The sequence below is a fragment of the Lepisosteus platostomus genome, chromosome 5 (genome assembly GCF_059453375.1).
Source record: "Lepisosteus platostomus isolate fLepPlt1 chromosome 5, fLepPlt1.hap1, whole genome shotgun sequence".
NCBI classification, from domain to species: Eukaryota; Metazoa; Chordata; class Actinopteri; order Semionotiformes; family Lepisosteidae; genus Lepisosteus; species Lepisosteus platostomus.
Genome location: NC_142615.1, coordinates 21,052,967 through 21,194,544, shown reverse-complemented (window position 1 = coordinate 21,194,544; position 141,578 = coordinate 21,052,967). Strand labels below are relative to the sequence as shown.

The 141,578-nt window shown below is 44.4% G+C and overlaps 2 protein-coding genes, 30 non-coding genes and 1 pseudogene across 32 annotated transcripts in view; 15 read left to right on the top strand and 18 right to left on the bottom strand.

The window, feature by feature from the left end:
• The window catches only part of LOC148664772 (zona pellucida sperm-binding protein 3-like), a 2,450-nt gene extending 145 nt beyond the window's left edge, over positions 1 to 2,305 (top strand). Inside the window, exons 1-9 of the mRNA XM_088630920.1 lie at positions 1 to 489; positions 591 to 706; positions 782 to 888; positions 966 to 1,140; positions 1,218 to 1,335; positions 1,534 to 1,634; positions 1,712 to 1,785; positions 1,953 to 2,135; positions 2,214 to 2,305. The exon at positions 1 to 489 is cut by the window's left edge and continues 145 nt beyond it. Coding sequence (XP_088487046.1) covers positions 1 to 489; positions 591 to 706; positions 782 to 888; positions 966 to 1,140; positions 1,218 to 1,335; positions 1,534 to 1,634; positions 1,712 to 1,785; positions 1,953 to 2,135; positions 2,214 to 2,221 — 1,371 coding nt within the window. The 3' untranslated portion in view covers positions 2,222 to 2,305. The remainder of the gene's footprint in view (positions 490 to 590; positions 707 to 781; positions 889 to 965; positions 1,141 to 1,217; positions 1,336 to 1,533; positions 1,635 to 1,711; positions 1,786 to 1,952; positions 2,136 to 2,213) is intronic.
• Positions 2,306 to 5,137: 2,832 nt separating this feature from the next.
• trnaf-gaa (transfer RNA phenylalanine (anticodon GAA)) lies at positions 5,138 to 5,210 on the bottom strand. The gene has a single exon. It is a non-coding gene; the product is annotated as a tRNA-Phe (tRNA).
• A 2,773-nt stretch (positions 5,211 to 7,983) lies between these two features.
• trnav-aac (transfer RNA valine (anticodon AAC)) lies at positions 7,984 to 8,056 on the bottom strand. Its single transcript has one exon. It is a non-coding gene; the product is annotated as a tRNA-Val (tRNA).
• Positions 8,057 to 37,945: 29,889 nt separating this feature from the next.
• On the bottom strand, positions 37,946 to 38,027 carry trnal-aag (transfer RNA leucine (anticodon AAG)). Its single transcript has one exon. It is a non-coding gene; the product is annotated as a tRNA-Leu (tRNA).
• Positions 38,028 to 39,705: 1,678 nt separating this feature from the next.
• On the top strand, positions 39,706 to 39,779 carry trnat-agu (transfer RNA threonine (anticodon AGU)). The gene has a single exon. It is a non-coding gene; the product is annotated as a tRNA-Thr (tRNA).
• Positions 39,780 to 40,791: 1,012 nt separating this feature from the next.
• On the bottom strand, positions 40,792 to 40,873 carry trnal-aag (transfer RNA leucine (anticodon AAG)). Its single transcript has one exon. It is a non-coding gene; the product is annotated as a tRNA-Leu (tRNA).
• Positions 40,874 to 42,550: 1,677 nt separating this feature from the next.
• trnat-agu (transfer RNA threonine (anticodon AGU)) lies at positions 42,551 to 42,624 on the top strand. The gene has a single exon. It is a non-coding gene; the product is annotated as a tRNA-Thr (tRNA).
• Positions 42,625 to 43,636: 1,012 nt separating this feature from the next.
• On the bottom strand, positions 43,637 to 43,718 carry trnal-aag (transfer RNA leucine (anticodon AAG)). Its single transcript has one exon. It is a non-coding gene; the product is annotated as a tRNA-Leu (tRNA).
• A 1,677-nt stretch (positions 43,719 to 45,395) lies between these two features.
• Positions 45,396 to 45,469, top strand: trnat-agu (transfer RNA threonine (anticodon AGU)). The gene has a single exon. It is a non-coding gene; the product is annotated as a tRNA-Thr (tRNA).
• A 1,012-nt stretch (positions 45,470 to 46,481) lies between these two features.
• On the bottom strand, positions 46,482 to 46,563 carry trnal-aag (transfer RNA leucine (anticodon AAG)). Its single transcript has one exon. It is a non-coding gene; the product is annotated as a tRNA-Leu (tRNA).
• Positions 46,564 to 48,240: 1,677 nt separating this feature from the next.
• On the top strand, positions 48,241 to 48,314 carry trnat-agu (transfer RNA threonine (anticodon AGU)). Its single transcript has one exon. It is a non-coding gene; the product is annotated as a tRNA-Thr (tRNA).
• Positions 48,315 to 49,326: 1,012 nt separating this feature from the next.
• Positions 49,327 to 49,408, bottom strand: trnal-aag (transfer RNA leucine (anticodon AAG)). Its single transcript has one exon. It is a non-coding gene; the product is annotated as a tRNA-Leu (tRNA).
• Positions 49,409 to 51,085: 1,677 nt separating this feature from the next.
• On the top strand, positions 51,086 to 51,159 carry trnat-agu (transfer RNA threonine (anticodon AGU)). Its single transcript has one exon. It is a non-coding gene; the product is annotated as a tRNA-Thr (tRNA).
• Positions 51,160 to 52,171: 1,012 nt separating this feature from the next.
• On the bottom strand, positions 52,172 to 52,253 carry trnal-aag (transfer RNA leucine (anticodon AAG)). The gene has a single exon. It is a non-coding gene; the product is annotated as a tRNA-Leu (tRNA).
• A 1,677-nt stretch (positions 52,254 to 53,930) lies between these two features.
• trnat-agu (transfer RNA threonine (anticodon AGU)) lies at positions 53,931 to 54,004 on the top strand. The gene has a single exon. It is a non-coding gene; the product is annotated as a tRNA-Thr (tRNA).
• A 1,012-nt stretch (positions 54,005 to 55,016) lies between these two features.
• Positions 55,017 to 55,098, bottom strand: trnal-aag (transfer RNA leucine (anticodon AAG)). The gene has a single exon. It is a non-coding gene; the product is annotated as a tRNA-Leu (tRNA).
• Positions 55,099 to 56,775: 1,677 nt separating this feature from the next.
• On the top strand, positions 56,776 to 56,849 carry trnat-agu (transfer RNA threonine (anticodon AGU)). The gene has a single exon. It is a non-coding gene; the product is annotated as a tRNA-Thr (tRNA).
• Positions 56,850 to 57,861: 1,012 nt separating this feature from the next.
• Positions 57,862 to 57,943, bottom strand: trnal-aag (transfer RNA leucine (anticodon AAG)). The gene has a single exon. It is a non-coding gene; the product is annotated as a tRNA-Leu (tRNA).
• A 1,677-nt stretch (positions 57,944 to 59,620) lies between these two features.
• On the top strand, positions 59,621 to 59,694 carry trnat-agu (transfer RNA threonine (anticodon AGU)). The gene has a single exon. It is a non-coding gene; the product is annotated as a tRNA-Thr (tRNA).
• A 1,012-nt stretch (positions 59,695 to 60,706) lies between these two features.
• On the bottom strand, positions 60,707 to 60,788 carry trnal-aag (transfer RNA leucine (anticodon AAG)). The gene has a single exon. It is a non-coding gene; the product is annotated as a tRNA-Leu (tRNA).
• A 4,518-nt stretch (positions 60,789 to 65,306) lies between these two features.
• On the top strand, positions 65,307 to 66,119 carry LOC148664752 (uncharacterized; annotated as a pseudogene).
• Positions 66,120 to 74,583: 8,464 nt separating this feature from the next.
• Positions 74,584 to 74,677, bottom strand: trnai-uau (transfer RNA isoleucine (anticodon UAU)). The gene is made up of 2 exons: positions 74,640 to 74,677; positions 74,584 to 74,619 (listed from the first exon to the last, which is right to left on the bottom strand). It is a non-coding gene; the product is annotated as a tRNA-Ile (tRNA).
• Positions 74,678 to 81,934: 7,257 nt separating this feature from the next.
• Positions 81,935 to 82,006, bottom strand: trnat-cgu (transfer RNA threonine (anticodon CGU)). The gene has a single exon. It is a non-coding gene; the product is annotated as a tRNA-Thr (tRNA).
• A 4,096-nt stretch (positions 82,007 to 86,102) lies between these two features.
• On the top strand, positions 86,103 to 86,174 carry trnaa-cgc (transfer RNA alanine (anticodon CGC)). The gene has a single exon. It is a non-coding gene; the product is annotated as a tRNA-Ala (tRNA).
• Positions 86,175 to 87,427: 1,253 nt separating this feature from the next.
• trnak-uuu (transfer RNA lysine (anticodon UUU)) lies at positions 87,428 to 87,500 on the top strand. The gene has a single exon. It is a non-coding gene; the product is annotated as a tRNA-Lys (tRNA).
• A 2,333-nt stretch (positions 87,501 to 89,833) lies between these two features.
• On the top strand, positions 89,834 to 89,905 carry trnat-cgu (transfer RNA threonine (anticodon CGU)). The gene has a single exon. It is a non-coding gene; the product is annotated as a tRNA-Thr (tRNA).
• Positions 89,906 to 94,127: 4,222 nt separating this feature from the next.
• Positions 94,128 to 94,221, top strand: trnai-uau (transfer RNA isoleucine (anticodon UAU)). Its single transcript has 2 exons — positions 94,128 to 94,165; positions 94,186 to 94,221. It is a non-coding gene; the product is annotated as a tRNA-Ile (tRNA).
• A 14,731-nt stretch (positions 94,222 to 108,952) lies between these two features.
• Positions 108,953 to 109,024, bottom strand: trnaw-cca (transfer RNA tryptophan (anticodon CCA)). The gene has a single exon. It is a non-coding gene; the product is annotated as a tRNA-Trp (tRNA).
• A 1,173-nt stretch (positions 109,025 to 110,197) lies between these two features.
• Positions 110,198 to 110,285, bottom strand: trnay-gua (transfer RNA tyrosine (anticodon GUA)). Its single transcript is given in 2 exon segments — positions 110,198 to 110,233; positions 110,249 to 110,285. It is a non-coding gene; the product is annotated as a tRNA-Tyr (tRNA).
• A 4,014-nt stretch (positions 110,286 to 114,299) lies between these two features.
• trnaw-cca (transfer RNA tryptophan (anticodon CCA)) lies at positions 114,300 to 114,371 on the top strand. Its single transcript has one exon. It is a non-coding gene; the product is annotated as a tRNA-Trp (tRNA).
• Positions 114,372 to 121,006: 6,635 nt separating this feature from the next.
• Positions 121,007 to 121,088, bottom strand: trnas-gcu (transfer RNA serine (anticodon GCU)). Its single transcript has one exon. It is a non-coding gene; the product is annotated as a tRNA-Ser (tRNA).
• Positions 121,089 to 123,926: 2,838 nt separating this feature from the next.
• On the bottom strand, positions 123,927 to 124,037 carry trnal-caa (transfer RNA leucine (anticodon CAA)). The gene is made up of 2 exons: positions 124,000 to 124,037; positions 123,927 to 123,972 (listed from the first exon to the last, which is right to left on the bottom strand). It is a non-coding gene; the product is annotated as a tRNA-Leu (tRNA).
• A 7,257-nt stretch (positions 124,038 to 131,294) lies between these two features.
• Positions 131,295 to 133,486, bottom strand: LOC148664740 (zona pellucida sperm-binding protein 3-like). Its single transcript, XM_088630919.1, has 7 exons — positions 133,444 to 133,486; positions 132,599 to 133,116; positions 132,382 to 132,497; positions 132,200 to 132,306; positions 131,946 to 132,120; positions 131,751 to 131,868; positions 131,295 to 131,552 (listed from the first exon to the last, which is right to left on the bottom strand). The coding sequence occupies exons 1-7, from the start codon at positions 133,484 to 133,486 to the stop codon at positions 131,295 to 131,297; spliced, it is 1,335 nt and encodes a 444-aa protein (XP_088487045.1).
• Positions 133,487 to 141,578: the final 8,092 nt, after the last annotated feature.

The window sequence follows — 141,578 nt, the reverse complement described above, 5'->3', positions numbered from 1 at the left end:
CCGGCTGGCTGGGACTCTCGGGAATTAGCGCTCCAGGCCGACCTCCCGGCTCCTGAAGACGCAGCCCAGTCGGAGGACTTGAACCTGGCAGATGCGCCCTCCGAAGACCTGTCTGCAAGCGAGAACGACTCGCAGTCCTTGGCTCCCGACTTTCGCCGCCTTCCCGTGTCCAGAGACGCGTACTCGCCGTACTTCGACAAGGAGAAGATGAAGCCCGAAGCCGGCAGCCGCCCCTTACCCGCCTACATCAAGAGCGTCCTGTTTCCTCCCCAGCGAGGGCGGCAGCCGGCTCGCCCGGCCATCGGGGGCACCCGAGGAGTGGCTGTGTGGTGCGACTCCAGCAGGATGTACGTGAGGGTCAGTCGGCTCCTGTTCGGCTTCAGCTGTCGGCCATCGGAGGTGACCTTGGGCAACTGCAGCGTCAGCCGAACCACACGCAGTTACTTCTACTTCATCTACGGGCTTCACGAGTGCGGCACCGAGCGATCGGTAAGCGGGTCTTCATCTACAGGCAGTGTATCGATGTGAGCTGTAGGGCCAGTATCGGGGTTGCCTTTCCTGGGAATATCCCTTCCTCTGTGACCCTGCAGGTTGTCCAGGGCCGCCTGGTGTACTCCAATACTCTCCGCTATGCCCCGCCCTCCTCCAGTGCACCTGTGCATCGCTTCATTCCCTTCTCTGTGCCGGTCAAGTGCTCCTACAACAGGTAGGCAGGGCTCTGCTGCTGCTGAGAAGCCACTGAGAAAGTGTCCAGAAGCCCCTCATCCCCTCTGTCCTGCAGGTTCCACTACTCCTACAAGGTTGGCTATGTCCCCACGTGGGCCAGGAGAAGGACCTTCTTCAAGGACCTGAAGAACAAACACAGCTTTGTGCTGCTCACCACCAACTGTAAGCTCCTTGAGCGAGTGGCTTCACCTGCCTGCAGGGGGTGCTGTGTGCAGGTGTAATGCTGCCTCTCTCTCCAGCCCACTGGGTCCGGCTCTCTCCCAAGGATGAGTACTTCCTGGGTCAGCCCATGTACTTCCAGGCCACTGCCTACTTTGCCACAGCGGAGCAGAGGCTGTACATCCACTCGTGTTACGTAACGGGGAAACCAGACCAGCACTCCCAGCCCCGTTTCCCCGTGATCGACAACTTGGGGTACGGCCCCTTCTGGGAGGGGAGGTGGGCAGGAGCCCTGAGAGCCTGCAGGGGTTCATCCTTGTCCTTGTCCCCAGGTGCATGGTGGACAGCAAGGCAGATGGCTGCCTGTCCAGGTTTGTCCCCTCCAAGCAGAAGGATGTGCTCCGCTTCACAATTGATGCCTTCCTCTTCCAGAAGAAGCTGTCCAGGAAGGTACTGCTCTCAAAGGCTGCTCAGCCTTCTCGCTCTACTGATCCATTGTCTGCTTTCACAGCCATGATCTAGATGTGAACCAGACTGTGGCAGCTGTAGTGCCTAGAGCTGCCAGCTTGCCTTCACTGATGGCAGAAGGTCCTTCTCTGTCCCTCTATTGGCCTTGATCCCTTAATGCTGTGCCTTTCCCTCTTGCAGCATGAAGTGACTGAGCTGTACATGCACTGTGTCATGGCTGTGGCTCCTGCTAAAGCAACACCAGGGACCAAGTCCTGCACCTACAACAGGGAGGCTAAGAGGTACTTCTGCAAGGAGCCTGCTGAGGGTGCTCTGGGACATGCCAGGTTTAGGCCTCACCTGTCCTCCTCTCTTCCAGGTGGGAGGAGCTGTATGGTGACCATGAGGTCTGTGCCTGCTGTGAGTCCAGGTGTGCTGGCAGTCGGAATGAAGGTGGGTCTGGTTCTCTATCCCTTGTGGATGCATCTCTGCTCAAGAGACAACCATGCTTGGACAACTGAGGAATGATCCCGTGCTGGACAAAGGGACTGTTTAGATGAGTAGACTGTGGGTCTCTGGGTATAGCGGATCCCTCACTCCTGGGTGTTGCTTGTCCACAGGTACCAGGAGCCTGGTGACCAGTAGTCGGGTGGCTGTGGCACCAGTAGAAGCTCCTCTGGATGTGGGAGCTGACTGGACTGAGGATGAGGAAGGAGACCCTCAGAGCTCCAGTGAAGATGCTGAGAGCACCAGTGAGGATGTGGAGGGAGCAGAGGACTTTGGAGATGTTGGCCAGTGGACAGGTAGGGTCTGGCAGGAAGAGCTCCTGTAGGGGTGGTGTCCTGCAGTTCAGCTGGATTGTTCTCCTTCTTCCTCCACAGGTGCCTGAATGAAGGCTCCAGCCTGGCCCTTGTGACTCTCCTGCCTCCACTTGCCTTGTAATGGCAACATCTCAATAAAGCTGTGAAAGACCCTTCTGCCTGCCCTTGTTTCTTTATGGTTTATAGGTTTGAATGGGGTGGAGGAATTCAAGGGAAGTATTTGTGGGGGTTCCCCTTTCAAGAATGCTTCCCATATTGCTGCCAATGAGGACTGAAAATGGCTGGAGTAATAAAGCGTTGTACTGGGGGAAGATGGCCGCACTATTCCTTGGGCAGGGCAGTGTGCCTTTTTTTTACTGGGGGAGAGACAGAGGTGTTCAATATACTGGAAATCCTCCCGTTTCTGAGAGGGGTAGTGCTTATGGAGTGTGAGTTGCTACTGTTGTGCCCAGTAAGAGTGAGATCTGGTGTCCTATTCTAGGCTGCACAGACTGACTAAAAGAAACACAAGGAAGGAATTGTCAACAGGGGCTTGGTGTAAAGTAGGCCTTCCCTTCCTTAGCAGAGGAACAATACTGGTGCGCAAACATCAGTGAATAATGGTACAGTTAGAATCTTGGAGGTCTTGTCTTATGGGTGTTGATTTCACAGTATTGGACAGTTATGGGAAGTATTAGGATTGAGACAGGAGATCCCAGTACTTGACTGGCAAGACAGGTGTTCACAACCACCTCTATCAGCAGCACAGACTGTGTAGATTGAGACTGAACGCTTACTACACAAAGCCTCTCCCCTGTTTCAGTGTCCCATGTCATGAATTTCAAGTGAATCCTAGTCTACCTTTGTGACTACCTATAACTTGCACAAATCCTGCTGGCCCACAAAGGCTGTCAATTTTTAGCCCTACTGCACTGCCCTATTAAAGCTTCAAGGATTTAGGATAAACTATTTTATATAATGGTTCCAAAGGTGGCTTCTCAAAGCACTTGAAATAATTACAATAAGAATACACAGGATAAAACAATTCCAATAGACAGAGGAGAACATGGATGGTGGTACTAAGGAAAGTAGAAGCAGAGGGCTAAAGAATGGAACCAGTTCAGTAAAGGCTCTTCTACAGAAGAAGGTGTTGAGTCTGAATTTGAAGGAGTTTAGGGAAGGTGACTCTGCTATCCCTGGGGAGGGAGTTCCAGAGCTTGGGGGCATAACAGGAGAAGGCCTTGTCACTCATACAGTGTAGACGGGCTTTGGGGACAATTAGGAGACCAGAATTAGAAGAGTGAAGGTTATGAGGTGGGGAGTAGGGTGATAATAGATCAAACTGCTACTGAGGTGCAACTGAAATGTGACGGCATGTTCTACAATTTATGCAAGAAAGGGTAATGTTAGGCTTTTATGGACCGTTGGTACAACAGCAGTGCTCAAGGATTCATTTCTAATATTGAGGACAATGGGTTATATACCCATCGTTCTTACCAAAGGATCAGGGACCTTTTGCTATATAAAAAGACTCCTTTCCACCACTAATTTATACAGGTTTGGTTCATTTGGGTTTTATCAGTTAAACATTTCAGTGAAGTCATTGTCCTGCTCGCGGCCGAGCCCGACACACTGTACCGTCTGGTTTCTGTCGCTGGGCGCTCACCCTGCGGTCCATATGGGTCCTAATGCCCCAGTATATGGTAGTGGCAATTTCCCTAAGGAAACAAATACTCCACATTAGTCTGAATGCCACATTCTTCATTGGTCCCATTACATCACAGAAAAACAAAACTACTCACTCTTTAATCTCGTCTAATCCAAGACGCACCGAATATCACAGTCTTCTTTTAACACGCGTGCTGTGATTCCTCTATGTAGCAGAAATGACAACCGAGGAGCCGAGAGATTATTTCAGCATTTCGCGTCTGAACGGAAAACACAAACGACCAACTTGGAAAGACTTGCTTTTGACGCTTTTCAAAGCCTTCTTTGTGCACGACGACTGCGCCACCAAGCAAACTACATAAATATGAGAAAACACGCAAGAGAGTTGTCACTCAGAGTGTCGAAGGGTCGATGTATACTGGGGATCAGTTGAAATGCAACGTCAGGACGAATTATGTCACACGAAGAGAGCACAGCCCTTTCCGCCCTGCCGCGTGTGTCTCGGTAACTCGCTGTGATCGTATAGTGGTCAGTACTTTGCGTTGTGGCCGCAACAACCCCGGTTCGAATTCGGATCACGGCAGATTAGGGGCGTCTGCTTTTCTACTCGCACGAATGAAGGCAAAAAAAAGCCAATCGATGTGAACGAACGGCGCTTTACAGAGGAGTACTGCCTGACTGATCGTTCATGAACGACAGAGGCCACTCCGACCTCTTCTCGGTTTTCTTCAATGACTTACTAAGGATCTTCTTCACATTCGCCCATGCAGGGGAAGCCAGTTACACCAAAGCAAACGCAGGAAAGTGCATTTCAAGCAGAGACCAGGAGGGACTTGTTTACACCGAGAGTGGGCGGAGAATGGAACAATGCGCCCAGCCCTGTTGCTGGAGCCGATTCTTGATGAGCTCTTAGGCTCACTAAGAGGCCACCGCTGGATGCTAATCTTTCTGTTGTTCTTGCAGGTCCTGCGCTGCTTTTGAGCCGACAGAGCTCGTCCTGGTTTGCCGGCACAGCCCAATTGCAAATGATCGGCTCCGCGTACAGAAGGAACGTGCGTTTGGTACAAGAGTGCACGAAGGCACCGGAAATACATTGGGAACAAATGACCGGTCGCTCAAGACCTCTGTGAAGTACAGGAGCGTGCAAAACGAGGCTGTTTCCACCCGGTCTCGAACCGGGGACCTTTCGCGTGTTAGGCGAACGTGATAGCCGCTAAACTTCGGAAACCTGCAGGGACCGCTGCTGGTGTCTCGCTTGCGTTTCGGGCTGAGAAAGGGACGCGTCACTTTAGGCAGGGGGCGCTGGAGAGAGGAACAAAGGGCGCGATGAAACAAAATGCCGAAACCCGGGATCGAACCAGGGACCTTTAGATCTTCAGTCTAACACTCTCCCAACTGAGCTATTTCGGCGGTGCGCAAAGCCCACAGCCACCTGCTCCAGCCTTCCTGTGTTGTGGCATGAGCGCACCAAGAGTAGCGGGAGAGTGTTGCAGGAATGTCACTCAGAAGGAAAGCCACCCAGCTGCGCGCTCTGAGCTCTGTCCAGCGCATCTTCCTCGCATGGACTCCTGCCTGCGACGGGCAGGAAACAATTAGCAAGAACAGAACGGCACCCCATGGGTGTCTCATGACCGCACCTTAGGTTGTGACACGTGCAGGTGTGAGGGGTTGCCGGGCTACTTTGGAGCAGAGCTTGGGCGGAGGGGGGGCGGGAAAGCAGACAAAGAGGTGACACCTCAAGGTCTGCACGATCACAGCTCTCCGCCGCCCCAGGCTTCCGCTCGATAAGCTACTGGACACACCCGCCCCTCCTCACACAGACCGTGGAAAAGCCCCCGAGTGGGAGGGCTCGCTCTTCCTCCCAGGAGCTCTTGGACACGACGCCCAGACAGGGCGCGGGGAGCTGCCGCCTGCAAACACGACTCCAGGCAGGACTCCACTCCGCAGGAGCCGCAGAGCAGAGGAGATGAGGGCAGCTTAGCTCCTGTGCAGAGACCTGAGCTGTTGTTGCTGTGGATGCTGTCTTTTCTGCACTCGGGGTAGGAGTGAATGTTGAGTTGCCCTTAGAAATGAAGCAGAGCACTTCAACGGCACGGGTGTGTGTGTGTGCGCCCTGGTGATTCTGGGAGACAGATCGAACCTGGGCTAAAAGAGAGGGGGCTTAGCCCTCTTCCATTTGCTAGTTCAAAGTTGTACAACCCATTTGTATCTGCTAGGCGGCGCAGTCGTCGTGCACGAAGAACGCTTTGAAAAGCGTCAAAGGCAAGTCATTCCGAGTTGGTCGTTTGTGTTTTCCGTTCAGACGCGAAATGCTGAAATGAACTCTCGGCTCCTCGGTTGTCATTTCTGCTCCGTAAAGGGATCACAGCACGCGTCGGCTTCCAGCATGCTGGGTCGGGACACAATGCCGGGGGTTGGAGAGAGCGATGTCTTCCTCGTTAGTATAGTGGCAAGTATCCCCGCCTGTCACGCGGGAGACCGGGGTTCGATTCCCCGACGGGGTGTAGCTTTTCTTTCACCTCCTTAGAGAAATGACTGCCTTTCACTTCTCTGTTTTCTTTCACAGCGTCGTGCACCTTTTCATTGCTCTCGCTTTCAGAGCCTCCGCACGGCACACGACTCGACATCAGGAAGCACATTGAAGTGAAAGCAGGAAGCGCTGCGACATGCACTGTGCAGATCCCGCCACACTAAGAGGTGAGTGGGTCTGTTCGATCACAGCGCTAGGCGAATCCCCAATCCCCTTTTGTGCCTGGCGACAAAAGATGTCTGTTTCCGCCCAGTTTCGAACCGGGGACTTTTCGCGTGTGAGGCGAACGTGATAACCACTACACTACGGAAACGGTGGTAAGACGTGCCCAGCGGCCCAGCCCTGAGCTTCGCCAATGCGATTCAGCTGCTTCCAGTGCCTTTATTGGAGTGCGCTGATGGACCGTGCTCTCTCTCCAGAGACCAGCACGCCTGTCATGGACGGAGCAGGAAAGGCGGCGCCACATTCTACAGCCCTCTCCACGCAATCGACGAAATCGGGCTACTGAAGTGGAGAAAATCGCCTCTCCAGAAAGTGCAAATATCATCTTGGAGACTATAAATCCTATTGCCGAAGGTCAGCCCTGTCTACCAGAGTAACCCTCCCACGGCGATGATCAGCTCGTCTCACACGCGAGAAGTTTCGGTTGGAAACAAGCGCCCCCTCTTCTCGCACGTTTTGCACGTTTGAGTAGTTTTAATGCGGTTCTTTCGTACACGGTGCTGATCTTTTGGAAAGCAGGAGGCAAAACCGAGTCGAACCGCCTGGGTGAAAACCAGGAACCCTAACCGCTAGACTATATGGCAGCGAACAACCATGCTGTTCCCGGCATCATGCAAGCAAACTACATAAATATGAGAAAACACGCAAGAGAGTTGTCACTCAGAGTGTCGAAGGGTCGATGTATACTGGGGCTCAGTTGAAATGCAACGTCAGGACTTTTCCGAATTATGTCACACGAAGAGAGCACAGCCCTTTCCGCCCTGCCGCGTGTGTCTCGGTAACTCGCTGTGATCGTATAGTGGTCAGTACTTTGCGTTGTGGCCGCAACAACCCCGGTTCGAATCCGGGTCATGGCAGAATAGGGGCGTCTGCTTTTACTACTCGCACGAATGAAGGCAAAAAAAAGCCAATCGACGTGAACGAACGGCGCTTTACAGAGGAGTACTGCCTGACTGGATCGTTGATGAACGACAGAGGCCACTCCGACCTCTTCTCGGTTTTCTTCAATGACTTACTAAGGATCTTCTTCACATTCGCCCATGCAGGGGAAGCCAGTTACACCAAAGCAAACGCAGGAAAGTGCATTTCAAGCAGAGACCAGGAGGGACTTGTTTACACCGAGAGTGGGCGGAGAATGGAACAATGCGCCCAGCCCTGTTGCTGGAGCCGATTCTTGATGAGCTCTTGGGCTCACTAAGAGGCCCCCGCTGGATGCTAATCTTTCTGTTGTTCTTGCAGGTCCTGCGCTGCTTTTGAGCCGACAGAGCTCGTCCTGGTCTGTCGGCACAGCCCAATTGCAAATGATCGGCTCCGCGTACAGAAGGAACGTGCGTTTGGTACAAGAGTGCACGAAGGCACCGGAAATACATTGGGAACAAATGACCGGTCGCTCAAGACCTCTGTGAAGTACAGGAGCGTGCAAAACGAGGCTGTTTCCGCCCGGTCTCGAACCGGGGACCTTTCGCGTGTTAGGCGAACGTGATAGCCGCTACACTACGGAAACCTGTAGGGACTGCTGCTGGTGTCTCGCTTGCGTTTCGGGCTGAGAAAGGGACGCGTCACTTTAGGTAGGTGGCGCTGGAGAGAGGAACAAAGGGCGCGATGAAACAAAATGCCGAAACCCGGGATCTTTAGATCTTCAGTCTAACGCTCTCCCAACTGAGCTATTTCGGTAGTGCGCAAAGCCCACAGCCACCTGCTCCAGCCTTCCTGTGTTGTGGCATGAGCGCACCAAGAGTAGCGGGAGAGTGTTGCAGGAACGTCACTCAGAAGGAAAGCCACCCAGCTGCGCCCTCTGAGCTCTGTCCAGCGCATCTTCCTCGCATGGACTCCTGCCTGCGACGGGCAGGAAACAATTAGCAAGAACAGAACGACACCCCATGGGTGTCTCATGACCGCACCTTAGGTTGTGACACGTGCAGGTGTGAGGGGTTGCCGGGCTACTTTGGAGCAGAGCTTGGGCGGAGGGGGGGCGGGAAAGCAGACAAAGAGGTGACACCTCAAGGTCTGCACGATCACAGCTCTCCGCCGCCCCAGGCTTCCGCTCGATAAGCTACTGGACACACCCGCCCCTCCTCACACAGACCGTGGAAAAGCCCCCGAGTGGGAGGGCTCGCTCTTCCTCCCAGGAGCTCTTGGACACGACGCCCAGACAGGGCGCGGGGAGCTGCCGCCTGCAAACACGACTCCAGGCAGGACTCCACTCCGCAGGAGCCGCAGAGCAGAGGAGATGAGGGCAGCTTAGCTCCTGTGCAGAGACCTGAGCTGTTGTTGCTGTGGATGCTGTCTTTTCTGCACTCGGGGTAGGAGTGAATGTTGAGTTGCCCTTAGAAATGAAGCAGAGCACTTCAACGGCACGGGTGTGTGTGTGTGTGCGCCCTGGTGATTCTGGGAGACAGATCGAACCTGGGCTAAAAGAGAGGGGGCTTAGCCCTCTTCCATTTGCTAGTTCAAAGTTGTACAACCCCTTTGTATCTGCTAGGCGGCGCAGTCGTCGTGCACAAAGAACACTTTGAAAAGCGTCAAAGGCAAGTCATTCCGAGTTGGTCGTTTGTGTTTTCCGTTCAGACGCGAAATGCTGACATGATCTCTCGGCTCCTCGGTTGTCATTTCTGCTCCGTAAAGGAATCACAGCACGCGTCGGCTTCCAGCATGCTGGGTCGGGACACGATGCTGGGGGTTGGAGAGAGCGATTTCTTCCTCGTTAGTATAGTGGCAAGTATCCCCGCCTGTCACGCGGGAGACCAGGGTTCGATTCCCCAACGGGCAGTAGCTTTTCTTTCACCTCCTTAGAGAAATGACTGCCTTTCACTTCTCTGTTTTCTTTCACAGCGTCGTGCACCTTTTCATTGCTCTCGCTTTCAGAGCCTCCGCACGGCACACGACTCGACATCAGGAAGCACATTGAAGTGAAAGCAGGAAGCGCTGCGACATGCACTGTGCAGATCCAGCCACACTAAGAGGTGAGTGGGTCTGTTCGATGCACAAAGAACGCTTTGAGAAGCGTCAAAGGCAAGTCATTCCGAGTTGGTCGTTTGTGTTTTCCGTTCAGACGCGAAATGCTGAAATGATCTCTCGGCTCCTCGGTTGTCATTTCTGCTCCGTAAAGGAATCACAGCACGCGTCGGCTTCCAGCACGGTGGGTCGGGACACGATGCCGGGGGTCGGAGAGAGCGATGTCTTCCTCGTTAGTATAGGACCTGTCACCTGTCCCCACCTGTCACGCGGGAGACTGGGGTGCATCAGGACGCGCCTTGAAGTGAAAGCAGGATGCGCTGTGACATGCACTGTGCAGATCCCGCCACACTAAGAGGTGGGTCCAGTGGGTCTGTTCGATCACAGCGCTAGGCGAATCCCCAATCCCCTTTTGTGCGTGGCGACAAAAGAAGTCTGTTCCCGCCTGGTTTCAAACCGGGAACCTTTCACGTGTGAGGTGCACGTGAAAACCACTACACTACGGAAAGGTGGTAAGAAGGTGTCCAGCGGCCCAGCGTGATTCAGCTGCTTCCAGTGCCTTTATTGGAGTGCGCTGATGGACCGTGCTCTCTCTCCAGAGACCAGCACGCCTGTCATGGACGGAGCAGGAAAGGCGGCGCCACATTCTACAGCCCTCTCCACGCAATCGACGAAATCGGGCTACTGAAGTGGAGAAAATCGCCTCTCCAGAAAGTGCAAATATCATCTTGGAGAATATAAATCCTATTGCCAAAGGTCAGCCCTGTCTACCAGAGTAACCCTCCCATCTCCTGCAGCGATGATCAGCTCGTCTCACACGCGAGAAGTTTCAGCTGGAAACAAGCGCCCCCTCTTCTCGCACGTTTTGCACGTTCGAGTAGTTTAATGCGGCTCCTTCGTACACGGTGCTGATCTTTTGGAAAGCAGGAGGCAAAACTGACACGTCCCCATACCGGGAATCGAACCCGGGCCGCCTGGGTGAAAACCTTTAATCTTAACCGCTAGACCGGAGCAAGCAACCGGGCATCATGCAAGCAAACTACATAAATATGAGAAAACACGCAAGAGAGTTGTCACTCAGTGTCGAAGGGTCGATGTATACTGGGGCTCAGTTGAAATGCAACGTCATGACTTTCCCGAATTATGTCACACGAAGAGAGCACAGCCTTTTCCGCCCTGCCACGTGTGTATCAGAAACTCGCCGTGATCGTATAGGGGTCAGTACTTTACGTTGTGGCCGTCCTGATGTACCCCGGTCTCCCGCGTGACAGGTGGGGATACTCGCCACTATACTAACGAGAAAGACATCGCTCTCTGCTTAGTGTGCAAAACACTTACTTGCAGCATTGTGGGTGCTGTGGTTTAAATGCTATTGGTTTGTGAACAGAATACCCCTATCCCAGTGCATTGTGCCACATTAAATTTAACGCACGAGAAAAAGAGATTCAGAACGCAAAGCTGTGTCAGTGTTCTGTGTAAAAAATCGGTTTGAACATCACGGGAGCTGTTTTTAATAAGCTGCTGAGTAAAGATTATTGAAGCACTTACAAGTTCTTTTCAGAACAAAGGACAAGTGGAGAAGCAATTAACAAACAAGCATTAGCTTTATTCGCTTACAACAACACAAAACCAAACACAGGATTTACACACACATGAGGAGACTGACGGAACACGTACACACATTTAGGGTGGTAATTACCTAACAATACACTATACTTTTACAGGACTACACAGGGCACTAGAATTACTAGGACATTATTTACACAGGTAGGGTGCTGGTCATCGTGCTGACCCTCAGACTCTCCCCGGCTACCACTCCCAGCATGCCCAGCGGTACTACGAGCGCCTAGGGGCGATTCCTCCTCACCACCAGGCGAGGGCGTTACAATATGGACTCCCAGGAGGCTCCCATACTTCGGATTCTTGCGTTCTTATCAGAACATACTGATGCGCAAACATATTCATTACCATATTTCAAAGCATTGGAATAATATATGTCGTACAGCAACACAAAAACAGGAAGACAAGTATCACAGCTACTATAATCGGTGTTAGTAACTTAAAGAAAAACATTCCCCCTGGCCCAAACAGTGATTCTAACCAGGAGAGAAATGGGTGAGGCTGTAGAATGAGGCATTAAAACACATACATAACAAGATGCATTAAATTTCTTTAACTTTACAGTATGATTTATAAGTTTATACTCATATCCCCCTCATTATCAGTTTCATTCAGCCAGTTTGTATACAAAGAGGCTTCGCATTTAGATTCTTCCTCTTTCTGGGTGGTGACAGGCTTCCACATAAAAAGGAAAAAGGCTGGGCACATCAGTCCCAAGCATGTGATCCCCATCTATCCCTGTGGAGACATCACTCCTGCGCGTTGCTCAGTTCGTTTGTGACCTTTTTACAGTGGGAAGCATGAATTCAGGGCACCCTTTCCGTGACTTTCACAGCAGTCGCAGTGGTCAGCAGCCTTGCTACGGCCCCCTCCACCTGAGTGAACACCACTTCTTTTTCCTGAAGTCTTTCACCAGAAGAGTAATAACTCTTAGAAAAATCTACACATTGTTCCACTGCCTCAGCTGTGCCATTTTGCAGAACAATTCTAGCTGAAGTTGTAAAATTTCTCATTGGCCCGTTCCTGCAAAACATCTTATTATGAACAAACAAATCATAATAATAATGTGCATCTAGAGGAATCACTCCCAAGGGTAACCCCCCCTTAAAACTATATTGTTCTACCCATCAGGTTCTGCCACTAGATAAGAGAACCTTTCCCATGAAATCATTTTTTGACCTTCATGATCCCTTCAGGGCGTACAATAAGCACAGAAGCAGCAGCTTTAGTCCACATGTTTTTCAAGCAGGATATTAACAGTATGATCATAACGAATAATACCAGACACACAAATATGTATTGAACCAGAGACCCTCTCCAGGTTCCTAGCACAGACTGTAGCCATGCACCAATGCCCCAATTATCTGGATTATAATTATGATATATATTTTTCTTCATCATAGATGTGCTTTGCTAAGTCATTCATTTGCTAATAATTGTCTAGAATACAAGTACTGTTTAGTCTTTGCTCACCTAAACAGCTGTCTATCACCCTAATAGAGAATGGCCTAAAACTGTGATTATAGCGAGGAGCATACAGTTATTTCCATTCTAATACATCTGAGTTACACTCAGACTAAAAGCAGGGCTATTTACCCATGCCAGTAAACCTAAATAATCACCTCTATCAAAGGGGATTACTCCCATGAGCATCTTTTATAGCAATACAATCCCAACATGAGCTCCGATTATTATTTGTGGCTGACTGATAAAGTATTGATTCCATATCCCCATTTTATCAAAGTAAAACTCATTACACTTAACAGGTACACTGTCATCCCCCCTCAGGAAGCTCAACAAACACAGAAACAGTTACAATATAATAATTAATGTTCACTCAGTCTCTGGTGCAGTGGTTCGGTGTTGGCGCAATGCGTAGATCCAGCGATCTCATCCTGTCACTCAGATGGCAGAGTCGGTAGTCAGTTGCACTTGATATGGTCCTTCCCAGCAGGGTTGCAACATCTGGCAGGGTATATCTTCCTCACCACACCCACTCGTCAGGTATCAGGTCGTGTCTTCCCTCTACTGGAGGTCTCCAAGTGTCCAGCACCTGTTCACCAGCCCCGTGCACCACTTCAATTAACAACCTACAATACTACAATAGAGAATTAGCAAATTCAACAATCCATTAGCCAAATTCATCCCTCCAGGAAGTTTTGTTGATTGGCTTGTGATGACATCAAACAGGCTCTATTACACAGTTCTGTTTGATCCAGCCCGCATTCCATGGCGTTCCTTCAGTCTGATGTCTAGTCGATCTTTTAGAGTTCTGTTCCTTCATTGCACTGTTCCAGCAGACTGAGGGTGATCTCAGTCCATCTCACCCCGAATAATGCAGCCACAGCCTGTCCCTTGATCATAATACAAGCGGTAGGTCAGTGCCCACCGAGGGCTTATCTCCATCATCAAGTGTTTGGTAGACACAGAGGCAGTGACAGCAACCCACTGGGAAAACAGATGATAAGAGCCAAGGTTTCCCTTTACAATTGTAAATTGTAAACATTTGCTACTGCGTGAAAGGTTTCTCAGGAGCAGGCCTTTTGAGCTGTAGCACCTGCACCTGAACTGTAGTTGAGTTCCTTTGATAAGCATCACATTGAGTTACCACATAAGTGGCTACTGCTTCAAACACGGTCCCCACCCAGGTGTCCGACAGAGTGCATTTGTCGAGCTACAAAGGGCATTAGGCTGTGAGGGCATGCAGAGCGTCCAGTGTGCTGGCAGCACCACACTCTTTTCTAACCATGTCCTTTTCTCTGCTTTAGAGGCCTCAGCCTGAATATCCTGTAGCTGTCCCCTTTTCACCAACAGAGGTCTCACAGGGGTCTCAGACTCCTGTTCTACCTGGACTGTGCACCTGACAGCTACATCTGCAAAGTTGTTCCCTCGAGTTACTGGAAACATTTCTTTATTATGTGATTTATACTTTACCACAGCTACTTCAGCCAGTAGCTGCAAAGCTTCTAACAGTTCAGAGACAAACCCAGCATTCTTGACTGGAGTCCCTTCCATGTTGGGGAAATCCCTATTCCTTCACTGCCATCCAAAATTGTAGCATACACCAAATGTATATATACAGTCTATATAAATTGCTACAATTTTCCATTTAGCATATTTACAAGTTTCAATTAAATATTTTCATTCGGTCTGCTAGTTCTACACCAGATTATTCACAGTTTATACAGCCAGGCAGGTAGCCTGCACAACACATAAACACGGCCCCTTGGCCACCGCATCAAGGGGTCCTGAATAATAATAACCCACCAGACGATGCCTATCTCCATGCTCCTGCACCAGCACAATGGCTCACAACCCATTTCTTTCACTTACAGACAGATTACATACAGATGATCCGTCTGAGGGAATCCAGTCCAGGGCCAGTGCCTGCAAAAAAGCTTGTCTCAAAACATCAAAACCGGTTTCTGCTGCAGGGGTCAAGGCAATTTTGTCTTTAGACTGCACTACCCCCCTTAAACCAATACGTCACTGGACAAGCTCGTTCTGAGAAGGCATTCACCCTGGCTTTATCATGTAGTTGGTTTTATACTCCTTTTTTTTTCAAGATCCAGTACTTGGAGTAGCCCGGCCTTATGGATTCCCTCATTAGGTAAAACAATCACAATATCACATAACTCTATTGAGTTAGGTTTACATAAATGCTATTTCATGCAGTAATTCCTTATAAAATGCTACAGTCTGGGCCTAAAATAGGTCTGGGGTGTCCCCCACCCACATCAGTAGTTGAAACTGTACATCTTTACCCAAGCAGACTCTGACAGCTTATATTTGCTTTAAACACAACCCTTGCACTCCTTCTCCTGTAGCCTCCTGTTACCTGTTAGAAAACTTTATATCACATTTTTATGCTGTTTTAGTCTAAAAACAGAACAGCTGTGCTCCTGTGTCCCCCAGTTACTGCACACTGTAAGATTATTTCACTTTTATTTCAATCCTGAGATAAATTTAGGAAGGCTAAAGAGGGGTTTACTAGATTAAAGCTGTTAGTTCACGCACGGCTCTCGTTTCAGCTTCTGACATGTTCTTTAATTGTGAAATCAAGCCTCTTTCTTCCAATTTCTCCAAAAAACACATTTTTTTTTAGTAACTGCACACCAGCTTATTAGTAGTTTTGTCTTTGCGGTTTTATATCTCGGTATAACATGAAAGTCGCACAATAGTTTCGACAAACTGGCGGCTCCCTTTTCTCCTCCTTGGGAGTCTTTTTACCTCCCATTTGCAGCGCTCGCACTTCTGCATGCATGCTTCGCGAGTTATTAAATCAAATCTGTCTCCACTGTCCGTAATATCAGGAAAGCATAGTTGTACATTCTTGGCAACATCAGGTTTTAACACACTCAAGTAAATTTGTTTTATTACTGTGGAAGTATCTTCATTCACTTCCTTTTCATCGGCTAACCCCGAGTATACTATCCATAAAGCTATAAACCTTTCTGTAAAATCTGAAAACATCCTCACTTCCTTCTGCTGACATGCTGTTACTTTTCTCTAATCAGTTTTCGGTGGGTAATGCTCTTTCAAAAATCTCCACACTAATTCCCACCCTTCTCCCAGATTCTCTCTTAAGGCGTTCTATTTCTTCTTTCGCTGTTTCTTTTTCTGCATATATAACTTCGTTTCGTTCAGCCATTGCTTTTAGCTTTTCCATCAGGGATTTTTGCGTCTCATCTATGATATTCTGTTGAATTCTCAAATATTCCTCTAACTATTGTTTATTTTTATCCAAATATTCATACACTTTTCTACATTCCTGTTCAGCCTAAATTCCGTCTGACAGTCAATATTTCTTTTAAGTTTCACTTTGGATTAATCAAACTTTTTTTCTTCACACCAAACCATTTTCACGTCTCCCACGCGCCCCGCAGAATCCCCCAGTCGAGACAAACTGACGAACTATCACAATACAGGAACACGGACCAGGTTCCAAATCCTGGCTTTAAACACACAGTTGAATTGAGTTACCATTTTCGGCTCTTCTGCGAGTACAGTTCTAGTTACTACCTTCAGCCGTACTGCAGTCGTGTACCAGGATGCAACACCTGGATTTTTTCGCACGGGCAGGGCGAGACGCTATTCCTTTAGCAATCCCTCTTTTTCTACCCCACCTTCACAAAAGAGGCATCTAAAAACACATACACCATTAACTCATTTTTCTGTTGTATTTGCTTCAGCTTCAGGAAAACCCTGAATCCACCACAGCAACATGGAGAGGACAAGGGACTTTTTAGAAAAGAGGAGTCCTTACCTCTTTTTAGAAGCGGCCGCCTATCTTTTCCTCTCCATGTCCGTGTGGTTTAATTTAGATGGACACTTCTTCATCATTTGGGTCATGTATCCGCCAATCTGCCTCCTCCTTTTTAGAGGATGTTGTAAACCTTTAGGAACAATATGATCTAGCAACAAGGTTATGTCACTGTAATTACAGATGCAGCCATTCAAAGTGAGCGGTACAGAAACGTACCGCAGGTATGATGACACGGGGTACCGTGGTGCGTGATTGGTTGACCGACAGGGGCACTCGTGGTCCGTTGGTCTGTCGTAGAAAGACTTACTGTAAACGTCTTTACTGTGCCCGTTGTAGATATTGAATTTTACCACTGAAGGGAAATCTTAGTAGCTGAGCATAAAAAGAATAGGAGCATACTGTAACGCGTGTGAAGGCCGTAAACGATATTAATTTTGGAACGTAAACATACAGTATATAGCTGGTCTTGGTACTTTAAAGAAAAAAATACACACCAGTATTCCATTTCTCCCTAAACATTTTAAGCTTCTTAGTCTTTAACTAACGTGATACCGGAGTCAACAAGCATACTTTTAGAATTTGATTAAAAGGGAATATAATATGGAATCGCGTATCTAAAGAATTTAATAACGGTATGATTATATCCGTGTACTGCGGCAGGGCTGTGTAGGGCTGTTTCGCCTGCCTGATCATGCGAGCTGTCTTGTAGCCTACTGGTCTAGGTGTGTGACTACCAACTGGCAGGTTGTGTGTTTGAATCCAGCTGGTGCTGGACTTTTATTTTAACAAACATTTCTTCGAAAAAATAGGTAAGCGATATTATGGACAATCAATTGACTTTTATATTTCAAAATATCGCAACATGATCGATATTTGCGATATTTTGAACATATCTTCCCTTCTGACAGCGGTTCCTGCTTCTATTGTGTGTGTGTGTGCAACAGTACATTTTTATAGAGAAATGGAGGCTGGACAGTATGCGTTACAATATAAACATTTATATTGATTTAAATCGTGTTCTGATTTAAATCGCAAACGTGTGTTTAATTATGTGTTTTTTAATCATGATCAGGCTAATGCATTTCTACATTTTCTGTATGAACCAGCTTAGAGGTTCATACAGAAAGACAGCTTGTGTTTAAATTGAGTGTAAGGTAATTTATGCTTCTAAAGTCATGGTCAGTATTGTTGTACTGTGCTGTATTGTGTCACATTATTTTATAGCGTTTTTATTGCGTTATTAAATCCGGTGGCGCTGTGTTAGTTTCCTGACTCACATTATTTAAACTGCGACACTGATCATTCATCTCTAAATAAACTTTATTTTATATAGCGTTTTAAGCGAATAGGTAATTAGATTGCTCATAAACCTAATCACTTTTTCTACATAAACACAGTGTGATTGCTCTCTGAAAATGCTTTTCCTTTATTTTTAAAGTAGGCTCAGATTTCAACTATAGATCGTATTATTATAAACTTTCTTGGAAAAATGTATTTTATGTAAACCATGTTTGCTATTAATTCATTTAGGGCTAAAATACGTTCATTGTCTTCCAATCGAGTCGAGTTGACATTGGAAGCCTGCCACACCCGGACTGTTAAACCAACGTATTAGCACGTCAAAGCCCATTGAGCCAGTATTGGCTTTAGTATTTAGTATTTAGTATATTGTAACGCTTACGGCAGACAGGCACTGTGTAGGAGCCGACGCACCAGAGCAGCGCATAGAGGGAGCGTCTGCATTTATAACTTAGTTTTTAAAATTAGTCAAGCAATACGAAGCATCTCCTTTTACTTAGTGCCTGAGCATACTGCAACGCGTGTGAAGCCCATAAACGATATTAATTTTGGAACTTAAACATACAGTATATGGCTGGTCTCGGTACTTACACACATACACACCAGTATTCCATTTCTCCCTAAACATTTTAAGCATCGAAGTCTTTAACTAACGCGATACCGGAGTCAACAAGCATACTTTTAGAATTTGATTAAAAGGGAATATAATATGGAATCACGTATCTCAAGAATTTAAAGACCAGACAATCGCAAACTCGTTTTCAATAAAATTATTTTATTCATTCAGCAGTTTGTGAGAGGGACATCCAGCAGGGAGAGACACACACACCGGTTTTCATTGACAAAATTTTTTTTTTTCAATTCTTCTTGTCTAACAGGAATGTTTTGTTTGTGGACAGACTGTTAGACAAGAGGAAAAGACCGCCTCCTCCTACGAAGCATTTCGTTGATCCGATCACGAATTCTTTTCCAGTCGTACGCAGCAAGGGTTGAGAATCTCCGATTCACCATCGTACTAATGGTTTCCCGGAGATTGCAAGGCAAGGCTCTTTTGCCTCTGGACCCATCGAAATTTACAGACGTGGTCCACCCCCAGTAAATTTCAAAAGTCACAAGATTTCGAAACACGAGGGCGGCGTAGCGGTCGGCTCTTGCTTTCCCGTCTATGCCGATGCACTGCAAGTACAACCCCCCCTCCATCTCCTGGGTGATGGGTAGCAGTTGGACATCTGGGAGAATTATTCCTCCCACTGGCATCTGTGAATTCCGCTGTGCTTCCTGGGGGGAGATAGCCGGCGGGGACAGCATCAACAGATTCCTGCGCGGTGGTGAACTGAGAGGCCGGGATGGAGTGTCCTGAGGCGGTGTGTGCTCTGCGGGGGGCAGAGCTTCCGCCGGGCAATGCAGCCTGCGCGGTGGGGAGAGGCACTTTTCGGGAGACAGCTGCTCAACTGTTTGACTGCTGGAACTCTAGCCTCCCAATTCTCCCCAGTAATGCATCATAATGCTGCCGCTGCTGCCGAAATGTCTCCATACAGGTGCTGCTTCTACAGGTTGGCACCCTGGCCAGTGGCCGAGAGCAGAGACCCACGGCCTGTGGCAAAATAACATAATTCATGTAAGAAATAAAGTCACACAGTAGTATTCATCAGTCGCGGAACAGAAGTCAAAATAAACTTTTCTTTTTTTCCGTCTTACCGCTTTCTTTTTTACTGTCCTGGTGGTAGATCGTTTCGCCGGTGCGGTGTTTTCTTGAAGAACAGGCTACGAATAAATAATTATAATTGAATTTAAAATTCAAAACAGCAATAATACCTTGAAATATACGCTGTAATCATGTATTTCAGATGAAGTCTGCTGTATTTGCTTACCCTTCGCTCTTTGGAAGTTGGGGCGGCAGAAGCACCCCGTCTCTTCCCGTAAAAGGTCTTGGTCTCCATACTGTACTGTAGTCGCTGTAGTGCAGGTTCGCAGTTTTTTTTGTGATGGGAGCTCACCCAATCCCTTTGTGTATTTATGCTATATTCACATGTACGGCTAGAATGTTCATTGTCTTCCAATGAAAGGGGGGTCCCTCTTGCCGAAGTCGGGAGACATTAGAGGCTTGCCACACCCGGACTGTTAAACCAACGCATTAGCACGTCAAACCCCATTGAGGAGCCGGGCGCAATAATTGTTTTGTCCCTTGATTTACTGATCTGCATTAATTATGGAAATCGAGTTCCTGCTCTTTGCAGACGACCTGGTCCCGCTGTCGCCCACAGAACAGAGGCTGCGCCAGAACCTGGCGCTGCTGGAGCAGCACTGTCAGACCTGGGCGCCGACAGTCAATCTGGACAAGACCAGAGTTATGGTTTTCCAGAAAAAAAGCCAGACCTCAGGGAAACAGGTACAAATTCACACTTAACAACACATTAACACCTAACAACAGGAGCAGGGACGAATAAGGCCAGTACCCACTATTGTTAAACATACAGAAAAGAATATTAAAGTATTGAATATTAGTATTGGCTTTAGTACTAGCCATACAGAACATTAAAGTGCCCCTTTTCCATTCAGCAGGTGCCTGAGCCGCTGTGTCCTATCTTCTGACAGTCGCCGTTGTGAATGTCTGTAGAGTGTATCTTATTTTTAGTACTAAAATAAATACTTAGTACTTTAGTACTAAGTACTAAAATACTAGTACCGAGGGAGCGTCTGCATTTATAACTTCGTTTTTAAAATTAGTCAAGCAATATGAAGCATCTCCTTTTACTTTTAAGTCCCTTAAATACATTGAGCACAGCTACTCACCACTTAAGATTGCTTTTTGATACCATCCTTACACAAAGCAGAAACTTTCCGATGACATACAGTACAAGGGGAAAGATTACAGATTTTAATCGTCTTTAATTTTGTTACGTTATACGTTTTAGGAACGTTTCATCTAAACAAACACCACAAAACTATTCTCGATTGTATTTCTGAATGTTATGTTACACCTACAGTAGTTCACTGCTTTAAATACATCGAATTAAGAAAGTTATGTGTAGGACTTTAGATCTTTTTTTCTGAAGCAAGGAAAATCTAATCATGTTTCTCTATAACAATAATAAAAAACTTTATTTTACATATCACCTTTAAAAGTGGCATCTCAAAGCAATACAGTAGATCGAAAAACAGTTAAAAGGGACCAAAGTAAATACCAGACAAACACAAACGCATTTTTAATAAAATGCTTTTATTCATTCAGCAGAGAGTGAGAGGGACATCCAGCAGAGAGAGACACACACACCGGTTTCCATTGACAAAATTGTTTTTTTTCAATTCCTCTTGTCAAACAGGAATGTTTTGTTTGTGGACAGACTGTTAGACTAGAGGAAAAGAGCGCCTCCTTCTACGAAGCATTTCGTTGATCCGATCACTAATTCTTTTCCAGTCGCACGAAGTAAGGGTTGTAAAGCGCGAAGTAAAGCGCTGATTCTTATGGAATGTGTTCCGCCGGGGATTCAAAAAAAGTATTTGACAAAATTTGTTTTTTTTTCAATTCCTCTTGTCTAACAGGAATGTTTTGTTTGTGGACAGACTGTCCACAAACGTGAGACTGTCTTTCTCAGACTTACATTCCCGAATGTCCCCCGCCCCGGTCAACAATCCTAGGAAGAACACGAAACAGCCTGTTAATAAAATTTTTACAATTTTGTTCGGTCAGTTCTTCCTCCCAGAATTTATAGATTGCATTGATCAGTTCCTGCTTTGTGACGGGCTTAGCAGTTTTCCGAACGTAGTCTTTCAACGAATGCCAAACCATCTCTATCAGATTTAGATCTGGGGATTCGGCTGGAGTTTTCACCCAGTTCACTCCTTCTGCTATAAGCCTCGCCCTTGCTGCTGTGTGTTTCGGATCGTTGTCTTGAAAGAGACGGTGCCTTGATCCAAACTGCTCCCTGATATATGGGGCAGCATGCTGTGTGACCACAACTTCCTCGAAGAATACACGGTCCATAATTCCTTCTAAAATAAGAAGTGCTCCCGGGCCTCTTCTAGATATACCCCCCCAGACGTGAACCTTCAGTGGATGTTTGGGCTTTGGCTTGTCCACATATCTCCCCTTTTTGCAAAATGCCATTGTTGAAAACTGTTCCAGAGCCACTGTTGTTTCGTCGGTGAAAAGTACATCCTGAAATGCCTCCCCCTGTTCAATCCATTGGAGCGCTTGCTTGAGTCTTTCCTCTTTGTTTTTTTGCCTTATCATGGGGCTTGTGTTGGTTTTTCTGTATCTCCATCCAAGCCTCCTGCGTACTCTTTTTATCGATGTCGGGCTAATGTTCGCACCGAGGTCAGCCCATAGCCGTCTTTGGACTTGCATCGCCGGTAGCTCATCATTTTCATCAGTCAGTTTGTCGATAGCTCGCACAATAAGACTTGAAAAAAAAGAGATCAGCAGTTAGTTTTAAAAATAATGTGCGTAGTTGTATTTACATGCAAGAAAGGTATTTTTAAAAATTTATTTACCTTTGAATCGTCCTCGGTTTAGATTCTCTTTGCCTCCTCTCCCCTTTATAATGCCATCTCACTGTGCTTTCAGAAACGAAGATGTCCATCGAAGCCAACTGCTGTACAATGTCCCGTGTTGACTTCCCGTTTCTTTTCATCTTCATTATTTGGTGTGAGAGAGTCTTCGTGATTTTAGTCATTGTCCGTCCCCTTACCAAAGCGATACAGTGGTGCAGCTTGAATTCTGTACCTATATACTGTATGGTATGGTACAGATAAAACTTACACCATACCGATGAGCTAATGCCAGGGAAAGACACTCCTATTTTATTTAAAACACAATACGCAAGGAAATGTGTCTGATGCATTAGCAAGTTAAAACAATTGGGTCGAAAACCTGGGCGTAACACCATTTCCTTTTTCTGATCATTCGCTTTCTGGATACACATTTCACCTGTCCTGTTCTTTGTTTTCCTGGTTTGCTGATTATGCCTGCTGTGGTCCACTCCTACCCTCACACCTAAAGAATACTATTTTAAATTTCTTGGTGCAGTTCATTAACCCTTGTATGTACTGTCCGCGCCCAAAATGCAATTTAAAAAAAGTCAAAAACCGCGCTCAAAATGCAATTTAGAGCTTAATAAGATACACTCCACAGGCATTCACAACAGCAACATATGAAACGTTTATTTTTTAATCGCTGTCTAAGGAAATCTCAGTATAACTTTGTTCATGAACAAACAGTGGCATGTTACATTATTATTAGTTTTTTTGTTAACAAGGCTCGCCAGCTAATGTGAATTGAAACCTGTCTTGCTAGCTTTTTAAAGTCGTGCATGTGTAAACGACAATTGAAATAGAGAAAAAAGACCTGACTGACAAGCCGATACATACTCTTAGAGTTTGATTAATAGGGAATATAATACAAAAATATAGTACTAAAAAAGGTACTACCAATTTTAAAGGTGATTTTACTTTTAAATAAAAATTTGAATCCCCTGCGGAACACATTCCATAAGAATTAGCGGTTTTACAGTATATATCGCCTTTAAAGGTGGCTTCTCAAAACGCTTTACAGGATAAAAACAACCAGAACAGCAACAACAACAATATTGTATTTCATTGCACTTTGAAAACCAAGTAATAACTTAACTATACGTGCAAACGTTTCATATGTTGCTGTTGTGAATGCCTGTGGAGTGTATCTTATTTGCCTTGAGTCCTAGTTATCTCTCTCCCCCTTCCCCCCTCTCTCCCTCAATTCAATTCAATTCAAGGTGTTTTATTTGCATGACAGATGGGTACAATCAGTGTTGGGTATGTATATTTTGATATTTACACCCGGCGCGGCACCGAGGGAGCGTCTGCATTTATAACTTCGTTTTTAAAATTAGTCAAGTAATATGAAGCATCTCCTTTTACTTTTAAGTCCCTTAAATACATTGAGCACAGCTTTCTCACCACTTAAGATTGCTTTTCGATACCATCCTTACACAAAGCAGAAACTTTCCGATGACTCACAGTACAAGTGGAAAGATTACAGATTTTAATAGTATTTTATAGTACTAAACTAGCACTTCGTAGAAGGAGGCGCTCTTTTCCTCTAGTCTAACAGTCTGTCCACAAACAAAACATTCCTGTTAGACAAGAGGAATTGAAAAAAAACAATTTTGTCAATGAAAACCAGTGTGTGTGTCTCTCTCTGCTGGATGTCCCTGTCACTCTCTGCTGAATGAATAAAATAATTTTATTGAAAACGCGTTTGCGATTGTCTGGTATTTACCTTGGTCCCTTTTAACTGTTTTTACGGTCTACAGTATTGCTTTGAGACGCCACTTTTAAAGGTGATATGTAAAATAAAGTTTTTTATTATTGTTATAGAGAAACATGATCAGATTTTCCCTGGTTCAGAAAAAAAGATCTAAAGTGCTGATTCTTATGGAATGTGTTCCGCAGGGGATTCAAATTTTTATTTATTTATTTTTTAATTGCGTATCTAAGGAAATCTCAGTATAACTTTGTTCATGAACAAACAGTGGCATGTTACATTATTATTTGTTTTTTTGTTAACAAGGCTCGCCAGCTAATGTGAATCGAAACCTGTCTTGCTAGCTTTTAAAGTCGTGCATGTGTAAACGACAATTCAAATAGAGAAAAAAAGACCTGACTGACAAGATTTAATTAATGCACATCAGTAAATCAAGGGACAAAACAACTATTGCGCCCGGGTCCTCAATGGGCTTTGACGTGCTAATGCGTTGGTTTAACAGTCCGGGTGTGGCAAGCCTCTAATGTCTCCCGACTTCGGCAAAAGGCACCCACCTTTCATTGGAAGACAATGAACATTCTAGCCGTACATGTGAATATAGCATAAATACACCAAGGGATTGGGTGAGCTCCCATCACAAAAAAAACTGCGAACCTGCACTACAGCGACCATAGTACAATATGGAGACCAAGACCTTTTACGGGAAGAGACGGGGTGCTTCTGCTGCCCCAGCTTCCAAAGAGCGAAGGGTAAGCAAATACAGCAGACTTCATCTGAAATACGCGATTTCAGCGCATATTATAAGGTATTATTGCCGTTTTGAATTTTAAATTCAATTATAATTATTTCTTCGTAGCCTGTTCTTCAAGAAAACACTGCACGGGCGAAACGATCTTCGAAATCTACCACCAGGACAGTAAAAAAGAAAGCGGTAAGACGGAAAAAAAGAAAAGTTTATTTTGACTTCTGTTCCGCGACTGATGAATACTACTGTGTGACTTTATTTCTTACATGAATTATGTTATTTTGCCACAGGCCGTGGGTCTCTGCTCTCGGCCACTGGCCAGGGTGCCAACCTGTAGAAGCAGCACTTGTGTGGAGACTTTTCGGCAGCAGCGGGAGCAGTACGACGCATTACTGGGGAGGATTGGGAGGCTAGAGACACTCCTGAAAATGCAGAGGAAGGAGACAGTATGTTCCAGCAGTCAAACAGTTGAGCAGCTGTCTCCCGAAAAGTGCCTCTCCCCGCCGCGCAGGTTGCAATGCCTGGCGGAAGCTCTGCCCCCCGCAGAGCACACACCGCCTCAGGACACTCCATCCCAGCCTCTCCGCTCACCACCGCGCAGGAATTTGTTGATGCTGTCCCCGCCGTCTATCTCCCCCCAGGAAGCACCATTTACAGAGCGGAATTCACAGACGCCAGTGGGACGAATAATTCTCCCAGATATCCAACTTTTACCCATCACTCAGGAGATGGAGGGGGGGTTGTACTTGCAATGCATCGGCATAGACGGGAAAGCAAGAGTCGACCGCTACGCCGCCCTCGTGTTTCGAAATCTTGTGACTTTTGAAATTTACTGGGGGTGGACCACGTCTGTAAATTTCGATGGGTCCAGAGGCAAAACTGCCTTGCCTTGCAATCTCCGGGAAACCATTAGTAGCATGGTGAATCGGAGATTCTCAACCCTTACTGTGTGCGACTGGAAAAGAATTAGTGATCGGATCAACGAAATGCTTCGTAGAAGGAGGCGCTCTTTTCCTCTAGTCTAACAGTCTGTCCAGAACAAAACATTCCTGTTAGACAAGAGGAATTGGAAAAAATCAATTTTGTCAATGGAAACCGGTGTGTGTGTCTCTCCCTGCTGGATGTCCCTCTCACTCTCTGCTGAATGAATAAAAGCATTTTATTAAAAACAAGTTTGTGTTTGTCTGGTATTTACTTTGGTCCCTTTTAACTGTTTTTCCCATCTACTTTTTTGCTTTGAGATGCCACTTTTAAAGGTGATATGTAAAATAAAGTTTTTTATTATTGTTATAGAGAAACATGATCAGATTTTCCCTGGTTCAGAAAAAAATATCTAAAGTGCTACACATAACTTTCTTAATTCGATGTATTTAAAACAGTGAACTACTGTAAGTGTAACATAACATTCAGAAATACAATCTCATATTTGAAAAATAAAAACGATTACAATCTAATCCTTCCACGTTTGATCCCAAAATCCCAAGAAATATAAATCTAAACGGGTAGAAAGGTATGCTGAAAGTTTATTAAGATACTTAGAAGACAAAGATACTGTATCAATGTATGTTGCATTAGCCTGATTATGATTAAAAAACACATATAATTAAACTCGTGTTTGCGATTTAAATCAGAACACGATTTAAATCAATATAAATGTTTATATTGTAACGCATACTGTCCAGCCTGCATTTCTCTATAAAAATTTACTCTATTGCACACACACACACTAGAAGCAGGAAGCAGAAACAGGGACCATTGTCAGAAGGGAAGAAGGTGACTATTCATTGTTATCAAAAATGACTTAGAATCGATCATGTTGTGATATTTTGAATTATAAAAGTCAATTGATTGTCCATAATATCGCTATTCTGTTTTTTAGAAGAAATGTTTGCACAAGCTGGATTTGAACACACAACCCGTAAGTTGATAATTGGGCACGTAGACCAGTAGGCTACAAGGGAAGTTGCATGAAGAGAGAGGCGAAACAGCCCTACACAGCCCTGTCGCAGTACACAAATATAATCATATCGTTATTAAATTCTTTAGAAACGTGATTCCATATTATATTAGCAGAAAAGCTTAAAACTACCACTTTTTTACACGCTATTTCACATGCTAGTTATATACTTCGATGCTTAAAATCGTTAGGGAGAAATGGAATACCGGCGTGTATTTTTCCTTTAAAGTACCGATTCCTGGAATCTGACTGGCTGACACCCCTCTGAAGTGGTTCCATAAAATCTGGTATACGGAAAAGAAAGCGTTGCTACATACAAGTATCTTTTAATACAGTCTTTGCTGTCTTCTTGAGTATCCATGTGATATTTTGAGCTCTAGTTGAATGATAAGTGTCGCATTTTAAATCATTTTCGTAGTTAGAAATTATGAAATGCCCTGTTAAAAGCAAGGGAGTTTTTATGCCTGTTGAAGTAAAACAAAATGCCTGACAAAGTATGGCTTGGACAGATTCCAAGTGCTTGTACAAATGTGCTAATGAAATTATACTTTGAGTATACAGCTTGTCCAAAGTCATCCATTAATAATACTATTAGTAATATCTTCGGTAAAGGTTTTGATGCATAAATATTTCTGATAAAGGTAGGTTGTGTACTTTTGTCCAACTGAGCAATCTTGCTTTCATAAAATATACCAACATTTTAATGACTGATGATTAACATGCTGTTATACAATTCAAAATTAAAAGCTCAAATGCTGTACATGAGAGGTTAAGCTCCCCCTGGCGGTTTTACAAGGTGACGCCGGATAGTTTCCGGGATGACGCAATTAACCGCGTGATACTGCATGACACCGCGACACGCCCACCGGGGTATGCCGCGAAATACCCCACCCATTTTGAATTGCTGCATCTGTAATACCTTGTGATACATGCAAGACATCTGTACACGAAGATGTAATTACAATAAAATTGGCAATTCACAGAAAACCACAATTTGTATAATATTATTCCTCGATATCAATGATCAATTAAAGGATTTGAAGAAACAGCAGCAATAGCAGATGATTTTGGTTTTGAACCCATCTTTACACCTCAATAATCCATTTGTCCTCGAAAAAAGAAAAGACAGGCATATTTTGAGTCTCATAATTAAATCTTTCGTGTAAGGTATGCCATGTGAAAGCATGAAGTAAATCCCCTGATCTCTTTTGAACATGGATAAGGTATTTCTGATGGAGCGCAATGAGCAAAGATTTAATAAGCTACTCCTGCCGATGATTCAGCTTAAAGAAGTAAAGGCTTCACAAACAAAAGCAGCTCGCTACCACAGCCAATATTAAATATACTTGGTGGCACATTACCATTTGCACTGACTCAAAAGTGGTCTCGGCAGACGTTGTTCCCTACGTAAAGCTGAAAGTGCCAAAGAGCATTTCCATTGAGAAAAAAAAAATCTTTCTTGATGTTAAACATAGAGAGCCTGCCTTTTAGAAGTTCTCCCTCTAAACACCTTGTGCAGCCTCCCGACAGACTAACAAAAAGCGCCTTTTCACCAACTCAATTTATAATACGCCCCTAAAAACTCCCAACCGAATAACAATCCATCCGTATATTTGATTTCCAAGATCCATTCAAGGCAACTTGGCTCTTCGCAAGCAAATCATTTCAGGGAAGAAACTCAGTTTAGTCAACTACTGGTGCATTCAGCACACCGCTTGCTTGTGCTTGTCAGGGTGGCCAAGTGGTCTGTAGGGAAAACCGGTTCAGGGACGCCAAATATGTAATCATAGTGGCTCTCTGAAGGCACCAGTTCTGTAGGGTTTGGGCATTTACTGAGACAATTATTAATTGTAGCAGTAAATCACAAAGTTGATTCTTTTGATGGCTTTAGAATCCAACCATGCGACATAACTCAAACAACGCGCACACACAGGTACTAATACACGGGGATACATTTATTAATACATAGAATATGCATATAAACCTAACAGATCTTATCGAGAGGGTTATCAGAATACAAAAGATATATATTCAATCAGTTACAAAGAGTTACACATATCAAGAGGACATACGTTCAGTATATCATTCATTTAGACTGTTTCATAAATGAACTTGGTTACAACTTCTACATTAGATACTCAAAACAAGTACATAACTCTTGCTGTAATGCATTGAAGTTGAATACTCATCCAATCTTTGGGGATTCAGATCTCCTGCGGGCACAAAGAAACAGTTGCAGGCTGTTGCTGTCCAATCCGCGCTCTCTGGCTCCGTGCCAGGCTGTGCTGTGCGGCTTGCGACGGTGCGCTGCTGATGCTCACTGTTGGCTTTAACTAGCACAGTTTGTGCACAGGAGAAAAGATGACTGTGGGTCCCAGCAAGTCAGGAAGAGGACCGGTTCGTTCCTGATGAAGAGCTAGTTGAGAATAGTAATTCAGCTGTCCACAGTTCCGACCTGTTCACGAGGCCTGCTGCTGGTTACTCTCTGGCAACCTCCACTCTAGACTCTTAGAACAAAGGAAAGTTCTGGCACTCGGACACACTGGCCGTTCCGTGGTTGTCCGGGCTGAGTCTCAGGATGGTCAGGAGGCGCGCTGCGAGAATGTCCTGCCCTTGGGATTCTCCTTTGAATTCCCTTTAGAATTGTTGAATCTGAATCTGAATCTCAATCTGAAGCTCCCAGGCTCTCTGTGTTGCCTGTTTTTACCTGGAGGAACTTCAGCTCATTGATTGGCTGAAAGTTCCATGGGCATCAGAGTCCCACGTGGGTTACTCGGCCCTACCAGTCCCTGATTGGTTGATCAAGGTGAGATATGAGTCACTTACTCCTGACACTTAGTAATGCAGTCCAGATGTCCAACTGGCACTCCCTAGACAGATAGGCGCCAATGGGTGACCATTGATCATGATAGCCAGGCTTAGCTAAGTGCATCCCCCTTTGGGAGCTGTCCTTGGACCTTAAATCACCTTGCATGAATGGTTTCTCTGTGGCTGCACCGCAGAGATGAACAGAAAAATGAGGCCTAATTTGGGAAAGCTCAGAAACACTTAATTCTGCCTTATTATTAAGCCTCACCGCTACAGGTCTAAGGCGCCAGACTTAAAGACATGTGTTTTTCCAGCTGGCTTGGGTGTTCTGGTCTCCAAATGGAGGCGTGGGTTCAAATCCCACTCCTGACAGCTTCTGCTTTTACCTCTCTTGAATTGTTCCAGTGCTACAGTGAATGACTGAAATATAAAAGCAGCAGAAGAAAGCAAGCAACTCAGTGCAATTTGTGAGTATTCTGCACTGTTAAAATGCACAGGTTTTCATACTTTTTGGAATTCGTAGCTCAAGAAGTGACTCCTGTTTCATTTTCTATTCACCAACTCGATTTGCATTCTGCCCCTCACACCTCACAACAGAATAACAAACGGCTTCATGTGCCACAGCATTCCCCTGTAGATTCGGTTTGCACTATGAATTAGGCGACCCCGAATGAAATATTTTAGTGTTGGCTCAAATGTGAGGAATTTCATGAACCCTCAAAAAGGAACGCTTGCAGAAAATGCCAGCAATTCAAAGTGTGTAGGCAGCATGAACAGACCAATTCTGCAATTTCTTTTATCGCGGGCGGTGCTTTCCGAGTCGATGGCTCTGCATTAGAAATGAGAAGTGCTGAACTCTAAACACGTTCTTGCCATAACTGCTACTCCTGCTGCTACTCCTTCGTCCTCGAAAAAAGAAAAGACAGGCATGTTTTGAGTCTCAAAATGATCATCTGGATCCACAAGAAACATGTAAATTTGATTGATTCCGCAGTATTTTGGATGTACTGTACTTATAACTTCCATTGAAGAGAGATTTCATCAGTTGCATGAAATTGAAACTTTCGACATTTTGTCTGGTATTGAAAATATGTTTAAAAAAAAACATAAACAATTTTCTTACAAACAACTCATGAATTATTGCCAGGATCTATATTTAGTGTTCGGTAGTGATAACACTGCTAATATTGATTGAGTAGAAATCTATGATGTATTGACAGCTTTATCTGAAGCGAGAAGTCCTAGAACGCCATCTATGAAGTTTAAGGATTCATACCAAGAAATGTCTTTTGTTTCCCACCCCAACTGCTGCTTTGGCATTACACATTATGTGAACATTACCAGTTTTGGTAGCTTCTGGGCTTCTGGGATTTTCCTAAACTGAAACTTATTCCAAAATTCTTGTAAATCAGTACTAATTTTAATATCAAAGGAAATTACTACAGAAGAAAAGGCTTAACTGAAATATGAATAAGACTATGCAAGCCTAAAAAGTAGAACAATTCAATTTCTATAACTTATTTTTTAATGTTTTGAGAAATTGGCTCACACACCGGAAGACACTAACGTTTCTCTTTGTTAGAGTATGTGAATAACAGTTTAACCCCAAATATTTGTAATTGTGATTCTGTTAAAATTCAATAAATCGTCTATCAACAGTAAGAAATTATAAAGAAAGTAAAAAATTGTTTTATTACATAAACTATAAGACAATGAAGAGAGTTTACTTCGCTTTTGTTCTTTTGACTTAAGCGTTCAGGATCCGAACCCATCTGCGGACGGTTGTGTTTCTTGAATCTCTTGTAATCATCAAAAGTCGCTGTTTTGTGCTTCACTTTTTTCTCGAGTTGTACCACGGATATTTTATATGATCAATACTTTACATGCTCTTTTGCATTTTCCTTCACATACAGAAAAAGTTCAAGTTGTTCATATCACTGTGCTGCACATTTACGCTGGACCACCTGTAACAGTACAGGACACACAGTGAGGAATTCGTACAGCTTTCAGCTCAGTGCGGAGTCCAGAGGGAGGACTCGCTCGCTGAATGATCTCTCAGGAAATCCCGGGTGAGATTCAAAAGGTAAACCTGGCTCTCTATGAACACGAGCAAAGAGTTCTCACTCAACAGAAGATTTCGATGTGAGTACAGTTATAAAAAACACCTGAAGATGCCAGGGATTGAACCCCAGTCCTGTGGAGCAGTAAGTGACTTGTAGCGCTGACATAAGAGATACTTACATAAAGTGCTTTTACTGACCATATTACAAATCACAGGAAGTAAGGTCTTGAAACATTGGGCAGTAGTGGGATTTAAACCCATGCCCCTGAGAGAGTGGAGCCTAAAATCCAGCATATTAGACCATTCAGCCACACTACCTCTGGCCCCTTCTCCTTTCCTCTCGTTGCTGAGTATAGGTGCCTTCATGCAATTGAGCCAGGTTTGAATCCCAGCCAATGCATCTCCAAATCTTTTCAAATGAATCTGTGATCTTGTAGCACATCCTCTGAAACCAGCAATCGAAATTGGAAACGTCTTCTTCAACACTGAAAAGCTCAATTAGGATGAAGCAGTAATACACTGGACAGCAGTACCATATGTGTTCTTGATTGATTCAGACTCGTTCTCAGTGGTTCTTGCTCACCAAATAACTAAAAAGCTGAGGAAGAACGCTACAAAAAATACTAATCAAAATACAAAATAATAATCAGTATTAACCAGAAACAGCAGAAAAACTGGTCACAATTGTGATTATGTCGCTTCTCTGCTTCAGCAAGGTCAATAAAGGACTCTCTGAAAGTAGTAAAGCACTAAAGCACTGCAAAACTGAATTCAAAATCATATTAGGAATTCTGAGTGGTGCCTGCTTACATGCAATCCAATACGGATGTTGTCTTTAAATAAGAATTCTCTATGTTTCCCTGCCTTTTCCCTGGAGTGAAACTATTGGATTGAAGGAATTCTTCTGACAGGTTTACAAGGTCCCGTTGATATTTGGATAAGTCTATGAACTCGTGATTTTTATATACTTTAAATAACTGCCATACACACAGAATAAAATGACAGCACTGATGATTTTTCCTGAGATGAAGCACAGCTTATCTTTCCAAGACTGCTTATAAAGGCAAGCGAGTGGATACTCTAGCAGAACATGGACAAACGTTCAGCTTCGTAACCAACAAATTCCCCATTTAGAACTGACATGTGAGGTATGCTTTGTGATTGCTTGAAGTGAAACCCACAATCTCTTTTGGACTTTGACAAGTTATTTCTGATGGAGCGCTATGCGGAAAGACATAATCAGCTCTACCCCTGAGGATGACTCGACTTGAAAATGCAGAACATTAACGTTTCACAGATAAAAGGAGCACAACCGACATTAAAATTGAGGGCGCACTGTGATTTGCACTGACTCAAAAGTGATCTTGGTAGACAAACTTCCCTGCTGAAGGTGGAAACGATAAATTGTATTGAGAAGAAGAAACACTTTTTTCTCCCTGCTTTGATTTTAAGCTGATAAAGTAGCTTTTAACACATTGCTCCATTTGGTGGTTGTAACACAAAAACTCCTAGCAGCAGTGGGATTCAAGCCCACGCTCCCAAAGAGAATGGAGCCTTAATCCAGCACCTTAGACTGCTCGGCCACGCTACCCACTGGGCCCTCTTTTTTTGTCTCTACTTGCCTGGAGGAAGCCGGGTGGGTTTTGCTCTTGTCGCCCAACTTAGGGGCGTTATGACCGTGGAACCGACTGCACCTGCTTTTTCTGAGATGGTTCCCCTCTCATGGCGAGATCTCGACTTCTTTAACACCTCTGGATAAAGATCTTCTGTGGAGCAGGTTTCAGACCTCTGCGTACAGCACCCTTGATGTCATTTTATTTTTAAAGCAGCCGCATCTGGAAAGTTGTGTCTTTTACTTTTTATTTGAACAACAAAACTACATACAATACAAACAAGAGCACATATAACGTATCAAGAAAATCGTCAGGGGCACATGCTATAATTCAATAACACTTAAAAAACGATTACACAAGGTAAATAAAGATGATGTCCACACAGCTTGTTCTTACATTTCGAAAGAGTCTGTAAATATACCCTTACGTCTATTTTGAACTGTTCAAACGTAGGACTCTTCGCAGACCATTTCACTTTATACCACATTCCTAAACGAGGATGCATCTCCTGTTTTAGAACTATTTTGGGTGGTATGGCTTATACAACACACCCACAGTATTCTAATGGTGGACTGCAGATCTGTGCTATAGTTCAGTCGAATTCAAAGGATTTGACTGGGATTCTGAAATGTCTCTTGCAAAGGTATTCGGGTTTGCTTGATCCTTTAATAAAAAAGTGATCTGAAACTACCCAGCTTTACAATCTCTGAGGTAGTTGTCACTAAACTCGGACGTGATGTGCCATACATGTGCCGTGTGCCCGTGTGATTTGCACTGACTCAAAAGTGATCTTGGTAGACAAACTTCCCTGCTGAAGGTGGAAACGATAATTTGTGTTGAGAAGAAGAAACAGTTTTTTCTCCCTGCTTTGATGTTAAGCTGATAAAGTAGCTTTTAACACATTGCTCCATTTGGTGGTTGTAACACAAAAACTCCTAGCAGCAGTGGGATTCAAGCCCACACCCCCGAAGAGACTGGAGCCTTAATCCAGCGCCTTAGACCGCTCGGCCACGCTACCCGCTGTGTGTTGTCTCTTTGTCTCATTACTTGCCCGGAGGAAGCCGGGTGGGTTTTGCTCTTGTCGCCCGACTTAGTGGCGTTATGACAGTGGAACCGACTGCACCTGCTTTTTCTGAGATGCTTCCCCTCTCATGGCGAGATCTCGACTTCTTTAACACCTCTGGATAAAGATCTTCTGTGGAGCAGGTTTCAGACCTCTGCGTACAGCACCCTTGATGTCATTTTATTTTTAAAGCAGCCGCATCTGGAAAGTTGTGTCTTTTACTTTTTATTTGAACAACAAAACTACATACAATACAAACAAGAGCACATATAACGTATCAAGAAAATCGTCAGGGGCACATGCTATAATTCAATAACACTTAAAAAACGATTACACAAGGTAAATAAAGATGATGTCCACACAGCTTGTTCTTACATTTCGAAAGAGTCTGTAAATATACCCTTACGTCTATTTTGAACTGTTCAAACGTAGGACTCTTCGCAGACCATTTCACTTTATACCACATTCCTAAACGAGGATGCATCTCCTGTTTTAGAACTATTTTGGGTGGTATGGCTTATACAACACACCCACAGTATTCTAATGGTGGACTGCAGATCTGTGCTATAGTTCAGTCGAATTCAAAGGATTTGACTGGGATTCTGAAATGTCTCTTGCAAAGGTATTCGGGTTTGCTTGATCCTTTAATAAAAAAGTGATCTGAAACTACCCAGCTTTACAATCTCTGAGGTAGTTGTCACTAAACTCGGACGTGATGTGCCATACATGTGCCGTGTGCCCGTGTGATTTGCACTGACTCAAAAGTGATCTTGGTAGACAAACTTCCCTGCTGAAGGTGGAAACGCTAATTTGTGTTGAGAAGAAGAAACAGTTTTTTCTCCCTGCTTTGATGTTAAGCTGATAAAGTAGCTTTTAACACATTGCTCCATTTGGTGGTTGTAACACAAAAACTCCTAGCAGCAGTGGGATTCAAGCCCACACCCCCGAAGAGACTGGAGCCTTAATCCAGCGCCTTAGACCGCTCGGCCACGCTACCCGCTGTGTGTTGTCTCTTTGTCTCATTACTTGCCCGGAGGAAGCCGGGTGGGTTTTGCTCTTGTCGCCCGACTTAGTGGCGTTATGACAGTGGAACCGACTGCACCTGCTTTTTCTGAGATGCTTCCCCTCTCATGGCGAGATCTCGACTTCTTTAACACCTCTGGATAAAGAACTTCTGTGGAGCAGGTTTCAGACCTCTGCGTACAGCACCCTTGATGTCATTTTATTTTTACAGCAGCCGCATCCGGAAAGTTGTGTCTTTTACGTTTTATTTGAACAACAAAACTACATACAATACAAACAAGAGCACATATAACGTATCAAGAAAATCGTCAAGGGCACATGCTATAATACAATTACACTTTATGAAAAACGATTACACAAGGTAAATAAAGATAAGGTCCGCACAGCTTGTTCTTACATTTCGAAAGAGTCCGTAAATACCCCTTGACGTCTATTTTGAACTGTTCAAACGTAGGACTCTTCCCAGACCATTTCACTTTATACCACATTCCTAAACGAGGATGCTTCTCCTGTTTTAGAACTATTTTGGGCGGTATGGCTTATACAGAACACCCACAGTATTCTAATGGTGGACTGCAGATCTGTGCTATAGTTCAGTCGAATTCAAAGGATCCAGCAATCGTACTGGATTTGACTGGGATTCTGAAATGTCTCTTGCAAAAGTATTCGGGTTTGCTTGAACCTTTGATACAAAAAGTGATCTGATCTGAAACTACCCAGCTTACAATCTCTGAGGTAGTTGTCACTAAACTCGGACGTGATGTGGCACACATGTGCCGTGTGCCTTTACTTTTGTAAAAAACTGGTATCGGGAAAAGTTTCTTAATATTTCTTTTGATTAGCATGCAAGAAAATGTGATCATTACCTATGGAATTTCCCGCCAGCGTGGAGCTTGAATTCACAACCTTGAGACTCAGTGTTCAAGAGTCACAGAAGAGGTCAGCCTGGTCTTCAGTTTGCCAACGATAAGCTCCGGCAGTGCTCCTCTGTAAAGCAGATTGTTCGGATCGGTTATGTGGGACGGCACTTCGATACTAAGATCATTTGCAGCACACGCATGGTTTCCCCCTTCACGCAAAAAACATAGACGAAGGAAGCTCTATTGTCTTGGGCTGCTGACTCCCGGATTTAAAGCGCTCTGGCTGCCAGCTTAGTCTCTAACAAGCACACTATAAAGACAGGAATTACACTTTGCGCACGTCACGCATGGAATGGCGAGGCTACTTGATCCAATATTATCTAGTCTCACCTCATATGGTGCCGATTCCTGGTTTTCATTTAAGAAAGAGCACTGCAAACACCGTAAACAGTGCAAAACGTGTGATGAAAGAAGTCTTTTCCCCCCTTTGTCTAAAGCAGAACACAGCGGAGTCATGCCGAGGGTTGTGAGATCAAGATTTCAGTGGAGCACTGTCGTCTACGTCTTTAGCTACATGAGTTGGACATCCTCTTGTACACGGAAAGCAGATTGAGATCCTCTGACATGAAAAGTGCCAGATAAAAGCCATTTCTCATCCTTTCTCTTAGTGGTGGAGCTATCGCATGTAAATGAGGAAACTTGCAAGGCGAGCAGGCTCGGTGCACACCGAATGCAGATGTCTCAGAGCAGTTGAGACGTGTCCATGTGGCTGTCAAAGGACAGCACTTTGCCGGCGCCGTGGCTTAGTTGGCTAAAGCGCCTGTCTAGTAAACAGGATATCCTGGGTCCGATTCCCAGCGGTGCCTTTCTTCCTGTCTTACTGTACAGAATTTATCCTTACGGGCAAATCCCATGCCTTTTAATTCAGGTGAATGCAAGTGTTCGTTTCCTTTCTGGAACAACTTGTTTTGAAAGAAATCTATACAGCTTGAGAAAGATGAAACACAAATCTTGCTTATCAGTGAAGAAGAGGTGCTCCCAGCAGGCCAGCTAATACCAGCAAGTTTTTTTTCACCCTGACCCAGAGAATGGAGAAAAGCGAGGCGCCTGTGGCTCTGCAGTGTAATCAGTTCGGGAGTTCGGCGGTTAGCTGAAAGAGTGGTAAATGGAGCTCGCCCCAGCCCGTCCTTATTCTTTTAAAGAGGATAAAAAATTAACTTCGCCGCCACTACTACCAGCTTTAAAAGACTGCCATGGGCACGGAAAAAAACACACCACAGATGACTTTTCTGGAACCGAAGCAGAGATTCCTTTACGAACCAACTGATAAAGCTCAGCCAGTGAATACTGTTAACAGAATGTGAAAGCACGATCAACTTTGTAACTGCAACCACAGGAAAAACAGCAAGAAGCAGGCTCCATTCCCCATTTAAATCTGTCGTGCGAGGCATGCTTTTTGGCACGCATGAAGTAAATCCCACGATCGCTTTTGAACTTGGACAAAGTACTTCCAAAGGAGCGCTATGCGCAAAGATTTAACAAGCTCAACCCCCGCCGATGATTTGGTGTGAAGAAGCAGAACATTCAAGTTTCACAGACAGAAGCAGCACGCCAGCACAGCCAACATTAAAACGGAGGGCACACTACGATTTGCATTGACACAAAAGTGATCTGGGCAGACATCGTTCCCTGCATAACGCAAAAAGTGGCAAAGCGCTTTTGGGTTGAGAGGACGCAAGAAGGTTTTTGTTTTGTGCCTTGATGTCAAGCTGAGAAAGTATCTTTAAACACTTTGCTTAGTTTCTCGAGAGACTGCCAAAAAGCAGTTCCCTCCCTTTCATCTGAAGCCAGCTGAAAGGGGGTCTCGACAGAAGCACCTGGCAGCAGTGGGATTCGAACCCACGCCCCCAAAGAGACTGGAGCCTTAATCCAGCGCCTTAGACCGCTCGGCCACGCTACCCGCTGTGCTTTGTCTCTTTGTCTCATTACTTGCCCGGAGGAAGCCGGGTGGGTTTTGCTCTTGTCGCCCGACTTAGTGGCGTTATGACCGTGGAACCGACGGCACCTGCTTTTTCTGAGATGCTTCCCCTCTCATGGCGAGATCTCGACTTCTTTAACACCTCTGGATAAAGATCTTCTGTGGAGCAGGTTTCAGACCTCTGCGTACAGCACCCTTGATGTCATTTTATTTTTACAGCAGCCGCATCCGGAAAGTTGTGTCTTTTACGTTTTATTTGAACAACAAAACTACATACAATACAAACAAGAGCACATATAACGTATCAAGAAAATCGTCAGGGGCACATGCTATAATACAATTACACTTTATGAAAAACGATTACACAAGGTAAATAAAGATAAGGTCCGCACAGCTTGTTCTTACATTTCGAAAGAGTCCGTAAATACCCCTTGACGTCTATTTTGAACTGTTCAAACGTAGGACTCTTCCCAGACCATTTCACTTTATACCACATTCCTAAACGAGGATGCTTCTCCTGTTTTAGAACTATTTTGGGCGGTATGGCTTATACAGCACACCCACAGTATTCTAATGGTGGACTGCAGATCTGTGCTATAGTTCAGTCGAATTCAAAGGATCCAGCAATCGTACTGGATTTGACTGGGATTCTGAAATGTCTCTTGCAAAAGTATTCGGGTTTGCTTGAACCTTTGATACAAAAAGTGATCTGATCTGAAACTACCCAGCTTACAATCTCTGAGGTAGTTGTCACTAAACTCGGACGTGATGTGGCACACATGTGCCGTGTGCCTTTACTTTTGTAAAAAACTGGTATCGGGAAAAGTTTCTTAATATTTCTTTTGATTAGCATGCAAGAAAATGTGATCATTACCTATGGAATTTCCCGCCAGCGTGGAGCTTGAATTCACAACCTTGAGACTCAGTGTTCAAGAGTCACAGAAGAGGTCAGCCTGGTCTTCAGTTTGCCAACGATAAGCTCCGGCAGTGCTCCTCTGTAAAGCAGATTGTTCGGATCGGTTATGTGGGACGGCACTTCGATACTAAGATCATTTGCAGCACACGCATGGTTTCCCCCTTCACGCAAAAAACATAGACGAAGGAAGCTCTATTGTCTTGGGCTGCTGACTCCCGGATTTAAAGCGCTCTGGGTGCCAGCTTAGTCTCTAACAAGCACACTATAAAGACAGGAATTACACTTTGTGCACGTCACGCATGGAATGGCGAGGCTACTTGATCCAATATTATCTAGTCTCACCTCATATGGTGCCGATTCCTGGTTTTCATTTAAGAAAGAGCACTGCAAACACCATAAACAGTGCAAAACGTGTGATGAAAGAAGTCTTTTCCCCCCTTTGTCTAAAGCAGAACACAGCGGAGTCATGCCGAGGGTTGTGAGATCAAGATTTCAGTGGAGCACTGTCGTCTACGTCTTTAGCTACATGAGTTGGACATCCTCTTGTACACGGAAAGCAGATTGAGATCCTCTGACATGAAAAGTGCCAGATAAAAGCCATTTCTCATCCTTTCTCTTAGTGGTGGAGCTATCGCATGTAAATGAGGAAACTTGCAAGGCGAGCAGGCTCGGTGCACACCGAATGCAGATGTCTCAGAGCAGTTGAGACGTGTCCATGTGGCTGTCAAAGGACAGCACTTTGCCGGCGCCGTGGCTTAGTTGGCTAAAGCGCCTGTCTAGTAAACAGGAGATCCTGGGTCCGATTCCCAGCGGTGCCTTTCTTCCTGTCTTACTGTACAGAATTTATCCTTACGGGCAAATCCCATGCCTTTTAATTCAGGTGAATGCAAGTGTTCGTTTCCTTTCTGGAACAACTTGTTTTGAAAGAAATCTATACAGCTTGAGAAAGATGAAACACAAATCTTGCTTATCAGTGAAGAAGAGGTGCTCCCAGCAGGCCAGCTAATACCAGCAAGTTTTTTTTCACCCTGACCCAGAGAATGGAGAAAAGCGAGGCGCCTGTGGCTCTGCAGTGTAATCAGTTCGGGAGTTCGGCGGTTAGCTGAAAGAGTGGTAAATGGAGCTCGCCCCAGCCCGTCCTTATTCTTTTAAAGAGGATAAAAAATTAACTTCGCCGCCACTACTACCAGCTTTAAAAGACTGCCATGGGCACGGAAAAAAACACACCACAGATGGCTTTTCTGGAACCGAAGCAGAGATTCCTTTACGAACCAACTGATAAAGCTCAGCCAGTGAATACTGTTAACAGAATGTGAAAGCACGATCAACTTTGTAACTGCAACCACAGGAAAAACAGCAAGAAGCAGGCTCCATTCCCCATTTAAATCTGTCGTGCGAGGCATGCTTTTTGGCACGCATGAAGTAAATCCCACGATCGCTTTTGAACTTGGACAAAGTACTTCCAAAGGAGCGCTATGCGCAAAGATTTAACAAGCTCAACCCCCGCCGATGATTTGGTGTGAAGAAGCAGAACATTCAAGTTTCACAGACAGAAGCAGCACGCCAGCACAGCCAACATTAAAACGGAGGGCACACTACGATTTGCATTGACTCAAAAGTGATCTGGGCAGACGTCGTTCCCTGCATAACGCAAAAAGTGGCAAAGCGCTTTTGGGTTGAGAGGACGCAAGAAGGTTTTTGTTTTGTGCCTTGATGTCAAGCTGAGAAAGTATCTTTAAACACTTTGCTTAGTTTCTCGAGAGACTGCCAAAAAGCAGTTCCCTCCCTTTCATCTGAAGCCAGCTGAAAGGGGGTCTCGACAGAAGCACCTGGCAGCAGTGGGATTCGAACCCACGCCCCCAAAGAGACTGGAGCCTTAATCCAGCGCCTTAGACCGCTCGGCCACGCTACCCGCTGTGGTTGTCTCTTTGTCTCATTACTTGCCCGGAGGAAGCCGGGTGGGTTTTGCTCTTGTCGCCCGACTTAGTGGCGTTATGACCGTGGAACCGACTGCACCTGCTTTTTCTGAGATGCTTCCCCTCTCATGGCGAGATCTCGACTTCTTTAACTCCTCTGGATAAAGATCTTCTGTGGAGCAGGTTTCAGACCTCTGCGTACAGCACCCTTGATGTCATTTTATTTTTACAGCAGCCGCATCCGGAAAGTTGTGTCTTTTACGTTTTATTTGAACAACAAAACTACATACAATACAAACAAGAGCACATATAACGTATCAAGAAAATCGTCAGGGGCACATGCTATAATACAATTACACTTTATGAAAAACGATTACACAAGGTAAATAAAGATAAGGTCCGCACAGCTTGTTCTTACATTTCGAAAGAGTCCGTAAATACCCCTTGACGTCTATTTTGAACTGTTCAAACGTAGGACTCTTCCCAGACCATTTCACTTTATACCACATTCCTAAACGAGGATGCTTCTCCTGTTTTAGAACTATTTTGGGCGGTATGGCTTATACAGCACACCCACAGTATTCTAATGGTGGACTGCAGATCTGTGCTATAGTTCAGTCGAATTCAAAGGATCCAGCAATCGTACTGGATTTGACTGGGATTCTGAAATGTCTCTTGCAAAAGTATTCGGGTTTGCTTGAACCTTTGATACAAAAAGTGATCCGATCTGAAACTACCCAGCTTACAATCTCTGAGGTAGTTGTCACTAAACTCGGACGTGATGTGGCACACATGTGCCGTGTGCCTTTACTTTTGTAAAAAACTGGTATCGGGAAAAGTTTCTTAATATTTCTTTTGATTAGCATGCAAGAAAATGTGATCATTACCTATGGAATTTCCCGCCAGCGTGGAGCTTGAATTCACAACCTTGAGACTCAGTGTTCAAGAGTCACAGAAGAGGTCAGCCTGGTCTTCAGTTTGCCAACGATAAGCTCCGGCAGTGCTCCTCTGTAAAGCAGATTGTTCGGATCGGTTATGTGGGACGGCACTTTGATACTAAGATCGTTTGCAGCACACGCATGGTTTCCCCCTTCACGCAAAAAACATAGACGAAGGAAGCTCTATTGTCTTGGGCTGCTGACTCCCGGATTTAAAGCGCTCTGGGTGCCAGCTAAGTCTCTAACAAGCACACTATAAAGACAGGAATTACACTTTGCGCACGTCACGCATGGAATGGCGAGGCTACTTGATCCAATATTATCTAGTCTCACCTCATATGGTGCCGATTCCTGGTTTTCATTTAAGAAAGAGTACTGCAAACACCGTAAACAGTGCAAAACGTGTGATGAAAGAAGTCTTTTCCCCCCTTTGTCTAAAGCAGAACACAGAGGAGTCATGCCGAGGGTTGTGAGATCAAGATTTCAGTGGAGCACTGTCGTCTACGTCTTTAGCTACATGAGTTGGACATCCTCTTGTACACGGAAAGCAGATTGAGATCCTCTGACATGAAAAGTGCCAGATAAAAGCCATTTCTCATCCTTTCTCTTAGTGGTGGAGCTATCGCATGTAAATGAGGAAACTTGCAAGGCGAGCAGGCTCGGTGCACACCGAATGCAGATGTCTCAGAGCAGTTGAGACGTGTCCATGTGGCTGTCAAAGGACAGCACTTTGCCGGCGCCGTGGCTTAGTTGGCTAAAGCGCCTGTCTAGTAAACAGGAGATCCTGGGTCCGATTCCCAGCGGTGCCTTTCTTCCTGTCTTACTGTACAGAATTTATCCTTACGGGCAAATCCCATGCCTTTTAATTCAGGTGAATGCAAGTGTTCGTTTCCTTTCTGGAACAACTTGTTTTGAAAGAAATCTATACAGCTTGAGAAAGATGAAACACAAATCTTGCTTATCAGTGAAGAAGAGGTGCTCCCAGCAGGCCAGCTAATACCAGCAAGTTTTTTTTCACCCTGACCCAGAGAATGGAGAAAAGCGAGGCGCCTGTGGCTCTGCAGTGTAATCAGTTCGGGAGTTCGGCGGTTAGCTGAAAGAGTGGTAAATGGAGCTCGCCCCAGCCCGTCCTTATTCTTTTAAAGAGGATAAAAAATTAACTTCGCCGCCACTACTACCAGCTTTAAAAGACTGCCATGGGCATGGAAAAAAACACACCACAGATGACTTTTCTGGAACCGAAGCAGAGATTCCTTTACGAACCAACTGATAAAGCTCAGCCAGTGAATACTGTTAACAGAATGTGAAAGCACGATCAACTTTGTAACTGCAACCACAGGAAAAACAGCAAGAAGCAGGCTCCATTCCCCATTTAAATCTGTCGTGCGAGGCATGCTTTTTGGCACGCATGAAGTAAATCCCACGATCGCTTTTGAACTTGGACAAAGTACTTCCAAAGGAGCGCTATGCGCAAAGATTTAACAAGCTCAACCCCCGCCGATGATTTGGTGTGAAGAAGCAGAACATTCAAGTTTCACAGACAGAAGCAGCACGCCAGCACAGCCAACATTAAAACGGAGGGCACACTACGATTTGCATTGACTCAAAAGTGATCTGGGCAGACGTCGTTCCCTGCATAATGCAAAAAGTGGCAAAGCGCTTTTGGGTTGAGAGGACGCAAGAAGGTTTTTGTTTTGTGCCTTGATGTCAAGCTGAGAAAGTATCTTTAAACACTTTGCTTAGTTTCTCGATAGACTGCCAAAAAGCAGTTCCCTCCCTTTCGTCTGAAGCCAGCTGAAAGGGGGTCTCAACAGAAGCACCTGGCAGCAGTGGGATTCGAACCCACGCCCCCGAAGAGACTGGAGCCTTAATCCAGCGCCTTAGACTGCTCGGCCACGCTACCCGCTGTGCGTTGTCTCTTTGTCTCATTACTTGCCCGGAGGAAGCCGGGTGGGTTTTGCTCTTGTCGCCCGACTTAGTGGCGTTATGACCGTGGAACCGACTGCACCTGCTTTTTCTGAGATGCTTCCCCTCTCATGGCGAGATCTCGACTTCTTTAACACCTCTGGATAAAGATCTTCTGTGGAGCAGGTTTCAGACCTCTGCGTACAGCACCCTTGATGTCATTTTATTTTTACAGCAGCCGCATCCGGAAAGTTGTGTCTTTTACGTTTTATTTGAACAACAAAACTACATACAATACAAACAAGAGCACATATAACGTATCAAGAAAATCGTCAGGGGCACATGCTATAATACAATTACACTTTATGAAAAACGATTACACAAGGTAAATAAAGATAAGGTCCGCACAGCTTGTTCTTACATTTCGAAAGAGTCCGTAAATACCCCTTGACGTCTATTTTGAACTGTTCAAACGTAGGACTCTTCCCAGACCATTTCACTTTATACCACATTCCTAAACGAGGATGCTTCTCCTGTTTTAGAACTATTTTGGGCGGTATGGCTTATACAGCACACCCACAGTATTCTAATGGTGGACTGCAGATCTGTGCTATAGTTCAGTCGAATTCAAAGGATCCAGCAATCGTACTGGATTTGACTGGGATTCTGAAATGTCTCTTGCAAAAGTATTCGGGTTTGCTTGAACCTTTGATACAAAAAGTGATCTGATCTGAAACTAGCCAGCTTACAATCTCTGAGGTAGTTGTCACTAAACTCGGACGTGATGTGGCACACATGTGCCGTGTGCCTTTACTTTTTTAAAAAACTGGTACTGGGAAAAGTTTCTTAATATTTCTTTTGATTAGCATGCAAGAAAATGTGATTTTACCTATGGAATTTCCCGCCAGTGTGGAGCTTGAATTCACAACCTTGAGACTCAGTGTTCAAGAGTCACAGAAGAGGTCAGCCTGGTCTTCAGTTTGCCAACGATAAGCTCCGGCAGTGCTCCTCTGTAAAGCAGATTGTTCGGATCGGTTATGTGGGACGGCACTTCGATACTAAGATCATTTGCAGCACACGCATGGTTTCCCCCTTCACGCAAAAAACATAGACGAAGGAAGCTCTATTGTCTTGGGCTGCTGACTCCCGGATTTAAAGCGCTCTGGGTGCCAGCTTAGTCTCTAACAAGCACACTATAAAGACAGGAATTACACTTTGTGCACGTCACGCATGGAATGGCGAGGCTACTTGATCCAATATTATCTAGTCTCACCTCATATGGTGCCGATTCCTGGTTTTCATTTAAGAAAGAGCACTGCAAACACCATAAACAGTGCAAAATGTGTGATGAAAGAAGTCTTTTCCCCCCTTTGTCTAAAGCAGAACACAGCGGAGTCATGCCGAGGGTTGTGAGATCAAGATTTCAGTGGAGCACTGTCGTCTACGTCTTTAGCTACATGAGTTGGACATCCTCTTGTACACGGAAAGCAGATTGAGATCCTCTGACATGAAAAGTGCCAGATAAAAGCCATTTCTCATCCTTTCTCTTAGTGGTGGAGCTATCGCATGTAAATGAGGAAACTTGCAAGGCGAGCAGGCTCGGTGCACACCGAATGCAGATGTCTCAGAGCAGTTGAGACGTGTCCATGTGGCTGTCAAAGGACAGCACTTTGCCGGCGCCGTGGCTTAGTTGGCTAAAGCGCCTGTCTAGTAAACAGGAGATCCTGGGTCCGATTCCCAGCGGTGCCTTTCTTCCTGTCTTACTGTACAGAATTTATCCTTACGGGCAAATCCCATGCCTTTTAATTCAGGTGAATGCAAGTGTTCGTTTCCTTTCTGGAACAACTTGTTTTGAAAGAAATCTATACAGCTTGAGAAAGATGAAACACAAATCTTGCTTATCAGTGAAGAAGAGGTGCTCCCAGCAGGCCAGCTAATACCAGCAAGTTTTTTTTCACCCTGACCCAGAGAATGGAGAAAAGCGAGGCGCCTGTGGCTCTGCAGTGTAATCAGTTCGGGAGTTCGGCGGTTAGCTGAAAGAGTGGTAAATGGAGCTCGCCCCAGCCCGTCCTTATTCTTTTAAAGAGGATAAAAAATTAACTTCGCCGCCACTACTACCAGCTTTAAAAGACTGCCATGGGCACGGAAAAAAACACACCACAGATGGCTTTTCTGGAACCGAAGCAGAGATTCCTTTACGAACCAACTGATAAAGCTCAGCCAGTGAATACTGTTAACAGAATGTGAAAGCACGATCAACTTTGTAACTGCAACCACAGGAAAAACAGCAAGAAGCAGGCTCCATTCCCCATTTAAATCTGTCGTGCGAGGCATGCTTTTTGGCACGCATGAAGTAAATCCCACGATCGCTTTTGAACTTGGACAAAGTACTTCCAAAGGAGCGCTATGCGCAAAGATTTAACAAGCTCAACCCCCGCCGATGATTTGGTGTGAAGAAGCAGAACATTCAAGTTTCACAGACAGAAGCAGCACGCCAGCACAGCCAACATTAAAACGGAGGGCACACTACGATTTGCATTGACTCAAAAGTGATCTGGGCAGACGTCGTTCCCTGCATAACGCAAAAAGTGGCAAAGCGCTTTTGGGTTGAGAGGACGCAAGAAGGTTTTTGTTTTGTGCCTTGATGTCAAGCTGAGAAAGTATCTTTAAACACTTTGCTTAGTTTCTCGAGAGACTGCCAAAAAGCAGTTCCCTCCCTTTCATCTGAAGCCAGCTGAAAGGGGGTCTCGACAGAAGCACCTGGCAGCAGTGGGATTCGAACCCACGCCCCCAAAGAGACTGGAGCCTTAATCCAGCGCCTTAGACCGCTCGGCCACGCTACCCGCTGTGGTTGTCTCTTTGTCTCATTACTTGCCCGGAGGAAGCCGGGTGGGTTTTGCTCTTGTCGCCCGACTTAGTGGCGTTATGACCGTGGAACCGACTGCACCTGCTTTTTCTGAGATGCTTCCCCTCTCATGGCGAGATCTCGACTTCTTTAACTCCTCTGGATAAAGATCTTCTGTGGAGCAGGTTTCAGACCTCTGCGTACAGCACCCTTGATGTCATTTTATTTTTACAGCAGCCGCATCCGGAAAGTTGTGTCTTTTACGTTTTATTTGAACAACAAAACTACATACAATACAAACAAGAGCACATATAACGTATCAAGAAAATCGTCAGGGGCACATCCTATAATACAATTACACTTTATGAAAAACGATTACACAAGGTAAATAAAGATAAGGTCCGCACAGCTTGTTCTTACATTTCGAAAGAGTCCGTAAATACCCCTTGACGTCTATTTTGAACTGTTCAAACGTAGGACTCTTCCCAGACCATTTCACTTTATACCACATTCCTAAACGAGGATGCTTCTCCTGTTTTAGAACTATTTTGGGCGGTATGGCTTATACAGCACACCCACAGTATTCTAATGGTGGACTGCAGATCTGTGCTATAGTTCAGTCGAATTCAAAGGATCCAGCAATCGTACTGGATTTGACTGGGATTCTGAAATGTCTCTTGCAAAAGTATTCGGGTTTGCTTGAACCTTTGATACAAAAAGTGATCTGATCTGAAACTACCCAGCTTACAATCTCTGAGGTAGTTGTCACTAAACTCGGACGTGATGTGGCACACATGTGCCGTGTGCCTTTACTTTTGTAAAAAACTGGTATCGGGAAAAGTTTCTTAATATTTCTTTTGATTAGCATGCAAGAAAATGTGATCATTACCTATGGAATTTCCCGCCAGCGTGGAGCTTGAATTCACAACCTTGAGACTCAGTGTTCAAGAGTCACAGAAGAGGTCAGCCTGGTCTTCAGTTTGCCAACGATAAGCTCCGGCAGTGCTCCTCTGTAAAGCAGATTGTTCGGATCGGTTATGTGGGACGGCACTTTGATACTAAGATCGTTTGCAGCACACGCATGGTTTCCCCCTTCACGCAAAAAACATAGACGAAGGAAGCTCTATTGTCTTGGGCTGCTGACTCCCGGATTTAAAGCGCTCTGGGTGCCAGCTAAGTCTCTAACAAGCACACTATAAAGACAGGAATTACACTTTGCGCACGTCACGCATGGAATGGCGAGGCTACTTGATCCAATATTATCTAGTCTCACCTCATATGGTGCCGATTCCTGGTTTTCATTTAAGAAAGAGTACTGCAAACACCGTAAACAGTGCAAAACGTGTGATGAAAGAAGTCTTTTCCCCCCTTTGTCTAAAGCAGAACACAGAGGAGTCATGCCGAGGGTTGTGAGATCAAGATTTCAGTGGAGCACTGTCGTCTACGTCTTTAGCTACATGAGTTGGACATCCTCTTGTACACGGAAAGCAGATTGAGATCCTCTGACATGAAAAGTGCCAGATAAAAGCCATTTCTCATCCTTTCTCTTAGTGGTGGAGCTATCGCATGTAAATGAGGAAACTTGCAAGGCGAGCAGGCTCGGTGCACACCGAATGCAGATGTCTCAGAGCAGTTGAGACGTGTCCATGTGGCTGTCAAAGGACAGCACTTTGCCGGCGCCGTGGCTTAGTTGGCTAAAGCGCCTGTCTAGTAAACAGGAGATCCTGGGTCCGATTCCCAGCGGTGCCTTTCTTCCTGTCTTACTGTACAGAATTTATCCTTACGGGCAAATCCCATGCCTTTTAATTCAGGTGAATGCAAGTGTTCGTTTCCTTTCTGGAACAACTTGTTTTGAAAGAAATCTATACAGCTTGAGAAAGATGAAACACAAATCTTGCTTATCAGTGAAGAAGAGGTGCTCCCAGCAGGCCAGCTAATACCAGCAAGTTTTTTTTCACCCTGACCCAGAGAATGGAGAAAAGCGAGGCGCCTGTGGCTCTGCAGTGTAATCAGTTCGGGAGTTCGGCGGTTAGCTGAAAGAGTGGTAAATGGAGCTCGCCCCAGCCCGTCCTTATTCTTTTAAAGAGGATAAAAAATTAACTTCGCCGCCACTACTACCAGCTTTAAAAGACTGCCATGGGCATGGAAAAAAACACACCACAGATGACTTTTCTGGAACCGAAGCAGAGATTCCTTTACGAACCAACTGATAAAGCTCAGCCAGTGAATACTGTTAACAGAATGTGAAAGCACGATCAACTTTGTAACTGCAACCACAGGAAAAACAGCAAGAAGCAGGCTCCATTCCCCATTTAAATCTGTCGTGCGAGGCATGCTTTTTGGCACGCATGAAGTAAATCCCACGATCGCTTTTGAACTTGGACAAAGTACTTCCAAAGGAGCGCTATGCGCAAAGATTTAACAAGCTCAACCCCCGCCGATGATTTGGTGTGAAGAAGCAGAACATTCAAGTTTCACAGACAGAAGCAGCACGCCAGCACAGCCAACATTAAAACGGAGGGCACACTACGATTTGCATTGACTCAAAAGTGATCTGGGCAGACGTCGTTCCCTGCATAATGCAAAAAGTGGCAAAGCGCTTTTGGGTTGAGAGGACGCAAGAAGGTTTTTGTTTTGTGCCTTGATGTCAAGCTGAGAAAGTATCTTTAAACACTTTGCTTAGTTTCTCGATAGACTGCCAAAAAGCAGTTCCCTCCCTTTCGTCTGAAGCCAGCTGAAAGGGGGTCTCAACAGAAGCACCTGGCAGCAGTGGGATTCGAACCCACGCCCCCGAAGAGACTGGAGCCTTAATCCAGCGCCTTAGACTGCTCGGCCACGCTACCCGCTGTGCGTTGTCTCTTTGTCTCATTACTTGCCCGGAGGAAGCCGGGTGGGTTTTGCTCTTGTCGCCCGACTTAGTGGCGTTATGACCGTGGAACCGACTGCACCTGCTTTTTCTGAGATGCTTCCCCTCTCATGGCGAGATCTCGACTTCTTTAACACCTCTGGATAAAGATCTTCTGTGGAGCAGGTTTCAGACCTCTGCGTACAGCACCCTTGATGTCATTTTATTTTTACAGCAGCCGCATCCGGAAAGTTGTGTCTTTTACGTTTTATTTGAACAACAAAACTACATACAATACAAACAAGAGCACATATAACGTATCAAGAAAATCGTCAGGGGCACATGCTATAATACAATTACACTTTATGAAAAACGATTACACAAGGTAAATAAAGATAAGGTCCGCACAGCTTGTTCTTACATTTCGAAAGAGTCCGTAAATACCCCTTGACGTCTATTTTGAACTGTTCAAACGTAGGACTCTTCCCAGACCATTTCACTTTATACCACATTCCTAAACGAGGATGCTTCTCCTGTTTTAGAACTATTTTGGGCGGTATGGCTTATACAGCACACCCACAGTATTCTAATGGTGGACTGCAGATCTGTGCTATAGTTCAGTCGAATTCAAAGGATCCAGCAATCGTACTGGATTTGACTGGGATTCTGAAATGTCTCTTGCAAAAGTATTCGGGTTTGCTTGAACCTTTGATACAAAAAGTGATCTGATCTGAAACTACCCAGCTTACAATCTCTGAGGTAGTTGTCACTAAACTCGGACGTGATGTGGCACACATGTGCCGTGTGCCTTTACTTTTTTAAAAAACTGGTACTGGGAAAAGTTTCTTAATATTTCTTTTGATTAGCATGCAAGAAAATGTGATTTTACCTATGGAATTTCCCGCCAGTGTGGAGCTTGAATTCACAACCTTGAGACTCAGTGTTCAAGAGTCACAGAAGAGGTCAGCCTGGTCTTCAGTTTGCCAACGATAAGCTCCGGCAGTGCTCCTCTGTAAAGCAGATTGTTCGGATCGGTTATGTGGGACGGCACTTCGATACTAAGATCATTTGCAGCACACGCATGGTTTCCCCCTTCACGCAAAAAACATAGACGAAGGAAGCTCTATTGTCTTGGGCTGCTGACTCCCGGATTTAAAGCGCTCTGGCTGCCAGCTTAGTCTCTAACAAGCACACTATAAAGACAGGAATTACACTTTGCGCACGTCACGCATGGAATGGCGAGGCTACTTGATCCAATATTATCTAGTCTCACCTCATATGGTGCCGATTCCTGGTTTTCATTTAAGAAAGAGCACTGCAAACACCGTAAACAGTGCAAAACGTGTGATGAAAGAAGTCTTTTCCCCCCTTTGTCTAAAGCAGAACACAGCGGAGTCATGCCGAGGGTTGTGAGATCAAGATTTCAGTGGAGCACTGTCGTCTACGTCTTTAGCTACATGAGTTGGACATCCTCTTGTACACGGAAAGCAGATTGAGATCCTCTGACATGAAAAGTGCCAGATAAAAGCCATTTCTCATCCTTTCTCTTAGTGGTGGAGCTATCGCATGTAAATGAGGAAACTTGCAAGGCGAGCAGGCTCGGTGCACACCGAATGCAGATGTCTCAGAGCAGTTGAGACGTGTCCATGTGGCTGTCAAAGGACAGCACTTTGCCGGCGCCGTGGCTTAGTTGGCTAAAGCGCCTGTCTAGTAAACAGGAGATCCTGGGTCCGATTCCCAGCGGTGCCTTTCTTCCTGTCTTACTGTACAGAATTTATCCTTACGGGCAAATCCCATGCCTTTTAATTCAGGTGAATGCAAGTGTTCGTTTCCTTTCTGGAACAACTTGTTTTGAAAGAAATCTATACAGCTTGAGAAAGATGAAACACAAATCTTGCTTATCAGTGAAGAAGAGGTGCTCCCAGCAGGCCAGCTAATACCAGCAAGTTTTTTTTCACCCTGACCCAGAGAATGGAGAAAAGCGAGGCGCCTGTGGCTCTGCAGTGTAATCAGTTCGGGAGTTCGGCGGTTAGCTGAAAGAGTGGTAAATGGAGCTCGCCCCAGCCCGTCCTTATTCTTTTAAAGAGGATAAAAAATTAACTTCGCCGCCACTACTACCAGCTTTAAAAGACTGCCATGGGCACGGAAAAAAACACACCACAGATGGCTTTTCTGGAACCGAAGCAGAGATTCCTTTACGAACCAACTGATAAAGCTCAGCCAGTGAATACTGTTAACAGAATGTGAAAGCACGATCAACTTTGTAACTGCAACCACAGGAAAAACAGCAAGAAGCAGGCTCCATTCCCCATTTAAATCTGTCGTGCGAGGCATGCTTTTTGGCACGCATGAAGTAAATCCCACGATCGCTTTTGAACTTGGACAAAGTACTTCCAAAGGAGCGCTATGCGCAAAGATTTAACAAGCTCAACCCCCGCCGATGATTTGGTGTGAAGAAGCAGAACATTCAAGTTTCACAGACAGAAGCAGCACGCCAGCACAGCCAACATTAAAACGGAGGGCACACTACGATTTGCATTGACTCAAAAGTGATCTGGGCAGACGTCGTTCCCTGCATAACGCAAAAAGTGGCAAAGCGCTTTTGGGTTGAGAGGACGCAAGAAGGTTTTTGTTTTGTGCCTTGATGTCAAGCTGAGAAAGTATCTTTAAACACTTTGCTTAGTTTCTCGAGAGACTGCCAAAAAGCAGTTCCCTCCCTTTCATCTGAAGCCAGCTGAAAGGGGGTCTCGACAGAAGCACCTGGCAGCAGTGGGATTCGAACCCACGCCCCCAAAGAGACTGGAGCCTTAATCCAGCGCCTTAGACCGCTCGGCCACGCTACCCGCTGTGGTTGTCTCTTTGTCTCATTACTTGCCCGGAGGAAGCCGGGTGGGTTTTGCTCTTGTCGCCCGACTTAGTGGCGTTATGACCGTGGAACCGACTGCACCTGCTTTTTCTGAGATGCTTCCCCTCTCATGGCGAGATCTCGACTTCTTTAACTCCTCTGGATAAAGATCTTCTGTGGAGCAGGTTTCAGACCTCTGCGTACAGCACCCTTGATGTCATTTTATTTTTACAGCAGCCGCATCCGGAAAGTTGTGTCTTTTACGTTTTATTTGAACAACAAAACTACATACAATACAAACAAGAGCACATATAACGTATCAAGAAAATCGTCAGGGGCACATGCTATAATACAATTACACTTTATGAAAAACGATTACACAAGGTAAATAAAGATAAGGTCCGCACAGCTTGTTCTTACATTTCGAAAGAGTCCGTAAATACCCCTTGACGTCTATTTTGAACTGTTCAAACGTAGGACTCTTCCCAGACCATTTCACTTTATACCACATTCCTAAACGAGGATGCTTCTCCTGTTTTAGAACTATTTTGGGCGGTATGGCTTATACAGCACACCCACAGTATTCTAATGGTGGACTGCAGATCTGTGCTATAGTTCAGTCGAATTCAAAGGATCCAGCAATCGTACTGGATTTGACTGGGATTCTGAAATGTCTCTTGCAAAAGTATTCGGGTTTGCTTGAACCTTTTATACAAAAAGTGATCCGATCTGAAACTACCCAGCTTACAATCTCTGAGGTAGTTGTCACTAAACTCGGACGTGATGTGGCACACACGTGCCGTGTGCCTTTACTTTTGTAAAAAACTGGTATCGGGAAAAGTTTCTTAATATTTCTTTTGATTAGCATGCAAGAAAATGTGATCATTACCTATGGAATTTCCCGCCAGCGTGGAGCTTGAATTCACAACCTTGAGACTCAGTGTTCAAGAGTCACAGAAGAGGTCAGCCTGGTCTTCAGTTTGCCAACGATAAGCTCCGGCAGTGCTCCTCTGTAAAGCAGATTGTTCGGATCGGTTATGTGGGACGGCACTTTGATACTAAGATCGTTTGCAGCACACGCATGGTTTCCCCCTTCACGCAAAAAACATAGACGAAGGAAGCTCTATTGTCTTGGGCTGCTGACTCCCGGATTTAAAGCGCTCTGGGTGCCAGCTAAGTCTCTAACAAGCACACTATAAAGACAGGAATTACACTTTGCGCACGTCACGCATGGAATGGCGAGGCTACTTGATCCAATATTATCTAGTCTCACCTCATATGGTGCCGATTCCTGGTTTTCATTTAAGAAAGAGTACTGCAAACACCGTAAACAGTGCAAAACGTGTGATGAAAGAAGTCTTTTCCCCCCTTTGTCTAAAGCAGAACACAGAGGAGTCATGCCGAGGGTTGTGAGATCAAGATTTCAGTGGAGCACTGTCGTCTACGTCTTTAGCTACATGAGTTGGACATCCTCTTGTACACGGAAAGCAGATTGAGATCCTCTGACATGAAAAGTGCCAGATAAAAGCCATTTCTCATCCTTTCTCTTAGTGGTGGAGCTATCGCATGTAAATGAGGAAACTTGCAAGGCGAGCAGGCTCGGTGCACACCGAATGCAGATGTCTCAGAGCAGTTGAGACGTGTCCATGTGGCTGTCAAAGGACAGCACTTTGCCGGCGCCGTGGCTTAGTTGGCTAAAGCGCCTGTCTAGTAAACAGGAGATCCTGGGTCCGATTCCCAGCGGTGCCTTTCTTCCTGTCTTACTGTACAGAATTTATCCTTACGGGCAAATCCCATGCCTTTTAATTCAGGTGAATGCAAGTGTTCGTTTCCTTTCTGGAACAACTTGTTTTGAAAGAAATCTATACAGCTTGAGAAAGATGAAACACAAATCTTGCTTATCAGTGAAGAAGAGGTGCTCCCAGCAGGCCAGCTAATACCAGCAAGTTTTTTTTCACCCTGACCCAGAGAATGGAGAAAAGCGAGGCGCCTGTGGCTCTGCAGTGTAATCAGTTCGGGAGTTCGGCGGTTAGCTGAAAGAGTGGTAAATGGAGCTCGCCCCAGCCCGTCCTTATTCTTTTAAAGAGGATAAAAAATTAACTTCGCCGCCACTACTACCAGCTTTAAAAGACTGCCATGGGCATGGAAAAAAACACACCACAGATGACTTTTCTGGAACCGAAGCAGAGATTCCTTTACGAACCAACTGATAAAGCTCAGCCAGTGAATACTGTTAACAGAATGTGAAAGCACGATCAACTTTGTAACTGCAACCACAGGAAAAACAGCAAGAAGCAGGCTCCATTCCCCATTTAAATCTGTCGTGCGAGGCATGCTTTTTGGCACGCATGAAGTAAATCCCACGATCGCTTTTGAACTTGGACAAAGTACTTCCAAAGGAGCGCTATGCGCAAAGATTTAACAAGCTCAACCCCCGCCGATGATTTGGTGTGAAGAAGCAGAACATTCAAGTTTCACAGACAGAAGCAGCACGCCAGCACAGCCAACATTAAAACGGAGGGCACACTACGATTTGCATTGACTCAAAAGTGATCTGGGCAGACGTCGTTCCCTGCATAATGCAAAAAGTGGCAAAGCGCTTTTGGGTTGAGAGGACGCAAGAAGGTTTTTGTTTTGTGCCTTGATGTCAAGCTGAGAAAGTATCTTTAAACACTTTGCTTAGTTTCTCGATAGACTGCCAAAAAGCAGTTCCCTCCCTTTCGTCTGAAGCCAGCTGAAAGGGGGTCTCAACAGAAGCACCTGGCAGCAGTGGGATTCGAACCCACGCCCCCGAAGAGACTGGAGCCTTAATCCAGCGCCTTAGACTGCTCGGCCACGCTACCCGCTGTGCGTTGTCTCTTTGTCTCATTACTTGCCCGGAGGAAGCCGGGTGGGTTTTGCTCTTGTCGCCCGACTTAGTGGCGTTATGACCGTGGAACCGACTGCACCTGCTTTTTCTGAGATGCTTCCCCTCTCATGGCGAGATCTCGACTTCTTTAACACCTCTGGATAAAGATCTTCTGTGGAGCAGGTTTCAGACCTCTGCGTACAGCACCCTTGATGTCATTTTATTTTTACAGCAGCCGCATCCGGAAAGTTGTGTCTTTTACGTTTTATTTGAACAACAAAACTACATACAATACAAACAAGAGCACATATAACGTATCAAGAAAATCGTCAGGGGCACATGCTATAATACAATTACACTTTATGAAAAACGATTACACAAGGTAAATAAAGATAAGGTCCGCACAGCTTGTTCTTACATTTCGAAAGAGTCCGTAAATACCCCTTGACGTCTATTTTGAACTGTTCAAACGTAGGACTCTTCCCAGACCATTTCACTTTATACCACATTCCTAAACGAGGATGCTTCTCCTGTTTTAGAACTATTTTGGGCGGTATGGCTTATACAGCACACCCACAGTATTCTAATGGTGGACTGCAGATCTGTGCTATAGTTCAGTCGAATTCAAAGGATCCAGCAATCGTACTGGATTTGACTGGGATTCTGAAATGTCTCTTGCAAAAGTATTCGGGTTTGCTTGAACCTTTGATACAAAAAGTGATCTGATCTGAAACTAGCCAGCTTACAATCTCTGAGGTAGTTGTCACTAAACTCGGACGTGATGTGGCACACATGTGCCGTGTGCCTTTACTTTTTTAAAAAACTGGTACTGGGAAAAGTTTCTTAATATTTCTTTTGATTAGCATGCAAGAAAATGTGATTTTACCTATGGAATTTCCCGCCAGTGTGGAGCTTGAATTCACAACCTTGAGACTCAGTGTTCAAGAGTCACAGAAGAGGTCAGCCTGGTCTTCAGTTTGCCAACGATAAGCTCCGGCAGTGCTCCTCTGTAAAGCAGATTGTTCGGATCGGTTATGTGGGACGGCACTTCGATACTAAGATCATTTGCAGCACACGCATGGTTTCCCCCTTCACGCAAAAAACATAGACGAAGGAAGCTCTATTGTCTTGGGCTGCTGACTCCCGGATTTAAAGCGCTCTGGGTGCCAGCTTAGTCTCTAACAAGCACACTATAAAGACAGGAATTACACTTTGTGCACGTCACGCATGGAATGGCGAGGCTACTTGATCCAATATTATCTAGTCTCACCTCATATGGTGCCGATTCCTGGTTTTCATTTAAGAAAGAGCACTGCAAACACCATAAACAGTGCAAAACGTGTGATGAAAGAAGTCTTTTCCCCCCTTTGTCTAAAGCAGAACACAGCGGAGTCATGCCGAGGGTTGTGAGATCAAGATTTCAGTGGAGCACTGTCGTCTACGTCTTTAGCTACATGAGTTGGACATCCTCTTGTACACGGAAAGCAGATTGAGATCCTCTGACATGAAAAGTGCCAGATAAAAGCCATTTCTCATCCTTTCTCTTAGTGGTGGAGCTATCGCATGTAAATGAGGAAACTTGCAAGGCGAGCAGGCTCGGTGCACACCGAATGCAGATGTCTCAGAGCAGTTGAGACGTGTCCATGTGGCTGTCAAAGGACAGCACTTTGCCGGCGCCGTGGCTTAGTTGGCTAAAGCGCCTGTCTAGTAAACAGGAGATCCTGGGTCCGATTCCCAGCGGTGCCTTTCTTCCTGTCTTACTGTACAGAATTTATCCTTACGGGCAAATCCCATGCCTTTTAATTCAGGTGAATGCAAGTGTTCGTTTCCTTTCTGGAACAACTTGTTTTGAAAGAAATCTATACAGCTTGAGAAAGATGAAACACAAATCTTGCTTATCAGTGAAGAAGAGGTGCTCCCAGCAGGCCAGCTAATACCAGCAAGTTTTTTTTCACCCTGACCCAGAGAATGGAGAAAAGCGAGGCGCCTGTGGCTCTGCAGTGTAATCAGTTCGGGAGTTCGGCGGTTAGCTGAAAGAGTGGTAAATGGAGCTCGCCCCAGCCCGTCCTTATTCTTTTAAAGAGGATAAAAAATTAACTTCGCCGCCACTACTACCAGCTTTAAAAGACTGCCATGGGCACGGAAAAAAACACACCACAGATGGCTTTTCTGGAACCGAAGCAGAGATTCCTTTACGAACCAACTGATAAAGCTCAGCCAGTGAATACTGTTAACAGAATGTGAAAGCACGATCAACTTTGTAACTGCAACCACAGGAAAAACAGCAAGAAGCAGGCTCCATTCCCCATTTAAATCTGTCGTGCGAGGCATGCTTTTTGGCACGCATGAAGTAAATCCCACGATCGCTTTTGAACTTGGACAAAGTACTTCCAAAGGAGCGCTATGCGCAAAGATTTAACAAGCTCAACCCCCGCCGATGATTTGGTGTGAAGAAGCAGAACATTCAAGTTTCACAGACAGAAGCAGCACGCCAGCACAGCCAACATTAAAACGGAGGGCACACTACGATTTGCATTGACTCAAAAGTGATCTGGGCAGACGTCGTTCCCTGCATAACGCAAAAAGTGGCAAAGCGCTTTTGGGTTGAGAGGACGCAAGAAGGTTTTTGTTTTGTGCCTTGATGTCAAGCTGAGAAAGTATCTTTAAACACTTTGCTTAGTTTCTCGAGAGACTGCCAAAAAGCAGTTCCCTCCCTTTCATCTGAAGCCAGCTGAAAGGGGGTCTCGACAGAAGCACCTGGCAGCAGTGGGATTCGAACCCACGCCCCCAAAGAGACTGGAGCCTTAATCCAGCGCCTTAGACCGCTCGGCCACGCTACCCGCTGTGGTTGTCTCTTTGTCTCATTACTTGCCCGGAGGAAGCCGGGTGGGTTTTGCTCTTGTCGCCCGACTTAGTGGCGTTATGACCGTGGAACCGACTGCACCTGCTTTTTCTGAGATGCTTCCCCTCTCATGGCGAGATCTCGACTTCTTTAACTCCTCTGGATAAAGATCTTCTGTGGAGCAGGTTTCAGACCTCTGCGTACAGCACCCTTGATGTCATTTTATTTTTACAGCAGCCGCATCCGGAAAGTTGTGTCTTTTACGTTTTATTTGAACAACAAAACTACATACAATACAAACAAGAGCACATATAACGTATCAAGAAAATCGTCAGGGGCACATCCTATAATACAATTACACTTTATGAAAAACGATTACACAAGGTAAATAAAGATAAGGTCCGCACAGCTTGTTCTTACATTTCGAAAGAGTCCGTAAATACCCCTTGACGTCTATTTTGAACTGTTCAAACGTAGGACTCTTCCCAGACCATTTCACTTTATACCACATTCCTAAACGAGGATGCTTCTCCTGTTTTAGAACTATTTTGGGCGGTATGGCTTATACAGCACACCCACAGTATTCTAATGGTGGACTGCAGATCTGTGCTATAGTTCAGTCGAATTCAAAGGATCCAGCAATCGTACTGGATTTGACTGGGATTCTGAAATGTCTCTTGCAAAAGTATTCGGGTTTGCTTGAACCTTTGATACAAAAAGTGATCTGATCTGAAACTACCCAGCTTACAATCTCTGAGGTAGTTGTCACTAAACTCGGACGTGATGTGGCACACATGTGCCGTGTGCCTTTACTTTTGTAAAAAACTGGTATCGGGAAAAGTTTCTTAATATTTCTTTTGATTAGCATGCAAGAAAATGTGATCATTACCTATGGAATTTCCCGCCAGCGTGGAGCTTGAATTCACAACCTTGAGACTCAGTGTTCAAGAGTCACAGAAGAGGTCAGCCTGGTCTTCAGTTTGCCAACGATAAGCTCCGGCAGTGCTCCTCTGTAAAGCAGATTGTTCGGATCGGTTATGTGGGACGGCACTTTGATACTAAGATCGTTTGCAGCACACGCATGGTTTCCCCCTTCACGCAAAAAACATAGACGAAGGAAGCTCTATTGTCTTGGGCTGCTGACTCCCGGATTTAAAGCGCTCTGGGTGCCAGCTAAGTCTCTAACAAGCACACTATAAAGACAGGAATTACACTTTGCGCACGTCACGCATGGAATGGCGAGGCTACTTGATCCAATATTATCTAGTCTCACCTCATATGGTGCCGATTCCTGGTTTTCATTTAAGAAAGAGTACTGCAAACACCGTAAACAGTGCAAAACGTGTGATGAAAGAAGTCTTTTCCCCCCTTTGTCTAAAGCAGAACACAGAGGAGTCATGCCGAGGGTTGTGAGATCAAGATTTCAGTGGAGCACTGTCGTCTACGTCTTTAGCTACATGAGTTGGACATCCTCTTGTACACGGAAAGCAGATTGAGATCCTCTGACATGAAAAGTGCCAGATAAAAGCCATTTCTCATCCTTTCTCTTAGTGGTGGAGCTATCGCATGTAAATGAGGAAACTTGCAAGGCGAGCAGGCTCGGTGCACACCGAATGCAGATGTCTCAGAGCAGTTGAGACGTGTCCATGTGGCTGTCAAAGGACAGCACTTTGCCGGCGCCGTGGCTTAGTTGGCTAAAGCGCCTGTCTAGTAAACAGGAGATCCTGGGTCCGATTCCCAGCGGTGCCTTTCTTCCTGTCTTACTGTACAGAATTTATCCTTACGGGCAAATCCCATGCCTTTTAATTCAGGTGAATGCAAGTGTTCGTTTCCTTTCTGGAACAACTTGTTTTGAAAGAAATCTATACAGCTTGAGAAAGATGAAACACAAATCTTGCTTATCAGTGAAGAAGAGGTGCTCCCAGCAGGCCAGCTAATACCAGCAAGTTTTTTTTCACCCTGACCCAGAGAATGGAGAAAAGCGAGGCGCCTGTGGCTCTGCAGTGTAATCAGTTCGGGAGTTCGGCGGTTAGCTGAAAGAGTGGTAAATGGAGCTCGCCCCAGCCCGTCCTTATTCTTTTAAAGAGGATAAAAAATTAACTTCGCCGCCACTACTACCAGCTTTAAAAGACTGCCATGGGCATGGAAAAAAACACACCACAGATGACTTTTCTGGAACCGAAGCAGAGATTCCTTTACGAACCAACTGATAAAGCTCAGCCAGTGAATACTGTTAACAGAATGTGAAAGCACGATCAACTTTGTAACTGCAACCACAGGAAAAACAGCAAGAAGCAGGCTCCATTCCCCATTTAAATCTGTCGTGCGAGGCATGCTTTTTGGCACGCATGAAGTAAATCCCACGATCGCTTTTGAACTTGGACAAAGTACTTCCAAAGGAGCGCTATGCGCAAAGATTTAACAAGCTCAACCCCCGCCGATGATTTGGTGTGAAGAAGCAGAACATTCAAGTTTCACAGACAGAAGCAGCACGCCAGCACAGCCAACATTAAAACGGAGGGCACACTACGATTTGCATTGACTCAAAAGTGATCTGGGCAGACGTCGTTCCCTGCATAATGCAAAAAGTGGCAAAGCGCTTTTGGGTTGAGAGGACGCAAGAAGGTTTTTGTTTTGTGCCTTGATGTCAAGCTGAGAAAGTATCTTTAAACACTTTGCTTAGTTTCTCGATAGACTGCCAAAAAGCAGTTCCCTCCCTTTCGTCTGAAGCCAGCTGAAAGGGGGTCTCAACAGAAGCACCTGGCAGCAGTGGGATTCGAACCCACGCCCCCGAAGAGACTGGAGCCTTAATCCAGCGCCTTAGACTGCTCGGCCACGCTACCCGCTGTGCGTTGTCTCTTTGTCTCATTACTTGCCCAGAGGAAGCCGGGTGGGTTTTGCTCTTGTCGCCCGACTTAGTGGCGTTATGACCGTGGAACCGACTGCACCTGCTTTTTCTGAGATGCTTCCCCTCTCATGGCGAGATCTCGACTTCTTTAACACCTCTGGATAAAGATCTTCTGTGGAGCAGGTTTCAGACCTCTGCGTACAGCACCCTTGATGTCATTTTATTTTTACAGCAGCCGCATCCGGAAAGTTGTGTCTTTTACGTTTTATTTGAACAACAAAACTACATACAATACAAACAAGAGCACATATAACGTATCAAGAAAATCGTCAGGGGCACATGCTATAATACAATTACACTTTATGAAAAACGATTACACAAGGTAAATAAAGATAAGGTCCGCACAGCTTGTTCTTACATTTCGAAAGAGTCCGTAAATACCCCTTGACGTCTATTTTGAACTGTTCAAACGTAGGACTCTTCCCAGACCATTTCACTTTATACCACATTCCTAAACGAGGATGCTTCTCCTGTTTTAGAACTATTTTGGGCGGTATGGCTTATACAGCACACCCACAGTATTCTAATGGTGGACTGCAGATCTGTGCTATAGTTCAGTCGAATTCAAAGGATCCAGCAATCGTACTGGATTTGACTGGGATTCTGAAATGTCTCTTGCAAAAGTATTCGGGTTTGCTTGAACCTTTGATACAAAAAGTGATCTGATCTGAAACTACCCAGCTTACAATCTCTGAGGTAGTTGTCACTAAACTCGGACGTGATGTGGCACACATGTGCCGTGTGCCTTTACTTTTTTAAAAAACTGGTACTGGGAAAAGTTTCTTAATATTTCTTTTGATTAGCATGCAAGAAAATGTGATTTTACCTATGGAATTTCCCGCCAGTGTGGAGCTTGAATTCACAACCTTGAGACTCAGTGTTCAAGAGTCACAGAAGAGGTCAGCCTGGTCTTCAGTTTGCCAACGATAAGCTCCGGCAGTGCTCCTCTGTAAAGCAGATTGTTCGGATCGGTTATGTGGGACGGCACTTCGATACTAAGATCGTTTGCAGCACACGCATGGTTTCCCCCTTCACGCAAAAAACATAGACGAAGGAAGCTCTATTGTCTTGGGCTGCTGACTCCCGGATTTAAAGCGCTCTGGGTCCCAGCTAAGTCTCTAACAAGCACACTATAAAGACAGGAATTACACTTTGCTCACGTCACGCATGGAATGGCGAGGCTTCTTGATCCAATATTATCTAGTCTCACCTCATATGGTGCCGATTCCTGGTTTTCATTTAAGAAAGAGCACTGCAAACACCGTAAACAGTGCAAAACGTGTGATGAAAGAAGTCTTTTCCCCCCTGTGTCTAAAGCAGAACACAGAGGAGTCATGCCGAGGGTTGTGAGATCAAGATTTCAGTGGAGCACTGTCGTCTACGTCTTTAGCTACATGAGTTGGACATCCTCTTGTACACAGAAAGCAGATTGAGATCCTCTGACATGAAAAGTGCCAGATAAAAGCCATTTCTCATCCTTTCTCTTAGTGGTGGAGCTATCGCATGTAAATGAGGCAACTTGCAAGGCGAGCAGGCTCGGTGCACACCGAACGCAGATGTCTCAGAGCAGTTGAGACGTGTCCAAGTGCCTGTCAAAGGACAGCACTTTGCCGGCAGCGTGGCTTAGTTGGCTAAAGCGCCTGTCTAGTAAACAGGAGATCCTGGGTCCGATTCCCAGCGGTGCCTTTCTTCCTGTCTTACTGTACAGAATTTATCCTTATGGGGAAATCCCATGCCTTTTAATTCAGGTGAATGCAAGTGTTCGTTTCCTTTCTGGAACAACTTGTTTTGAAAGAAATCTATACAGCTTGAGAAAGATGAAACACAAATCTTGCTTATCAGTGAAGAAGAGGTGCTCCCAGCAGGCCAGCTAATACCAGCAAGTTTTTTTTCACCCTGACCCAGAGAATGGAGAAAAGCGAGGCGCCTGTGGCTCTGCAGTGTAATCAGTTCGGGAGTTCGGCGGTTAGCTGAAAGAGTGGTAAATGGAGCTCGCCCCAGCCCGTCCTTATTCTTTTAAAGAGGATAAAAAATTAACTTCGCCGCCACTAATACCGGTTTTTAAAGACTGCCATGGGCATGGAAAAAAACACACCACAGATGGCTTTTCTGGAACCGAAGCAGAGATTCCTTTACGAACCAACTGATAAAGCTCAGCCAGTGAATACTGTTAACAGAATGTGAAAGCACGATCAACTTTGTAACTGCAACCACAGGAAAAACAGCAAGAAGCAGGCTCCGTTCCCCATTTAAATCTGTCGTGCGAGGCATGCTTTTTGCACGCATGAAGTAAATCCCACGATCGCTTTTGAACGTGGACAAAGTACTTCCAAAGGAGCGCTATGCGCAAAGATTTAACAAGCTCAACCCCCGCCGACGATTTGGTGTGAAGAAGCAGAACATTCAAGTTTCACAGACAGAAGCAGCACGCCAGCACAGCCAACATTAAAACGGAGGGCACACTACGATTTGCATTGACACAAAAGTGATCTGGGCAGACGTCGTTCCCTGCATAACGCAAAAAGTGGCAAAGCCCTTTTGGGTTGAGAGGACGCAAGAAGGTTTTTGTTTTGTGCCTTGACGTCAAGCTGAGAAAGTATCTTTAAACACTTTGCTTAGTTTCTCGAGAGACTGCCAAAAAGCAGTTCCCTCCCTTTCGTCTGAAGCCAGTTGAAAGGGGGTCTCGACAGAAGCACCTGGCAGCGGTGGGATCCGAACCCACGCCCCCAGAAGAGACTGGAGCTTTATTCCAGTGCCTTAGACCGCTCAGCCACACTAGCTGCTGTGTGCTGTTTCTTTGTCTCATTACTTGCCCGGAGGAAGCCGGGTGGGTTTTGCTGTTGTTGCCCGACTTAGTGGCGTTATGACAGTGGAACCGACTGCACCTGCTTTTTCTGAGATGCTTCCCCTCTCATGGCGAGATCTCGACTTCTTTAACACCTCTGGATAAAGATCTTCTGTGGAGCAGGTTTCAGACCTCTGCGTACAGCACCCTTGATGTCATTTTATTTTTACAGCAGCCGCATCCGGAAAGTTGTGTCTTTTACTTTTAATTTGAACAACAAAAATACATATAATACAAACGAGCACATAAAACGTATCAAGAAAATCGTCAAGGGTTCATGCTATAATATTGTACTGTTTTCAGGTTCCCTCAGGAAAAGGTCAAGTGGCGACGTGATAGTTAACCAAGCGACAGCTTCATTCTTTTAAACCACACAAAACCAAACACAGGACATACACACACGAGGAGACTGATGGAGCATGTTCACATCGTTAGGGTGGTAATTACTTAACAACAGGCTATACACTTATAAGGCTACATGGTACCATGAGTGCCTAGGTGCACTTCCTCCTCACCACCGGGCCAGGGGGGTTACACTGTCCCCACCTGAAGCGTCTGGCGTCCCGCCGACATCGAACACCCCCCTCAGGCTATACTCATACTCTGCTAAAGGCTGTGGAACTCTGCATGAGCGGCTGTTACGAAGCCCGCGGTCACCCCATTGTCGGCCGGCTCTGGCCCTGGCTGCTCCTCCGGAGCCTCCCCGCGGGGCTCCTCCTCCCGGTCCCGGTAGGGGGCCAGGCGGTCTCGGTGCAGAACCATCACTCTCCCCCGGTAGCAGACCTTGCCTACCACCCCGAGGACCTCAGCGGCCCCCTCCCACAAAGGCGCCAGCTTAGGGCTGAGGCCTTTGCGGCGGAGCGGGCTGTACACCCAAACCAAGTCCCAGGGCTGGAAGGCAGGCCCCCTGCAGCGCAGGTCGTAGTTCTGCCGGACTCCCGCCTGAGTCAGATGGGTCCGGGTAAAGCTGTGCACCCGCCGCATCCTCTGCTGCAGGTCCTACTCGTAGTCCAGTCCAGCTGGTGGTGCCGACTCGTCTCTGGGCGGCGGGCCGAAGACCAGGTCCACCAGGGTTCGCATTTCCCGGCCCAGCATGAGTGAGGCCAGGGTACACCCGGTAGATTCCTGGATAAGCCTAGAGCTCGAGGGGGAGGTGGCGGTCCCAGTCCCGTTGATGCCAGGACACCAGGGAGGCCAGCTGGGTGGCGAGAATCCGATTAAACCGCTCCACAGACCCGTCGCTCTGGGGATGCAGCGGGGTGGTCTGAGTCTTAGAGATCCCCAGGCACTGGCACACTCTGGCGAGGACCTGGGACTTGAAGATATGCCCCTGGTCACTGTGTAACTCCTCCGGCACCCCCAGCCTGGCAAACATCCCCTCCAGTAGTGCATCGGCCACCGTGGGGGCAATCTGGTCCAGGAGGGCATAGGCCTCCGGCCACTTCGTGAAATAGTCCATTGCTACCAGGACATAGCGGTTTCTGGGCTCGGCCCAAAACGTCCACCCACACCCGCCCCATAGGAGCCCCTACCTGGTGTTGTTGGAGAGGGGACCTTTCTGCGCCATGCACACCGCTCCACGTCCCGGTGGCAAAGACCCCAATAAAAATGGCCTCGGAGACGCTACTCGTCTACTGTTTTTTTACAGCCGAAATGCCCCACGCCCGGCTGGCCGTGCACCGCTCTGAGCACAGCCGCGCGGAGCGACTGTGGCACCACCAGCTGTCACCGTATCTCGCCACTGGAGGGTACCCGCCACCCCTGGCGCAGCACCCCATCCTTTACCTCCAAGGCCTCCCACAGGGCGCAGAGGGACTCGACGGACTTTGGGTGTGGGGCAAGCTCCTCTTGCATAGGCCGCACTCCTGCTGCCTTCCAGCGGAGCACCGGCCCCACGTCAGGTTCAGCTGCCTGACGCTGCGCCAGGTCTGGCAGGCCCACCCCCAGCAGCCCCTCCAGGGCCATGGCCGCGGTGCTCGCCTCTGCCACGGTGCGGACAGCCTCCTCACGCTGCTCCTGCCGGGCGCAGTGGTGGCGTTCCGCGGCCTCGCAGGGGTGCCGCGAGAGAGCGTCGGCATTGAGATGGTGAGACCCCGCACGGTGCACAACAGTGAAGTCATATTCCTGCAGGACCTCTATCCATCGCACCATCTGCCCCTCCGGCTCCTTAAAGTGGAGCAGCCAGGTGAGGGATGCATGGTCGGTCCTCAGCTGGAACCGGGTCCCGAACAGGTACGGCCTGAAGTGGCGGACCGCTGCCATCACCACCAGCAGCTCGTGACGGGTCACGCAGTAGTTCCGTTCAGCCCTAGTCAAAGCCCGACTATAGTAGGCAACTACAAGCTCTCCATCTGTCCTCTCCTGCGCCAACACCGCACCCACCTCCGAGTTACTCGCGTCAGTATCTAGGACATACGGTAACCGCGAGTCGGGGTAGGCCAGCATGTAAGCTTCAGCTAACCAGCCGAACGCTATCTCACAGCCTGAGTCCCAGTCGAAACGGCAGCCCTTGCGATGCTGGCAAAGTCCCGGACGAACTTCCAGTAATACGAAGCCAACCCCAGAAAGCTGCGCAGCTCTGCAACGTCGCGGGGAGTCAGCCAACCCCTCACTGCAGCGACCTTACCTGGGTCTGTAGCCACCCATCGCGGTCCAACAACATGTCCCAGGAAGGTCACCTCCCGCCGCAGGAGCTTGCACTTGCGGGGGTTGAGCCTCAGGCCAGCACGGTTCTGGAACTGGAGGTTCGTCAAGGCCTGGAACCAGCAAATCGTCCAGATACAGCACACACTGGTTCCACGGGACCGATGCCAGCACCCTCTCCATCAGCCTCTCGAAAGTCGCCGGGGCATTGCACAGGCCAAAAGGCATGACAGTAAACTGCCAGAGGCCCTGGGGAGAAGGAGCCAGAGGGAGCTGAACCAGGTCGACCCAGTGATGTAGTCCAAGGCATCGTCTATCCTCGGCAAGGGGTGGGAGTCTTTCCGGGTGACCTCATTCTGCTTGCAGTACTTAACGCAGAACTTCCATGAGCTGTCTTTTTTTCGGACCAGTACAGCTGGCGCAGACCACAGGCTCACGGAGGGCTCAGTCACTTTTGCTGCAAAGAGGTCATCGTTTTGGGTGAGTAGCGCCTGGAGCCACTGCCGCTGGTCCCAATCGAGGCCCTCGCATCTTCGCTGGTAGAGGTCCTCAACGGTGCGCCTAGCTTCCACGCAACGCTTGGCCCCCGCCACTGCCGCCTTGTCTGGCCCCCCGGGTGACTCAGGGGCAGGATCTGGCACGCTCTCTCTCCAACTCACAGGCCCAATCCGCCCCAGTGACTGCCGCCGCCGCCGCCGCCACCACTGCCTCTTTTTCTCCTGGCTCCAGCAAGCCCGCGTCCCTCAGCCTTCGCCGGGCCTGCCCTCCACCAGGTGAAGTCACCCCTGCCACACCAACTCCTGCCAGCTCAAGTCCGAACTGGCCCCCACTCGCTGCAGTACGTCCAGCCCCAGAATGCAGTCCTCCTGGATGGGTGCGAGGTAGCAGGGGTGGCGGACCGTCGCTGCACCTAGACAGAAGGCAAGCACCTGTTTCCCCCGGACTGCAGCGAGCTGTCCCTTCATGGTCCTTAGCCGCAGGCCGGAGGCCGGAGGCCTCCCATCCTGGGGGGGTGGTGCCCTCGGTGTTGGGGAGGACGCCCGGCCGGAGTAGGGTTACCGATGAACCGGTGTCAAGCAGGGCCAGGCAGGGTTGGTCCTCGATTTGGCAGTGGAGGTACAGGCCCTGGCGACAGCCAACTCGCCCCACGGTGGCGTGAGGGGCGCCGGTCTTAACAGCGCTCTCCGGAGTGGGGGTTGAGGTGTTCAAGAGCGGGCAGCCATTCCCGCGCTGAGCCGCCTTGTTCTAGTTTCCCGACGCCGATCGAGGAGTGCGAGGTTCGGGTGCCCAGCAGTACCGGGCTCGGTGTCCCCTCTTCCCGCAGCGGTCGCAAAACAGCATGCGGGGCTGTTCCGTGGCGGTTGCTGCACGGGCTGGCTTCTCTTCCCCCTTGCTGAACTCCTCCGTCGCTGCCTCGGTCTGCTGGCAGGGCACCCTGCGTCTGCTGGTGCTTCCAGCCAACCCGAACACGGCCTCAGCCCGTGTAGCAAGGGCCAAGGCCTGCTCCAGCAATGCCGGCGCGGCCAGCTGCACATGGCGCCGCAGCTCCTCGTGTGAGAGGGCCTTGAGAAAGGCCTGGAGAGCCATCTCCCGCTGCGCCTTCCGGGGAAAAGTTGGGTATCCTCGGCGGGCGAAGAACAAGACATCCGCGGCGACCGGGCCCAGTCGCTCTCCTGGTCAGCGGCGCCGCAGGGCCAGCCTCTCCCGCATCAGGTCCGGCTCCTCCTCCACACCGAAGCGCAGCTGGAGAGCTGCTGCCAGCGCCGCGTATTTGCCTCAGTCCTCCTCCGGGACATCCAGGAGCACCTGGCAGGCCGCTCCTTCCAGCGCCGCCACCAGGTGGCCGGCCATCTCCGCCCGGCACCAGCCATTCGTCCGGGCCGCAGGCTGGAACTGCGCCTCGTAGGTTTCCCAAGGCGCTGCCCCGTCGTAGCGACCGGGTTGCACTCGCACTGATGGGTGTGGGAATCGCTGGTCAGCTCTGGCAGGGAGGGTATCTTCTCTTTGGGGCATCCACTGGGCGGGAGTAGCAGGCAGTCGCCCCAATTCTACCGGCAGGACCACTACTGGATAGCCCTGGTAAGGGCTGTGGCCACCTGTCGCACCCAGGAGTTGCTCAGGCTCCCTATGTGCGCTGCCGATGGGTTCTGTCTCTTTTAGAGTCAGACAGCACTTGACAGAATCGGCTAATGTCTGCCAAGATTTGTCCATCCTGCCCGCTTCTGACACCAATGTAGCGTTTACAGGCTTTTCTCAGAACAAAGGACCAGTGGAGACGCGATTAACAAACCAAGCAATAGCTTTATTCTTTAACAACCACAAAACCAAACACAGCATATACATGCACATGAGGAGACTGACAGAACACGTACACATCTTTAGGGTGGTAATTACTTAACAACACGCTATACACTTATAAGACTACACAGGGCACTAGAACTACTAGGACATTATTTACACAGGTAGGGTCAGCCGCTGGTCACCGTGCTGACCCTCAGACTCTCCCCGGCTACAACTCCCAGCATGCCCAGCGGTACTATGCGCGCCTAGGGGCGCTTCCTCCTCACCACCAGGCGAGGGCGTTACAATATATATATATATTTTTTCTCTGGTTCTCAGCAGTATCATTGGGCTGAACTCCAGTTAAATGCTTGACTTAGAAAGATCAAAAGTGAGCGAGGGAAGATGGGTGGAGATTAATGGAAGTTATAAAGGCAATGGGTTGGCTCTGCTTAAGCTTCATTCAGACCTTATTAGGGCAAACTTTGCTGCTGTGCTTAGTACGCAGTGCCGAGCTAAACCTGTTCTCAATTGCAATGAAAACAAAGTAACAACTGCAGCACTCCAGAGTAACTAAAGTAGCGGACTAATTTAAATTATGTCTTCATATGGCTTAGTACCGTACTCGGTGTAACGCAGGATTGCATTAGAAGGCTCCCAAATATAGTGGAAATAATCTGTTGCTTGGAAATGTATTGGAATATTAATTAAAATTGCTTTACACTCATACCATATTTATTAATAATGAAGTTTATGAATGTGTGTATTTACAGAAGTGTCATTCACTATTTATGTTTAATGTCAATCATTACTAGTAGCTGTGAGTTTTAAGATATGCTAGGGAGTGAAGAGAACAGAACAGAGCAAATGGTTATATAAATGGAGTGGGAGCCTTTAATATGTTCTATAAAATTTGGGAGTCAACTGAATAGATTTGCTAAGTATTTTATTGTGATGGGTCTCTGTATTTGTGGTTATCAGTGGAAAGCAGGGATAATAAGGAAATGGGTGGCACCCAAGCACATGTTAAAGAAAAAAACTTGGCTTCTTAAAAGTGATTATGATAGCCACAGGACAGAAGAGACAGTGCACTGTGGTCCAATAATGACTGTGTTGAAACAGCCAGAGTGTGCTGCATGCCATGGAGATGGAAAAGGTAGCTCATCCCAGTCAATCGCAAGGTTGTGTAGGACTGCACATGACCTGATGATGATGGTGCTGGCTCTTGATGGACTGGTATACAAACCAAATGACAGCCAAGCAAAGCGTTAGTTGTTTTACAATTCCGAAAGATTGTTCAAAGTGGCTTCTTGCATTTTTATGACTCTTGTTACAGTGCTTCTCTTGTAATGTTGTAGGATTGTGCACAGGTGTCAGAAGATATAGTCATAAAGAATAACCACAGGCAAAACAACATGCCAGCTTGCTCTTCCCTACTTTGAAAGGAAGATATTGGAACTGATTAAAGAACTTAACTTGAAATGTAAGCTCCTACTGACACAGGAGAGAGAGTTCTGAAAAGTAAGCACAAGGCACACTGTGAATAAATAAATGTATTAATTTAAAAAAAGAAATACTGAGAAGGTCAGAGGAACAATAATTGTTGTATTTATTTGCTCAGGTAGTTTTATAAGTTTAACTTTCAGTAAAGTTCTGTTAAAAATAAAACTGGTCATTAGTTGGCGTCTTTTGTAATGATTTAGCAATAGTGACATGTCGGCTTGTTCGACTGGAGTGTTAAACAAAATTAATACAGTAGCGTCCTGTCTCAAGTGTACAGCTGCAGTTCTCGTTTGTTTCGTGACTAATTGCAATTGCATTAGTCTGTGTAAAAAAAGACTTCTGCAGCTCCAGTGGTGTGATCGAACTCATGCTGAGATTGAGTTCAAGCCTCACCTGGAGCAGTGTGGCCTATATTTTCAACTATTTAAACTAACTGACCAGTTTAGGTCCTGTTAAGTATTTGCTGGAGATCAGGTCTAAATTAACATGAAAGGAACAAGTAAAGGTTTGTTCCTTGTCAGACCTGAAGAAGGCTCCAAAGCTCAAACGTTGTTTGCTTCTCTTTTCAGCATGGAATAAAATTTTACTTGTTCCTATGCAGTCCACACATGCTGACACAGCTCCCTACTTAAATTACCATCAGCAATGGACCTCCAGCAGACCTATACACAAATATATGAGAGAGGTCTACTGAAACGAGAGGAGCACGATGGAGTACCGAAGACTTGAAAAAGCACTCACTTTTCTGTGTTTTTGTTGTTACCCAGATTTGTTTTTAATGTTCTTTTTCTCTTTGTTTTGAAGTTGTTTTGTTTTTTTTTTCTTTTTTGTAGGTGTTAGACTACTACAGGGATTTACCTAGGTTCTATTAAGACTTCTTTTATCAAAACATATTTTATTAATAAAAGCGTGATTTCTTAATAATCAACTTTAATGTTATCTTTATTAGTAGCTGTATTACAGGTAATGCATGCACAGCCTTTATTATGCTATAGTGAATTTTCAGGTATCCCATGGAGGGAAGAGAACTGAAATTAAGGAAATACTTATTTAAAGGGGTCTTAAAGTCTTAAAAGTGTTCTGTCACATCTGGGTGTTAATTGAATAGATTTGTTGTATTATTTCATATGATTTGACTCTACACTTGTGTTTCTCAGGAGACAGCAGTAATATTGGGGATTTGCGGGTACAGATAATAAATTATACTATACAAGTGTAGAGGTTTGATGGGTTTACTGAGACAATTATTAATTGTAGCAGTAATCACGAGGTTGTTCGTTGTGGTTTTTAGAAAATCAATCGTCAGAACAACTAACAACGCACACACACGGGTTCAATACACGAGATACATTTATTCATATAAATTGTGCACCAAACATATACTAGTCTGCCTGGATACGAGCAGCAGACATTACTGTGAGGGTTATCAATATACAAAGTATATAATCTCGAAGAGATGCAAACAAAAAGAGATACACAACAGAGAATATATGTCAATATATATCGTTCGGTTACCAAATCGCTAATCAGTGTTATTACCCACTGTTACTCTAAACTCGGAAGTAAATACATTACTCATGAATTAAATTGATAACAACTTGTGTTGAGGTACAATTGAATTCTCGAGACGCAATGTAGAACATGGGGTTTACTTATCCACTGTGTATGGATTTGGAATTTCCCGGCACGAACACCAAACCAGCTGACAGGCTCCGTTGCAGCCTCGGTCCCAGCGGTTGTCCAATGGGCGTTGTCCCGGCGTCCTCTGGCTACTGGCCAACCAGTCGAGGTGCAGCTCGGAGTAGGACGGGCGGAGGAATCTGACTGTGGCGCGCAGGGCAGTCGTTGCTCCGAGGGGATCTACCAGCAGTCCGGCTGGCTAGTAGAAAGTCTCTATGCACTATGCACTCTATGCAGTGTGACGGCTAGTCCTCACAAGTCACTCTTTTGCCCAGGAAGAAGCTGGTTCGTTCCCGGTCCAGCGCTGCTTCTGAATAAGCTATTCAGGTTGTCGACGAGGGTCCAACTGTGGGCTGCCGTTGATCAAGCGGAGCGTTCACGTTGGTAGAATTCTGAGTACGTACGGGATCCTCGGCCCCGCGCTTAGAATAAAGTCCAAGTCCCTTTGCAGACAACAGCCTTTGTCACGTGATTGTCTCTGAGGATGCGCGAAAATGGCCAAGGAGAGCCCTGATCTGAGCTTGCGCTCCCTTTTTGACCAAGACACAGATGTGTTCTGATTGGTTGAGAGTTTGGCGGGCATTGGAGACCCACATGGTGTTACCACACCCTGCCAGTCTCTAATTGGTTGATCAAGGTGAGATACGAGTCACATACTCCTGACACTTAGGAATGCAGTCCAGATGTCCATTTGGCACTCCCTAGACAGATAGGCGCCAATGGATGACCATTGATCATGATAGCCAGGCTTATCTAAGTGCATCCCCATTTGGGAGCTGTCCCTTATCAAAAGAAAACATCTTAAATCAGCCTGCATGAATACTTTCTCTGTGGCTGAACCACAGAGATGGAGAGTGAGATGGGGCCTCATTAAGGAAAGCACAGCAATGCTTAATTCTGTCTTATTACCAAGCATTGCTGCTACAACTGCTTAAATTCAAACTAAACAGGACTATGGGAATGAGATTTGATTTCGAACTGGGTTTTAAATAAATAGGACCGCTGCACTACATTGTGCTTTATGTAAGACAAAAGGTGGGCTTCCTGTGTTTTCGATAACTCAGTTGTAAGAGCGGAGGAATATAGTGGAAACAGCTGGGAACTCTTTGTTCTCTGGTTTGAATTTGGCTGGAAGAAAGGTGTTTTTTATGTTCTTTAAAATTTGTCGTTCACTTAGTTGTCTTATTTTCTAGGCTTGTAGACTCCTCACTCTTCCTAAAAGAAAGTGCTGCAGATAAAGATACAGTAGTTGTCGGAAGTTTGTTCAGTGGTAGAGCACATACAGGCTGTATGTGGTTGTTTTCAATCGCCGGCGTCTCCACTCTGGATTTCTTCCTAAGCACGATATCTTTCCTTACTTGTGTGTGAATTTCAGCGCGACACATAAACCCTTTGTCTGTTTTATAAAGATTATATTTTAAATCAGTTAAAACAAAAAAGTACCTATTACATACACGTAGAAAACACTTGTATCTAATTTGAAAATTTGGGCAATGTATTACTAGTAGTGGAGCTGAGCTCACAGAAGAGCAGTTGATATTGTTAAACCACGTATTATTTTTAAATGACGCTACTAAGCACTGACACGGTGTTAGTGCAGTCCTACCCAAGCTTTCTATCGACTGGATGAGTCTCCTGTTCCATCTCCAATTCTTTCCGCACATTTTGCCTGTTTCACCACCATTATCATTAGACTATAGCCACTAATACGAGATTACTGTTCTGAAAGACTGTCTTAAATAATAATGTTGAAAAGGGTAATGATAAGAGTTTTTTTTCATTAAGGTAACCATACATTTGCCTGTATAGTACAACTTATTATCTGTATCCGCAAATCCCCAATATTAATGCTGTCTCCTGAGAAACACAAGTGTAGAGTCAAATAATATTACAACAAATCTATTCAATTAACACCCCTATGTGACAGAACACATTTAAGACTTACACCCCTTTTAAATATGTATTTCCTTCATTTCAGTTCTCTCCCCGGGATATCTGAAAATTCATTATAGTATAATAAAGTCTGTGCATGCATTACCTGTAATACAGCTACTAATAAAGATAACATTAAAGTTGATTATTAAGATATTACACTTTTATTAATAAAATAAGTATTGATAAAATTCCTTGTGAATAATTGTAGAGTCTGGAAAGCAATTGTTCATTACTTAATGACGATATTATTTCCACTACATTCAGGACAGTTCCAATGTAATCTATTGTTCCACTTCGTCTGCTTAGTCTCCTACTTTAGTAACATCTAATGGGAAGCAGCTGTTATTTTAGGTTTGTTGCAATTGAGAACAGGTTTGCTACAGAGCTGCTGACAAATTTCAGCAGCCAGTTTGTTGCAACTGACCCGTTGTAGCTACCAATCAGAAAAAAAACCAAACGCAACAACTTCAAAAGAAAAAAAACATTAAAAACAAATCTGGGGAACAACATAAACACAGAATCTAATGCGAGAGCTTTATCAAGTCTTCAGTGCTCCTCTTGTCTCAGTAGACCTCTCTCATATATTTGTGTACAGGTCAACTGGAGGTACACAGCTGATAGAAATTTAAGTAGGGAGCTGCATCACAGCATGCGTGGGCTGCAAATGGAAAAGTATAGGTTTATTCCATGCTGAAAATGGAAGTAAACACAACGTTTCAGCTGTGGAGCCTTCTTTGATTGTGACTCGAAATAAATCTTTACCTGTTCGTTTGATGTTAATTTATCTCCATCAAATACCTAACAGTATCTAAACTCGACAGTTGCTCTCAGTAGCTAAAGACACTGCTCCAGGTGAGGCTTGAACTCACAACCTCGGCATGACTCCGCTGTGCACTGCTGTATAAGTACCGCACGCTGACCGATTGCACCACTGGAGCTGTGCAAGTCGTGCTCCTCATACAGACTGACGCTGCAGAAACACAGGGTGAAAACGGTTTCGGTTGTGGATCCATCTATACATGGGGAACACTAAAATAGCAAGGAAAATACAAGAAAAGAAACTGAAAGAATTGTGCTAACAGCAAAGGGGAACTGAGGGAGGTGGTCAGACAAGTAAATCAGCCTGGCAGATTATTTGTATCGACATTTTTTGAGTCAATCAGCAAACAGATTTCTCTTCATGTGCCTTAAACTGTGCAGTTTGTATCTTCGCTGTAGATAGGTTTCTTCAGAAGTCCAGTAAACTGACAATAATGGAGAACTAGCTGACGCACCCCGTCGTGAAGACCCTCTGTAAGGTGATTACACGTTTCAATTTCAAGTCGCCTCCTTTACACTCAATTGCAGCCCCGAAACTGAGAGAAAGCATGAGAAATGGCTTCAGTTTCAATGTGAAAGTGCAGTACAGGCTCGATGGCTTCACATCTCCCATCAATCACATAAAATTGCAGTAAAGCGATCTAAATATGACTCTTAAGTACTGGGAAAGATGATTATTTTGAGCGTGCCTCCAAGGGTCTGCTACGAGGCTTAAGTTGGCTTCTTATTCGCCAGCTTCTTATGCGTGTTTTTCGTTCCACCTTAAATGGTGCTGCTGTGATGTTATGTCGCCTTTCGCCTGTAGATGGCTCTCTTCGATCAGTACTAATCCGGCTGGAATACTGTAGACATCTTCACTGAAAAGGAATATCCAAATAAATAGCGACTGTCCAAATTATATTTTTGTATGGAATATATTTCAGAAAATCGCAAACCAATTTTAAAAACTCACCACAACACGGACTTACACTGGGAAAAGGTAACTGCACTTTCTGCTTATTGCTACGGCCTTCCCCCCGATTATGAAAATGTCTCACAGTTCTGACACCGCCGTGTGAAAGACAATGTAACAGACTATCAAAATCCTGAAGTACAAGAAATTTTAATGCACCAGTTTTTTTAAATATGACCCTCTGATCCTGGCATGTCAGTATACATTTCGAAAAAGTATGGCACCAATCGCACGAATTGCAATGGCACAAATTGTTGAGAATATCACTGACCTTGCCGATATTTGCAGGGGATACGAATGTTTTGCACATGTTGAACTACAACACGTAAAAATTGAGCTTCTTAGTCAATATCATCGGGAATGTCCAATAATGACGAACATCAGTAGCTTCAAGGAAACTTTGACTCGCACATGGAGTTTTATCTTCAAATGGAGGGTGGGAGAATTTATTTGTACTCTCGTTGCTCATTAGCTAAACTATTTTAAAAATATGACACAGATTTGTTCGAGAAACTTGTAATCGCCTTAAAGAGAGTCTTCTTGAAGATGTGCACCAGCTAGCTCTCCACTGTCAATTGACAGGACTTTAGGAGAAACTGTTCTCATACAACCAACATACAAATTACACATCTTAAGGAACATGAAGAGAAATCCGTGTACTAAATAACATAAAATTGTCACTGTAAATTATCACCAAGCTGTTTCATGTGTCTGACCACCTCTTTCCTACTTTGCAGCGAGCACAAATCTTTCTGTTTCTTCATCGCAATTTTACTCTTTCCCCCATGTGGAGATAGATCCACAGCTGAAACTTTAGGTCAGTTCCTGTTACTCTGTCCGATTGAAAGAGCTGTATTAAAGGCACTCCCATCTCTGTAGGAAAGTTATTGCTGCTCTCAACACAATATACTGCAGCCAAATATAGCGATACTGTCACTGCCTGTGGGCCACGTGTTCCTGCTGGCAGTCTATTATGTCATGTTCATCCACACCCAGAAACATTACTTCATCGCTATTTTACTGTCCCCCATGTGGAGATGGATCCACAGCCGAAACTTTAGGTCAGTTCCTGTTACTCTGTCCGATTGAAAGAGCTGTATTAAAGGCACTCCCATCTCTGCAGGAAAGTTAATGCTGCTCTCAACACAATAGACTGCAGCCAAATATAGCGAAACTGTCACTGCCTGTGGGCCACGTGTTCCTGCTGTCAGTCTATAATGTCATGTTCATCCACACCCAGAAACATTACTGCTGGAGCACAAGAGTTATATAGGCGCAGTCCATAGAGCAAGAATCTCTTAATCTCAGAACTGTGGGTTCAGCCCCCACATTGGGTCCCTCTGTGTCAATTTCATCCCCCCAATCCTCCTAGCATGACCTGATGGCGTAACAGTGATACCCAGTACCCAGCGTAATTCAGCTTTCTTTCCACTTGATTCAGATTTTGATCTGAAATCATCAGCCGAACAAGAGTTTGTCTAAATCGAGGGAGATCTGCTCACAAGCAAGTATTAAACACTTCAGCATTTTCTGTTCGAATACCACACTTTGTCAAAACACTGCCGCTTCTTAAGCTAATAAGTAACGGTTTTTGAGCACGCATTGTATTGTTAATGCTTATATTAAAAAAGCATAAATTCACATAGTGAAATTTGGACTGAACAAAGTAGTCCAGCCCTTTTACAACATTACATACCCACTGATTAAAGCTTAAAACTACAGCAGCAGGAGTAACAATAATGGCAACAACATGTTTGGAGCTCGGCATTTCATTTATTCTGCGGAAACGTATCGGAATGAACTGCCCGAGATAAAAGAGTAATTGCGGCTTCAGATCGTTTTTACAGAGCATTGCGTTGTTCTGTTCATGCTGACTACACGCATTACATTTGTCATTTACTGCAAGTGTTGCTTTTCCAGGTTTTCTGAAATTCCTCGCATTTGAGCCAGCACTAAAATATTCCCAGTGGGCAAAAGACGTATAATATACGTCTATTAAACGTATACCTTAGACGTCTAAATGTGGTCTACAATTCGTCTAGAATGAAATTCTAATATACGTCTTAAGTTATACGTCAATTATACGTCTATGTTTAGACGTTCATTATACATAAATGGTTGGAGTTCTATTATACGGATACATTTAGAGGACTATTATACATATATGGTTGGAGTTCCGGATAACTTTACAGGTCTATTATACGGATAACTTTAGAGGACTATTATACGTATATGGTTAGAGGTCTATTATACGTATAACTTTAGACGTCTATTATACGTATATGGTTAGAGGTCTATTATACGTATAACTTTAGACGTCTATTATACGTATATGGTTAGAGGTCTATTATACGGATAACATTAGAGGTCTATTATACATCAAAGATAGATTTTATAGGTGTAGAAACAAGTAAACCAAGCCAATGATTAGGTTTAGAAATTTATTCTGAAAATACACATTCACACCTGAAACATACGTATTTCAAATTATACATTGTATACAATCAATCAACAATCAACATATGGGCAATAATCATAAAAAACACAACTAGTCTTAAACTTCAGCTACAAATTCTGGTAACATGGCAATATACAGTATAGTAATGACAAACACAAAACTAATTACATTAACACACTAACTCAAAACCACATTTTGATTCAAATATACATTTTAAAATGTACAACTTCTATATTTCCAAGAAAAAAAATATTACAATGGAAGTTAAGACGATTTTTGTCCACTATTTGCAAACCCTGTCTAATTGTCCTCACAGTTAGAACCAAAAACCTATTATTTTCAGTGTCCAGATCTCCTGGCCCCCTGCCTTGCATATGCATTCTTCAAGTAACACATTGCGTGCTCCTTTATTTCTTTTTCTGTTGATGTAGGGTGGGACTTCAGCACCGCAGCTAGGAGAAAATTATATAATATTACTTCCCAAATAAATGATGATTAATATCTTCTTTAGTATAATCTAAAAAATGAACGGTTTACTAAGCTCAAAGCTGAAATAAATGTATAAAATTTGGCTTGCATCATAGCAGTTGAGCAATAAAGTAATAATAATAATAATAATAATTATAATAATTGCTTACACTTATATAGCGCTTTTTCTGGACACTCTACTCAAAGCGCTTTACAGGTAATGGGGACTCCCCTCCGCCACCACAAAGTCTGTCCTAATTACCCAAAGTTTGAAAGTACAACATAGAATAAGAATAAGAGAAACGGCAAAACGATTTTGTGTCATCTTCCCCTTTCAAAATATTTTCTGTGCCATTTTTTTGCTTATTCACGTAATATTTTAATCAAAATAATATTAAGAAAGATCTGTATGTATTCAGATAGTATTATTATTGTTCATACTCGTCAAAAGAAGATTGCTGAGATATTTGCAGATATACTTCTACGTTTGAAAAACGTGTCCAAAATGGTGACCAACGAATACTAGCAATGCATTGTGGTATATAACCGGAAAATATGCTGGGTTCGATATTTTCTCAACGTATGCGTTTATTAATGTTGTCGATATTATGGTTGAAATTTAACATTGATAATACATCGCGGCTATGTGCCCCCTGCTATGAGCTGATGTGCAATTTTAACGCATGCAGTTAGTAAGGATCGGTCACTGTTGTATGGTATTATATATAATGACATTATGGAATAGGATGGGGACAGGCCTGGCATCACGGGGGGAGGGGGGAATGTCGCCCCTTCAGTTTTGGGCAAAAAGATTTACCTAACTTAATTTGCGCCCTAAAAAAATAGTTGTACTTTGTCAATGGTCAGACAACACTAAATGACACGAACAGTCACTCAGTCTGTTTGATGGGCAGGAGGGCTATCCGTCCAGGAACTTCACATATCAGTGTCGTTATTGAGTGTCAACATTACGATCCTGTTTGCTCAGGTGGACCGATTCCTTGCAGTAGTTTATCATTATACTTAAAATCGTTATATAACTAGGACTAGTTATAGCAGTCTGTGCTTTCTGTTGGTTTTACAACATTTTTTTCTTAACGATTCAGAACGTCCATGTAGCTGCAAAAATGAACGCTTATGGTACTTTTCGCTCCAGGCAATACAAACCGTGAGAGTGACGAAAAATGTGAAACTGAACTTCATCGCAAATACCAGATTGCTAGTCGTTATCTTCTATCATGAAGCACTAATCAATGGCATAGCTGCGAGATTTCATTTGGGTAGCTGCACCGTACAGCTCCGTTTCAACCGAAATATCACTCCCCCCTCAGAATTTCAGACGCCCCCCTACAGATTTTTCCCCGGGCACCGCGCACTGATGGGGGACGGGGTGTCCAGGAAATGGTATAAACTTTTGTCAAGAAAATAAAAATAGAAACTTTATAGGCACTCAAACATTTTACTGTTTTTTTTCAGGCAGGTGGCAAGACCCCCTCAGCAAAACCCTTGTATGCCAAGCTGTGGGCATTGATTCGTCGAATATACGTATATTTACGGCGAAATTACGTCTATACGTATATATACGTCGCCTCGACGTATAATCAACGTCGAATTGCAACCGTAAAATCGACGACATGAATAAACGCATATATAACGTCGAAAACACATCTAACACAGTGCCTGAGGCTTTTTACTGTATGTATCGTGTGTGCCGCAACTAGGAGTATACGGCACTCTGCACAGTGCACGAAGTAAATTATTTTGGCAGTAATTAATTTACACGTGTATAATAAATATAGTAAATATAATACATTAATTACTGCCAAAATAATTTACTTCGTGCACTGTGCCGTATACTCCTAGTTGTGGCACACACGATACATACAGTAAAAAGCCTCAGGCACTGTGTTAGACGTGTTTTCGACGTTATATATGCGTTTATTCATGTCGTCGATTTTACGGTTGCAATTCGACGTTGATTATACGTCGAGGCGACGTATATATACGTATAGACGTAATTTCGCCGTAAATATACGTATATTCGACGAATCAATGCCCACTGGGTTTCATTCCCGTCGCTGAATACATCGTGGAAACGGTATTTGGAACGGAATGCTGTCACTCATGAAACCTCTTTCTTATTCGGTTCTGAAGTTTGAAAATGAAAATAAAACGGGGGTCACTTCATAGGCTTGAAAGAAGTCCAAGCAGCATAAAAACCCGCGAATTCTCACAAAGGCTGCACCTTTCTTCTGCTGCTGTTATAAATCAGCCTTAAACATTTGAATACATACCTTACTGCTGCTAATCACATTCACGTGTTTACGAAGCTTTTTTCTGTCCGTTATGTTTTTGCTAAGCAGTTTCTCCGTTTTCCTCGTACTGTGATTGTCAGCGAGCACAACAAGACTGAAACAGTGTAAAGGCAGGTAAAAAAGACAGGGTAAAACGCCTGATTGTCGGGAGTGGGATTTGAACCCGTGCCTCTATTTGGAGAGTGAAACACAAAGCTTAAAAGACACGAAGCTGTGAATTTGCTGTTTTAAACCGCTCGACTATCCTGAAGAAATAGGTGCTGACTGCAGCAGTCGCATCCGATTTTCCGTAATTTTAGGACGATTGATACGACTGGACTAACACAATTTGTGGCGTTTAGTATGACATGGAAAACGGTACCGGAGCATTCGGGTCCGGACTACCAGACTCAGAAACAGTTTTTACCCCCGCACTATCAAACTATTAAACTCCCAGCCTCTCTCACTCTCTCCTCACCTCTCACCTATGATCTGTACCTCACAGTGCCTTCTTTCTTACCAAAAACCCAAACACACATTGAAAATCTACCTCTACCTTACATGTCAAAAGCTCACTCCCCATCATTTCTATCCCTTTATTTCATTCTTTTGATGCGTATTTTTGCACATAACCTGTTACCTTTTTGTTGTTTTGCACGCTGCCTGTTGTTTTTTGGACATCGGCTGTTGTCTCTGTCTTTCTTTTGTTATACAATTGTATTGTTGTTGTGTTTTTTTCTTTGTACTACTTATGTCCGAGAGCTAGCTAAATAGCATTTCGTTATACCATATACCTGTGTATGAGTATAATGACAATAAACTTGGACTTGAACTTGACATAGTCTTGCAGGCAGTATATTATTTTATCGTTTACTCGTTTAAAAAAACACGGTCTTCTCGTTCCTAAGTCAGATTTTTAGTGCTTTCGAACGTTACTTCCAACTTGGACTGACAGCTCACCCGATCTGTTTGTGATCAGACCATGGAGTCGGGGGCTGTACCAAGCGCACGTTCCTTCCCAATGCTAAGGCGATCATTCGGAAGATGGGTGTGAAGAGAAACAAGCTTTGTCGACTAAAAAACAAGGCAGGATATGCAAGAATACTAATCACTGGCGACAGTTATGTTCTCTTACTATTGAGATCCCTACATTGCGAGTTTTTTTAAGACTTTGAAACTAAAGGAAAGCGATGACAAGTGAAACTGGCACGGGTGGGGCTTAAACCCACGCTCTTCGGTTTACGAGACCGACGCCTTACCACTTGGCCTCCGCGCCTTCAAGTAAGCATTTGAATAAGGTTGTTCAAATTATTTTTTTCTGAATCTGGTTTACATCGCCAAATGTAAACCGGAGGCAGCAACAACAATAAAAGGGATACTTGTCCTTAAACTCGGACGTGATGTTCTGCAGACATGTGCACAATGTCCTGTTTTCTTGCAGTGTAGACATTTTGCTGTTCACGCTCCGCATTCATCTGCTTTGTGCGTTATAAGTCCGCACCTGTAACATGTAATGTCAGCCGTCCCCTGTTCTTCTATATCTCTAGCATGACTGCGTCCTGCTGCTCGGCTTTTGTTTGTAAAGTTTGAGCGAGCGCCCCGTTCAGTGTCACTTTGTCACTGTGGTCAGAAAGCATTCTTGATTCTGCTTGAGCTGCTTCATGAATTCTAGCGACTGTAAGAGCTCTTTTTAAAGTCAGCCCTTCCTCCTGCAGCAATTTATAGTCTCTTATGTGCACATTTTTCCACAAGTTGATCTCTTAACATGTCAGTTTCCAATACTCCAAAGTCACAAGATTTAGCCAGTTCTCTTGGTGCAGTCACAAAAGCATCAACAGATTCGTCCTGAGACTAAGTTCTCTGCCTAAATTTTATGCCACGGTGTAAAGGAAGCGTCTAAGGCAGCTACAGTCTTTTTCTCCAGGGCAAAAATCCGCTGCACGGAAGCCCCGATACAGTGCAGTAATGTAGCACGTCTCACGGCATCCTGAGCTTCTGTAGATCCACCGGCTATTTAAAAAACATCTGTACGACTCCATCCATATCTTGTATTCCGTATACAAATCCGGAGCTCCGAGGTTCAGTAGAAGCGGTGGAAAAAGACGGGCATAAGCAAAGCTTCTCGGCGCGGCTGCCATATCTTCCAATGGGCAAGCTAAACGAAAAGTCCGAAAATTCAGAAGTTCGTTTCTACCAGCAAGAGAACTAAAATCTGCAGTGTTCTGCTCGCTTTGAGTCCGTTAACCACTCATCTCTCGTCGCCATAAATGTTGTGTATCTAAATGTAGAGACGTTTTTATATTATTTTAACTATTTTATTAACTACACAGATCACGCCCTTACACCATATATACCTGCCTTCTACTCTCTCGATCTGTTGTCTCGCGATGTCTACTCACTATACTACATTTAGCATGACTTCTTGTTGCAGTTGAGCTCAAAGCTGGAGATGATCTCCATATTCTACCGCACTAACTAGTCCGAAACGTAGTACACAGTACACACTTTTTAAGTGAAGTCAGGTTGTTAAAAAATTTAAACCAGCGCCTTGTCACAGAAACGTACCCCAGTCTCCCGCGAAACAAGCGGGGGGTACTCAGCACTATACTAACGAGGAGCGCTTGTCTGCAGCTGAGCGTCAGCTCTGTTTACTGTCAGCAGTCATTTCCTCATTTCAAAAGACTTTTTCACCTGCTCTCAGCTTTTAAAGACAGTCTCAGCTCTTGATAAAGAAAAGCCATGCGTGGGAGACTCCCTCTCTGAAGAAGTTTGCCGTCACCCTGCGAGGGAGAAGAGCCATCAATCACCGAGGCAACCACTGAGACAGTTAACATTAAACACGTGAAATGCGAGATGTTGTGATTTTTTTCCCGCTTAAGGCTTCTATCGTTTCTACTCTAACGAGAAAGACCTCTTTATTAGAAGTGAGATTTTAACAAACGTCTCCAGGGTTAACTGCGACCTGAACGCAACACCTAAGACCACCAGCCATCTTGCCTGTGGTACTTACAATGAAGTATATATTTTATTTCTTTCTACTCGTTGATAAGAAAAAAAAGTGAAATCATGTAATTAGGGATACGCTTTTTTTTTCATGGGGAAAACTAGCCCGAGCAAATGTAAAGTTTAGAGCAGCGCTCAATAAAAATGATCAGAACCCGAAAGCGCTTCTTATGCGGATCAGTATATTCCGATACCCCTGGTTCTGCAGAAGAAATAAGAAAGGCCGAACTCAAAGCACTGTGTTGCCATTACGGGTACTCTGTCTGCTGCTGCTTTAAGATCTACTCACACCGTGTTGCCATTAAGGCTACCTAGTTAAAAAAACGTATCGTCACCTTTTTGAACGTGATTATTAGACACCCATTAAATCTCAACCGAGGTTTCTTGAGAGATCGTTCAGCGAGCGAGTAATAAAAAAACTACTTCGCTTCCATCCTCTGCTGTCACTGTAAACTCGGACGTGATGATGTGCAGTGTGCCTTTCCTCTTGTCGTATTCAAGAGGTCTCACTGTGTGAGCTCCTCACTGCGTGTTCTGTACTCTACTGTGATTTAATTTAGATGATTACGTGGAGTAGAGTGACAAGATCTACTTGAACATTTTCGGTTTGTGAAATGAAACACTAAATACACTACTGTAAATACAAGTAATGGACATTTAAAATAACCACAGTACAGCTAGAAGAGTGAAAGATAAAAGACTATTTAGAATGACATTCACAATAGAATTAAAAACGGCACAGCCGCCCGAACAGGGACTTGAACCCTGGGACCTCAGATTAAAAGGCTGATGCTTCACCGAATGAGCTAGCCGGGCTCTGGAAGAACGCCGACACTGTCGGGATCCTCGCAAGTCATGTGTCTCTTGTGCCGAGGAGTAGTCATACCTGACCCGTCTGGAATGACCACTGACAGACTTTATCCAGAAGCGACGGCACTACTCCCAGTAGAATGAGTGAGAAATACAGCATGACATGGGTAGTTAAGGGGCTCCCACAATCCATCTTTCCTCACATTACTGATTTTTTTCAATAGCATTTTGACCTTTTTTCACATTCAGATTTTTTTCACATTTAATAAAATCTTTTAATCAACAACATTAAAAAGAAAACAAGTGGAACATTTTTTGGAACAATAATTAAAAAAAAATATTTCAATGCCTTGGTTGTATACGTGTGCACACCCTTTATAAAGGGAGTTGCAACAGTGCTGAAATGTAAAGAGCATTTCTGTAGAGAAAACAGCATTTTTTCTGCCTCGATGTTAAGCTTAGGGAGCCTGTCTTTTAGAAATTCTATTTCTTAACACCTTGCACAGCCTCCCGGCAGACTAACGAATATTTTTTTGGAGAAATTGGCTCACACACCGGAAGACACTAACGTTTATTTACGTTAGAGTATGTAAAACTCAGGCTTTAACAGATGTTCATGATGTTTCACACGGGGTGTTACCTGTTGTAGTGTTTCAAAAGATGTGTTAGCGGACCACAAATTATCTTGAAAAGATTTGGGTTTGTACTGGCTGGGATTCAAACCCGACTCAATTATTTGGAAGGCGCCTGTACCACCAACGCACTTCCGAGAAGCACCTGCAAATTATCACAATCCTCTCTCTCACCTACAAAGTTATGGAGACACAGACGTCCAATGAAAACTAATTTTATTCACTCAAGGCTCCACTCTTTTGTTGTGATGTCATTTTAATTAATATTAGCTTTGATAAGGTGTCGTTTTTGCCTCTTAAAGTTAAAGTCTGCTCCTTTCTTCCTGGTATAGAAATAACATGTTCCATCTTTGTTTAAAAACACCACTAAAAGTACATTATTCAGCTCTAACGCCTGTGTGCATTGACAAGACATCTCAAAAGGACTTATCAAATAAGAACACGATCCTGCTTGTTACCATTCCTGTGGTTGGGGCGTTGTTTCACCCTTTTATTTTCTTCTACAATATTTGCAGACAGGGCTTTATCACTCGAGTTGTACAGAACAAGTGTGCATCGGTCCATGAAAATAATCAGTAGTGCTGTTTTTCTATGCATAGTTTAATCAAGAGCACTTAAAAGATGCAAAAAGCTTTCAAATAAAACAGAATTGAAAGACAGTCGAGTAATGAGGTAGAAAAAAAGCACTCCCCCGTCTGGGAATTAACCACCGTCGCACGTGTGACTGGATACAAAAATCATGGATTAATTTGTGCCCAGTCTCTTGAAGCTTCAATGCGATTATTTTTCCTTCCTTATTTCTTCATTCCAATGCATTTACTCTGTAGTAGAGGAAACGCGAAAGTGGGAAACTGCAGGCATTCTTCGTGAGTGGTGGATTGTGATCAGTGAGCATCTGGACAAGTCTGTTCCGTTACCTTTTCCATCGGGGATGTAGCTCAGTGGTAAAGCGCATGCTTCGCATGTATGAGGTCCCTGGTTCAATCCCTGACATCTCCAGGTGCTTTATATTACAGTACTCGCATCGCAATCTTCTGTTGAGTGAGAACTCTTTGGTTGTGTTCAGAGAGAGCCAGGTTTACACAACTAAATGCAGGCACGCTCGACGTGCTGCAGAGTTGCGCTGCTGTTTAAAATGTACCTCATTTAGTTCTGTTAAATCCTAAATTATTTGAACTAATCATTTAGTTCAAATTCAGGAAATCCAGAGATTACTTCACACTTGCCGTGGCTGTTGCAGAAAACACCTCTAGGATTCAGCGAGCGAATCCTCCTTCTGAACTCCGCACTAAACTGAAAGCTTCACGAACTCCTCACTGCGTGTCCTGTACTGTTACAAGTGCTGTCGTGTAGATGTGAAGCACAGCCATAAACACACTTTGAACTTTTGCCGTTTGTTAATGAAAATGCAAAAGAGCATGACAAGTATTGATCGTATAAAATATCCATGGCACAACTCGAGAAAGTACACAACCGTCCGCACCCGGGTTTGGATCCTGAATGCTAGAGTTAAAAGAACATAAGCGACGTTTATGACCTATAAACTCTCTAAATTGTCTTATAGTTTATGAAATAAAACACTTTCTTAATAATTACTTACTGATAATAGACGATTTATTGAATTTTAACAAAATCACAATTACAAACTTTTTCGGTTAAACTGTTATTCACATACTCTAACGTAAATAAACGTTAGTGTGTTTTGGTGTGTGAGCCAATTTCTCCCAAAAATATTCGTTAGTCTGCCGGGAGGCTGTGCAAGGTGTTAAGAAATAGAATTTCTAAAAGACAGGCTCCCTAAGCTTAACATCAAGGCAGAAAAAATGCTGTTTTCTCCACAGAAATGGTCTTTACATTTCAGCACTGTTGCAACTCCCTTTATAAAGGGTGTGCACACGTATACAACCAAGGCATTGAAAGTTTTTTTTTAATTATTGTTCCAAAAAATGTTCCATTTGTTTTCTTTTTAATGTTGTTGATTAAAAGATTTTATTAAATGTGAAAAAAATCTGAATGTGAAAAAAGGTCAAAATGCTATTGAAAAAAATCAGTAATGTGAGGAAAGATGGATTGTTGGAGCCCCTTAACTACCCATGTCATGCTGTATTTCTCACTCATTCTACTGGGAGTAGTGCCGTCGCTTCTGGATAAAGTCTGTCAGTGGTCATTCCAGACGGATCCGGTATGACTGCTCTTCGGAACAAGAGACACGTGACTTTCGAGGATCCCGACAGTGTCGACTTTCTTTCAGAGCCCGGATAGCTCAGTCGGTAGAGCATCAGACTTTTAATCTGAGGGTCCAGGGTTCAAGTCCCTGTTCGGGCGGTTGTGCAGTTCTTAAGTCTATTGGGAATGTCATTCTAAATAGTCTTTTATCTTTCACTCTTCTAGCTGTACTGTGGTTATTTTAAATGTCCATTACTTGTATTTACAGTAGTGTATTTAGTGTTTCATTTCACAAACCGAAAATGTTCAAGTAGATCTTGTCACTCTACTCCACGTAATCATCTAAATTAAATCACAGTAGAGTACAGAACACGCAGTGAGGAGCTCACACAGTGAGTACTCTTGAATACGACAAGAGGAAAGGCACACTGCACATCTGCAGAACATCACGTCCGAGTTTACAGTGACAGCAGAGGTTGGAAGCGACGTAGTTTTTTATTACTCGCTCGCTGAACGATCTCTCAAGAAACCTCGGTGGAGATTTAACGGGTGTCTAATAATCACGTTCAAAAAGGTGACGATAAGTTTTTTTTTAACTAGGTAGCCTTAATGGCAACACGGTGTGAGTAGATCTTAAAGCAGCTGCAGACAGAGTACCCGTAATGGCAACACAGTGCTTTGAGTTCGGCTTTTCTTATTTCTTCGGTAGAACCAGTGGTATCGGAATATACTGATCCGGATAAGAAGCGCTTTCGGTTTCTGATCATTTTTATTGAGCGCTGCTATGGTCTTAGGCGTTGCGTTCAGGTCGCAGTTAACCCTGGAGACGTTTGTTAAAATCTCACTTCTAATAAAGAGGTCTTTCTCGTTAGAGTAGAAACGATAGAAGCCTTAAGCGGGAAAAAAATCACAACATCTCGCATTTCACGTGTTTAATGTTAACTGTCTCAGTGGTTGCCTCGGTGATTGATGGCTCTTCTCCCTCGCAGGGTGACGGCAAACTTCTTCAGAGAGGGAGTCTCCCACGCATGGCTTTTCTTTATCAAGAGCTGAGACTGTCTTTAAAAGCTGAGAGCAGGTGAAAAAGTCTTTTGAAATGAGGAAATGACTGCTGACAGTAAACAGAGCTGACGCTCAGCTGCAGACAAGCGCTCCTCGTTAGTATAGTGCTGAGTACCCCCCGCTTGTTGCGCGGGAGACTGGGGTACGTTTCTGTGACAAGGCGCTGGTTTAAATTTTTTAACAACCTGACTTCACTTAAAAAGTGTGTACTGTGTACTACGTTTCGGACTAGTTAGTGCGGTAGAATATGGAGATCATCTCCAGCTTTGAGCTCAACTGCAACAAGAAGTCATGCTAAATGTAGTATAGTGAGTAGACATCGCGAGACAACAGATCGAGAGAGTAGAAGGCAGGTATATATGGTGTAAGGGCGTGATCTGTGTAGTTAATAAAATAGTTAAAATAATATAAAAACGTCTCTACATTTAGATACACAACATTTATGGCGACGAGAGATGAGTGGTTAACGGACTCAAAGCGAGCAGAACACTGCAGATTTTAGTTCTCTTGCTGGTAGAAACGAACTTCTGAATTTTCGGACTTTTCGTTTAGCTTGCCCATTGGAAGATATGGCAGCCGCGCCGAGAAGCTTTGCTTATGCCCGTCTTTTTCCACCGCTTCTACTGAACCTCGGAGCTCCGGATTTGTATACGGAATACAAGATATGGATGGAGTCGTACAGATGTTTTTTAAATAGCCGGTGGATCTACAGAAGCTCAGGATGCCGTGAGACGTGCTACATTACTGCACTGTATCGGGGCTTCCGTGCAGCGGATTTTTGCCCTGGAGAAAAAGACTGTAGCTGCCTTAGACGCTTCCTTTACACCGTGGCATAAAATTTAGGCAGAGAACTTAGTCTCAGGACGAATCTGTTGATGCTTTTGTGACTGCACCAAGAGAACTGGCTAAATCTTGTGACTTTGGAGTATTGGAAACTGACATGTTAAGAGATCAACTTGTGGAAAAATGTGCACATAAGAGACTATAAATTGCTGCAGGAGGAAGGGCTGACTTTAAAAGAGCTCTTACAGTCGCTAGAATTCATGAAGCAGCTCAAGCAGAATCAAGAATGCTTTCTGACCACAGTGACAAAGTGACACTGAACGGGGCGCTCGCTCAAACTTTACAAGCAAAAGCCGAGCAGCAGGACGCAGTCATGCTAGAGAAATAGAAGAACAGGGGACGGCTGACATTACATGTTACAGGTGCGGACTAACAATGCACAAAGCAGATGAATGCGGAGCGTGAACAGCAAAATGTCTACACTGCAAGAAAACAGGACATTGTGCACATGTCTGCAGAACATCACGTCCGAGTTTAAGGACAAGTATCCCTTTTATTGTTGTTGCTGCCTCCGGTTTACATTTGGCGATGTAAACCAGATTCAGAAAAAAATAATTTGGACAACCTTATTCCCATACTTGCTTGAAGGCGCGGTGGCCAAGTGGTAAGGCGTCGGTCTCGTAAACCGAAGAACGTGGGTTCAAACCCCACCCGTGCCAGTTTCACTTGTCATCGCTTTCCTTTAGTTTCAAAGTCTTAAAAAAACTCGCAATGTAGGGATCTCAATAGTAAGAGAACATCACTGTCGCCAGCGATTAGTATTCTTGCATATCCTGCATTGTTTTTTAGTCGACAAAGCTTGTTTCACACCCATCTTCCGAATGATCGCCTCAGCATTGGGAAGGAACGTGCGCTTGGTACAGCACCCGACTCCATGGTCTGATCACAAACAGATCGGGTGAGCTGTCAGTCCAGGTTGGAAGTAACGTTCGAAAGCACAAAAAATCTGACTTAGAAACGAGAAGACCGTGTTTTTTTTAAACGAGTAAACGATGAAATAATATACTGCCTGCAAGACTATGTCAAGTTCAAGTTTAAAGTTCAAGTTTATTGTCATTATACTCATACACAGGTATATGGTATAACGAAATGCTATTTAGCTAGCTCTCGGACATAAGTAGTACAAAGAAAAAAACACAACAACAATACAATTGTATAACAAAAGAAAGACAGAGACAACAGCCGATGTCCAAAAAACAACAGGCAGCGTGCAAAACAACAAAAAGGTAACAGGTTATGTGCAAAAACACGCATCAAAAGAATGAAATAAAGGGATAGAAATGATGGGGAGTGAGCTTTTGACATGTATGGTAGAGGTAGATTTTCAATGTGTGTTTGGGTTTTTGGTAAGAAAGAAGGCACTGTGAGGTTCAGATCATAGGTGAGAGGTGAGGAGTGAGCGAGAGAGGCTGGGTTTGATAGTTTGATATTGCGGGGGTAAAAACTGTTTCTGAGTCTAGTAGTCCGGACCCGAATGCTCCGGTACCGTTTTCCATGTCATAATAAACGCCACAAATTGTGTTAGTCCAGTCATATCAATCGTCCTAAAATTACGGAAAATCGGATGGGACTGGTGCAGTCAGCACCTATTTCTTCAGGATAGTCGAGCGGTTTAAAACAGCAAATTCGCAGATTCGTGTTTCACTCTCCAAATAGAGGCACGGGTTCAAATCCCACTCCCGAGAATCAGGCGTTTTACCCTGTCTTTTTTACCTGCCTTTACACTGTTTCAGTCTTGTTGTGCTCGCTGACAATCACAGTACGAGGAAAACGGAGAAACTGCTTAGCAAAAACATAACGGACAGAAAAGAGCTTCGTAAACACGTGAATGTGATTAGCAGCAGTAAGGTATGTATTCAAATGTTTAAGGCTGATTTATAACAGCAGCAGAAGAAAGGTGCAGCCTTTGTGAGAATTCGCGGGTTTTTATGCTGCTTGGACTTCTTTCAAGCCTATGAAGTGACCCCCGTTTTATTTTCATTTTCAAACTTCAGAACCGAATAACAAAGAGGTTTCATGAGTGACAGCATTCCGTTCCAAATACCGTTTCCACGATGTATTCAGCGACGGGAATGAAATATTTTAGTGCTGGCTCAAATGCGAGGAATTTCAGAAAAACCTGGAAAAGCAACGCTTGCAGTAAATGACAAATGTAATGCGTGTAGTCAGCATGAACAGAACAACGCAATGCTCTGTAAAAAACGATCTGAAGCCGCAATTACTCTTTTATCTCGGGCACTTCATTCCGATACGTTTCCGCAGAATAAATAAAATGCCGAGCTCCAAACATGTTGTTGCCATTATTGTTACTCCTGCTACTGTAGTTTAAAGCTTTATTCAGTGGGTATGTAATGTTGTAAAAGGGCTGGACTACTTTGTTCAGTCCAAATTCCACTATGTGAATTTATGCTTTTTTAATATAAGCATTAACAATACAATGCGTGCTCAAAAACCCTTACTTATTAGCTTAAGAAACGGCAGTGTTTTGACAAAGTGTGGTATTCGAACAGAAAATGCTGAAGTGTTTAATACTTGCTTGTGAGCAGATCTCCCTCGATTTAGACAAACTCTTGTTCGGCTGATGATTTCAGATCAAAATCTGAATCAAGTGGAAAGAAAGCTGAATTACGCTGGGCACTGGGTATCACTGTTACGCCATCAGGTCATGCTAGGAGGATTGGGGGGATGAAATTGACACAGAGGGACCCAATGTGGGGGCTGAACCCACAGTTCTGAGATTAAGAGATTCTTGCTCTATGGACTGCGCCTATATAACTCTTGTGCTACAGCGGTAATGTTTCTGGGTGTGGATGAACATGACATTATAGACTGACAGCAGGAACACGTGGCCCACAGGCAGTGACAGTTTCGCTATATTTGGCTGCAGTATATTGTGTTGAGAGCAGCATTAACTTTCCTGCAGAGATGGGAGTGCCTTTAATACAGCTCTTTCAATCGGACAGAGTAACAGGAACTGACCTAAAGTTTCGGCTGTGGATCCATCTCCACATGGGGGACAGTAAAATAGCGATGAAGTAATGTTTCTGGGTGTGGATGAACATGACATAATAGACTGCCAGCAGGAACACGTGGCCCACAGGCAGTGACAGTATCGCTATATTTGGCTGCAGTATATTGTGTTGAGAGCAGCAATAACTTTCCTGCAGAGATGGGAGTGCCTTTAATACAGCTCTTTCAATCGGACAGAGTAACAGGAACTGACCTAAAGTTTCAGCTGTGGATCTATCTCCACATGGGGGAAAGAGACAGTAAAATAGCGATGAAGAAACATAAAGATTTGTGCTCGCTGCAAAGTAGGAAAGTGGTGGTCAGACACATGAAACAGCTTGGTGATAATTTGCAGTGACAATTTTATGTTATTTAGTACACGGATTTCTCTTCATGTTCCTTAAGATGTGTAATTTGTATGTTGGTTGTATGAGAACAGTTTCTCCTAAAGTCCTGTCAATTGACAGTGGAGAGCTAGCTGGTGCACATCTTCAAGAAGACTCTCTTTAAGGCGGTTACAAGTTTCTCGAACAAATCTGTGTCATATTTTTAAAATAGTTTAGCTAATGAGCAACGAGAGTACAAATAAATTCTCCCACCCTCCATTTGAAGATAAAACTCCATGTGCGAGTCAATGTTTCCTTGAAGCTACTGATGTTCGTCATTATTGGACATTCCCGATGATATTGACTAAGAAGCTCAATTTTTACGTGTTGTAGTTCAACATGTGCAAAACACTCGTATCCCCTGCAAATATCGGCAAGGTCAGTGATATTCTCAACAATTTGTGCCATTGCAATTCGTGCGATTGGTGCCATACTTTTTCGAAATGTATACTGACATGCCAGGATCAGAGGGTCATATTTAAAAAACTGGTGCATTAAAATTTCTTGTACTTCAGGATTTTGATAGTCTGTTACATTGTCTTTCACACGGCGGTGTCAGAACTGTGAGACATTTTCATAATCGGGGGGAAGGCCGTAGCAATAAGCAGAAAGTGCAGTTACCTTTTCCCAGTGTAAGTCCGTGTTGTGGTGAGTTTTTAAAATTGGTTTGCGATTTTCTGAAATATATTCCATACAAAAATATAATTTGGACAGTCGCTATTTATTTGGATATTCCTTTTCAGTGAAGATGTCTACAGTATTCCAGCCGGATTAGTACTGATCGAAGAGAGCCATCTACAGGCGAAAGGCGACATAACATCACAGCAGCACCATTTAAGGTGGAACGAAAAACACGCATAAGAAGCTGGTGAATAAGAAGCTACTGTAACTTCAGCCTCGTAGCAGACCCTTGGAGGCACGCTCAAAATAATCATCTTTCCAAGTACTTAAGAGTCATATTTAGATCGCTTTACTGCAATTTTATGTGATTGATGGGAGATGTGAAGCCATCGAGCCTGTACTGCACTTTCACATTGAAACTGAAGCCATTTCTCATGCTTTCTCTCAGTTTCGGGGCTGCAATTGAGTGTAAAGGAGGCGACTTGAAATTGAAACGTGTAATCACCTTACAGAGGGTCTTCACGACGGGCTGCGTCAGCTAGTTCTCCATTATTGTCAGTTTACTGGACTTCTGAAGAAACCTATCTACAGCGAAGATACAAACTGCACAGTTTAAGGCACATGAAGAGAAATCTGTTTGCTGATTGACTCAAAAAATGTCGATACAAATAATCTGCCAGGCTGATTTACTTGTCTGACCACCTCCCTCAGTTCCCCTTTGCTGTTAGCACAATTCTTTCAGTTTCTTTTCTTGTATTTTCCTTGCTATTTTAGTGTTCCCCATGTATAGATGGATCCACAACCGAAACCGTTTTCACCCTGTGTTTCTGCAGCGTCAGTCTGTATGAGGAGCATGACTTGCACAGCTCCAGTGGCGCAATCGGTCAGCGCGCGGTACTTATACAGCAGTGCACAGCGGAGTCATGCCGAGGTTGTGAGTTCAAGCCTCACCTGGAGCAGTGTCTTTAGCTACTGAGAGCAACTGTCGAGTTTAGATACTGTTAGGTATTTGATGGAGATAAATTAACATCAAACGAACAAGTAAAGATTTATTTCGAGTCACAATCAAAGAAGGCTCCACAGCTGAAACGTTGTGTTTACTTCTAGTTTCAGCATGGAATAAACCTATACTTTTCCATTTGCAGCCCACGCATGCTGTGATGCAGCTCCCTACTTAAATTTCTATCAGCTGTGTACCTCCAGTTGACCTGTACATAAATATATGAGAGAGGTCTACTGAGACAAGAGGAGCACTGAAGACTTGATAAAGCTCTCACATTAGATTCTGTGTTTATGTTGTTCCCCAGATTTGTTTTTAATGTTCTTTTTCTTTTGAAGTTGTTGCGTTTGGTTTTTTTTCTGATTGGTAGCTACAACGGGTCAGTTGCAACAAACTGGCTGCTGAAATTTGTCAGCAGCTCTGTAGCAAACCTGTTCTCAATTGCAACAAACCTAAAATAACAGCTGCTCCCCATTAGATGTTACTAAAGTAGGAGACTAAGCAGACGAAGTGGAACAATAGATTACATTGGAAGTGTCCTGAATGTAGTGGAAATAATATCGTCATTAAGTAATGAACAATTGCTTTCCAGACACTACAATTATTCACAAGGAATTTTATCAATACTTATTTTATTAATAAAAGTGTAATATCTTAATAATCAACTTTAATGTTATCTTTATTAGTAGCTGTATTACAGGTAATGCATGCACAGACTTTATTATACTATAATGAATTTTCAGATATCCCGGGGAGAGAACTGAAATGAAGGAAATACATATTTAAAAGGGGTGTAAGTCTTAAATGTGTTCTGTCACATAGGGGTGTTAATTGAATAGATTTGTTGTAATATTATTTGACTCTACACTTGTGTTTCTCAGGAGACAGCATTAATATTGGGGATTTGCGGATACAGATAATAAGTTGTACTATACAGGCAAATGTATGGTTACCTTAATGAAAAAAAACTCTTATCATTACCCTTTTCAACATTATTATTTAAGACAGTCTTTCAGAACAGTATTCTCGTATTAGTGGCTATAGTCTAATGATAATGGTGGTGAAACAGGCAAAATGTGCGGAAAGAATTGGAGATGGAACAGGAGACTCATCCAGTCGATAGAAAGCTTGGGTAGGACTGCACTAACACCGTGTCAGTGCTTAGTAGCGTCATTTAAAAATAATACGTGGTTTAACAATATCAACTGCTCTTCTGTGAGCTCAGCTCCACTACTAGTAATACATTGCCCAAATTTTCAAATTAGATACAAGTGTTTTCTACGTGTATGTAATAGGTACTTTTTTGTTTTAACTGATTTAAAATATAATCTTTATAAAACAGACAAAGGGTTTATGTGTCGCGCTGAAATTCACACACAAGTAAGGAAAGATATCGCGCTTAGGAAGAAATCCAGAGTGGAGACGCCGGCGATTGAAAACAACCACATACAGCCTGTATGTGCTCTACCACTGAACAAACTTCCGACAACTACTGTATCTTTATCTGGAGCACTTTCTTTTAGGAAGAGTGAGGAGTCTACAAGCCTAGAAAATAAGACAACTAAGTGAACGACAAAGTTTCACTTTTTGATTAAAGAACATAAAAAACACCTTTCTTCCAGCCAAATTCAAACCAGAGAACAAAGAGTTCCCAGCTGTTTCCACTATATTCCTCCGCTCTTACAACTGAGTTATCGAAAACACAGGAAGCCCACCTTTTGTCTTACATAAAGCACAATGTAGTGCAGCGGTCCTATTTATTTAAAACCCAGTTCGAAATCAAATCTCATTCCCATAGTCCTGTTTAGTTTGAATTTAAGCAGTTGTAGCAGCAATGCTTGGTAATAAGACAGAATTAAGCGTTGCTGTGCTTTCCTTAATGAGGCCCCATCTCACTCTCCATCTCTGTGGTTCAGCCACAGAGAAAGTATTCATGCAGGCTGATTTAAGATGTTTTCTTTTGATAAGGGACAGCTCCCAAACGGGGATGCACTTAGATAAGCCTGGCTATCATGATCAATGGTCATCCATTGGCGCCTATCTGTCTAAGGAGTGCCAAATGGACATCTGGACTGCATTCCTAAGTGTCAGGAGTATGTGACTCGTATCTCACCTTGATCAACCAATTAGAGACTGGCAGGGTGTGGTAACACCATGTGGGTCTCCAATGCCTGCCAAACTCTCAACCAATCAGAACACATCTGTGTCTTGGTCAAAAAGGGAGCGCAAGCTCAGATCAGGGCTCTCCTTGGCCATTTTCGCGCATCCTCAGAGACAATCACGTGACAAAGGCTGTTGTCTGCAAAGGGACTTGGACTTTGTTCTAAGCGCGGGGCCGAGAATCCCGTACGTACTCAGAATTCTACCAACGTGAACGCTCCGCTTGATCAACGGCAGCCCACAGTTGGACCCTCGTCGACAACCTGAATAGCTTATTCAGAAGCAGCGCTGGACCGGGAACGAACCAGCTTCTTCCTGGGCAAAAGAGTGACTTGTGAGGACTAGCCGTCACACTGCATAGAGTGCATAGTGCATAGAGACTTTCTACCAGCCAGCCGGACTGCTGGTAGATCCCCTCGGAGCAACGACTGCCCTGCGCGCCGCAGTCAGATTCCTCCGCCCGTCCTACTCCGAGCTGCACCTCGACTGGTTGGCCAGTAGCCAGAGGACGCCGGGACAACGCCCATTGGACAACCGCTGGGACTGAGGCTGCAACAGAGCCTGTCAGCTGGTTTGGTGTTCGTGCTGGGAAATTCCAAATCCATACACAGTGGATAAGTAAACCCCATGTTCTACATTGCGTCTCGAGAATTCAATTGTACCTCAACACAAGTTGTTATCAATTTAATTCATGAGTAATGTATTTACTTCCGAGTTTAGAGTAACAGTGGGTAATAACACTGATTAGCGATTTGGTAACCGAACGATATATATTGACATATATTCTCTGTTGTGTATCTCTTTGTGTTTGCATCTCTTCGAGATTATATACTTTGTATATTGATAACCCTCACAGTAATGTCTGCTGCTCGTATCCAGGCAGACTAGTATATGTTTGGTGCACAATTTATATGAATAAATGTATCTCGTGTATTGAACCCGTGTGTGTGCGTTGTTAGTTGTTCTGACGATTGATTTTCTAAAAACCACAACGAACAACCTCGTGATTACTGCTACAATTAATAATTGTCTCAGTAAACCCATCAAACCTCTACACTTGTATAGTATAATTTATTATCTGTACCCGCAAATCCCCAATATTACTGCTGTCTCCTGAGAAACACAAGTGTAGAGTCAAATCATATGAAATAATACAACAAATCTATTCAATTAACACCCAGATGTGACAGAACACTTTTAAGACTTTAAGACCCCTTTAAATAAGTATTTCCTTAATTTCAGTTCTCTTCCCTCCATGGGATACCTGAAAATTCACTATAGCATAATAAAGGCTGTGCATGCATTACCTGTAATACAGCTACTAATAAAGATAACATTAAAGTTGATTATTAAGAAATCACGCTTTTATTAATAAAATATGTTTTGATAAAAGAAGTCTTAATAGAACCTAGGTAAATCCCTGTAGTAGTCTAACACCTACAAAAAAGAAAAAAAAACAAAACAACTTCAAAACAAAGAGAAAAAGAACATTAAAAACAAATCTGGGTAACAACAAAAACACAGAAAAGTGAGTGCTTTTTCAAGTCTTCAGTACTCCATCGTGCTCCTCTCGTTTCAGTAGACCTCTCTCATATATTTGTGTATAGGTCTGCTGGAGGTCCATTGCTGATGGTAATTTAAGTAGGGAGCTGTGTCAGCATGTGTGGACTGCATAGGAACAAGTAAAATTTTATTCCATGCTGAAAAGAGAAGCAAACAACGTTTGAGCTTTGGAGCCTTCTTCAGGTCTGACAAGGAACAAACCTTTACTTGTTCCTTTCATGTTAATTTAGACCTGATCTCCAGCAAATACTTAACAGGACCTAAACTGGTCAGTTAGTTTAAATAGTTGAAAATATAGGCCACACTGCTCCAGGTGAGGCTTGAACTCAATCTCAGCATGAGTTCGATCGCACCACTGGAGCTGCAGAAGTCTTTTTTTACACAGACTAATGCAATTGCAATCAGTCACGAAACAAACGAGAACTGCAGCTGTACACTTGAGACAGGACGCTACTGTATTAATTTTGTTTAACACTCCAGTCGAACAAGCCAACATGTCACTATTGCTAAATCGTTACAAACGACGTCAACTAATGACCAGTTTTATTTTTAACAGAACTTTACTGAAAGTTAAACTTATAAAACTACCTGAGCAAATAAATACAACAATTATTGTTCCTCTGACCTTCTCAGTATTTCTTTTTTTAAATTAATACATTTGTTTATCCACAGTGTGCCTTGTGCTTACTTTTCAGAACTCTCTCTCCTGTGTCAGTAGGAGCTTACATTTCAAGTTAAGTTCTTTAATCAGTTCCAATATCTTCCTTTCAAAGTAGGGAAGAGCAAGCTGGCATGTTGTTTTGCCTGTGGTTATTCTTTATGACTATATCTTCTGACACCTGTGCACAATCCTACAACATTACAAGAGAAGCACTATAACAGGAGTCATAAAAATGCAAGAAGCCACTTTGAACAATCTTTCAGAATTGTAAAACAACTAACCCTTTGCTTGGCTGTCATTTGGTTTGTATACCAGTCCATCAAGAGCCAGCACCATCATCATCAGGTCATGTGCAGTCCTACACAACCTTGCGATTGACTGGGATGAGCTACCTTTTCCATCTCCATGGCATGCAGCACACTCTGGCTGTTTCAACACAGTCATTATTGGACCACAGTGTACTGTCTCTTCTGTCCTGTGGCTATCATAATCACTTTTAAGAAGCCAAGTTTGTTTCTTTAACATGTGCTTGGGTGCCACCCATTTCCTTATTATCCCTGCTTTCCACTGAAAACCACAAATACAGAGACCCATCACAATAAAATACTTAGCAAATCTATGCAGTTGACTCCCAAATTTTATAGAACATATTAAAAGCTCCCACTCTATTTATATAACCATTTGCTCTGTTCTGTTCTCTTCACTTCCTAGCATATCTTAAAGCTCACAGCTACTAGTAATGATTGACATTAAACATAAATAGTAAATGACACTTCTGTAAATACACACATTAATAAACTTCATTATTAATAAATATGGTATGAATGTAAAGCAATTTTAATTAATATTCCAATACATTTCCAAGCAACGGATTATTTCCACTATATTTGGGAGCCTTCTAATGCAATCCTACGTTACACCGAGTACGGTGCTAAGCCATATGAAGACAGTTTAAATTAGTCCGCTACTTTAGTTACTCTGGAGTGCTGCAGTTGTTACTTTGTGTTCATTGCAATTGAGAACAGGTTAAGTTCGGCACTGCGGACTAAGCACAGCAGCAAAGTTTGTTGCAATTGGACTTAAGCTGGAGCACAAGTTTAGACGGCATCTGCGTTCTAAGCATGGGTTGAACTCCTGTTAGTATGCTACTTTCAGTTCGATGCAATTGACCCATAGAGTTTGCCCTAATAAGATCTGAATAAAGCTTAAGCAGAGCCAACCCATTGCCTTTATAACTTCCATTAATCTCCACCCATCTTCCCTCGCTCACTTTTGATCTTTCTAAGACAAGCATTTAACTGGAGTTCAGCCCAATGATACTGGTGAGAACCAGAGAAAAAATATATATATATATTGTAACGCCCTCGCCTGGTGGTGAGGAGGAAGCGCCCCTAGGCGTGCATAGTACCGCTGGGCATGCTGGGAGTTGTAGCCGGGGAGAGTCTGAGGGTCAGCACGGTGACCAGCGGCTGACCCTACCTGTGTAAATAATGTCCTAGTAGTTCTAGTGCCCTGTGTAGTCTTATAAGTGTATAGCGTGTTGTTAAGTAATAACCACCATAAAGATGTGTACGTGTTCTGTCAGTCTTCTCATGTGCATGTATATGCTGTGTTTGGTTTTGTGGTTGTTGAAGAATAAAGCTATTGCTTGGTTTGTTAATCGTGTCTCCACTGGTCCTTTGTTCTGAGAAGAACCTGTGAATGCTATATCGGTGTCAGAAGCGGGCAGGATGGACAAATCGTGGCAGACACTACCCGATTCTGTCAAGTGCCGGTTGACTCTAAAAGAGACAAAACCCACCGGCAGCACACATAGGGAGCCTGAGCAACTCCTGGGTGCGACCGGTGGCCACGGCCCTTACCAGGGCTACTCAGTAGTTGTCCCGCCGGTAGAATTGGGGCGACTGACCGCTACTCCTGGCCAGTGGGTGCCCCTGAGAGAGGATACCCTCCCTGCCGGAAACGACCAGTGGCGCGGGTGCGACCCAGTCACTACAACAGGGAAGTGCCTTGTGAAACCTACGAGGCGCAGTTCCAGCTGGCGGCCCAGAAGAATGGCTGGAGCCGAGCGGAGATGGTGGCGGCTCTGGAAGGATCGGGCTGCCAAATGCTCTTGGATGTCTCGGAGGAGGACAGAGGCGAATACACGGCGCTGGCGGCAGCTCTCCAGCTGCACTTCGCCGTGGAGGAGCCGCTGGACCTGATGCGGGAGAGACTGGCCCTGCAGCAGCGCCAACCAGGAGAGCGACTGGGCCCGGTTGCCACTGATGTCATGTTCCTCGCCCGCCGAGGATACCCAACTTTTCCCCGGGAGGCGCAGCGGGAGATGGCTCTCCAGGCCTTTCTCAAGGCCCTCTCACCCGAGGAGCTGCTGCGCCACGTGCAGCTGGCCGCGCCAACATCGCTGGAGCAGGCCTTGGCCCTTGCTACACGGGCTGAGGCCGTGTTCGGGGTGACTGGAAGCGCCAGCAGACGCAGTGCACCCTGCCGGCTGACCGAGGCGACGACGGAGGAGTCCAGCGAGGGGGAAGAGGAGCCAGACCTTGCAGCGACCCCTGACGAACAGCCCCACACGCTGCTTTGCGACCGCTGCAGGAAGAGGGGACTCCGAACTCCTCGATCGGCGTCGGGAAACGGGAACGGGACAGCTCGCTGCAGTCCGGGGGAAACGGGTGCTTGCCTTCCGTCTGGGTGCAGCGACGGTGCGCCACCCCTGCTACCTTGCACCCATCCAGGAGGACTGCATTCTGGGGCTGGACCTACTGCAGCGAGTGGGGGCCAGGTTGGACTTGGACCGGCAGGAGTTGGTGTGGCATTGCGTGGAAGCGAGGTGTGCCGTTGAGGACCTCTTCCAGCGGAGCTGCGAGGGCCTCGATCAGGACCAGCGGCAGCGGCTCCAGGAGCTTCTCGCCCAGAACGAAGACCTCTTTGCGGCGAGAGATGAGGACTGCACCCGCACTGCCCTGGTCCAACACGAGATCAACACCGGCGACGCTCGGCCCATCCGCATCCCACCGGGACGCATGGTCCATGCCAAGCGGACCGCCGCCGAGGAAAAGATCCGGGAGATGGCCGCAGCGGGGGTGATTGAGCCCTCCGCGAGCCCGTGGTCGCCGCCAGCCGTACTGGTTAAAAAAAAAGACTGCTCGTGGAGGTTCTGCGTCAACTACCGCAAGCTGAACGAGGTCACCCGGAAAGATTCCTACCCCCTGCCGAGGATCGATGATGCCCTGGACTACATCACCGGGTCGACCTGGTTCAGCTCCCTGGACCTCCGCTGCGGCTACTGGCAGGTACCGCATGCTCCCGATGCTCGCCCGAAGACGGCCTTAACCATCGGCCAGGGCCTCTGGCAGTTTACTGTCATGCCTTTTGGCCTGTGCAATGCCCCGGCGACGTTCGAGAGGCTGATGGAGAGGGTGCTGGCATCGGTCCTGATCGGTCCTGACGATCTGCTGGTTCATGCACGGAGTTACGACCAGGCCTTGACGAACCTCCAGGCGGTGCTGGCCTGCATCCGCCGTGCTGGCCTGAGGCTCAACCCCCGCAAGTGCGAGCTCCTGCAGCGGGAGGTGACCTTCCTGGGACATATTGTTGGACCGCGAGGGGTGGCTACGGACCCAGGTAAGGTCACCGCAGTGAGGGGCTGGCCGACTCCACGCACCGTCGCGGAGCTCCGCAGCTTTCTGGGGTTGGCCTCGTACTATCGGAGGTTCGTCCGGGACTTTGCCAGCATCGCTGCCCCGCTGCACCGCCTCACCGACAAGGGCCGCCGTTTTGACTGGGACTCGGGCTGTGAGACTGCCTTTGGCCGGTTGCGTGAAGCTCTGGTGGGGGCCCCCATGCTGGCCTACCCCGACCCGCGGTTGCCGTATATTCTCGACACCGACGTGAGTGACTCGGGGGTGGGGGCGGTGTTGGCGCAGGAAGGGCCGGATGGGGAGCGCGTAGTGGCTTACTATAGTCGGGCTCTGACTAGGCCTGAGCGGAACTACTGCGTGACCCGTCGCGAGCTGCTGGCGGTGATGGCGGCGGTCCACCACTTCAGGCCGTACCTGTTCGGGACCCAGTTCCGGTTGAGGACCGACCATGCGTCCCTCACCTGGCTGCTCCACTTTAAGGAGCCAGAGGGACAGATGGCGCGATGGATAGAGATCCTGCAGGAGTACGACTTCACTGTCGTGCACCGTGCGGGGTCTCGCCATCTCAATGCCGACGCTCTCTAGCGGCGCCCCTGCGAGGCCACGGACTGCCACCACTGCGCCCGACGGGAGCAGCGTGAGGAGGATGTCCGCACCGCGGCGGGGGTGAGCGCCGTGGCCACGGCCCGGGAGGGGCCGCTGGGGGTGGGCCTGCCAGACCTGGCGCAGCGTCAGGCAGCTGATCCTGACGTGGGGCCGGTGCTCCGCTGGAGGGCAGCTGGAGTGCGGCCTACGCGAGAGGAGCTCGCCCCGCACCCGAAGTCTGTCAAGGCCCTCTGCGCCCTGTGGGAGGCCTTGGAGGTAAAGGACGGGGTGCTGCGCAAGGGGTGGCGGGTACCCTCCAGTGGCGAGGTACGGTGGCAGCTGGTGGTGCCTCGGTCGCTCCGCGGGGCGGTGCTCCAAACGTCTCCGAGGCCGTTTTTATTGGGGTCTTTGCCACCGGGACGTGCAGCGGTACTGCCGAACGTGTGCGGTGTGCGTGGCGCAGAAGGGTCCCCCGAGCGCTCTCGGGCCCCCCTCCAACAACGCCAGGTGGGGGCTCCTATGGAGCGGGTGGGGGTGGACGTTTTGGGCCCGTTTCCACGCACCGAGGCCGGGAACCGCTACGTCTTGGTGGCCATGGATTATTTAATGAAGTGGCCGGAGGCCAACGCTCTCCCAGACCAGAGTGCCCCCACGGTGGCCGATGCACTGCTGGAGGGGATGTTTGCCAGGCTGGGGGTGCCAGAGGAGTTACACAGTGACCAGGGGCGTAACTTCGAGTCCCAGGTCTTCGCCAGAGTGTGCCAGCGCCTGGGGATCACTAAGACGCGGACCACACCGCTGCATCCCCAGAGCGACGGGTTGGTGGAGCGGTTTAATCGGACTCTCGCCACCCAGCTGGCCACCCTGGTGTCCCGGCACCAACGGGACTGGGACCGCCACCTCCCCCTTGCGCTCTGGGCGTATCGGACCGCGGTCCAGGAATCCACCGGGTGCACCCCGGCTTCGCTCATGCTGGGCCGGAAATGCGAACACCGGTGGACCTGGTCTTCGGACCGCCGCCCGGAGATGGGTCGGCACCACCGGCTGGACCGGACTACGAGTGGGACCTGCGGCAGCGGATACAGCGGGTGCACAGCTTTGCACGGACCCACCTGACACAGGTGGGGGTCCGGCAGAAGCGGTACTACGACCTGCGCTGCAGGGGGCCTGCCTTCCAGCCCGGGGACTCGGTTTGGGTGTACAACCCGCGCCGCCGCAAAGGCCTCAGCCCTAAGCTGGCGCCGTCGTGGGAGGGGCCCGCTGAGGTACTCGGGGTGGTGGGCGAGGTCTGCTACTGTGTCCGGTTGCGAACACGGGGGAGAGTGGTGGTCCTGCACCGAGACCGCCTGGCCCCCTACCGGGCCCGGGAGGAGGAGCCGTGTGGGGAGGCTCCAGAGGAGCAGCCGGGGCCGGAGCCGGCCGATAGTGGGGCGTCCGTGGATCACCAGCCGTCACCGCGGCGCAGCGGCCGCTCACGCAGGGTTCCGCAGCAGTTGGCCGAATACGAGTACAGCCTGAGGGGGGTGTTCGACGTCGGCGAGACGCCAGACGCTTCAGGTGGGGGCAGTGTAACGCCCTCGCCTGGTGGTAAAGAGGAAGCGCCCCTAGGCGCTCGTAGTACCGCTGGGCATGCTGGGAGTGGAAGCCGGGAAGAGTCTGAGGGTCAGCACGATGACCAGCGGCTGACCCTACCTGTGTAAATAATGTCCTAGTAATTCTAGTGCCCTGTGTAGTCCTGTAAAAGTATAGTGTGTTGTTAGGTAATTACCACCCTAAATGTGTGTACATGTTCGTCAGTCTCCTCATGTGTGTGTTGATCCTGTGTTTGGTTTTTGGTGTGGTTGTTAAATAAAGTCAGTGCTTGGTTAATCGCTGGTATGTGTGCCATGTTTGCCTTTGTCAGCATTTGTTTCAAAAATAAGTTCACGATACGTTAAAAACACAAAAAGCACAAACTTCATAACACAACGATACAAAATCAAAACCAAATCATAAAGCCAATTAAGTACCTATCCTTTGAAAACAGAGAACACCTTTATATCTACAAAAAAACCGTGACATTTGTATCTATATTTGAATTACAAAGCAGACCAAGTAGTCGCTGAATTCAAAGTTCAGATCTTGGCCAAAACAAGAAAATCAGACCTGAGCTAAATTCGGAACAAAAGCCTCTGCTTCGCCGTTTACTGAGCTTTTGATCAATGTCTGAGTGAAAAAGCCACTCTCTGGCACATACTGCCCAATGTAGCGTAATATTTCAGGTGATCTAAATCCCAGTTCGACATCAAGTTTCCAACTCGTTTCCTTAGTCTTGTTTACCCACGAACCAGGATTCTACTGTATGAACTTCCAGGGATATTACAAAATGTTTGATGGGGCATTAATCATTTCAGGCGGAAATGGACTCTTTTTTTTTCTCGAGGGATCATATTAAACATTTCATTCATATCAAGAGGAGGATCACCATGAGACACAAAACAAACAGTTTAATTCTGTCTTTTTTAGAAAGTAGCGTTTGTGATACATTAATAATATTTTCGTGGAAATATAGAAGTTGTAAATTTTTTAATGTAAAAAAGAGAAAAACGAAAATATATGGATGACAATATTTCAAAGATGAAGATATTACTTTTGAGAAATTTTCATTTTATGTATCTAGACGCTTTTCAACCTCTGCTTTTAGAACTTTGCTGTGCTTCCTGAATCATTTTCAGTGTTATAAACTTGGTGTGGAGGTAGCGATCACTTTGTAGAGCAGTTGACAGGCTGGAGCTGTTCAGACTACTCTTGTTATTTCTCAAATGCTTCCATCTTTTTTCTTTCACGCTAGGACGCGAGTGTGTACATGTGTTTGGTTTTCATTTCACTGATTCTCATTGAAGATTTGGGAATTAAAGACGAAAGAATCAGTTGCCTTGGAAAGCAGAAGCTTTGGTTCACAACGATCTTGAAGACACGCCCATGTAGTGCAGCGTGTGATATTTGTACTATAAAAGACCAAGTGCTCAAAGTGACGTCTGCGTTTACCGTTTAGACTTTTCATCTCGGGCACACTTTTAGAAAGCAAAGATAGAGCAGTTGTGTTGAATCACACCACAACAGCTGTCAGGAGAGTGGCGCAGCGGAAGCGTGCTGGGCCCATAACCCAGAGGTCGATGGATCGAAACCATCCTCTGCTATACGCACCGTCAGTTTAATGAAGTGAATTAAAACGGGTTTTTTTCTCTCGTGTGTGTGCAAACTTCACACTTACTGTATTCATTAATCTTTACCAATAGCAGATGCCCAAATGTATCTTTGGTTGTTCTGAGATCCTTGATAGTTTCCTCAAATCCTTCAAATGAACATCCATATCAAAGCACAGTGTACGAAGTTAATTTATTATATTTATTACTATATTTATTATACACGTGTAAATTAATTACTTTTTCGCAATAATTAATTTATTATATTTATTACTATATTTATTATACACGTGTAAATTAATTACTGCGAAAATAATTTACTTCGTACACTGTGCAGAGTGCCGTATACTCCTAGTTGCGGCACACACGATACATAATGTAAAAAGCCTCAGGCACTGTGTTAGATGTGTTTTCGACGTTTTATATGCGTTTATTAATGATTATATTTGATTATACGTCGAGGCGACGTATATATACGTATAGCCATATTTTCGCCGTGAATATACGTATATTCGACGAATCAATGCCCACAGCTTGGCATACAAGGGTTTTGCTGAGGGGGTCTTGCCACCTGCCTGAAAAAAAACAGTAAAATGTTTGAGTGCCTATAGAGTTTATATTTTTATTTTCTTGAGAAAAGTTGATACCATTTCCTGGACACCCCGTCCCCCATCAGTGCGCGGTGCCCGGGGAAAAAGCTGTAGGGGGGCTTCTGAAATTCTGAGGGGGGAGTGATATTTCGGTTGAAACGGAGCTGTATGGTGCAGCTACCCAAATGAAATCTCGCAGCTATGCCATTGATTAGTGCTTCATGATAGAAGATAACGACTAGCAATCTGGTATTTGCGATGAAGTTCAGTTTCACATTTTTCGTCACTCTCACAGTTTGTATTGCCTGGAGCGAAAAGTACCATAAGCGTTCATTTTTGCAGCTACATAGACGTTCTGAATCGTTAAGAAAAAAATGTTGTAAAACCAACAGAAAGCACAGACTGCTATAACTAGTCCTAATTATATAACGATTTTAAGTATAATGATAAACTACTGCAAGGAATCGGTCCACCTGAGCAAACAGGATCGTAATGTTGACACTCAATAACGACACTGATATGTGCAGTTCCTGGACGGATAGCCCTCCTGCCCATCAAACAGACTGAGTGACTGTTCGTGTCATTTAGTGTTGTCTGACCATTGACAAAGTACAACTATTTTTTTAGGGCGCAAATTAAGTTAGGTAAATCTTTTTGCCCAAAACTGAAGGGGCGACACTCCTCCCTCCCCCCCGTGATGCCAGGCCTGTCCCCATCCTATTCCATAATGTCATTATATATAATACCATAAAACAGTACGATCCTTACTAACTGCATGCGTTAAAATTGCACATCAGCTCATAGCAGGGGGCACATAGCCGCGATGTATTATCAATGTTAAATTTCAACCATAATATCGACAACATTAATAAACGCATACGTTGAGAAAATATCGAACCCAGCATATTTTCCGGTTATATACCACAATGCATTGCTAGTATTCGTTGGTCACCATTTTGGACACATTTTTCAAACGTAGAAGTATATCCGCAAATATCTCAGCAATCCTCTTTTGACGAGTAAGTATGAACAATAATAATACTATCTGAATACATACAGATCTTTCTTAATATTATTTTGATTAAAATAGTACGTGAATAAGCAAAAAATGGCACATAAAAATAGTGTGAATGGGGAAGATGACACAAAATCGTTTTTGCCGTTTCTGTATTCTTATTCTATGTTGTACTTTCAAACTTTGGGTACTCTTTAATTAGGACAGACTTTATTGCTCAACTGCTATGATGCAAGCCAAATTTTATACATTTATTTCAGCTTTGAGCTTAGTAAACCGTTCATTTTTTAGATTATACTAAAGAAGATATTAATCATCATTTTTTTGGGAAGTAATATTATATAATTTTCTCCTAGCTGCGGTGCTGAAGTCCCACCCTACATCAACAGAAAAAGAAATAAAGGAGCACGCAATGTGTTACTTGAAGAATGCATATGCAAGGCAGGGGGCCAGGAGATCTGGACACTGAAAATAATAGGTTTTTGGTTCTAACTGTGAGGACAATTAGACAGGGTTTGCAAATAGTGGACAAAAATCGTCTTAACTTCCATTGTAATATTTTTTTTCTTGGAAATATAGAAGTTGTACATTTTAAAATGTATATTTGAATCAAAATGTGGTTTTGAGTTAGTGTGTTAATGTAATTAGTTTGTGTTTGTCATTACTATACTGTATATTGCCATGTTACCAGAAATTGTAGCTGAAGTTTAAGACTAGTTGTGCTTTTTATGATTATTGCCCATATGTTGATTGTTGATTGATTGTATACAATGTATAATTTGAAATACATATGTTTCAGGTGTGAATGTGTATTTTCAGAATAAATTTCTAAACCAAATCATTGGCTTGGTTTACTTGTTTCTACACCTATAAAACCTATCTTTGATGTATAATAGACCTCTACCCATATACGTATAATAGACCTCTAAAGTTATCCGTATAATAGACCTCTAAAGTTATCCGGAACTCCAACCATATATGTATAATAGTCCTCTTAAATTATCCGTATAATAGAACTCCAACCATTTATGTATAATGAACGTCTAAACATAGACGTATATTAGAATTTCATTCTAGACGAATTGTAGACCACATTTAGACGTCTAAGGTATGCATTTAATAGACGTATATTATACGTCTTTTGCCCACTTGGAAGCCTGTGTGAGCTCCACACTGCGTGTCCTATACTGCTCTATTTTGTTTAGATTATCTATGTGGTGTACAGATAGAACTCAACTGCATGGTGTTAATTCCGTGTTCAGGACCAGCAGAACCTGAAACAGTAACAGCTGACCTCAACGTGATTTGAACACACAGCCTTCTGATCTGGAGTCAGACGTGCTACCGTTGCGCCACGAAGTCACGGCTCTTTGTACCTTTGAATTCCCCAAAGGAGACAAATCAGCTTCACAAAAAAAAATCTCCTGTGAAGAGCGCAGCTCTTCCAAAGAGAGTCTCTTCTTCCCAGACCACATTTTATTCTTCCTGCGCAGCTCTTGTGCAGATGTTGTTCTCAATTACAGATCCAGGAACACTGATTGTTTTTTCTATTTTTTTAAATTAAGTACCCCATGGTGCAACGGTAGCACGTCTGACTCTAAATCCCCAAGTTCATTTTCAAAGTATATCGGAGTCAACTGATACTGATCACAATCTGCTGCTACTGAACCCGCAGTCTTCACCTTAAAGTTCAATTCCCCAAGCCTTTTGACCTTATATGTCCATCCCTTCTCGTCAAAACTCGTATTTTCACAGGGTACCCTTCAGAAATTGCAGTATAGAATGAAAAAACTCCAGTAGATCTCGGCCGCCGTTGGTGATTTTCCTTTTAAAATAAATGAATCTCTGGAAATTTTACGGAGTGTATCACTTTCACTGAGACCGAGAAGTGTTAAGCTGTACATGCGTCTTTGTGGTTCGGTTTTTAACCAAAACTGTGGTGGTTTGAGCCCTTCCAGGGACGCTATGAGCCTTTTAATGTACACACCCTCCTCACTTCATTTCTCCACGGCTGGTCTTGTACCTCTAACAAATACAGAGCCCGTAGGAGGCAGTAAGCTCGCATATATAGCTCTCTGTGTATATAGTGAAGAAGCAGAGGTTAGTTTCTCATCTGTGCGTTACAGAGCCTTACGCAACTCGTAGTGTACCAACAGCTAAGGTTTGATCCCTGCATGGGCTATTAGTTGAAAAGCCATTGTAAATGACGTATAAGAGATTTATAGATAGATACTTTATTGATCCCGTGAGGGAAATTAATAAAGCTTATCCAGCTGGCTTTTATGTTTCACACTAAATTACGATCTTGAAACCAAAATGAAATTGACATTTGTACTGTATGTTTTTTTTAATTACAAAGCAAACAGAGTATTCCCTTAATTAAAAGATCAGATATTGGCCAAAACAAGACAATCATACGTGGGCTGAGTTCGGAACAGGAGCCTCTGCTTCGTCATTTATTGAGCTTTTGATCAATGTCTGAGTGAAAAAGATTCGCTGTTTTAACTCTTTGATTAAAGTACACAAAAAGCACCTTCCTTCGAGCCGGAATCGAACCAGCGACCTAAGGATTCTCTACTGATTTCACTACAGTCCTCCGCTCTACCAACTGAGCTATCAAAGGGATGTCAAGCAATGCTCCCTGGCACATACTGCCCAATTTATTGAAATGTTCCGGGTGATTTAAATCCCAGTTCGACATCAAGTTTCCAACTCATTTCCTTAGTCTTGTTTACCTTGAATTTAAGCCACGAACCAGGATTCTACTGTATAAACTTCCGGGGATATTACAAAATGTTTGATGGGGCATCAATCATTCCAGGCGGAAATGGACTCCTTTTTTTTCTCGAGGGATCATATTAAACATTTCATTAGTATCGAGAGGAGGATCACCATGAAACACAAAACAAACAGTTTCATTCTGTCTTTTTTAGAAAGTAGCATTTGTGCTACATTAATTATATTTTCGTGGAAATATAGAAGTTGTAAATGTTAAAATTTATATTTGAATCGAAATGTGGTTTTGAGTTAAATATTAGTGGAATCATGTGATAAGTTTGTTTGTCATTACTATATATATTGCCATGTTACTAGAATTTGTAACTGAAGTTTACTAGTTGTGTTTTTATGATGATTAGCCATTTGTTGATTACAATATTGTATATAATGTATAATTTGAACTACATATTTTTCAGGTGTGAATAATTGTATATTTCAAGAATAAATTTCTAAAACAAATCATTGGCTTTATTTACTAGTTTCTACACCTATAAAATATTTATTTGATGTATAATAGACCTTTAACTATATATGTATATTAGTCGTCTAAATTTATCCGTATTATAGAACTCCAACCATTTATGTATAATAAACATATAATCATAGATGTCTAACTGACGTATAACGATATACGTATATTAGAATTTCATTCTAGACCAGTTACGGAGCACATTTACACGTCTAAGGTATGCGTTTAATAGTCGTATATTCTACATCATTTGTCCACTGGGATGTGCCGATTTTAATTTAACAAAGCTAGATACACATTTTCTAATGCAGCCTTCATTACAAGACAGTTTGTTTCTCAAAAGTGTGTTACGTAAAAAAGAGAAAAACGAAAATATATAGATGACAATCTTTCAAAGCTGAAGATTTTACTTTTGAAAAAGACATTTTGTGTATGCAGATGCATTCGCTGGTTTTAGAACTTTGCTGTGCTTCCTGAATCATTTTCAGCGTTATAAAGTGGGTGTAGAGGGAGCGATCTCTTTGTAGAGCAGTTGACAGGCTGGAGATGTTCAGACTACTCTTGATATTTCTCAAATGCTTACATCATTTTTCTTTCACGCTAGGACTCGAGTGTGTACATGGGCTTGGTTTTCGTTTCACTGATTCTCATTGAAGATTTGGGAATTAACGACGAAAGATTCAGTTTGGCAGAAGGTTTGGTTCACAACGATCTTGAAGACACGCCCATGTAAGGCAGCGTGTGATGATTTGTACTATAAAAGACCAAGTGCTCAAAGTGACGTCTGCGTTTACCGTTTCGACTTTTCCATCTCTGGCGCACTTTTAGAAAGCAAAGATAGAGTAGTGGTGTTGAATCAGCCTAAGACATCTGTTAGCAGAGTGGCGCAGTGGAACCGTACTGGGCCCGTAACCCCGAGATCGACTGATTGAAACCATCCTTAGCTATGTACATTTTATGCACGATTGATAAGCACTCCATCAGTTTAATGAAGTACATTAAAACTGATTTTTCTCTCGTGTGTGTGCAAGCTTCACACTTACAGTACTCTTTAATCTTTACATTATAGCAGATGCCCAAATGTATCTTTGGTTGTTCAGAGATCCTTGATAGTTTCCTCAAATCCTTCAAATGAACATCCATATCAAAGCAATTATGTTTAATTTTATTACAATTAAGGTACATATACAAAATATCAACGCACATTTGTATAATGCTCATTTAATAATGATTGTCAAGGATTGTCAAGTTCTCCAACAAATCTGTGTTCTAATTTTTAAATATTTTTGCTAAGGATACAACGGGTGTATAAATGAATTCTCCTGACAGCCAGTTGAAGATAAAATTCCACATGTGAAAATGGTTTTCTTGGACTTTGACAGGTACTTAATTGTTTACTTGTAGTTCCACATGAGTAAAATAGATATTTCCTGCAAATTTCAAGAGGGCTTGCGAAGAAATCCCATCAAGCTTTAGCAGAGATTATGGTTACAGCGGAACAGTCTGAAGCTTGTCCCTTAGTGGGTTTGAACCACCAGCCCTTCATTTAACAGCTGCACAGAGACACACTCCCGTTGCTTTTTGCCATTCACACGTTTGTAGTTAAAGAATTATAAAATACTGACATTTTCCTGCCAGCTGGCAGTATTTCTTCTGCACTGACCATGAATAACCAATAACTTTATTTAATCTTTCGCAGTCTGTAATCCACAGAAAAGGAAGTGAATACTTGTATTAAGCTAAATCAAGCCGACGGAGATGCACTGCCGTTGTTTTTCTCCACTTTTCGTTAAAAGGAGAAAAATCACTGACATTTTCTTGCGGTATTTCTTCTGTCCTGATTAGCAAGACTTATATTTTATCTTTCAGAAGTTGTATGAATTTCTTGAAGTTCAGAAACAACTTGTTCCACAAAGGAAATGAACACTTGGTTCAAAGTAAATCAAGACATATGTATCTCTCGCCGCATGTGCTCTTATCTGTCCATCTCTCTACTTTTCTCTCACTCTGACAGTCTGTGCAGAGTTTCTGAAGGAGATGTAACTCCACTTGGCAAAGAGAAAAATTATCAGAGGCAGAAAAATAAAACATTATTCTCTTCTCAGTCAGATTCACAGCTCAGAGACAATTGGACAGAAGCTCCATACTTCTTTTTATCCGTCAATCCAGAACCAGAGGACGTTCAGACAATCCTGGAAGAGCCTGGACTCAGGTCACATCTCCCCATTTTCTCCTTCCTCACAGCCACTTAGAGACAGAGAAGAGCTCCTGGTTCTCCTCTCTGTGAACTGGGCTCAAGACTCACTGATCTGTCAGCTGTGTTCCAGGTCAGACGTAAGAAGCTTCTATTAACCCTTTCCAGGACCTCCAGCCCTTCAGTATTACTTTCTTTACTGTATGTCAGTCTCCAAACATGTTTTATAAATGTTTTATAACACACGTGAGTGTGGAATTATCTTTTTATGTAATAAACACAAGTAGTGACACTCTGGTCAGTACACTGTATATTGATTATTAGTAGCCGATGGGCCGATGGCCATGTCTACAGTAGTGACCAGTTGACCAGTCTGCAGCAGTGGGACAAATCACACAGAAGAAGACCTGTCTGTGTGTGATTCCACACCAGCCCGGGGAATCACCAGCTCTCATATGTCTCTCACAGGTGTCTCACAGTCTTATAAATTTACAATTAGATGAATTATTGTAACAGTTATACAGTTAATTTAAATAATCAGACTACCTATGGAACTGAGAGTTTCGGTAGCTTCTGAAGAGCGCACTTTTCCAAACTGAAGTCTATAAGAACATTATTCAAGATGCACCATGGCCCAGAATCATGCATCGCGACAAGGATTCACATCAATTGAAAGTACTCCCAAATAAAACATTTGACCGAAAATTAGGCAAGTATTAAAACAATGCCATAACTTCTCAACTTCCAATCTCTTTCCTGGTTCAGGCCATGTCAAATGACATGATCAGTGGAATCATGCTGAGGTTGTGAGTTTAACCCTCACCTGGAGCAGCCTGGTTTTCTGTCTTGACAGGTAAACAGTGTTTTGTGTTATTTGCTAAATGGAGAGAGGTTTCTCTGTTAATTGTGCTCCTCCTGGGAGAGGTCAAGATGAGAAGTTCACGAGGCTGGTGGTAAATATCCTGTCCAGGAATATCGTGGCTGTAGGGGGTCAGATCTATAGATGTAGTAAACACATCAGTGGAGACGGTGTGTCTGCTCTCTGTGAGAGAGCCGGGCGGAAAGAATAATCTGTGGTCTGGGAAGAAGAGACCCTCGTTGGAAGAGCGGCGCTCCTCACAGGAAAGAATGAAAAAAATCTTTTTCAGGGATGCTGATTGTTCTCTTTGGGGGAATTAAAAGCACTGGTGGCCAGTGACCTCGTGGTGCAACGGTAGCGTGTCTAACTCCAAATCAGAAGGTTGTGTGTTCAAACCACGTCGAGGTCAGCTGGTGATTTTGCAGGTGCTACCGGTGCTGAACCTGGAAATTACACCACGCAGTCAGGTTTTATCTGTACACCAAATAGGTAATCTGAACGAAATAAAAGCGCAGTAGAGAACACCCAATCAGGAGCTTATGCAGCGAATCATCTTGAACACGACAAGAGAAAAGGCACACTGCACATCCGCGAAACATCACGTCCGACTTTAGAGACAGTGACATCAGAGAATGGAAGTTTCAGACCTCCTTCTTGTTACAGGTTCAAGCAAACCTGAAAGTTAGGGAGTGTTTGGTCACTTTTGTATGAAAAAGTGTCCGAAGCCTGTAATTATAATTTGCCCTTTTTTAATTGTGGTTGAAATCCACTCCCATGTACCAAGACCTTACAGTACATTCATGTTTACTTCAATGACTAACGCTATTGGACATTAGTTGGTGTTTTTTTTGTAACGATTTGCTATTTCATGAATGAAAGAAAGGAACCCAGACCCAACGTTTGCTTTCAGGTGCGGTTCATTTACATAACGGACATCTTTTTCTGAGGAGCCTGATTTAAATCACACAACCCCGGTAGAAGTCAAATCGACAATCTAATAAACCGAAATCAGACACGTTATCCATTAAACCACTAGCCCGTCACGTAAATGAATTGCACCATGGTGAGTTCAGCGCCGCTACTAGTAATACCCCACCCCTATCTTAAATTTCTAAGTGAGAAACGTGTTTTCTACATTTTTATTAGTTTTTAAAAATCATCACTTTTAAACAGACAAAGCCTTCCCAGTGGGCAAAAGACGTATAATATACGTCTATTAAACGTATAACTTAGACGTCTAAATGTGGTCTACAATTCGTCTAGAATGAAATTCTAATATACGTCTAAAGTTATACGTCAATTATACGTCTATGTTTAGACGTTCATTATACATAAATGGTTGGAGTTCTATTATACGGATAAATTTAGAGGACTATTATACATATATGGTTGGAGTTCCGGATAACTTTAGAGGTCTATTATACGGATAACTTTAGAGGACTATTATACGTATATGGTTAGAAGTCTGTTATACGTATAACTTTAGACGTCTAATATACGTATATGGTTAGAAGTCTGTTATACGTATAACTTTAGACGTCTATTATACGTATATGGTTAGAGGTCTATTATACGTATAACTTTAGACGTCTATTATACGTATATGGTTAGAGGTCTATTATACGGATAACTTTAGACGTCTATTATACGTATATGGTTAGAGGTCTATTATACGGATAACATTAGAGGTCTATTATACATCAAAGATAGATTTTATAGGTGTAGAAACAAGTAAACCAAGCCAATGATTAGGTTTAGAAATTTATTCTGAAAATACACATTCACACCTGAAACATACGTATTTCAAATTATACATTGTATACAATCAATCAACAATCAACATATGGGCAATAATCATAAAAAACACAACTAGTCTTAAACTTCAGCTACAAATTCTGGTAACATGGCAATATACAGTATAGTAATGACAAACACAAAACTAATTACATTAACACACTAACTCAAAACCACATTTTGATTCAAATATACATTTTAAAATGTACAACTTCTATATTTCCAAGAAAAAAAATATTACAATGGAAGTTAAGACGATTTTTGTCCACTATTTGCAAACCCTGTCTAATTGTCCTAACAGTTAGAACCAAAAACCTATTATTTTCAGAGTCCAGATCTCCTGGCCCCCTGCCTTGCATATGCATTCTTCAAGTAACACATTGCGTGCTCCTTTATTTCTTTTTCTGTTGATGTAGGGTGGGACTTCCGCAGCTAGGAGAAAATTATATAATATTACTTCCCAAATAAATGATGATTAATATCTTCTTTAGTATAATCTAAAAAATGAACGGTTTACTAAGCTCAAAGCTGAAATAAATGTATAAAATTTGGCTTGCATCATAGCAGTTGAGCAATTAAGTCTGTCCTAATTACCCAAAGTTTGAAAGTACAACATAGAATAAGAATAAGAGAAACGGCAAAACGATTTTGTGTCATCTTCCCCATTCACACTATTTTATGTGCTTATTCACGTACTATTTTAATCAAAATAATATTAAGAAAGATCTGTATGTATTCAGATAGTATTATTATTGTTCATACTTACTCGTCAAAAGAGGATTGCTGAGATATTTGCAGATATACTTCTACGTTTGAAAAACGTGTCCAAAATGGTGACCAACGAATACTAGCAATGCATTGTGGTATATAACCGGAAAATATGCTGGGTTCGATATTTTCTCAACGTATGCGTTTATTAATGTTGTCGATATTATGGTTGAAATTTAACATTGATAATACATCGCGGCTATGTGCCCCCTGCTATGAGCTGATGTGCAATTTTAACGCATGCAGTTAGTAAGGATCGGTCACTGTTGTATGGTATAATATATAATGACATTATGGAATAGGATGGGGACAGGCCTGGCAACACGGGGGGAGGGGGGAATGTCGCCCCTTCAGTTTTGGGCAAAAAGATTTACCTAACTTAATTTGCGCCCTAAAAAAATAGTTGTACTTTGTCAATGGTCAGACAACACTAAATGACACGAACAGTCACTCAGTCTGTTTGATGGGCAGGAGGGCTATCCGTCCAGGAACTGCACATATCAGTGTCGTTATTGAGTGTCAACATTACGATCCTGTTTGCTCAGGTGGACCGATTCCTTGCAGTAGTTTATCATTATACTTAAAATCGTTATATAACTAGGACTAGTTATAGCAGTCTGTGCTTTCTGTTGGTTTTACAACATTTTTTTATTAACGATTCAGAACGTCCATGTAGCTGCAAAAATGAACGCTTATGGTACTTTTCGCTCCAGGCAATACAAACCGTGAGAGTGACGAAAAATGTGAAACTGAACTTCATCGCAAATACCAGATTGCTAGTCGTTCTATCATGAAGCACTAATCAATGGCATAGCTGCGAGATTTCATTTGGGTAGCTGCACCGTACAGCTCCGTTTCAACCGAAATATCACTCCCCCCTCAGAATTTCAGACGCCCCGGGTACCGCGCACTGATGGGGGACGGGGTGTCCAGGAAATGGTATCAACTTTTGTCAAGAAAATAAAAATAGAAACTCTATAGGCACTCAAACATTTTACTGTTTTTTTTTCAGGCAGGTGGCAAGACCCCCTCAGCAAAACCCTTGTATGCAAAGCTGTGGGCATTGATTCGTCGAATATACGTATATTTACGGCGAAATTACGTCTATACGTATATATACATCGCCTCGACGTATAATCAACGTCGAATTGCAACCGTAAAATCGACGACATGAATAAACGCATATATAACGTCGAAAACACATCTAACACAGTGCCTGAGGCTTTTTACTGTATGTATCGTGTGTGCCGCAACTAGGAGTATACGGCACTCTGCACAGTGCATGAAGTAAATTATTTTGGCAGTAATTAATTTATTATATTTACTATATGTATTATACACGTGTAAATTAATTACTGCCAAAATAATTTACTTCGTAATTTACAGTAAAAAGCCTCAGGGACTGTGTTAGATGTGTTTTCGACGTTATATATGCGTTTATTCATGTCGTCGATTTTACGGTTGCAATTCGACGTTGATTATACGTCTAGGCGACGTATATATACGTATAGACGTAATTTCGCCGTAAATATACGTATATTCGACGAATCAATGCCCACTGGGTTTATGTGTCGCTCTGAATTTCTAATTGATTTAGAATTCCAAGAAAAAAGCGTTTTGTTCCACAACAGCGTGAAATGATTACGTCTTTCACTCTACTCTTGTAGTAAAGCAGATCTTGCTAGGTGAGCATTTGCTCCGGTAAATTAGGTCACTTTTCATGTTAACTCACTTTTTTCAACATTTCCTGGTGCATGTTTTCTCCATGAAAAAAGACATTTTCCCTTACATGCTTTCTCGTTTTGTTTCATCAAAGAGTACAGAAAGAAGAAAGAAAGGAAAAGTGTCGTAAATGAACTCTGTCGCCCTTGGGAGATGTCAAGCGCATTGGACATGAAAAGTGCCGGATAAAACCCATTTCTGTACGTTTCTCTTAGTGTCGGGGCTCCTATTGAATGTAAAGGAGGCAACGTGCTCAGCCAGCTAACTCAGCGCTTACTGAACGCTGGTGTCTCAGAGCGGTGTGTCCAAGCGGCAGTAAAAGAGGAGAATTCTGCCGGCTTAGTTGGTTAAAGCGCCTGTCTAGTAAACAGGAGGTCCTGGGTTCAAATCCTAGCGGTGCCTGTCTTCTCGCACCGTTTATTGTTATAGAGAACATGCTTCTGCATTACCTCAGTCAATATCACCGGGAATGTGAATAGAAATGTAAACATCAATATTTCTGCTGTCTCCTGAGAAACACAAGTATAGAGTCAAAACACAATAAATAATGCTAAAAAATTATTCAGTTAACACCCAGATGTGACAAAAAACATTTAAGACTTACATCCCCTTTAAATATGTATTTCCTTAATATCAGTTCTCTTCCCTCCCCAGGACACCTGCAAATTCACTAGAGCATATTAAAAGCTGTGTGTAAGTCTTACATGTGTTCTGTCACATCTGGGTGTTAAATTAATAGATGTGTTGTGTTATTTAATATGATTTGACTCCACGCTTGTGTTTCTCGGGAGACAGCAGAAATATTGGGGATTTGCGGCTACAGAAAATAATGTGAACTTTACAGGCAAAAATAAGGTTACGTTAAAGAAACAAAAACGTATTGTCACCTTTTTCAACGTGATTTTTTAAGACATTTGTTCGGAATAGTATATCTTCTCGTGTCTGTGGCTGCTATCCTACAATAACGGTGGTGAAATAGCAGGAATGTGCGGAAAGAATCGGAGATTGAACAGAAGACTCATCCAGTCGATAGTAAGGTTGTGTAGGACCGCACACCCTACGATGTCAGTGTTGAGTAGTGAGGTTTAAAAGCTTCTTCACGAACCAGAAAGGAGTACAAACCTAACGTCTTCTGATCCGTAATCAGACACGTTATCCATTGCGCCATTGGCGTTTGCATTGCATGCAGAGCCGCTACTATTCATGTGTCTTGTATGTGTGTCTAGTTACTACGTCTTTCATTATGTCTGGTTTAAAATAATGTATCTTTAAAACAGACAAAGGGTTTATGAGTCTCCCTGAAATTCACACACGAAGAATAAAAAATATCGCGTTTAAAAAGAATACAGAGATGCCGGCGATAGATAACGGAGCGTCTTAAGTGCGCGCTATCACTGAACTAAACTCCCGATCGGTAAGTTTGTCGGCGGCTTTTTAATTGTGTTAGGAAGAGCAAACAGTCCACAGTGTACATTTTAAAGGTCTAAGCAAAACAATCAGACGTGAGGATTAGGATTAGGATCCAGAACAGGAGCCTCTACTTCTTTGTATACTGAGCTTTCGGGTGAACGTCAAAGTGAAAGACAAATTCGCAATTTTCACTTTTTGATTAAGGAACAAGAAAACACCATCCTTCGAGCTGGATTCAAACCAGGGACATAAGAAATGCCCACTGTTTTTGTCTATAGTCTTAAGATCTAGCAATTGAGCTATCGAGAGGTCAGAAAGTAACCGCTTTGTCACACACGTAGCCCAGTGTAGTGTAGTGTTCCTCTTTATTTAAATCCCAGTTCGACATCAAAATACTCACTCCCATAGTCTCGTTCAGAAGAAGAAATGGACCAGGCTTCCACTGTATAAACGTCCAGAGTTCTTATAAAACGTTTAAAGGACATCAGTGCAGGCTGAAATTGACCCTTTTTCTAGTGGGATCAGGATCATATAAAACCTTTCTTTTGGATTGAGAAGAGGATCATGGAGACACTCAAAATATCCCTGTCTTTGCTTCTTTCAAGGATGAATGGAGTATTGAGCTCGTAGCATCGGTTTAAATCAAAACTCTCTGCTACTGCAGTTGCTTGTTTGAGAGTTTCTTCAAATTTTTCAACTGAACGTTGATATCAAGGGATATTGATGGTAATATCATAGGGACTTTGGTTTTCTTTTGATTGAAAATTGTATTAAAATACAAGCCTCTTTCACAGTTGTATAATACTTTCCCTTTCATCCTCAGATAAAATTTCTAAATACCACAAAGTTACAACATATGGAATAGCATTTATTTTAAAATGTATTTTAAAATTAGCATTTATTTAGAGCTATATTTAGAGTTTAGTAAAGATAGCATTGCTAATATTGATGGAGTAGAAATGTAAGATGAATTGATAGCTTTTTCTGAACTAAAAAAGTCCTACAACGCCTCCTGTAACAGGTAAGGACTCATAGCAAGACATTGCTATTGCATTGCACATTTTGCAGATACGACCAGTTTCTGCTTCTGGTGAGTGCATCTTTTCCAAACTGAAATTAACAAGAACATTTTCAAGATGCGCCATGTCCCTAAATCGTTCATCAGGACTACTATTAATATCAGGTGAAAGCAGTACAAAGCATACATTTAACCTAAATATTAAGAGACTATATCTGTCAGCTACTGCTGTAAGCCATGTTCAGCCAACGCTAGAAATATTACTGCTCTACTACAGTAGCTAAAGAAAGCAAGTCCGACTTAGAAACGGATCACAAGTCGAAAACATAAACCAACGAGAATGGGATTCGAACCCACGCGTGCAAAGCACAATGGATTAGCAGTCCATCGCCTTAACCACTCGGCCACCTCGGCATGAGAGCCTCCCCCCTTGGGCATGATTTTGCTCGGCGACCAGGGTCAGCACATCGACCTCAGATGTCTCAGAGCGGTGTGTCCAAGCGGCTGTATAAGAATAGGTAATAGGTTTATTCCATGCTGAAAAAAAGAAGAAAGAGAACACAACGTTTCGCCCGTGGAGCCTTCTTCAGGTGTGAGAGAGACAGGGTAGTAGGCAAAGGTAAAGTAGCGAGAGAACAAGGGTTTGAGGGTGGGTACCCACCTGTATAAGAAAAGTGTTCTGCCGGCGCTGTGGTAAAGCTGGTTAAAACACCTGTTTCATAAAGAGGAGATCTTGGATCCGAATTCCAGCAGTACCTTTTTTTTCCTGTCTTGTTTTACAGAACATGTAATTTGGGACACTCCAAGAGGTCTTGATTTGGTTTAATGCGTTTATTCATTTCCTTTGCAGAACAACTTGTTTTTTTAAATCATACAGCTTGTGAAAGATGAAATGCGAGCGAATTTTTTTGTTCACCAAAAGTATGTAAATGAAAAAAAGCAAGGTGTAAGCATTTCTGTGGTGCAATCGGTTAGCGTTTTCGGCTATTAAACCCCAGGTGGGTTTTTTGATCCCACCCAGGGACGCACTTCTTCCTATAGTAAACATCATAACCGCAAAAATTGAATTGTTCCGCAAAACCTGAACTATTTTGATATTTGCAGTAGTAAACAATTGAGTACCAGAGTCAACATTACCGGGAATGTCCAATAATTACCGACATTGGCAACTTGGAAGCAGTTAGTATTCACCCATGGAATTATATGTTCCAGTGAGTGGCGGGAGAATTCACTTATGCTCCCGTTGCATCTTCAGCTAAAGTAATTTAAAAAACAATGCAAAATTGTTCGAGAACTTGACAAGCAAAAACAACAGGTCGCCGGAGTTCTATTTTAATATTTTCGTATATTTACCTTAATTTGAATATAAATGTTAACATAAACGCTGTTCAATATAATGTAATGTTGTTGTACTTTTAAAATATTTTAGCTGAGGGTGAGAGGGGGGATATTACGCCTTGCCAAACATCTAAAATAACTGTAAAAGGGGATGGCATTTTAATAAAACTGGCAATCAAAAGAAAGTTACAATTTGTATGGTATTATTCTCAATATCCCTCGATATTGAAGGTCAGATGAGGAATTTGAAGAAACTATCGAAGAAACAACGGCAATAGCAGAGGGTGTTGATTTTGAACCAGTGTTTGCACCTCAATAATCCATCAGTCTTCGCTTGACAGGCTTCCTCAATATATTCGGTGTTCTATACAAAAAATCGACAATTAAGCGCAAATGTGACAAGAGGCAAAGACTGCGGTAGAGGAGGAATAAACTCCACACGATGACTGTATGTATACGTCTGTCTAATATTCGGCCCCTCCAGGGGCATCATATTCGTTGAACTGCCTGCCAGCGTGTGTACGGGCTTATACTGTAATTCAAGAGTATCAATGGTCAGACGCTTACAACGGGTGTTTGTGTTTGAATTATTTAGAGAATTGAAAAAACATTTTCAAAACTACAGCTCGAATGAAATAAAAAAAAAAGTTTATTTGTCTCTTTGCTGTAACAACTGTGCCAAAACTATTCAGATACATCAGAATAGCATCAGAATGTAACTAGATTTTATTGGATTTTAGGAAATGTATTTTTGCGCATTTCTCTATACGATCAGAATACCTTCCTGTTTTCACCGTGTTTATTGTTTCTGCCTATGATATCTCGGAAAGAAAGACCCAGTATCTGTTCACCGAAATATTTCAGGAGTTTGCTGTGGTTTGAGAGGAGTGTATGAAGGTAATGAAGGAGGGAGGACACACGCATTCCGCACGGGGAGCGCAGAGCAATGAACCGCGACTGCAGCTCTCCGAGTCTTTTCTTATACAACCTCTGAGTCCGGACACACAGCGTCTCCAGCCAGTGTTGAAGGTTTACAGTTCAGAAAACGGCTGTCTCGAGCAGAAACTGATCTTCCTGCTTTAGTTAAGGTTTGGTTATTGTGGGGGTTTAGCGCTTGTATCTCTCTTCTCTTACTAAACACTATCTACTGTAAAGTATATAAATAGAAGCTAAAATGCAGCTAAAATACTTCAGTAAGGCCGAGCAGATAGGAAAGTTTAATAAAAATGTTCTATGATCTATGTTCTAGTTGCCCATATTTTTTAAACTCTCGGTTCGAGCTCTGATTTAATCCTCTCGGCTCCTGCCGCTGTCACCGGGAGAGTGGCTGCATTCCATAGGGCTACAGGCTGATTTCACAATGCCACATTTAATGAAATACAGGGGAAACCGCAAGGAAAACGATATTGTAACGCAACGGGGGCTCAGGCAGGCGCCCTTGCTGCATCTGGTCAGCCCCATCCCGACTGAGGCTCGAACCCGGGACTCCCGCGTCTCTCTGCAGCGACCCAGCCCCGTGAGCTAAAGAGAGAACTCTCTACAGCCCAGTAGCTGTAGTCCTGCTATCACAGGGAAGGGTGGTGACATCACCTGCTCTGGTACGCCGGCTCTTACACAGTGCCTGTCGGCCGTAAGCGTTACAATATGTTTTAATACATCTTCTTCTGGATTTATATTTCGGTCTTTCACCTTTGAATGCATACCTTGACCGTAAATCTTTACTCGATTACAGGCACCCCAAACAGTTCCTAAGGGAGAAATCGAAGCCTATTTGACTTTCTGCTAATCACATTGAAGTGTTCACGAAGCATTTCCCTGCCCATCATGTCCCCGCAAGCCGGTTTCTCCGTTTTCTTCTTTCTGTCGTTGTCAGCGAGCACAAGAAGACAGGAAAAATGCAAGAGAGGGAAAAGCTGTCAGGAGTGGGATTTGAACCCACGCCTCTATTCAGAGACCAGAACACCCAAGCAATGGAAAGACAGGAGTCCTTGAGTCTGGCGCCTTAGACCACTCGGCCATCCTGACGAGGTATGTAAAGTGGTGTGTTAAAAGCACCAGTAGTTCACAAAACTGAGAAATGCTTTGCTGGAGAAGCGCCACGTTGCCTAATGTTGCCTAAACGGATCGCGGAAATCAAATATTCGGATCGATTTAGAGTGTGCTTTACAGCCTTTGTGTAATATTTTAAATTGTTTTAAAAAAGTGTGTACTGTGTACTACGTTTAGGACTAGTTAGTGTGGTAGAATATGGAGATCATCTCCAGCTCTGAGCTCAACTGAAACAACAAGTCGTGCTGAACAAAGTCAGAGTTCAGCTGAACCTTTGCTCAGTGTGGTGCTCAGGACTCAGGAGTATTGTTGTGGTTCTAATTAGCACGAACTGCAGGGGCTCTGAATCAGAACATTTCAATTTATCTGTTCAGTAAGTTAAAATGCAGGACACGTTAAAATCGGATTATTACTGTGTCTCTGTCCCGTTTGTATATAACCGAATGTTTAAAATATACCAGTAAGGACACACAGCTACTAATGCGGTACTTATTGGAAATAGTCCCAAAACAAGTACGTCTGGCAGCTGGTAGACCCCTGTAATAATTTTGCAGTGACACTTTGAAGATTTACACTCTATTTAAATATTAATTTACTAAATTTCAGTTCTCTTTTCTCACACTCCCTGGCATAACTGAACTCTCACTCTCGCATACTAAAGGCTTTACATGCATTAGCTGTGATACAGATTCTAATAAAGACAGAATGAAACTGTTTGTTTTGTGTCTCATGGCGATCCTCTTCTCGATCCAAATTAAATGTTTAATATGATCCCTCCAGAAAGAAAAAGGAGTCAATTTCCGCCTGGAATGATTGATGCTCCATCAAACATTTTGTAATATCTCCGGAAGTTTATACAGTAGAATCCTGGTTTGTGGCTTAAATTCAAGGTAAACAAGACTAAGGAAACGAGTTGGAAACGATGTCAATCTGGGATTTAAATCATCCGGAACATTTCACTACATAGGGCAGTATGTGCCAGAGAGCACCTCCTGACATCTGTTGATAGCTCAGTTGGTAGAGTGGAGGACTGTAGTGGAAACAAAAGGGAATCCTTAGGTCACCAGTTTGACTCCGGCTTGAAGGAAGGTGCTCTTTGTGTATTTCATTCAAACAGTTAAAATAGCTGATCTTTTTTCACTCAGACTTTGATCAAAAGCTCAATAAACGGCGAAGCAGAGGCTCTTGTTCCGAATTCAGCTCACGTCTGATTGTCTTGTTTTGGCCAAGATCTGATCTTTGAATTCAGGGACTACTCTGTCTGCTTTGTACAGTAATTCAAAAGTAGATACAAATGTCACATTTTCTGTTTTCAAAGGATAGGTACTTAATTGCCTTTATGATTTGGATTTGATTTTGTATCGTTGTATTATTAAGTTTGTGCTTTTTGTGTTTTTAACATATTGTGAACTTATTTTTTAAACAAATGCTTACAAAGGCAGACATGACACACATCTGTTTATACCAGCGGTGAATTGTATATTTGTATTAAGTAGAAGCTACTGCGCACTTCTGGGAGTATAACAGGTTCGATATAAAGTGGCAAAAATATAAAAGGGGAAAATACCCCAGACTGGGTGTAAAGGCCTCGTTGTGACTGTTGTTTTATTGTTGAATACGGCATACTGTGCATGAAATGTTGCAGAAACACAATCTGATAGTTAAATAATTATTATTTTAATAATTTGATAAGTATGAGGCCCCGGATCCAAATATTCAGTTCTGATTTTTTTTAAGTGATATCTTCCCTTCCTCTGGTGGAAGTAACACGATGTGAGCAATTGTTTTTTGTTCTTTTTTTTTCACGTTGCGATCCAAAAAGCCTCAGATGCACAGTCTGACAGCAACCAAACCAGAATGGATTCTGCTGGGAGCCGGACTGAGCTCATTCTTGCTCCCTGTGCTGAAAACAGAATTAGCTCTTCCCCGAACATCGTCTACAGCTGCTGGATGGTGCTCTACGTCCTGCTGCTCCAGCAATTATTTGGACGAAAGACAGATCACTTGTGCGCTTTTAACCTTCTCGCAGCTACAGGCGAGACTGAAGCTGGCGATATAAAGGCACGCGCTGGTACACCTTCTCGAACTTTCACAATCGCGATAAACATTTTTTTAAGACCTTTGAAAAACTAGATATAGATAAAGATATAGATAAAACTAGATAAAAAACATGAGCTTTATCAGTTTTTACATTAATCGACTTTGAAACAAATTGGATCTTTTTACATTGCATTTTACGTTGAAATGTAGCATGCATACCTAATCCACCAACGGACAGAGCAATATTTTACGTTGCCTTCCAGAGCTTCCAACGTGTGATGGATTTGTATGGGTGTCTGTATGATACCACTACAGCACTGGCGCAGGTGCAAAATCCACTTTCACAAGACTTTTTCAGTGTCTTCTCTCTCAAATGGACCGAAGCACAGGAGCCAATATTAGAGAAAACGACAGGTGTTTAAACAGAGGATGTCCCAATGTCTGGGACAACACATTGTGATTTTGTATAAACGCAAATGGTTTATCATTTAAAAGCCAACAATATTCTTTTTATCCCTGGCGCTAATACGCTACCATACATGCGAGCTGTTGTGTGAAAGAAAATTCATATGTGCGTAGGAAGGCAGAATAAAATCCAGAACTGTGTTGGTGATATCGATAAACAGGGCTCATGTTCACAAACAAAACTTTACTGTATAAAAAGTTAAAATTCGTAAATATATATTTTTTTTATTATGTAAAGTGTCTGTTAAACCATTCATGAAGGATTTTTAGACAACAAAACACACCATTATATGAGAAAATATATTTACTATATCTGCATTTAACTCACTTTTTAACAATTTCAATTTCAAGGCCGATATAAATTGTTGCCCTGCTTTTTTGTCATAAATACACAAGCTTGTTATGTCTTGTGTCAGAAATAAACTGCATGAAATTTGCTAAAGCAACAAAAAGTAAGCGCCACAAAGAAGACAGACATTTGCGTTTATAGTGCAATGTTATCTCGAGCCTTTAAAATTACTTTAAATGCAATTTGTTTTTCTCTGTGGCTCTAAGGCTTTGTCATTTACTGTAGTTATTGAGGAGAACATTATGTTAATCGTATAGATGAAACGTTTAATATATTCAAGTGGGTAGCTACGTCAGCATGCGTATCTGCAAAGGAACAAGTAATATTGTAGGTTTATTCTATGCTGAAAAGAGAAGAGAGAAAACAAACCTGAAGAAGGTTTCACAGCTGAAACGTTGTGTTTTCTCTCTTCTCTTTTCAGCATGGAATAAACCTATTACTTGTTCCTTTAATATATTGTTCGGTTTGACTCAAAATGCTTTACTACTACAAGAGAGAATTATAGTATGGAGGATGAGACAAATTTATGATTTCTTGGAAGAAAATGTTTTTTCTTTGCATTCGAAATGAATCGAAACTTTAGCGCGACACACAAACCTTTTGTCATTTTTAAAGATATAATATTTTTAAACAGACAGTATAGAAAACGTTTTTTTTACTAAGCAATTTTGGCTGGGGGCGACGCATTACTAGTAGTGGCGCTGAGGTCACTATGGTGCAGTTGAGCACCGTAAGATTAGGGCCAGTGACGTAATGTATAACGCATCTGACTGTCTGAAGATCAGCTCCTCCTCTGAGCTCAATAGCAATGCAAAACTGTGCGAAACAAAGCTGGAGAGCAGCTGATCTTGTGCTCAGTAGTCAGTACGGTGCTGAGGGTTCAGTTCTGGCGTTGTTCTAATTAGCACGAACTGCAATGGCTCTGAATCTGACCATTTCTATGGAAGCCCGTTTCAGCCAGGGAGTAAAAATAAAAACGCGCTATGGTATCTCAGAATTCCGACTTAGTAACTGAGAATTGCGACTTAAAAACTCAGAATTCCGACTTTATATCTCGTAGTTGCGACTTAATATCTCACATTTGGGACTTCAAAATAACCCATATTTCATTGTCTGTCCTTTTGTTATTGTAACGGATTCGGGTTCCAGGGCTTGTGCCCTCGCCGCTCCCACCCTAGTTCGTGCCTCACTGCATTGGCTCGAACCCAGGCCTTGCCAGCTGAGCTAAAGAAGAGTTTCTTTTTTAAGTAAAAAAGGACATACAATGGAAATATTTAAAAAGTATAAGTTTCAGCTTTTATAATTGTGAATTATTCTGGATGTGAAGTGTCTATTTCTGTATCTTATTTCATATTCTGTCTTTGTTTTTGTATTTCTGGTGTTTAAATAAAAAAAGAATTTAAAAGCCCACCGTCCACTATTCCATCCGTGTACTATGGAAGCCTCACTACCGGAAATGGGATTCCATAAAAATGAGTGGAATTAATTTGATTTTTATCAGGGCACTGTACAAGACAAGTCTTCAGGCTTATAGATCCTATGATCTTGTACGATTCATCAATATAGTGTAACGGAACGGCCGACATACAATTTGTAGTTCAGGTGGGTAGCTGCGTCAGCATGCGTGGGCTGCAAAGGAACAAGTAATAGGTTTATTCCATGCTGAAAAAAAAGAAGAAAGAAAATATGTTTTGGCCGAAACGTACCAGTAAACTTTACATTAACAATACCAGCCAACGATACATTATCATTTCACACCGGTTCTACAGGAATCTACAGCAGAGCCCTGAGTTGACTCCCAGAGTCCCACTGAGCCCATAGAATTCCACATCACCCATCACTCCTGCGCACAGTCCGCTGAGAGCGCCTGTCCATAAACTACTGGATTGAGAATGGGATCAAATAATTCCCCATTTTCTTAATTCTACATCAAAGGACTGTTAAAGGTCTATTTGAAGGCATCGATTTGTATTCTTAAACCAGATGAACGCCTGGAATAAGTTAACATTACTTTAAAAAATAAACAGTCGTGCTACAGTACTCCAGTTGAAGGCACGCTTCTAGCTTTGCGGTACTCTGGTGCGTCACAAATTTATGTTTGAATTTCTGTGGATGAACTACTATAGGTGTACCCTCGCTCACTTTCTTTAGCGACAGTCGTTGCTCCTCATCTGAGTGATGTATTTGCCTTGTTTACAGTTCACTTCCCTGCAAGGAATATTCACCTCAGAGCTCTCTTTCACAGACTGCAGGCGCTATGTTTGTTAACAGGTATTATAGTGATGACATCTTTCTGTATGATCAGGACAGGAGCTGCAGGTCCACTGTGTTGTGGCTGCAGTACAATTTTAGCTTATTATTATAATACTTTTTAACAGCGACAGATTCTTAAGATCACGAGGTGTTTACGATATTATTTCAGTATTAAGCTGTTACTACATTCGGAACTGTCCCATAGGATTCAGTGTTCCATTAGTTTGGCACTAAACTGCTTAGTCTATTGCAGGAATTGTACTTAGTCCTGTCCTGTAGTGTCCTCTAGAGAGCAGCAGCTGTTTCCTTGGGCTCATTGCAATTGGGAACATTGTGATTACTGAGCAGGGGACTAAAGTCAGCAGACGAGCGAGTTGCAAATCGGTATTAATCTGGCGTACAGAGCTGCATGCTAATCTCTGGATCATCTCCAGTTAACGTGATGCTGTTCTTACCTTGCAATTGACCCAATCTGACTACTGGCACCAACAACCCTGTTATTACAAATAAACTTCTTGTGTACCTACCGTGATACATAAGTTTGGTGGAGAGGTTTGGCAGCCCATATTCAGTCAAAGGTGTGTGTGCAGATCACTGTGATATACAGGCATCAACAAACTGACATACAATATTAAATGTTTAACTGATAAAACCCAAATGAACCAAACCTGAATAAATTAGTGGTGGAAAGGTCTCTGAGCCTTTGGTAAGAACGATGGGTATATAACCCATTGTCCTCAATATTTGGAAATGAATCCTTGAGCACTGCTGTTGTACCAACGGTCCTCAAAAGTGCTGCCATTACCCCCGTCCCATAAAAGCCTAACATTACCCTTTCTTGCATAAACTGTAGAACTTGCCTTCACATTTCAGTTGCAGTTTAATCTATTATCACCCTACTCCCCACTTCATAACCTTCACTCTTCTAATTCTGGTCTCCTGTCCCCCAAGCCCGTCTACACTGTATGGGTGACAGGGCATTCTGCTGTTATGCCCCCAAGCTCTGGAACTCTCTCCCCAAGGATACCAGAGTCACCTTCCCTAAACTCCTTCAAATTCAGACTCAACACCTTGTTCTGTAGAAGAGCCTTTACTGAACTGGTTCCATTCTTTACCCCTCTGCTTCTACTTTCCTTAGTACCACCATCCATGGTCTCCTCTGTCTATTGGAATTGTTTTATCCTGTGAATTCTTACTGTAATTATGTCAAGTGCTTTGAGAAGCCACCTTTGGAACCATTATATAAAATAGTTTATCCTAAATCCTTGAAGCTTTAATAGGGCAGTGCAGTAGGGCTAAAAATTAACAGCTTTAGTGGGCCAGCAGGATTGGTGCAAATTATAGGTAGTCCCAAAGGATGACTAGGATTCACTTGAAATTCATGACATGGGACACTGAAACAGGGGAGAGGCTTTGTGTAGTAAGCATTCAGTCTCAATCTACACAGTCTGTGCTGCTGGTAGAGGTGGTTGTGAACACCTGTCTTCCCAGTCAAGTACTGGGATCTCCAGTCTCAATCCTAATACTTCCCATGACTGTCCAATACTGTGAAACCAACACCCATAAGACAAGACCTCCAAGATTCTAACTGTACCATTATTCATTGATGTTCACGCACCAGTATTATTCCTCTGCCAAGGAAGGGAAGGCCTACTTTACACCAAGCCCCTGTTGACAATCCCTTCCTTGTGTTTCTTTTAGTCAGTTTGTGCAGCCTAGAATAGGAAACCAGATCTCACTCTTACTGGGCACTACAGTAGCAACTCACACTCCATAAGCACTACCCCTCTCGGAAACAGGAGGATTTCCAGTATATTGAACACCTCTGTCTCTCCCACAGTAAAAAAAAAAGTCACACTGCCCTGCCCAAGGAATAGTGCGGCCATCTTCCCCCAGTATAACGCTTTATTACTCCAGCCATTTTCAGTCCTCATTGGCAGCAATACGGGAAGCATTCTTGAAAGGGGAACCCCCACAAATACTTCCCTTGAATTCCTCCACCCCATTCAAACCTATAAACCATAAAGAAACAAGGGCAGGCAGAAGGGTCTTTCACAGCTTTATTGAGATGTTGCCATTACAAGGCAAGTGGAGGCAGGAGAGTCACAAGGGCCAGGCTGGAGCCTTCATTCAGGAACCTGGGGAGGAAGAAAAGAACAATCCAGCTGAACTGCAGGACACGCACCCCTACAGGAGCTCCTCCTGCCAGACCCTACCTGTCCACTGGCCAACATCTCCAAAGTCCTCTGCTCCCTCCACATCCTCACTGGTGCTCTCAGCATCTTCACTGGAGCTCTGTTGTAGGTGCAGGACTTGGTCCCTGGTGTTGCTTTAGCAGGAGCCACAGCCATGACACAGTGCATGTACAGCTCAGTCACTTCATGCTGCAAGAGGGAAGGTCACAGCATTAAGGGATCAAGGCCAATAAAGGGACAGAGAAGGACCTTCTGCCATCAGTGAAGGCAAGCTGGCAGCTCTAGGCACTACAGCTGCCACAGTCTAGTTCACATCTAGATCATGAATGAAAAAGCAGACAATGGATCAGTAGAGCAAGAAGGCTGAGCAGCCTTTGAGAGCAGCACCTTCCTGGACAGCTTCTTCTGGAAGAGGAAGGCATCAATCGTGAAGCGGAGCACATCCTTCTGCTTGGAGGGGACAAACCTGGACAGGCAGCCATCTGCCTTGCTGTCCACCATGCACCTGGGGACAAGGACAAGGATGAACCCCTGCAGGCTCTCAGGGCCCCTGCCCACCTCCCCTCCCAGAAGGGGCCGTACCCCAAGTTGTTGATCACAGGGAAACGGGGCTGGGAGTGCTGGTCCGGTTTCTCTGTTACGTAACACGAGTGGATGTACAGCCTCTGCTCCACTGTGGCAAAGTAGGCAGTGGCCTGGAAGTACATGGGCTGACCCAGGAAGTACTCATCCTTAGGAGAGAGCCGGACCCAGTGGGCTGGAGAGAGAGAGGCAGCATTACACCTGTACACAGCACCCCCTGCAGGCAGGAGGAGCCACTCACTCAAGGAGCTTACAGTTGGTGGTGAGCAGCACAAAGCTGTGCTTGTTCTTCAGGTCCTTGAAGAAGGTCCTTCTCCTAGCCCACGTGGGGACATAGCCAACCTTGTAGGAGTAGTGGAACCTACAGGACAGAGGGGATGAGGGGCATCTGGACACTTTCCTAGCGGCTTCTCAGCAGCAGCAGAGCCCTGCCTACCTGTTGTAGGAGCACTTGACCGGCACAGAGAAGGGAATGAAGCGATGCACAGGTGCACTGGAGGAGGGCGGGGCATAGCGGAGAGTGTTGGAGTATACCAGGCGGCCCTGGACAACCTGCTGGGTCACAGAGGAAGGGATATTCCCAGGAAAGGCAACCCCGACACTGGCCCTACAGCTCACATCGATACACTGCCTGTAGATGAAGACCCGCTTACCGATCGCTCGGTGCCGCACTCGTGAAGCCCGTAGATGAAGTAGAAGTAACGGCGTGTGGTTCGGCTGACGCTGCAGTTGCCCAAGGTCACCTCCGATGGCCGACAGCTGAAGCCGAACAGGAGCCGACTGACCCTCACGTACATCCTGCTGGAGTCGCACCACACAGCCACTCCTCGGGTGCCCCCGATGGCCGGGCGAGCCGGCTGCCGCCCTCGCTGGGGAGGAAACAGGACGCTCTTGATGTAGGCGGGTAAGGGGTGGCTGCCGGCTTCGGGCTTCATCTTCTCCTTGTCGAAGTAGGGCGAGTACGCGTCTCTGGACACGGGAAGGCGGCGATAGTCGGGAGCCAAGGACTGCGAGTCGTTCTTGCTTGCAGACAGGTCTTCAGAGGGCGCATCTGCCAGGCTCAAGTCCTCCGACTGGGCTGTGTCTTCGAGAGCCGGGAAGTCGGCCTGGAGTGCTAATTCCCGAGAGTCCCAGCCAGCCGGCCCGGCGGAGATCAGTGCGGGGAGCCCGGCTGTCACGGACGTCCAAAGGGACTAACTGTGGGGAGCAGGAGAGCGGAAAAAGACCCGTATGCGTAGCGGCGAGACAGGAAAAAGGCCTGGGCTCATTAGTGCAAAGAGTTCAGGAATGCCGTATAGAAACCTATGCCCTCAGGGACGTAGGGCGCCCTGGTGCTAGGCGGGTCTCAGGACATTCGAACGTCAATACTGAGCAAGGACAGAATGCAAGACCCGGAAATATATAGCCCAAGGGAAAGAGAGGGACAGGAAGGACAGCAGACCGGAAACTAGGGACAGGACAGAGAAGGAGCGCCCTCTGGCTGCAGAGGGTGTGACACCGGCCCCTGCGCACAGGCACAGCACAAAGAGAAACGAGCGCATTGCCAAATTGACGTCCTGCTAAACTGCTACAGAAGTAAGACAAGTAAACCACCAAACTGTGTTGAAGCAAGAGAGCATAAAGTGTGAACACGGTGACTAGGTTTTTATACTAGCAGGACTATGCTACCACACACCTGGTCACACTACCGCTCAATCAACACAATCAATTACACACAGAGACTCGGATTGTTCTCAGCGTCTAATTAGAACCTGATTCCAGTCTGAGGCGGGACTCCGTGAAGCCGCCTGAACACTTTCCCGTGTGTATCTGAGCTCAGCGGAGGAGTTCTAATTTCCGAGGACAGTGTGTTAAACTCGCTGTCAGACAGAGTACGGAACATGCGACACATCCGTCCACACTTTCTTTTATCGAGGGGGCTGTTCTATCAACACGTACCGCAATGAAAATATTTTTACTATTTTTCATGTGTAATTGCATGTCATATTAAAATGTGTAATACAAGCATCTCTTTGTTTTCCAGTAAAGAAATACTGATCAGCTTTTGACATGATGTGATAATAATTTGTCTGATTTTCCAGAGATTGCTTTTGCTTCGCAGCACTGAGAACCTACGGAAGCCCGTTTCCGCCAGGGAGTAAAAAAAAACGCACTATGGTATCTCTGAATTGTGACTTAGAATCATAGAATTGCGACCTAAAAACACAGAATTTTGACTTTATCTCTCACATTTGCGACTTCGAAATAGCCCATATTTCATTGTCTGTCCTTTTGTTACTGTAACGGATTCTGGTTCTAGGGCTTGTGCCCTCGCCGCTCCCACCCTACTTCGTGTCTCACTGTATTGGCTTGAATCCAGGCCTTGCTAGCTAGAACCCGAATCCGTTACAATAACAAAATGACAGACTATTAAATACGGGCTATTTCGAAGTTGCAAATCTGAGATATAAAGTCGGAGTTCTGAGTTACTAAGTCGCAATTCTAAGTTACTTAGTCGGAATTCTGCGATACCATAGCGCGTTTTTTTGTAACTCCCTGGCAGAAACGGGCTTTCATACATTTCGATTAGTCTGATCAGTGTAGGACACGTTAATGTAGAATCATTACTATGTCTGTCTCTTGTTTGTATATAAATGAATGTCTTTGACAACTTAATGTTAGTTTTTAATTTAGTTTTACGATGTAGGTCATGCGTGCATACGAAATGTCTCAATCCTGATTCAGCTCATGCTCCATAGGAGAGAAGAGATTCCTCCTTCTTCTCGTACAATCATATTAGAAAAGAAGCCCGTGTCGCCCAGCTCAGATTCAAGAGCGACTCGCGTCTTCAGCCCTTTTTTAATTCGTGATCCTAATTTTCTTTAGTTATTATCAATATTGAACTTTTTCTAAATAAAACGACAATAATCAAACATGCAGGCAGACTTTTAAAAAGTATTAGGAGCTGACAGGGTGCCCCTTTGGAATAGTTGTCAGAAAATGTGAGAAAAGGAAAGTTACCTAAGCTCTCACACACAGCATTAGAGATTGGAATCTGATTGTAAAAAAAAAACTACCTGTCTGCCCTTCATTTAACGGTGCTGTTGTTTTTATTTTACATGTTGTTAGCATTTTAATGAATTGTTAAAAGATTGATACACAAATCGCTAAATAAGAAAACGTAAAAACCCTAGCTGTAAGCAATTGGCCATTCATATTCCTGAATTTTAAATCCCTGTGTTTTTCTGTATCCGAATGCCTGGTGCAGCTCATTTGAAAGCAGAGTCTTTGATTTACTGTATTGAAGAAGCGTATTGTTGCCACCAAGGAAAACAAATCCTGAGTTTACAGGAGTAAAAGAGGAAACAAATGCAAACACCGTTTAGAAAAAACACACACGTCTCAGGCCTTAACCATGACAAGGATGGGATCTGAACCTAGACGAGCAGAGCACAATGAATTGGCAATCCAAAAAGTGACTCCTGTTTAATTTTCTTTTCGCTTGCTCGATTTGTAGTACGCTCCTAAATCCTTACAACCGATAAACAAAACGGCTTCATGTGCCACAGTATTCTGCTGCAGGTACGGTTTGCACCGTGTATTAGGCGAACTCGAATTAAATATTTCAAATATGTGAAGAATTTCATGAAACCTGAAAAAAGATCACAGCCAATGTCAGCAATTCAGAGCCTGTAGGCAGCTTCAACAGAACAAAACGATCTGAAGCCGCAATAATTTCATAGAGTGTATTGTGACACTCTAACCATGTTGTTGCTATTACTGCTACTTCTGCTGCCGTTGCTTTAAACTCTACTCAGCGGACAAGTAAAGTTGTACAAAGAATAGACTACTTTGAGCCGTCCAAATTACATTATGTGAATTTTTATTAATAACAGCATTAGTAATACAATGCGTGCTCAGAAACCTTACTTATTAGCTCATGAAGCAATAGTGTTTCAACAATTTGAGGTCTTCAAAAAGTAAACGCTGAAGTTTTTATACTTCCTTGTGAGCAGATCACCTTTGATTTAGAAAAGGAAAACTTACTCCCCTGTTGCTTTTATTGCAATATCTGAATCGAGACCCAAGCGCTAAGAAAGCTGAATAACGCAAAAGTAATAAACCCAATTTTAATGTAGATACACATGTTCTAATGCAGCCTTCATTACAAGACAGTCTATTTCTCGAAAACGTGTAATGTGAAAAAGAGAAAAACGAAAATATATGGATGACAATATTTAAAAGATGAAGATTTTACTTTTGAGAAAACCGCTGCTTTTAGAACTTTGCTGTGCTTCCTGCATCATTGTCAGTGTTATAAACTGGGTGTGGAAGTAGCGATCACTTTGTAGAGCAGTTGTTAGACTGGAGCTGTTCAGACTACTCTTGTTATTTCTCAAATACTTCCATCATTTTTTTCACGCTAGGACGCGAGTGTGCACATGTGTTTGGTTTTCGTTTCACTGATTTTCATTGAAGATTTGGGAATTAACGACGAAAGAATCAGTTGCCTCGGAAAGCAGAAGCTTTGGTTCTCAATGATCTTGAAGACACGCCCATGTAGAGCAGCGTGTGATGATTCGTACTATAAAAGACCAAGTGCTCAAAGTGACGTCTGCGTTTACCGTTGAAACTTTTCATCTCGGGCGCACTTTTAGAAAGCAAAGATGGAGCAGTTGTGTTGAACCACAATAAGACAGCCGACAGCAGAGTGGCGCAGTGGAAGCGTGCTGGGCCCATAACCCAGAGGTCGATGGATTGAAACTGTTCTCTGCTATGTACATTTCAAGCATGACTGATAAGCACACCATCAGGATCACCATCATCTTTAATGAAGTGCATCCCTGAGTGCGTTTGACCCACCAGCCCTTTGTTTAACACAAGGACACGTTACTGTTGGTTGTCCTTTCTGGGGGCGCTGTGGGGTAGGTTCCTAACACCCCCGCCACACGTTGCGTGTTCGAATCCAGCTGGAGCTGCAACTCACGTGTTTGTAGTTAAATAAAATACTGTCATTTTCCTGCCAGCTGGCAGTATTTCTTTTGCACTGACCAAGAGTAACCAAGAACTTCATTTCATCTTTCGCAGGCTGTAATCTACAGAAAAGGAACTGAATACTTGTATTAAGCTAAATCAAGCCGACGGAAATACACTGCCGTTGTTTTTCTCCACTTTTCGTTAAAAGGAGAAAAATCACTGGCATTTTCCTGTGGTATTTCTTCTGTCCTGATAAGCAAGACTTGTATTTTATCTTTCATATGTTATTTGAATTTCTTGAAGTTCAGAAACAACTTGTTCCAGAAAAGAAATGAACACTTGCTTCAAAGTAAATCAAGACGTATGTCTCTCTCGCTGTGTGTGCTCTTATCTGTCCATCTCTCTCTCCTCTTCTCTCACTCTGGCAGTCTGTGCAGAGTATCTGAAGGGGATGTAACACCACTTGGCAAAGAAGAAAAATTCTCAGTGTAACGATGCTCTGTAGAGGTGAAAAGGATCCGATGCAGATGCAGGAGTCGCAGGGAGGTAAGTAAACGTACCGAGCAAATCCAGGAGCTGAGCCGTAGTCCGAAGGCGAAGGTAAGTCGAGATCCGGTAAAGGCAATGATAGCAAACAATCCAAAGGGCGAGACGAGATCCGAAGTCCGAAGGCAAAAGGTGCAGGCAGAATTCCAGGAAGGCAAAAGAGGGGTGAGAACGCTAGGCTGAGCAACAAGAAGAGAACTCAATACCGAGCAACGGGAATCAGGTACGAATGGTATAAATAACCCGGCGTGCCGCACGGTAGAGCAATTGCAGGTGTGTTAACTCGTGCGGCGGCGCTTGTTAGAAGTAATCCGCTGCTGGTGCTGATTGGCTCGCTTACGTGTTGATCTCCGCTGGCTGGTGGTCGTGACAGTACCCCCCCCTTCACGGGCGGCTCCCGACGCCCGAGACGGCCGATTAGGATAGTCCCTGTGAAAGTCACTGATTAGTGTAGGGTCCAAAATATCCTTCTCTGGAACCCAAGATCTCTCCTCGGCACCAAAACCTTCCCAGTCGACTAAATACTGCAGGGTACCGCGGTTCCATCTGGAGTCAATGATCTTGTGGACCGTATAAGCCGGGCGCCCCTGAATGCGACGAGGAGGTGGCGGGCGATGTTGGGGAGCCGCAAGGGGCGAGCGGTAAACAGGTTTCAGGAGGTAAGAGAATTGTGGGCATATTCTGCCCAGGGAAGTAGTGATGACCAATCATCCTGTGAGCTGGAGGTGAAGGCTCTCAAAAAGGTCAGGAGGCTTTGATTGGTCCTTTCCACCTGACCATTGGCCTCAGGATGATAACCAGAAGTCAAAGATACACGAGTCCCTAGAGTTTGACAGAAAGCCTTCCAAAAGGCCGAGATAAATTGCGGTCCCCTGTCCGAGACAACGTCATCAGGCAAACCATGTATCCTAAAGACCTGTTGTACAAACAAAGATGCCATTTCCTGGGCTGTGGGCAATGCTGGGAGGGGGACAAAATGGGCTGCTTTGGAAAAACGATCGGAGACCACCATGATTACCGTATGACCCTGACTGTTAGGAAGGTCTGTAATGAAGTCAACAGCTATGTGGGACCAAGGGCGGTGTGGGATTGGAAGGGGGTGAAGGAGGCCAGCCTTCCTAGAGCGCGGAGTCTTGCTCCTGGCACAGACCGGGCAAGCCCGGACGTACTCTGCTGCATCAGATCGCATGGAAGGCCACCAAAAGTCCCTGGTGAGGAGGTCCAGAGTGCGTCTGCATCCCGGGTGGCCGGCGAACCGGGAATCATGTCCCCACTGCAAAACCGCAGAACGTAAGTTGTTCGGGACGAAAAGCTTATCCGGGGGGCAGCACAGAGGAACTGTAGTTCCGTTGAGGGCACGCCTGACCTGATCTTCAATGGAGCAATGAATCGCTGCCACGATTCTGTTAGGAGAGATGATTGGTTCAGGTGTGTCGTCCAGGTCTGGGGGGTCATGGAGCCGAGAGAGTGCATCAGCCCTCCCATTCTTCGAGCCAGGAGTGTAAGTGATAACAAAATTGAAACGAGAAAAGAAAAGTGACCAACGGGCCTGACGCGAGTTGAGGCGCTTGGCAGATTGAATATAGGACAGGTTCTTATGGTCCGTAATAATGACAAAGGGGTGCTGAGCCCCTTCCAGCCAGTGTCTCCATTCCTCGAGGGCCAGCTTGATAGCTAGGAGTTCCCGATTGCCCACATCATAGTTAACCTCAGCAGGAGAGAGCTTCTTGGAAAAGAAAGCACATGGATGAGGGAGGCGATCCTCTTCGAGGCGCTGGGAGAGGACTGCACCAACCCCATGGGCAGAGGCGTCAACTTCAACAATGAAAGGCCGGGAGGGATCCGGATGCCGCAGGGGAGGAGCGGAGCTGAAGAGACGTTTCAAGTGCAGGAATGCCTGGTTAGCCTCTGGATTCCATTTACCCCGACTAGGACGGTTGCGGGTCAGAGCCGTAAAGGGCGCCACCACGGAGCTAAAGTTCCGGATGAATCGCCTGTAGAAGTTGGCAAAACCTAGAAAGCGTTGGATTTGCTTCAAATTACGTGGCACAGGCCAATCATTGATAGCTGCCACCTTGGCTGAGTCCATCTCGACTCCAAGAGGAGAAATAATGTAGCCCAGAAAGTGAATCTTAGAAGCATGAAAAATGCATTTCTCAAGCTTGGCGTAGAGCTGGTTGTCGATGAGTCTGGACAAGACCTCCTGGACGTGATGGACATGTTCCTGAGGGTCGGTGGAAAAAATGAGGATGTCATCCAAGTATACCAAGACAAATTTTCCAATAATGTCCCTGAAGATGTCATTTATGAAGGATTGGAAGACTGCCGGGGCATTAGCGAGTCCAAAAGGCATCACCTGATATTCATAGTGGCCGTGTGTGGTCATAAAAGCTGTCTTCCACTCATCCCCTTCACGGATCCGGATTAAATTATAAGCCCCTCGTAGATCTAGTTTTGAGAAAATGGAGGCTCCACGTAGGGACTCCAGAGCGGCTGGGATTAAAGGCAAGGGGTAGGGATGTTTGACTGTAATGGAGTTCAGGCCTCTGTAATCAATACACGGCCTCAAGGAGCCGTCCTTCTTCCCTATGAAGAAGAACCCAGCACAGGCTGGGGACGAGGAGGGACGAATAAAACCAGAATTCAGGGCCTCCTTGATATAATCCTGCAGGGCTTCATTCTCCGTCTGAGTGAGCGGGTAGATCCGTCCTTTGGGTGGGAGTGCTCCTGGAAGCAAATCTATTGCACAGTCATAGGTGCGGTGAGGGGGGAGCGATAGAGCTTTCTGTTTGTCAAAGGCTTGCTTCAAATGTGCATATTGGGGGGGAATAATAGAGTGTTCTTCCAAGAGGTTTACTGAAGCAGCAACCTTGAGTGGAGGACGACAACAGTTGTCACGACAGGCCTGGCTCCAGGCAATGATCTCATTCTTGGCCCAGGAGATGTGGGGATCATGCTTTTTGAGCCAGGGAAGGCCCAGGATCACAGGGTAAGCAGGGGAGTCCAGGAGAAGGAGTGAAATGTCCTCCACATGAGTGGCACCAACAGTAAGGGATAGGGGAATGGTCTGCCAGGAAATACATCCAGGAGCGATCGGTGACCCATCCAACGTTTGAATGCAGATAGGGGGTGAAAGCGGAGCAAGAGGAATATCCCACTTCTTAGCAAAAGAGGCATCCATAAAATTCCCAGCTGCCCCTGAATCCACCAAAACCGAAAGGGGAAGGTGCGTGTCCATCCAGGAAATCTCAGCTGGGAATAAAGGCCCTGAAGGGGATTGTGAAAAAACAGCACTACTGACACTAACAGTAGGCAGTGGGGGAGCTCGAGGTGGATGTGGGGGTCTCAAAGGACAAGTAACGAGCAGGTGACCCGACGCAGAGCAGTACAGACACAGCCCCTCCTGACGGCGCCTTTCCTTTTCCTCCAAGGACAGGGATGAGAGTGGGCTGATAACCTAAAGAACAAAGGAAGGGAGAGAGACCTGTGGAGGAGGAGGTAAGTCGAGATCCGGTAAAGGCAATGATAGCAAACAATCCAAAGGGCGAGACGAGATCCGAAGTCCGAAGGCAAAAGGTGCAGGCAGAATTCCAGGAAGGCAAAAGAGGGGTGAGAACGCTAGGCTGAGCAACAAGAAGAGAACTCAATACCGAGCAACGGGAATCAGGTACGAATGGTATAAATAACCCGGCGTGCCGCACGGTAGAGCAATTGCAGGTGTGTTAACTCGTGCGGCGGCGCTTGTTAGAAGTAATCCGCTGCTGGTGCTGATTGGCTCGCTTACGTGTTGATCTCCGCTGGCTGGTGGTCGTGACACTCAGAGGCAGAATAAAAAATCATTATTCTCTTCTCAGTCAGATTCACAGCTCAGACTCACACTCAGACAGAAGCTCAATGCTGTACTGCTCTCTATCCTCACAATCCAGAACCAGAAAATATTCAGACAATCAGTGCTGCTACTTGAACAATATCAGACAGAACAGCCTGGACTCAAGTCACATTTTCCCCTTTTCTCCTTTCTCCCAGCCCTCTTAGAGACATAAAAGAGCTCCTGGTTCTCCTCTCTGTGAACTGGGCTCAGGGGTCACTGATCTGGCAGCTGTGGGCTCTGTTCCAGGGCAGAAGCAAGAA

What these genes read in the sequence shown, in the direction of transcription:
- LOC148664740 (XM_088630919.1), bottom strand. Translation starts at nt 133,486, where the DNA reads ATGCGCTCGTTTCTCTTTGTGCTGTGCCTGTGCGCAGGGGCCG. An exon ending in GTGCCTGTGCGCAGGGGCCG is followed by an intron (nt 133,117 to 133,443) that starts GTGTCACACCCT and finishes CGTCCGTGACAG; the next exon opens with CCGGGCTCCCCGCACTGATC. An exon ending in AGAAGAAGCTGTCCAGGAAG is followed by an intron (nt 131,553 to 131,750) that starts GTGCTGCTCTCA and finishes TCCCTCTTGCAG; the next exon opens with CATGAAGTGACTGAGCTGTA.